Here is a 137,435-nt window from a genome sequence, read left to right as displayed (position 1 = left end):
CTTAGTTATCATGGAAACAGGGTACAAGCACTGAACATTTAGGGAAGGGCCCCATGCTATGCAAGTAGCTGCAGCTCCAGGGTCTTCAATGAGGGCACTTGGGATCCAGCAGTTGCCCTGCTTTGATTACCCTCTTAATTATTTTAATTATTAATAATTGCACTCTTCCCCGATAGGTGTAGAAATAGCAAGGCAGGTGCAAAAAGGAAGAAGATGCTCATCGACATGCTGCCATTGTCCATCCTTCCAGCCATTGGTCCCCTGCCACCTGAAGTTGAATTTTTTGTCAGGCACGTGGTATTTCCAGCCCTACTTTGTTGACTCAAGCAAAGCTACTATGGAAGTCAGTACAATCCCGAACTCTGTATTTTTAATTATACCAAAGCCATTTAATTATACCATAGCCAATATGCACAGGCAAACTTTAACTCTGATTTAAAATAGAGAAAAAAAGGGGGGTTTAAAATACATGAGTGCTTTTGAAAGTACAAGATTTGAGGCTTCTATGTTGTGTGTTTGCAATGTAAGTGGTAATCTGTTCCTCTATGGGCTATAAAGCAGCTTTTAAGTTGGAGGGAATTGAATACTGCATGTATTTGTTGTTTCTGCAGATGAAACGAGATGCACAGTTGCAGCAATGAGTAGTATAGCCTATTAAGATGTAGATGCTTAAAAAATTAGCAGAAGGTTTTCGGCTGTCAGGAGAGTTTCTGGAGGGATTTTGAGGACAGCCAGGGGCCATCTGGTTTTAAGAAGGAATTTAATCAATTTAGGAATGGGATTATGTGATATATTTTCTTGCAGGTGCTGGGTCATGGTGGCCTCAGACTTGTTTTGAGTTTCTCCTTGCTCCTGCAAGCTTTGTGTTGCACTGAAGATGGCTTCTGCTTTATTTTCTTTTTAAGTAAATGTGTTTAATAGGCAAGAGGGAAAATATATCTGGGGACGTGCTGTCATGGGTGAGGCACTGCTGCCAGATTCCCCCTGCCCAGGGGAGCTGCATGAGGATATAAGGCAGGACCTAGTCCCACTTATCCAAGCCTTTGTCTCATGTGTTTAGTGCATTGCTTTGCCAAGAGATACTTGTTTGGGGTTACTCAGCATCACCACTGGTTTGTAGGGATGTGCCAAAACCCACAGTGAGGACAGGGGGATGGTTCAGTGCAGGTGAGGAGAGCTGGTTTTAAATAAGCAGGGGGTGTTTCTAATGCTGCAAGACCTCCTTTAGCAACAGCAAGTTAAAATTAGACCTTTAAGAGAAATTGAGAAAAGTAATTAAATTAAAATTTGGTGGGGAGGTGGCTCCAGGGTCTCTCGTCCCTGACACATGTGAGCCCAACATGGTGGGCCCACACATGGGCAACCAAAAGCCAAATTCTTACTCAGTCCAGTGTATTTGGGTTGTTTTTAGGGTTTTTTTTCCATCCTTCCTTAGTTGGAGATGCATTTATTGCTCCAAGTTGATGTTTTCCAAATGGAAAGGGTTGGGAAGGGGATCTTGGAAATGCCCCAGTGTAGTCCCTGGTCATGCTTGTGTCTACCTTCAGGTCTGCTCTTTGGTGGCCATGCCTGAAAAAAACACAAAGTAGCTTCATAAAGACAACAGCTCAGCAGGAGCCAACCAACCCTCAGCCTCCTTTGTCTCTACCAAGAAAGTCTTGAATTTAATTAGGATAAGGGTAACAAAAGAGGCGGGGTGGGGGTGGGGGTTGGGGGGGGAACAGGATCTGGCCCTTGCTTGCTGGCTGTTGGAGCATGGACCTGCCTGGAGCATCCCTCGGGGTGCCCCAATGTGCAACTTGACTTTGTGCGTTATGAGTCATTAGAGGGGAAAGAAGAGGGAGGGGAATGGATAATTAGAAGGAAAAAGCTGCTCTGGTCATCTAAGAAGTGTTTGTGAATTTGTTAAAAAGAAAAACCCAAAGCTGGCTGTGCTGGCAGATGCGGACTCCAGATTTGTGCAGTGGCTGAGCTTGCAGGGTGTTTGCTCAAGGAGAGGGTGGAGGGAGGGTGGTATCCATCTCCTAGGTCTTATCCAGCACTGTCAATGTCTCATGTGAGCACATAGCCCCAAAACTTTGCACACAACCACACTGAACCCCAAAGGTCACTAAGGGAGTGTCAGCTTAGTCCTGCTTGTGATTCCCATGGGATGGATTTGCTGAGCCTGGTGCTGCTCATCCATGATCCTGAGCGCACCTCATTGCAGAACATACTCATATCCCCAGAGGGTTATAAATCTATATAAATTTTCTACAAAATTCTATAATTTAATATATAATTTTATATACATTTCTAATCCAGGAGGGCTATAAATAAGTATTTATACCACAGGAGGGCTGAGACATGGGATGTTGTTGCCCCCTTTAACCCTCTGCACCTCCCTGCTCCGAGCAGGGCCACATCCAAGTACCCGTCCTGCTGGGCACATAGTGAGACCACTCCAACACCTGCAATGCCTTTGAAGACATGTAGGTGATGGGGCTACATATAGACAGAGGTGGGGTTGGGGACATTTTTGTGGAGCTGTCCTGTTGGAAGATGAAGTCCCGTCAATACTAAAACACTTCCAAAAATCAGATTTTTTTTTTTCCATTTTTCCAAATTTTCCATGACCTTTCATTTTCTTGTGGAAGAGAACCAGGGAAACAACAGCCCCCATGTGTGCATGCCTATAGGCACCTCATATAGGGATGTATGCATGGCTGGGGTCAAAATGAGCTCAAGCAAACCAATATATTGCTCTTGCATAGCCATCTGCAGCCCAGGACTTCCTCTTTTTAATCTGCATGGATAAAGGATGCAGCTGTGGTTGTATCCGCACAGATAATTCCCATGGGCAGGTAGGGTGGCAGGACCAATGGAAATATGGGACCAGGGAGCATTCGGCATCATTCCAAGTGCAGCGACATCAAACCAATGTTTGCAAATTGCTGACAAACTCAGCTTTGTCTGCAGCGGATTGGCATTACTTGCAGCCCTTGATCTCTATCGCCGCCAACAGAAGCTCTTAAAAAATGTATGTCACCCTTCAAATGATGTGAAGAGTGTTATTACCCTGCCTGATGCTCAAAGCCGCTGGCATTAGATATGGAAATGCAGCTGACTGAGGGGTGTTGGAGTTGTGGGTTTCTGCGTTGCTCCAGGAGTCACTGATGGTGTCTGATGTATCCCAGGAATTTGTCCCAGAGCATCCCAGGACCTCGGAAAAGGGCTTGGGCACAAGGAGGAGTGGGCTGGAAGTGGGCGTTCTTCCGCAAGTGGTTGTGGGCAGCCCCTGGGAGCTCCAGGCTGGCTCTTCCCAAGGATGGGTTGAGCATGGAGGGTGGCTTGACACCCTGGTGCCATCTCCACCACTTGTTATGTTTGGAGAGGAAAGCCCTCCCCAGCTGATGCTCTTTGTAGGCTCTTCCGAGGGAATGGTGCTGGATTAACCTGTTAGGAGCTTGGTTGCATGTCCGTCATGGTCAGAGCTAGTGATGGAGGACTCCAGTGTCAGGAGGGGTTTGCCTTGCAACGGGACTAGAGCGTCCTTCAGAAAACATGTTTTGGATATAAATTTGATGCTGGGCTGGGGGAGCTGTGTGTTTGGTGGTGGCAGTATGGAGATCCTCCCTGCAGAGGTTTGGCTCAGTGGGTCTCTCAATATTGCTCTGTCAACACATGATGAAGTCAAAGAGGCCATTGGTTTGGGCAAAGGAGATGCTGACCTTCCTGTCCTTGCAGGATCAGGCCTGATGGAGCAGTGTTGCGTGAGCCCCAGGCATCTGAAGCTGGGAGCAATAACCCCATGAAATGCTGCAGCACCAACACCATGAAAATGCAGGTGCATCTGCTGAAGTCCCACTCCAGATAATTTTTGACTCCAGCATAGTTGGACAAAGAAGTGGTTGTGTCCTGCCACCCTTTGGAAGGAAAGAAAACACAAACCCCTCATTTCTTTGAAGCTGTGTTGGGAACATAATGTACAGATGCAGGGGGTGATTTGGTCTCACCCAGTCCTGAGCATCGCACAGTAGCTGTCAAGATTCATCAAAACTCAGCAACTATAGCATTCTCCCACAGCATCCCACAGCATTCTTCTGGAGCAAGTGGGTGCTCATGGTTTGGACGGGCATACTCTTCACTCGGTAAAAACCTGGCTGGATGGCTGGGTGCAAAGAGTTGTGGTGAATGGAGTTAAATCCAGTTGGCGGCCAGTCACAAGTGGTGTTCCCTAGGGCTCAGTTTTGGGGCCAGTTCTGTTTAATATCTTTATCAATGATCTGGAGGAGGGGATTGAGTGCACCCTCATTAAGTTGGCAGATGACACCAAGTTGGGTGGGAGTGTTGATCTGCTTGAGGATAGAAAGGCTCTACAGAGGGATCTGGACAGGCTGGAATCACCGGCCGAGGCCAATTGTATGAAGTTAACAAGGCCAAGTGCCAGGTCCTGCACTTCAGTTATAACAACCCCATGCAATCCTTGGCGTGCTTGGGGGAAGAGTGGCTGGAAGGTTGCCTGGCGGAAAAAGACCTGGGGGTGTTGGTCGACAGCTGGCTGAATATGAGCCTGCAGTGTGCCCAGGTAGGCAAGAAGACCAACAACATCCTGTTTTGTATCAGAAATGGCGTGGCCAGCAGGAGCAGGGAAGTGATGGTCCCCCTGTACTCGGCACTGGTGAGGCTGCACCTCGAATACTGTGTTCAGTTTTGGGCCCCCTCAGTACAAGAACAACACTGAGGTCCTGGAGCATGTCCAAAGAAAGGCAACAAAGCTGGTGAAGGGTCTAGACCACAGCTCTTATGAGGAGCGGCTGAGGGAAATGGGGTGGTTTAGCCTGGAGAAGAGGAGGCTGAGGGGAGACCTTATTGCTCTCTACAACTGCCTGAAAGGAGGTTGCAGTGAGGTGGGTGTCAGTCTCTTTTCCCAAGTAACAAGCAATAGGACAAGAGGAAATGGCCTCAATTTGCATCAGGGGAGGTTTAGATTGGATATTAGGAAAATTTTTTTCACAGAAAGTGTGGTCAAGCACTCAACAAGCTGCCCAGAGAGGTGCTGGAGTCACCATCCCTGGAGGTATTTAAAAGATGTGTAGATGTGGCACTTAGGGATATGGTTTAGTGGTGGACTTGGTAGTGTCAGGTTAATGGTTGGACTTAATCTTAAAGGTCTTTTCCAACCTAAATGATTCTATGTAAAAGCTGGGGATTTCCATAAAACTTATTCATTTATGCAGATTCCCCTGGCAGCCTTCTTTTTCCACTCTGGGTTTTGGCACGTTCTGTGGCAAGATTTCGTACTCATTAGGAGGAAGGCCTGGCTGACACTTGCACACATGCAAATCTCCAGGATGCCCAGGTCTCTGGGGCTGCTCTGAAAAATATTTCATGCAAAATAGCAAATCTGCTGGAAAGATGCTCAGGTAGCTCTTCTCTCCTGGATGGCTGGGGCAATGTGCAGTTGCCTATTTTTGGCCAGACCCTGGGGGAAGATGCTGAGTGCCCTTCCCCTTTGGTGGGCACACCTAGGCGCCTCTCAGATGTTTCTGCTGGGTAGATGGAAGTTGGGCACCAAAGACCACCCTGGACATCTCCATGAGCTCTTGAGGGGTGCAGGAAGTTATTTTGCACTTGGGATGGTGTGGTGGAATCACAGCCTGGCTGCTCTACCCTTGCAACAGTGACAGCCACCATGCCAGCCCCAGGGTCTGCAGGGACAAGCTTATGGCTTTGGGGGTCCTAGATGCAATGCCAGCAGGGCAAGCCAGGAATGCTTTGGGGGTGCATCGTCTCATGTACACTGTGGTCTGGTGATGCTCTGTGGGAGGAAATTAATGGAGATCACCATCTGCAAGAAGTGCAGATGACTGTGCGGGTGTTGGTAGCTCTGGCTTGCCAGGAGTAAACCTGCCCTGGAGGGATGCCTGGTGCATCCACCTCCCCCTACATCTCCCTTGTATGCCCCTGCCCAAGGTATCGCCTCTCCTTGGGGACATCCCAGCATCCCCCCACCATGGCTCGCATACACACCATCATGGGCCGTGACTCACACATGCAGCTGCACCCACCACACAACCCTCTTCCCTCCCACGTCCCAGCACCTAAATATACCTCCAACTCTGCACTGACACCCCATCCTGTGCTCCCGAAACCCCATGCCTGCTCTCTCTCCACCTCCTGTGCTGATGCCCCCGCTCCCCGTCTCTCCCGTAGAGAGGGGTCCCATGGGGATGCTGGGGACAGCCCACACCTGCCCGCGATGCTCCAACGCATTTCTCCCCTGCCGCCTGCCTCCACCAGTGTCCTACCGTTCATATTAATGCACCACTCAAAATACAAGCTGTGATGGAGAAGATATATTTAGACTAAATCCCTTGCAGGTGATTTTGCGGGGGGAAGCAGGGTTTAATTTTTCACTGTGATGGTTTAGCCCTGGGATCTCTTTCAGAAGTTGTGCTCCCATCCCAGCAGCACCAGCAAAGCCCCCAAGGTAGCGAGTGCTTTCAGGGACCCCCCGCCACGAAACCTCACATCACATGTGCAGATCAGAAACTCTGCAGTACGCATCTGAACCCTCCCCAGACTGTCTATCCATCGCTCCTGACAGATTTTGTTGCAGGATATCTCTCAATAACTCTTTCTTTGCAGACCCCTTGATCTCGGTGATGTCCCATGACAGTGAGTTCCCTGGGCTGTTTGTGCCCTGTGCGAAGCAGCCTGTGCTCACTTTCTTTCCCTGAAGGCTTGTGTTAGGAAAAAAGGGATTTTTTTTTTCCCCTCAAGATACTGTGCATGCTGCAACCCGCTAGCAAATACAACATGACTTGAGGTGGTTTTGCTTGAGCTGATCCCAAAAGATGTGTACTTGTATGCTGCGAACCCGACTTGTGGAAAGGTGATGGCTCCCACCGGGCGCATGATCCCCAACCACCAATAGAGTTTCTCTCTATTCATCCATCTCTTCTTGGGTTTTATATCTCTCCATCTGTTTAAGCAAGAAGGTGTTTTCTCCTTTGTGGATGTATAATGTTGCCTCTTAGACACACATTGAGCAGGTCTGCGATGCAACTACAGCATTTCCTCACTCTCCCCATCATCCAGAGCTCTGCCAGGCTGGGAGGGGAAGCTAGGCTGGGTCCAACCCTGTACTCAGCAAGCCTTTACCCCCAGCTTCATGCAGGATTGAGCCACAACTTGAGTAGTTTCTGGGTCTCCAGTGAGACTTCCACTCCTGGTAAGCACAGAAATGGTGCCATCAAAGGTTGAAGGCATCTCACAGGTCTGCTGAGCCTCATCTCTTCTTCCTGGGAGCTGTGAACATGATGGACAGAAAAATAGGGTAAATCATGCCAGCAAACAGGATTTTCATTTTCATGTATAGTTTTCACGTTTTACAAAGAAATTACCCTCCTTTTTTTCTTTTTCCTGTGGCCTAGAAATAAAGCAGCAGTAGATGGGAAGCCCACCATCCATGGCGTTATGGGTGTTCAGTATAGATGATGCTGTGTAGGTACATGTGCATGCAGTTCCTCACCCAAGACAAATGGAGAGGATGGAGAGACCCCTTTCTCTGCACACCCTAGAGCACCAGCACCTCTCTTTGCAGGGGTGCGTACCAGGGGTGAAGCAGCAGCATTTGCCTGTGTTTTTGGGGGGCTTTGGAGTTACAGTCATGCTCTGAGCTCCCTATGGCTCAGGAGTGAATGCTGCCTTGGCAGTGTCACTGGAACACAGGTGAGGAAGTTTTTTATCATTTCTCTCGCCCACCTGTGAAAGGAGGTGAGTTTTATGGTTGCAAACCAAAGATTGAAATGGGACATCAGGATTTATTTGGGAAATAAAGTGCTTTCTATACATGAATTTTTTTTTCCCTTTCCCTTCCTACAGTCTATTTATCCAATCCATTTATATCTATTCATCTATCTGTCTCCTGTTTATCTGGAATATCTTTCACTGTAAGTCTATGCTTGTTCCTTTCTGCATTATCTCCCTTGCCCTTACATATCACCATCAAAATCTCTCCCTCTCTCTCCATCTTCTTTGGATAAATTTTGGCTTTTGGACTGTTTCTCTTTCTCTCTCTACCTGTTGTATGCTGCAACTTTTCCTAACCATGATCACCATTCCTCTTGAACAGAATATTTTAAGAAAAACCCGTCATTAGCAAGGGATTTGATCAATTATGTATGTTATGCATTTGGGGATGTGATGTGGAGCTGGGGCACAACCCTGTGATGGTTGGCAATGGAGGAACATTGGTGACAAGGAGGTGTGTGAAGCCCTGGGGAGATGTCACCAGGTCTTCATGGTCTTGGGGAAGGAATAAACCCTTCTCTCCAAGCTCTCGCTGAGGTTGCAAACATCAAGTTGGGTTGCTTTCAAGCCATGCCCCTCCTCTACCTCTTGCTCCTGCCAGCGTGACTCAGAGCCATCTCAGCATTCCTGGCAGGTACCGCTTTCCACCAGCTCTCAGCAGCACCAACCAGGTCAAATGCTTGTTTATAAATGAGCAGCTCAGTGCTGTTTGTACATTACCAAGTTGCAGGGATTGGCAGTTAAATAATTTTTTCACACTACATCCCATGGTGCCCTTGATTAATTTTGTTCTCAGTGTATCTCAATTTTGTCTCCACAATCTTGCTGATGTTTAACCTTCCAGCATGGTCAGGCTGGAGCAGGACGTTGTCTCCTCTGCTAGTGCAGAGTACTGCAGTGCTGCTTCAGTGCTGCTTCCTCCTGGGGAGTGTGAATCAACCCATTCCAAGCCCCAGATGCTTTCTTTGGACACAGACAGTCAATGCCCTTTCCACCTTTGCAGGTGACACTGCTTAAACACAGCTCTCCAAGAAGCCTGCTTTGCTCCTCATGCCAGAGAGAGAGAGTTCGAGTGACCCCAGCAAGAGGCACATCTCCAAAAGTCACAGGTATTGTCAAGAGGCACTAATATGTTTACTTTAATACACTAATGTCTAGTTTTTGTATTAAATTAGTAACAAGTAGCCATCAAGAAAAGAAGACACCCCTTTCTCCTGTAATAATTTCAGTGATAGAGTGTCTCTTGGGTATGTTGCTGACAATGTGCCAGTCATGTGGAAGATGGCTGGCACTGATGGCAATTATTTGAGTCTTTTGGGAGACAGAAAAACAAAAAAAGGGCTTCCTTCCCCTTCACTTGATCAGTGTGAGGTGAGTGCAGATTAACCCCCCAGGAGGTACCTTGGTGTTCTCATGATATGGATGCTCTCACACATGTTGCACTGGGACGGTAAAGGAGCTTGATTTCAAGGGGGACAGGCTCTGAGGGGTGTTTGTGTCTGGAAATGTCCCCTTCCTCCTGTATTTTCACAGTCTTGGTGTTTTTTTCTGAAATCCCCAGTTGCCTGAATCATGCTACTGCCTGAGAGAGAAGCTCAGCGTTTCCTACAGGCAACCAGATACATCCCTAGTTTACATACATGACCCTGACATTGTCAGGCTTGAGGAGAGAGATGTTGAGCTGTTTCTGGAGAGGAAAACTCAGCTGTGTAATTACATGCATTACAGATGCTGCTGCCTCTAAATCCCCAGGCAGGGCAGGACACCACATGCTGCCTGCTGTCCTGATCTCTATGGCTGCCCCTTCCTACTGCTTTCCACCTGAGTCCACCTTCTCCAGTAGGACCATCCATCTTCTTGGCCTGCCCCATCTCTCCCCATGCACACCCTCATCTCCTGTGTTGCTGTCTCCATCTCCTTTCTCAAGGGCAGATACCTCCTGCCTTGTTCCCATCATGTCTTGCTGTGGGGTCTTCATCTTGCACTGTTGCTCCCTCCATGGTCCCAGGCAACTCTTCCCTAATACATCCCTTGTGCCTTCAGCAATCCTCCCCTTTTTTTTAACAGTTGTCTCCTCCCCATTTCATGGCCAGGTGCAGAAGGAGCTTGGCTGGACCTTGCTTGCTGGAAGTCCTCCCCAAAAGTGGCCACCAGCCATGGAAAGCCACACATGGATTTTTGAACACTTTGGTCAAATCCTTCAGGAAGCATATTGGGCATGCATATCCCTTTCTTCTTAGCAAGAGCTGTCTCTTCCTCATGGCCATTGCTTCCATTGCAGAGCTCCTGTGGGACATCTCTCAGGGAAACAAGGTAAACTCACTGAGATTATTTCCCAAATTAAGTTATTAGCATGAATTCCTCATCAAAAAACAATAACTAGGGATTTATCCTCTTTTTTTGTTTTGATGGAAGTCGGGATGCGTAAGAGAGCCAGTAACACATATCCACTAGATAACTAGGTTGAAAGAAAACCACCCCTCTGAAGACAATGAGATGATAAAAGAGATCAAGGTCCCTGGGAAAACATAATCCTTCCCTTTTTTCCATTACTTCTCAGGTTATTTCACTTTGCTATTAAGAAATTTGATTTGATGATGAGCAGGAGAGGAAGCTTTCAGACTCGGGAAAAAAAAAATTGGGTTGTGTGAGGACAATCTATTAAAGATTCAGTGATTGTAGAAACCCCAAAGGTAGAGAGTCCCCTGTGAATTAACATGGGACCTGGGCTTTTTGGTGGAATGAGGCCGATTAAACCCTTCTTCTGCCTCTGGAGATGTCCTGCAGCCACCCTCAATAACAGCAGATAAAAATAGTCTGTACCCAAGTGCCTGTCCACCCAAACCTGCCTTTGTCTCTTTGACCATGTCCACCGGGTGAGGTCTCAAGGGGAACCTGGATGTCTGTGTGAGTTCAGGTCTTTTAGGGGTTGGGGGGGGGGGGGGTGGGGTGGGTGGAGGGGAGGCAGGAAGAGTAATCATGTCTTTCAAAGAGTTGGTTGGAAGGAAAAGGAGGGTGTCCTCATGATCTAGACTACAGCCTGGGAGGAGCTGGCCAAGCTGGTTGCTCCTGCTATGTGCAAGGGTGTTCCCACAGCTTTGCTTGCAGCAAGAGGGGACCCTCACAGGAGGACATGTCCCCTCATGGCATGTCCTTCCACAGGAGCTTCCCCCCCACCGTACAGCTCCTCCCTGCAAGGCTCTTTGCTTGTGCATGGGACAGTTGTTTGCAGGATGAAGGCTCCTCTCAATCTCATGGAGATCCTCCCCGCATGGGACCTCTGCTTGGAGGTCCTCGGGGTGCAGGAGCCCCTTCACAGCTGATGGATCCCATGGTCTGACACCCACAGCCAGATGTCACCTCCTCTCCAAGAAAGCAGTGAGACCTCCTGGCCAGCCCCATGCAGTTGCAGATCCAACCCCTCTCTGGAGTGAGCACACGTACCCCAGACTCAGGGAGTTTCTTGGATGACCACAAGAAGTCTTTCATTGCTTCAACGGTTAGAAGAACTTCACTGATGTCCATCAGAAAAGTCTGGACAGTTTTTGTCCAAAGTTCTGCATCTGGAAGCAAATGAGAAAGCCTGGCCACCTCAAGCACTAAAAAATGCCTCTCAAACCCTGGGAAGGTACCAAAATGGATTGGATGCCTTGTAGTCATCTACCTATTTTTACAAATTTTTTTGTACATTTTCTAAATGCTAATTGTTTGGTTTCCAGGTGACAAATGAAGGTTTGGGCTCATGGGATTGCAGTATCTAGATCTGGAGGCACCAAGGATGGGGTAAAGATCTCATGAGAGGCACACTAATAGGATCCAGCTCCCCTGGGAGCAGGTGGAAGGAGGGAAGAACCTGACAGTGGTGTGGTCCACCTACCTCCCTACCACCAGTGATGAAGGGAAACTGAGGGGGTGGCTGGATATCAGAGCAGGACCTGGACTGCTGCCTCCGAATGGACAAGGCAAAACAGCACATCCTTCACCTGCCTTGTTCCTTGCAACATAGGCTGGGGCACCATGGGTGCTCAATTCTCCAACTGTACTGAAGAAATTAAAACATGTCTTGTCTGCCTTGCCATCGGAATGCTCTTAAGCTTAACAGAGAGATGAGCTGTCTCTGTGTCCCTTGGAAAGCCATGCTGAGGTGATGTGGCCCCCATCCCACTGCCACCTTAAAGCTGGTCTGGGATGAGCCTTGTCACCACTGATGCTTGGGGTCTGCCACACCCGTGGATATGCAAGGAGGAAGGAAAGGCAGCCCCATGACACACGATGGTGAGCAGGAAGCTCCCGTGGTGTGGGCGCTTCCCTGGGGACCACTGCAGGATCGCTGCCCTCGAGCGCAAGAATTGCTCCAGCATTTTCTCGCCCCGCTGCTCAAATCGGCCTTTCATTACCCCCAAAGGAAGGAATCGGCTACATGCCATGGCTGTGCTTCAGCTGTAATGAAGCTGCACAGCTGGACCCAGACCTGATATTGGGCTGCATCCTGGCTGTAATCCAGTGTGGGTAATTACGCTGCAGAGCAATGTCTCCCCGGTCCTTCCCTGGAGTTTCAATCAGCAATGTTATTTCTTGCTTCCCCTCCTTGTCTGAGTGACTCAGGGAGGGGGACAAGACCAGATCTCCACCATGGTACCTATGTGGTTTAGAAATCAGATTTTTCCACTTGCCATGGGAGGTTTTCCTTCTTTTTCCAGCCCAGGCACCTCTTCTAGGAGGAGGCATGGTGGTCAGGGTGGCACCGGCTGGCTCGGGGAGGAAGGCTGCAAATTCACATCAAGGAATTTGGCTCAGATTTTTAGCATGAATTATTAATTTGAAGACAGCCTTTCTCAGAGAAGTGCTCTGCCTAATTCTGGAGCACCCGCTGCAGAACAGATTTATTGCAGCCAGCAGGAGCTTTTATTTATATTGTCACCTTCACCCCCCAAAATTAATTTGCATGTGCCCATGGGGGGGGGGTGTCATTTCACCCCTCACTCAAAGTCATGTGCAGTGGTGAGTCTCGGAGGACCAGCTCCTTGCTCTGCTGCTCCTGGAGTTGATTTGGACATTGGGACTTGTCTCCTGGCATGGTGGTCTTCCCCCTCCCTTTGCTTTCTCCTCCATCTGGAGACTTGCTCCTAGGCTGTTCCCTTCCAGGGATTTTGATGGGTGGAAACCTCACACATGAGTTTGATGCAATGGGAGGTGTTTCAAGACTGCTTTCATCTCTAGTTGTATCAATAATTAATATGCTGATCCATAGCAGTATTATAAACAGGGCAAATACTTTTTTTCCTCCCCTTTTTTCCTTCTTTTTTTGGTAAGCAGAAAATAAGAACCAGCAGCTGTTAGTGTCACTGCTCAGTGGGGACTTCTCAATCTTCCTGTGGGGCTCGTACCCTCCTCCCTGCTGAGATGCCCTCTTCATCCCTCTGGTTGTGTGGGTTGGAGATGGCTGTGCCTGTCTCCAGCCCTGGGTCCTTAGGTAGGTGACATGGCTCGGTGGCTCCATGGAGGGTGAATGGTTCCTGGCAATTTTAAAGTTTAGAGTTTTTAAAGCTTTTCTTTTAATGGGAAACTCACATCTCCCACGTACAATGGCATGGAGTCCTTCCAAAACGGCTGAGAGCCCTCCAGTGATATTCAGCTCATTCATATTTTGGAGGCTGCTAGAAGGCCACTCTATGGGGACATCAGCATGGGCAGGGGTTTCACTGCAAGTTGTTTCCCCGGCTTCTTGCCACTGACCATTTTCATTTCTTACTCAACCTTTAATATTAATTCCTCTAAGACACATATTTGGATTTAGAAATCACATCACAGCTCAATGTATCCATCAGGGTTGAAGAGATCTCTGAAAGAGAGGCTGAAGCATCCTTGGCAGAGACTTTCCAGCATCTGAATCTCCAAACCCTACTTGGGCAGCAAATGAAGGGCACCTTTCCAGAAGCCTTCAGTGCCCCACTTACCGACTGCTGGCTTAAAGCATCTTGGCCTTGGTGTCAAAATAGTTTTAAAGGTCGTTTCATCAGCCAGCTGGTGTTTATTCTGGAGAACACTATGGCTAACATGATTCACCTAAGGCAAATTATACCTGTGGCATTTGAACTTCTTAAATATGCAGATAGGACTTTCTTCCTCTTGCTTGTCTGCAAAAGTCACCTCTGCCTTTCATGATGTTCCTTGAGGTTCCACAGTCCAAATTAAAATATCATCTGCTATAACTTCAGCACCTCCTAATCCCTCAAATATCTGCTAAATTACTCTTTGAAATACCTTGGGAGCAGAACTAATTCCAAATAGCATTAGCTTAAATTCACAATGTCCAACTGGTGTATTAAAAATCACTAGCTTTGAGCCCCATTCATCTAATTTTACTGGCTTTAATAGATGTCCTGCCATCATGCTGAGAATATTTCTGCTTCTGAGAACACTGCTAACTTTTCATTAAGGGTTTCCAGTCGATGATGTCTCCATTTGAAAGGCTTTATTTAAACCATATAAATCAATCCGCATCTATGATTTATTTGGCTTTTTGATTCCTACCCTTTTCAGTTAATACACTAGGTTTAACCTAGTCTGTTGGTTGATACAGTCTAGAGGGATGAAAGACAATGGTAGGACAAGTTGTTCAGTCCTGACATAGAAGGTAATGCCAGGATGAGCTGGGGAACCAAGCTTATTCTGATCCCACCAGTTTTGGGTAGTTTCATCTCTTGTCAGCTTTCTCCAATGTGGTAGGATGTGTCTCCCTCATGCCGCCAGGAAAAGATTTAGTTTCTCTGCAAGCTGATTAATAGCCCCATTGATGCTGGAATGCACCTTTTGTCAACTATTTCATCTCCTCTGCCAGAAACCTGCACCTACAAGAAGGGCACTCTGGTTGGAAAGCCATGGGCTACTCATGCCAGGGCTGTTTGGGATGCTCTCCTCCTTGGGCTGCACCTGCACCCATTATCTCCCTGACAGCAGAAGCAGGAGAGTAGCTTTGTCAGACTGTGGACCAGTGTTTATTCATTGTTTCCATCTGATCTGGATGCAAAAAGGACCACAAACACACAGGTGAAGGTTCCTGGTGGATGAGCTCCAGGACATGAAAGCAGTTTGAGAAGCAATCAGTTGTCTTCAGCTCAAACTTCCCCTGAGGAGCACCTTGCTCCATATTTCCTTCTGGGTTTGGGACACCCAAGTTTGTCTCTTTATTGAGTCCTCTCTGCAAGGTGGATCTGAACTGGTTCTTCTGTGATGTGGTAGGAAGGGCCCTAGTGAGACCTTCTGCTTCATCTCCAGCTTCAGCACATCTTCTTGGGGTGGGCATGCAGTGACATACCTGCTTGATATTGGGGCTTGCCCAGACCTTGGGGAATGGGACATGGTCTCCTTGCAGAAATGAGTGGAGGCTGAAGCTTGGACACACATGATCCTATGACAAATCATAAAGGATCCATCATTTATGCATATCAGACAGCGATTCTTCTTCTCCAAGCATTAGCTAGGCACACATCCAGCACGTTGGAGCTGAAATGAGTTAAGAGGCAGGGAAAAAGCTCAAAAAAAAAGAGAAAAATTGGAGAAAAATTAAAGAAAAGTCCTTGAGGGTTGCTAACCTGGTGCCTCTGGAAGCTGAGCCAAGCTGCCATCCGCGTGCAGCTCTCTTCCAGCTATGTGGGCGAGGGAGAGAGCAAGAGGAGCTGGAAGTACAGAGGCTGCCAGACGAGGAAACAAGCTGCAGGGGAAGGGAACCAGAGGGAGACGCTCTCAGATCATGAGCACCTTTGAAGCGTGCAAAGGAGAGGAAATTGCTCCTCACTCCCCTTGGGATAGCACGCTGGCATGCCGTGACTTTTAAATTGGATTTTAGCAAGATGGAGGTGAGGGAGGGAAGTGGGAGGAGGGAGGGAGGCTGTCATGTCTCCTGCCATGAAAGAGGGATCTCAAATTCTCCAGCATATATTTGCTTTTCCTTTGAAAGTCACCCCTGGGAGTTGGTCTGATGGAAGATGAAGATCTCCTGCTGGGAGACGGTTTGCTGCCCATTTGTGCAGGAATTGCCTCGGCAGTGCCAGTGCCGTGGGCTTGGGGCATCCATCCTGCTGCACACCAGCCAATGTGTCCCCTGGCTGGGACATCAGCTCAGCCCCAGCCCAGCTGGGGCTCCTGGACAGGAGCGGGATGCTGGAGCACAGGATGGGTCTACAAGGTGTCCTCTCCCAAGGGCCATGCTTGGCTGATAGAGCCAAGGAGCAGAGGAGAAGTTTGGTGGCTGAGGGGCAGGAGACTCAGCTCCAGCTGCTGCTGATGGTGTCGGTGGGTGCTAGGGATGGAGCAAGAGGTTGATGCCACCTGCACCAGGTGGTGCTGAGCTGGCTGTGAGGTGATACCCGATGCCCTTGGGGAGCCACCATGCCACCATGGGGACCAGGGGATCAACCCAGGCAGATGTACCCCAACCCTTCCCTCTGCTCCTGGACAGGAGCGGGATGCTGGAGCACAGGATGGGTCTACAAGGTGTCCTCTCCCAAGGGCCATGCTTGGCTGATAGAGCCAAGGAGCAGAGGAGAAGTTTGGTGGCTGAGGGGCAGGAGACTCAGCTCCAGCTGGGTGGTGACGTCTTGCTGCATTGCCACTGCTGCTGATGGTGTCAGTGGGTGCTAGGGATGGAGCAAGAGGTTGATGCCACCTGCACCAGGTGGTGCTGAGCTGGCTGTGAGGTGATACCCGATGCCCTTGGGGAGCCACCATGCCACCATGGGGACCAGGGGATCAACCCAGGCAGATGTACCCCAACCCTTCCCTCTGCCTGGGCATCGACAGGAGACTAGTAGCTCTGGCTTGACCATTTGCATAGCATTTTTGCAGCCCTCCAGGACATTTAGTTTTGAAGAGTATGATGCCTCGAAGCATTGGGAAGCATTTGGGCATCACTCAGGCTCTGGATGATGGTTTCTTCTCTGATGGGGTGCAGCAGGAGGCTGGGCTGGACAGACAGTGGGGACAGGAGAGGCGATTCTCTCCCACCTTGGCTCTTGTTGCTGTGATTGTTTGCAGGGACCATGCACCAGGTGATGCTTCCTCCGTGTTTCCAAACTGGTACAATTGCACTGGGCATCTTGATTTTTCTCTTGTTCCTCCAGCACATCCTCTACTGCTAGAGGACCCCAATGCCCTTGGGGCTGTCTGTGCCAGCCTGGGCTGGCCCTGCAGGGCTCTGCTCCCCTCCAAGGACACCCTGTGTGCATCAATTTCCCTGTGCAAAATTAGGCAGGATATTCACTGGATTGGATTTCAAGGAACAAATCCCCTCCCATCCTTTGGGTAGGACTCTGGTACTGAGGCCAGCTCATTTCCAGGCTGGCTTCCAGCAGAGAAGGTTTGGAGGCCACATGGCAGCTGCTCAGATGATGGGGCTGGAGCTGCCAGCAATTTTCTGTTGTGAACAAAATGATCTTTAATAAATGCATCAGGGATTTCTCACTCTTGCCCTCTCCCCATTCTCTCTTGCCCTTGGAATTTGGACAAATTGTGGCATGCTCAAGCAGTGGGAACCACTTGGTGGGTGGAGGAGCATCACCAGCTGGGGGTCATCTTGGTGATCTGGTGCCATGTCTCCGCTGGCCAGATGCATTTGGATGGATGTATTTATTTTCTCTCTGTTTGCCCCTGGGGAAGGCTTCCCACTGCCACAATGGACCTGATGAGGCTGGGAAGAAAGACAGATGGACAGAAAGGGAGCCATGGGCATAGGCACAGCACAGCCTGTGGTCTCCTCTGGCCATGTTTGCTCCTGGAAAATTGGTCATCTCTTCTCAAAAATCCCCTTTTCCTCCCTGTTTCTGGAAGGGCTCTTGGGATATCAATTCCCCCTCTGGCTTGTATTTCTCCAGTGCTGTGAAGCCCAGTGTGCCTGGACTGGCTGAGGAGCCCTGGAGCTGGGATGGTGGCCCTGGGATGAGCCAATGAATCCCCTGTCTGTGCCAGGGATGTGCCAGGCTGGCTGTGCCAGCACTCCCTGCAGGAAACAAAATAATGCCCAACCCTCTGGGAGATTCAAGGAATCTCCCAAAGGGGAACTCTGCAATGTCACTACTGCAGTTTTCTTGCAGAACATGCAGTTTTATTGAACTGGAGAAATTCCTAGAAGCGTATTAATACCAACCAAAAAAAAAAAACAAAACCCAACCCAAAACAAAACCATTATGGCAAAAGTGTTGTAATGGATCTTTTCAATCTCATTTCATTTTGATAGTCAAAATGTTTAATTGAGATGGTATCACTTTAATTTCATATGGACTTTTCTATTGTCTCACTTATGTATAGGCTTCATATTAGATGTTGCATTACACTGTCCAAACATTATCTGAGTGGAATGCTGTTACTTACTGAAATGAAATTCCCTTTTGGAATTTCCTATGGGACATAAAATTCCTTCCAGTGGTGCTAAACCAAGAGATGTGCTTGATTTTGGGATATGGTACCACTCTTCCAGAGATTTTTTTTGGTGACAGTAACAAGACGTTCACTCTGAACCCTACAGAAGGCAATTTAGCTTTGAGCATAACCTTCCTATCTCTGAGTCTGTTTTGTCACCCGGGGTGCCTCCCAGCACCAAAGAAGCAATTGGTTCAAGCTGAGCTTAATTACTTTAATAAAGTAGATAATAAGGGGTGGAAAGAAGGAGGTGCTTAGGTAGCAAGGGTTGATGTTAGTACAGGAGGTGAGGATGTGTTTACTCCTTGTGGTAGCAGGTTGCTGGGAGCTTTCTTGGCCAATGGAGGCTTCACCATGAGTTGCTGCTTTGTCCTGGGAAGATGCTGTGAGTTACCTCTGAATAATCCCCTGGGGATGGAGCTGCTCCACCTCCCTGGCTTACCTTGTGCCTCTGATGTCCCTGTGGGACATACTGAGTAGAGAAATCTTCCCTGTCCTCTGTAGCTGGTGGCCTGGAGGATGTTATTTGTGCTCCTTTGATGCTATTTGTCCCTGCCATGTCCTCTTTGTGTTGCTATTTCACCTTTCCTGCTCTCCTTTCCTGTCCCAGCCCAAGAGACACTGGTTCAACTCTGTGGCCAGGGAAGCAGCAGTGTAGGCAGGAGTGGGAACAGGGCTGCAAATCCCCAGCTTTGGGCAATTCCCTGGGCAGAGGTATAGGCAACTGCTGGTGGCAAGAGCTGCCCCCGCCCCTGCCTGACCGCTCAGGGCATTGCTGCAGCTCCCTGAGCCCTTCCTCTCTAGGGGGGGCACCCGCCCTCTGTATTTGCAGGGTGATTGCTTTTAAAGTCTTATATTCAAGCACTGAATAAGTTGATTCCTCTTCTTCTGGGGATTATTTATAGTCCCCAGCCCCAAAATGGGAGCTCCCCTTGGCAAGCAGGTCCCTAGTGAGACCCTCTCTGCACTGTATGTGGCACCATCCATTCCCAGCCAGCCTTTGGCAAGACTCAGCTTTTTTTTTTTTTTATCTCTCTGCAGAGCCACGGGATGGAAAACACCCTATGAAGGAAGCAAACAGCCCATGCTCCTCCATTGTGGGTTGGGGTCTGCTGCTCTGGTCCTCACCGGGGGTTTTGGGGGTCCTGGGGTACCCTCATGCCTTGTTGGTGGCTGCATCCCTGGGTGGATACACCCAGGAGCAGAGAGGTTCATGCTCATCAAAGACCATTATTTTGGTATTTAATTTTCTAAAAAAAGGAAAAAAGCTTCCCCCCCCCCCCCCGAACACTTTGAAAGGAAACATCAGCTTCTTGCAGGAAACCCATTCTGGCACCCAAAAAATTCACAGAATTTGGAAGAACTGGAAGAAGTTTGATCTCTGGATTGTCAGAAACAATGGGGGGGTGGGGGGGGATTGGTCCAAGCAAAAAGCAGTTTATCTCCCTACATCACCACCCTGATTTGCATCCATGGCTGAGAGCAAATCTTTCCTATAAAAAAATGCTACTTATTTTTTTCCAAACATGCACACAAGGCAGTTTTTAGCCCAATATTAATTGGGCTTGGGATGCTGCAGAGGAGAAATTGTCCATTTAAGTGGACTGAAGACAGGTAGATTGGCTTTTAAGGCTGCAGGAAAATGAGTCCAGCTCCTCCCTTGGTCTCCCAAAGGCCATTTTTTATTAGAGCAGCTGATGGGAGAAGGGGGTGGGGGGGGGGGGGGGGGGGAGGAAAGACTAGAGACAAGAACAGGTCAGCAAGAAGGGAAAGGAAGATTTGATGTGCAGCAAAGAGACCAGATTGCCTGCCTGGAGGTTGGATTGTGTTGTGGTTTTTTTCCCCTTTCCCTATCAAGGGTGCAAGATAAACAGAGACAGAAGGCTGGAAAGTGTCCCAGAAAGGTCTCTGCAGAAGCAGGCCAAACGTATTCAATGTGGATAAACAGCAGGTGAAGAATTGCACCAAAATTTTGAGTCAAAATGAAACTCTTTAAAGCTGCTGCAGATGAATCAGGTACGTGATGTCCACCCTAACTGCCCCCAGCCTGCCTGCGGCAACTGGAGGCCTCCAGGAGATCCTCTGAGCATGGGTTGGTCCCCATTCCTCCTCCAAATGTTCCCTCTGGGTTGCTGGGCTGGCAGGTTTTCTCCATCAGCAAGCAAGGATGCTTGTTTGATGTTCACAAGGATCTTCTGTTTTAAGGGCGTCATCTTAAGAGGGCATCCCATGACCGTATCCATCTGACTGCAAGATGCTGAAACCTCCCCTGGTTTTACTGCTGGTGCCATCAGCATGTCCATGTCCTGCCTGTTTTCTGCTTCAGGAGGGATTTCTGTGGAGCACAATGCTGTGGTCATCCTGGTGTGGTGTCACCAGGGGATGGAGCAGGTGTGCTGGCGTGGAAGGAGAAGAACCACGAGTGAGCTGGTACCCACCACCCCACCAGTCGGTCAGCCCCAGGACTTTGTTGTAATGCTTCAGTATATAATCATAGCTATGGATTTATTACATGGATGCCATAGTGGGCTATCAGCAGCTTGAGACTGGCAGTTAATGCTTGCTTGGTGGCTCAGCTGGGTCAGGAGGAGCAGTGGAGGTGCCACTTTCTGACCATAGCAAATACTCGAGTGTACAGGAGTATCTCCTCATGGATTCCAGTTTGGCCAAGATCTGGGTTCTGCAATGATGCTGTGTGGAGGTGGAGGTGCCAGTACCTGCCATAGAGTTTGGGGGTCACCTGTGCAGTGATGGGGCGAGCATCCTTCTGGGTGGTGGGACCTGGAGATCAGGCTGTTCCAGGGCTGGAGGCACCTTGCTTGCCATAAAGCCACCATTGCATCTGGAAACTCATTTTGCTGGATGGTTTGGCTGGGTTTTGCTTGGAGCCACTCATTTGGGAAATGTTTTTTCCTGGAGTGGAGAAAGAAATCCCAAACAAAGCTTTTAAACTAAAATGGAGTAAAAGGGAGGGACAGTACCGGTGGTGGGGGAGTGTGCAGGTGGACCTGAGCAGGTTGAAGGTCTGCATCCAGGGTGTGTTCCCCCTTGGGCACCATCCTGTACATCACAGGCTATCTGTCATGGAGCAGGACACCCATGGGTGCTGGAGACAGGAGACCCCCACCTTGTGAAGGGCTTAAATGACCTTGGTTCTTATGTATGAGGGGTTGCACAGCAGCCATGCCCAAGGCTCCCTGCATTGATGGGGTGCAGAGCAGGGAGGACAGCCAGAAAACACGGCTTTTGGGGTTATTTTTTAATGTGGGTGACTTGATCACACTGCTGGTTGATCTAAGCCTCCAGAAAATGTATCTGCTCGTCACATGTGGCTTTACTCCACAGAAGAGAAAGCCCAAATCTGCTGCTGTGGGTGAAATGGGGAATTTGGGACAGCTTCTGCAGAACACAAGGGGTGGGGGAGGAAAAAAGTACAGGATCTTAATTTGAACCATTCTGGAGATTTTTTTTTCCTTGATGTGTTTTGTATTATTGAAGTGGTTAGTTTACTAAGAAGTTTATTTTTAATTATTCCCATGAGATCCTTTTGAGAAAATGTCACTAAAAGCTAAATATATACACAATTTTTAGATATTTATAAAAGATAACTAAAATATGTATGTTTTTATATATAAAAATAAAACTTGTGTATTTTTTTATATATATGCCCATACTGGTTACCTTTCTAATAGCCCCAGTGGTGCCCCCTTTATCCCTGGCAGTCTTGCAGGGCTGGTGGAAGGGAGATCTCCTAGCACAGAAAGTCATCCTGAAAAGACTAACCCCAAAACCCACCTTTTTCTTAGGATCTTATGTCTCATTATCCCATGCCCAGGTGCCCGTGCCTTTTTTGTCTTCCCTGCCTCGCCTACAGCAGGTCCTGATCCTTGGGACTGTGTGTTTGCTAAATCAGATCAGAACCCACCAGTGAGGAGGTGAAGGGTGGATGTGAAAATTTAATGGCTCTGTGTCTCTAAAGGCTGAAAATCAGGCTGCTCGGGGTGGCTGGGTTTTTTTATTTTATTTTCCCATCTTGCTTGCTGCTGATTTTAGAGTGTTAAATGTTTAAAGAGCTGATCCCCACACCAGGAGCTGTGGCAGGGACTCTTGATCTGATGCTTGGAGAGGATGGAGATCTAATACTTTTTTTTTTTTTTTTCATGTGGGGCTTGGCTATAAGGCAGGAGTCCATATATGCTCAGCTTGGCAATAAACCTTCCTTTCTTCTTCAGAATGAGAGAATAGCATTGGCCCAACAGTAAATAAAGGTTATAATACCCAATATAAACATTCATTGGTGTCCTACACCCACATGTCTTCATGTTGCCTGGTTACAAGTAGAAAAGGATAGTGGCTTATTTATCTAGGAAATATGTCCTGGGTATAACCTCATGTCTGAATTTAAACCAGTGCAATTCACTCTGAGCAAACAACAGGATAGGTGATCTCAGTGTGATTTGTCTCCTTGCCCCCTGTAATTTTCCAGCTCACCCCAAATAAATCTTATTTCCAATGACAGAAGCCTCCAAATGAGGAGTTTGTGCTCAGCTGACAAAGTTGGTGAATAACCTGCCAATGATTTAATTGTGGTGGGTGGCTATTTTTGAGCTTGTAAGCAAAGCTGAGGGCAGTTGTTCTTGTCTAGTCTCAGTCCTCGACTGCTTTTCTGGACCAGAGCATGTTCTCCCATCCCCGCTCCTGGGGGCTAAGCCAGATGGGCTGTCTTTCAGCGATGCTGCAAGGTGAGGCAATTAACTTGGAAGGCAGTCTGGATCTCTGACTCCCTTTTTCCACTCTCTCCTGCTGGTTTTTGATCTGTGCTTGCTATGTCTGACCCCATTTTGCATGTCTTCCTTTGGTCCTTCTGAAATCTGGCTCTCCTTCTCCAGGTCTGCTTGCCTCTTCAGGTTACCTCTAGGTGAGATCCAGCACTGGTCTCATCTCTCTGTAGTGACCTTATGGCTAGTGTGCCCAACAAAACATCCAACCTGTCCATAGAGCCTGAGTCAAAGAAAACCTTTCCTAATAGACGGGGAACTTTCCTCACAGTAAACACTGAACTGAGCTTATATATTTCCCACTGAAATCCAAGCCTGGGCTCCATAGAAGGTGTTGGTGTGCAGTGTTAAGTGATTCACAGTACCACATTTATGGTGGATCTATTCTTTGTGTCCCAAGGCATTTCCATGCAGGTGAGAACCTGTGAACCTTGAGGAGTTAACAACATTATTTTGCTTTTTACTGCATTGACATAAAGTGTCAACATTACCTTGACTTCTTTCAAGAAGCCAATTGGCAGGGTTGTTCATTAGGAAATGGCTCAATAAAAGTGCTTTTTTAAAAATTTATTGAACCTATAAAAGGAAGTAATGTCATGAACAAATGGAATGATACCAAAAATGACATCCTTTGTGTCCTCACAAAAACCCATGTGCTGCAAAGCAGTGTCTGTAAATCTTGGTGGGAATTCCCAGCAGCTGCTTAATTTGTCCACACCAGGTAATTGATATGTGAGGCTGTTACATTAGATGGATTTGTGGGTGTTTGGGGAATGCCTTTTTCTATTGCTGATGGCCTTTCCCACCAGACCGTGGGGGAAGAACGAGGTTTGGCGTTGCTGCCTATTTATGTAGCCTCTCTGTGGGCTTAGAAATGGGTTTAAGCAGCACCTTGGGCACTGTCTGCTTTCAGTAGAGCTTTTGCCTGCCTACAGAAGCAGCTCTCTTGCTGCCAGGAGAGGTGTGTGTCTTCATCCTCTGAGATGTACATGTTCAGGGCTGGCAGTGGTGCAAGACTGAATAAGGGTAAGAGCAGAAAATCCTGGTCCCTGCTGCCTCATCATTCCAAAGCATCTGCCAGCTGCCTGGATGAGGGCATGGGGGCATTTGGACCACCTTGGGGATGGTCATGGATAATGCAGAAACTCAGAACCTGCAGAAAGTGGGGGTGATGGATGTGTCAGGATGAAATTTTCTTGGTGACGTTGGTCTGCAGAGGTAGGTTGTGGTCAGGGACAGAGAGACCGGCAGCTCACTGCTGACCCTCTCCAACATGTGTTACTTTGCTTATCTCCATCGGTTTCAGCCATTTGGGCTTCGCAGGCTTTTCCCTCCCTCCTCCCAAGAAAGTCTTCTCATGCTTAATATCCCTTTTTTTAGTCTCTCATTTCAAGGCTTTTTTTGGTTTGTCCTCTTGTCAAATTAAACACAAACTGCATCGCCAGAGGTATTTATCAGAAGAACAGGGCTTTTCTTCCACATGGAAAACCCCAAGGTTGGAAATCTTAAGCCAGAAAAAGCACAAGCAATTACCTTGGATTGGCCACATTTGATATGTCATTGCCTGGCTGGAAACACTGCATTTATTTACATGTGCATTGGGAAGAGGAAAGAGTGATGCGCTTATTGTCAGTTCATCTTGGCTCCACTCCTCGCCTGGTTTGATGAGCTTTGTGGGCATTCGCTGATAAATCTTTGATTCCAAGGATCCAAGGTCATGCTCTGCTTCTCAGTGTGCTGAGAATAAAACATCACCCAGGGCACACATACGTGAACACAATCACTTACATTTCTTTGCTGATGTGGGTTGGGAAGGACAGTTTTATTGCATTTCTTTATTTTCCCAGCTTGAATGAAGCCAGTGTTGGCAATCACTTACATTTCTTAGCTGATACTGGTTGGGAAGGACACTTTTATTTCATTTATTTTCCCAGTTTGAATGAAGCCAGTGTTGAAAAGAGTGTTTTTTCCTGGGCAGCAAGTCCTTGGGAAAGGGTGGAGGGACCCTCTCTAGGTTTGTGGAGCTGCCAGAGTGAGGACTTTTCCTTGTGACTAGCTCAGCAGGAAGTCCTGAGAGGAAGCACAAGCCACGAGTTATTCTTCTTCCTGCCATGCAATGGCAGCAACATGCCCAGGCTTTCCACATGGGCCTTGATCTAAAGGGTGCAGGATGCCCTGCAACAGCCTCCTGAGGCAGGGGGGAGCATGGGGCTCTACCTGCCCCCAACCCTTTTTACCCCAACCCCTCTTTTTCCACCCAGAGCATCCATACGTGGCCCCCTCTGTCTTCTGGGATCTTTGCAGAGAGGGTTAAAATACTCCAAGTTGTCAGCATGCGTTGGAGATGTTTTCACCTTGCTCCATCTTAAACTTGCCTCCTCCTTTGATCCCCAGATGTGACTGCCATTCCCATGCCCACCTCATTGCAGTGGGAGCCGCTTTCCTTCCATGCAGGCTGAAGCACCATGGTCCATGCTGGAGACGCATGTCCTAAACGAGAGGCAGGCATCTCCTAGATGATGTTCCTTCTTGTCATTGCAAGTGGCAGGCTGTGCATTCAGCTTCCCCCTCTTGGTGAGGTGGACCTCCATGTGCTGCCTTGTCCATCTTTGCCAGATCCTTGGGCCTGCCTCCTCCTGCTGGTGGGAATAAGTGAGTTCCAACCACTGAAGCAGGGAGAGGATGGGATGAGGAGTGAGAAAGTGCTGTTTCGCCAAGCTGGGGAACATTAAATGATAATGGAGATATGTTTGTGTGGCGGCTGCATATGGGCTTGCTCCTTTCAGCAGTTTCCCATTAATAAGTCTTTGTGAATGTTCCGAGGCATATAAACTTTAAATAGATAGCTTGTCAGCTGGGAACTGAGCCTTTCATAGATCTCTTTGATGGAACAGTTTTTAAGAACAAAACTGGGGACAGGGAGGAAGAGTTTGCAGCCCTCCATCCATAAAAGATGAATGGGTTACTGGAATATGCTGTCAGAGAAGCTAAACAGCTATTTGGATGATGGTGGGTTTGCTACCCAAAGGGGCTCCTCCATCCCAACACCCTTTCCTGCCTTACAAAGTATCCCTGCCTTCAACTTCTTTTAAGCAAGATCTTAGCTGTGTCAAAGAACTCACCTCCTTATTTCTCTGCTCATTTCGGTGGGTCCAACTTTGACCCACTCAAGCAGGAGACAAGAGCTCCTTGGAAATCACTTAGAAATTCTTATTTATGTGTTTTTCCCTTAATATTTCAAGGTATCTGGGAACTAGAAGACAGGATAGCACAACAGCTGAGCTGAACTTGCCAGGCAGAATAGTCAAGAGTTGCCCAGTTATCGCAGACACTCAATTTTACAACATCAGGCTTTCAGATGATGGGTCTGAATGCTGACTGAAAGTAGTCTTGGGTGGATGTGAGTTGGTTAAAAGTGGAAATAGTAACATTTTCACTTTTAGAGGTTTCTGACAGATGTTGCATGGTGACTGCACCTTTCTCGTGTGTCTTGTGGCTCCTAGCTGCTGTGCCGAGAATCGAAGCTCCCTGTGTGACAATTTAGAGGGGTGTCAAGGGAGATCAGAGGGGTGGAACGGCCTGTGTATGAGGAAAGCTTAAATAACCTGCTCTCATCAGCATAGGGAAAGGATGATGGATGGGGTCGGTGACAGGTCTATAAAAACCTGAGTAGAGGGGAAGGGTGAGCAGGTAACGATTACTCTTCCTCACAAGATGAGAAGCAGAAGACATCAGATGAAAGGAGTTTTAAAACAAAGACAGGACTTGTTTGCACTACCCATCATTCAGCTCCTTTGCATTAGCACAGAGGTGCAGCATCCCATGCAGGACCTGGTGGTGATGGGTCCGACTGTTTTGAGATTGATTGGATCAATTCCCTCTCATCTTGAGCTGGAGTTTTAGAATTTCTCTCCATCTTTTTGAACAAACCACTGTGGGTTTTGGTCCCTATATCTACACTCAGTTTTTTGCTTATTTTCCAGGGGTGAGTGAAGTTTTTCATGGCATACGGCTCATGAAGGATTACCTCCTCATCTGGCTCCAGGCAGACCTTGCTCAGAGGGCTTGGAAAGGAGCTGAATTATGACTGCAGTACAGTGTTTCCCTCTGGGCAAAGGAACAGTTCAGAGAGGGAGGTTAGACTATGAAGGCATGTTGCAGGGAAGTAGAATTCATGTACCATGATGCTAAATGCCCATCTCCATGCCATGCCAGGAGTTGACATGAGTGTGGAGGTGAAGTCCATCCTGGGGGTTCCCCTGTATTGTGGAGGTGGTGTTTGGGGGTACTGGCTGCTCTCGGCTTGTGGCACCATCTGCCGTCCCACAGTCCTGTGCTAGGCAAGGCTTTCTCATTGCTTTCAGAGCCCTGGGGAATTGAGACGCATCCTTGTGCTAAATAGAAGATTCTACCTCAGCCTCCAACTGGGACCTCTGTAGCAAGTCCCCTCCCAGGAGTGTCATCACTGCTTGACCCCTACGAGTTCCCACCTCCCTGCCTCCACTTTAAAGAGCATTTTCTTTGTCTGTGTGAGACCAAATTAATTTCTGGACCTGACTTCCAGGGTAAGGACCTGTCGGGAAAAGGCTCTAGTTCACCTCTCCAGGTAGTCTTGAGATGCCCAGATGCACTACATGTTGGGGGATGTGTGGCAATCTCCAGAGCTTCTCCTTTCTATGTTAAATAAGTGGGAAAGAGCATTATTTTTTTTCATTAAAAGTTCATTTGGATGTGGTGAGGTTTCTAACAATGTAATTAGCTGAGTTCTCCTCCTCCATCAGCTCTCTCTAAAGCTTTTTGGGATCACTCTTTTCTCTCTTCTGCCTCATTTCACTCTTTCTTAGTCCTTTTGCAACTTTCTTAGGTTTCCCTGGACACCAAGTGGGGCAGATCCTTGCTAGTTGCAGAAAGAAGTGAAGACAAAGTAGTCAATACAGGAGATAAGATCTGGCCCAGTTACTCCTCAACAAGACAGCTCTAAAAGGGCATTTCTTTGTATCTAGACCTCTTTTCTTTCATGTGCTGCATCATCTAATGCCATTGCAGCTCTCCAAGTGCAAACCCTGCTCTCTGGGTGGTTTTCCTCTAGAAGCATCGGGCTAGTGGGGCAACTCTCCCGGTCCTAGATAGGAGAATGCAAGAGGGAGATGGGGATTGTGAGCAAACCTTCCCTTGAGTGTTACTTGCCTAAGCATCTCTCTCATGCCATCCTGGGTGTTAGCAGCTGTGTATCTCAGATGACCGGTGGTTTGTTTGCAATAACAAGGGCTGGCTGATTGATTTACAGTTGCCTGCAGCCAAACAGGCCAGGCTTTGCAGGCTCCTACCACTTACCTGGGCTCTGCACCAGGGCAGTGAGACAGATGCTTCCTTACTACATCTATCTGCCTTTTTGGCTGTTTTTATTTTCTTCTTTTTTTTTTCTTTTTTTTTTTTTCTTTTTTTTGCCCCCCTTACCCTAGTTCCTATTTGGTTTCTCCCTGTTTTTTCATTCAACCACCCCAGCCATCATCTGAATGTCTGACCCATCACTTCAGGTATGAGGCCAAGGCACAGACTTTATTTCCAGGAGCAGGCTCTCTGCATGGGGCAGCTCATGTTCAGCAGGCACTTGCAAAGTCCTTAGGGTGGTTTCCTCTCCTTCACAGTGTCCTTATAAGTCCTGCCTTAACTCCTAGCTTCCTCTTCAGCAGTCCTTTCCAGATCCCTGCCTTGGAAAATCCTTCTCTTGGAAAGCCCTTTCTCCTTATCCTTGGGTTCCCTGGGTTCCAGCAGCTTGGCAGTGGGATCCTGGCAAAGCTTTATTAGCTCTGCCCCATTACTAACATGGCTTCTTGCTTTCCAGGCAGGAGCTGGTTTGCATCCCACTGCCCTGGCCCCATGGTCAGTGCATTTCTGCAACCAAAAGGGCTGTGAGTGGGTGGGCAAAAGGAGAATTCGGGGTCTCAAACTCCTGTTGCAAACTTCTGCTGAGAAAAATGAGATGTGGCATCACTTCCTTTGATTCAAGGATGAGAAAAGGCTGATCTGCTCCTGCTTCCCAGCAGTTGGAGGACAGCAAGCAGCTCTGCTCATGCCCTGTTTTCCTTCCCTGTAAAATGCAGGGAAGAGGATGCCTGGCTGCTTGGAAATGCTCTGTAGCTGGCAGGTGAATCTTCCTGACACTTTGCTCTGCCAAATGATCAGCCACTGAGGAGTTAAAGTACTGTTTAAAAGAGTCCTCAATTAGACCCCTAGTGATGGGGCATGGCACCTCCAAGACCCTTTGTCAGGCTAATTTCCCCGCATGGGTTCATGTTCCCCTTACACCCCAAAGTTTGATTGTGTGCTGAGGGACCCTCACCCTGCCCCCCCAGCTCTGAAGTTACAATTGAGATTGATTAAGATTTATTCTTTTTAATTAAGATTGAGAGGCTGGAAGGAACCCCAGGGTGCAGCAGCCTCAGGAAGAAGGACAATTATGCAGCAATTACACAGTCTTGTAATCACATTATACATGGGATGTAGACTGAGATCTACCAAAGCCATTGTAAATGGGTCATCAGCAAACCCAAGAGATGCTAAATGACTTGGGCACCTTTAGCTCTTTGCTGAAGGGCTTGGACTCAGGTTGGAGAGGAGATGCTGGCTGAGAATGCCACGTGACCTCATATCTCAGTGAACTCCTGTCCCTGTGACCTCACATCATCCATCAGTGCATCTCTGCCCCACAGGCATGTGAACCCCTACCCTCTTTTCCTCTTTTGAGTGGGTGATGCAGTAGCATCACTGCAGAGCTGGGAGATGGAGAGTGTCTCTTCCCAAACCAACATCTCTCAGCTCAGACCCTCCTTCTCCCTGCTGGCACATGGGGCTCCCTGTGTCTGGGTAGCCTTCCTGGTCCCTGTCTTTTACTCCACTTGGAGATGAGTGAAAACTGGGCAAGCCTACGCTATACCACTTTATAACACTATCCCAGATGCTATTTCCAGCCCAGGGGATTTCCCTGGGAGATGAAATCCCAGTTGTATGTACACAGGGTGATTGAAACAAGCCATAAGGGTGTTTTGGAGACAGGATCTGAAAGATCAGGTGTCTCTGACTTGTGCCTTGATAAGCGCTGGGCAAGATGGCATCACTCAGGACCTTGGGCATGTTCCAGTTTAGGTCTCCTGGTTTGGGAATACACCTTGACCTGGCTAACCCAGAGCCAGCCTGGGTTTTCTGCACCATGTTACTCCAGTCCCGTAGCTCCAAGGTGGCAGAACTGCCGTGCAGGTGCCAGCGATGGGGATGTGGTCTGTTTGCTCCCAGGATGGCCAAACTTCTGTTGAAGCCTGCCCTTTTGTAAGAAGAGAGCAGAAGCACAAGAAGCACAAATTCATTCTTGTTTCCCTTTGGTTTGGTGCTGGGTTTAAAAAAAAGTGAATTTCCCCTCTCCCTCTCCCTTCAAAGAGCTGGGCAGCAGCATTGGTGGTGTTCCTGTGCCCAGCTGCCTGCGCAGCCTTTCCTCCAGGACCTGTCTTTGGACCACAGAAGTCATGTTACTCAGTGTTTCTTCTGCTGGATGCAGAAATTTCAGATTCTGATATCATTTCCTCTCCTGGTTTTCACCCCTTAATTCCTCCTTTCTGGTCATTTCTAATTAGCAATACCAACCCACACTGCACTTGCCTTTTATCCTCCACTAAAAGTGGGCTTGGACTGGAATTAAATGGAAAAATGTAGGCTCAGGGCTGTGTTTTCGCACTGAGCGAGTCGGGGTACAAGGTCAATAGGACCTGTGCTGGAGCCAAGCAGGTTGTTGATGGGGTTTATGAGCTGATGTGCTGATGATGGTGTTAACCCAGGGGAGCTTTTGCTACCCTTGCCTGGCTGGCCCCACTTTTCTCTTGCTTGTAGAGAGCCAAGAAGTTGCCCATCAACACGATGACAGGCTCACTGGTGGAGAGTGTGGCTCCGAGGGTCCCCAGCCTCACCAGAAGATCCACCTGGGTGGCATCTGAAGGGGAAACCACCCCCAGAAAGTTTTCTTTTTCCTCCCCATTTTTCTAGAAGGATAGATAAGTCCTTGAGGAACCAACATCCCTTTGCCTAGTGATGCTCTGCATTTATCCTCATCTGTTATTTCTTGCTTGCTAGTTTCTTTTTATTCTTTTCTCACAGTTTACAAATTCATCAGCTTTGCCCAGTGAGGAGGAATTGATAATTGATTCTTACAGTGAAACACCTTTTTTTTTTTTTTTTTTTTTTTATTCCCTCCTTTTTTTAAGCCTCTAAAACCAGCTTTTCATTCCCCCGAAAGCAGCCAGGAGAGCTCTGAGACAAACCCAGACACCTTGTCACGCTTGCAGAGATCTGCAAAAACAGTCTGCTTCCCCCTTGCTGGGCTGGTAGTGAGAAATTTTCCTGTCTGGACTTAAAGGCAGTGTCTGGAAAGCAGCTGGGGGGGTCAGGGCTGTCTTGCTCATGGCATGGAGGCTGGGGATGGTGCTTCTTGGTAGGGTGACTTCTTAGACCTTGTCCAGCTGGTGCATGGAGCTATAGCTCTGGCACACAGGGGATGGGGAGGTGGGGGAAAGGATGCTCCTGCCTCCTTGGAAATGGAGTTGTGTTGTTGGCCAAGAGGGGCCACAAAATGGGACTGATCTTGCAAAAGTGCAGAGCATCCCCCCTGTGCAAGGGGGTGCAGCGGCTGTCTGTGCCCCTGCAGCATCCTATGAGCCCCCTCCCTTCTCCTGACACTGGGGAGCCCCAGTGCATCTGGGAATGGGCAAATCTGGGCTGAAAACTCTTCTGCTGAGCTGTTTGGGTTTAAATGAACTTGTGAACTGGGGCTGCTTTAGCAGGAAACCTTGAAACTGCTTGTCCAAGTAGTCTGATTTAAGACATTACCACCTTCACAAGGGTCTGCTGGGCCACAAGAGCAGATGATGATGACCCCAAAGCCACTCCTGGGGACACAGATGGGGTGCCTGAGATGCCATGTCATCCCCAGGGCCTGGCATCCTCTGCACAGTCAGAGGCATGGAAATATCTTGTGGGGCTGTTCCTAAGTTGAGATGCTCATGGTCAACAGCACTTAGAGATACATCTGTCTGGCAGCCTGTACCCCATCCTGCATACCTTTCTGGGTCTGAAACAGGGAAAAAATCAAAAAGAAATCCCATTTTGGTCCAAACCCTGGGATAGTTTTTCAGCATGCCCCTCCTGGCAGGCAGAATTAGGTGGGGCTGTGTAAGATGTACAAGAAGATCCAGCTGTTGCTGGAGACACAGCACAGGGGTTTATCCTACATCTCCAGCTTCATCAGTAAGTGCTGATGGCAGCAGGGAAGGGAGTGTGGGGTCCCCAGCGGGGTTACAGTGATTTGAGTTTCAGTGTACAGCCATTTGCAGGATAACTAACCCTGTAGGTGTGCACAGAGCTAGCTGCAAGCCTGACCAGCTCCCTAATCTGGATGGCAACCAGTCCTTGCAGGAGGGATGGAGTCAACACAACCAAAGGTCATAGGAAGGTCCTGCAGCATCTTAAGCTACTTTTGAAATTGTGTGCTGGGATTGGGGAGAGAGGCTACAATGAAATCCTCCTTCCTCTCCATCAGCTGCAGAAGGACTGGGTCTATCAATGCTGGATTCTTACCCATTTGACATACCAGGATGGGTGCCTTTGCCCCACGGTGGTGGCAGGGTGAGGGATGGCAACCCACCAGCAACCCATGCTACTCCCTGGCTGACCCAGCCCCAGCACATGTCATTCTATTTCTGAACACCTTAAAATCCCCACAGCTGCTCTAGTTAATGGCATTTTTCTACGTCTTTTCTCACCATAAGCTGCAGCATTTGACTGCTAGATCTGGCACCTGCTACAGCATTGCCTGGAGCCTGCGGCTTTGCAGCAATGGGTCAAGTGACCCAGAGAGAGGGTATTATATATAGAAAGACAGGAGATAGAGATGTCATTAGAGAGAAGCTGGAAGCCATGAGAGAACCTCTGGGCCCATTTTTTTTGTGGATGAAAGGAGCTTACTTCAGTGAAGAGTGTTATTATATTCAGATTCCCATTTAGGCTTCTCCAAGTTGTACAACAAAAGGAATATTAAATGATCTTGCAAAATTTATGTTACAAATCAATGTAACCTGCATAAATCAACCCAGCCGAAGCAAGAAGGTAACATTCAGGTGTTTTTTTCAAGTGCCTTGCTGTGACCAAGTCACTACTTTAGAAAAGAAAGATGCTGCATCCAGCTGGAGAAGACCTTAGAAAAATGTCATGCCTTCAGCCAGGTACAACTCCTTGCTCCCTCTTTTTTTCCATGACTGGGTGAAGAAGAAATCACTCTCCAACTTCCTGCATGAAGTGAACTGCTTAGAGAGCTGGTGGGGGTTACACACTTTGCTCAGAGCTAAAACTTCTTGTAGATGTGGGCAAGTATGCAGGCAAAACTTGAGGCAGCAGGGATGGTGGGGCTCTTGGACCTGGAGGAAATCTGTGGTCAAAATCAGGGTAGGAGAGCTGTCTTGGAGCCCCCTTGAGTCTTCCAGGTAAGGAAATCAGCTTTGCCCTGTCTCAAGCTTGTTTTGCTCATGGTTTTTTTTTTCCCAAAGGCATTTATGCGTGCAGGATGTGATGGTGTGAAGCAGCCTGATATGAACACCCTGCTCCAAATGTCCAACATGAGTGGATGTCTCTCCCTCCCAGCTTGGACCTGCAGAGAATTTGCAGAGGTTTTGTGGCTATGGACAAGCTGGGCCATGGGATATTTCCCTCCCCTGGGTTCCTGCTTTCCATGTCCCCCAGGAGCACAGCTGTATGATGAACATAGGCACAGGGAAGATCATCATGCCTCAGATCTCGGTTACAGTTATGGATCCCACCTTTGCAAAACACCTGGGTGATCCCAAGACTCCTCAGCACCTCCACAGATCCAGCAGAAAACACCTCCACAGTTTCAGCAGCATCATTTAGAGAGGATGCCAGCAAAGGAGAGTAAATATTTGCACAGTGATTGGTGTCATCTAAAGCTGCTAAATATGCTGAGGACATTGACCAGGGCCACTGAGCAAGGGTTACATGTCTTGGCTCTCCTGAGATGGCTCCATGGTGAGACTCTGGAAGACCTTAGCCCTTTGCACTCGCTCTTCTGAGTTTATCTTTACTCTGTGTGTTGCATGAAGAAGGAGCTGAAGCTGCAGCCAGTGTGCTCTCCCAAGCTGTCCTTCCACAGGCCAGCCCTTCTCATGTTCTGCTGATGCTGCTTGGGTGGAAAATGTTCCCTCTCCTCCAGGTTTAACAGCCTGATTTTCTCTGGCTAGGTTGTCTTTTACCTCCCATCCCAATAGCTCGCAACTGCTCCTGTTTGCTCTTAAAATACAGCATTGTCTCTGCCCCGGGGTTTGCTTTTCTCATCTTGCAGAAGGAGAAGTCCTGCAGGTTATTCACTTGCTGACTGTCGTGGCTTAGCCCCACCCAGCAACTAAGCACCACGCACCCGCTCGCTCACTCCCCCTACCCCGATGGCATGGGGGAGAGAATTGGAGGAGTAAGAGTGAGAAACACTCCTGGGTTGAGATAAGAACAGTTTAATAATTGAAATAAAGTGAAATAGTAATGCTAATAGTAACAGTATAATAATGATAATAATAATAATGATATACAAAGCAAGTGATGCACAATGCAATTGCTCACCACCCGCCAACCGATACCCAGGCAGTTCCCGAGCAGCAGTCGCTGCTCCCTGGCCACCCCCCCCACCCAGTTTATATACTGAGCATGACGTCATGTGGTATGGAATAGCCCTTTGGTCAGTTTGGATCAACTATTCTGGCTGTGCCCCCTCCCAGTTTCTTGTGCGCCTGGCAGAGCATGGGAAGCTGAAAAAGTCCTTGACTAGCATAAGCAGTACTCAGCAACAACTAAAAACATCAGCGTGTTATCAACATTCTTCTCCTGCTAAATCCAAAACACAGCACTATGCCTGCTACTAGGAAGAAAATTAACTCTGTTCCATCCGAAACCAGGACACTGACCCCCTGCTCTTGCTTCTCCTTCCAGTGAGTGTTCAAGTCCTTTGATGATGTCTGGAGGCTGTGGGAGGTGAGTGTGTGTTAAGATCCCATGCTTGGTTGCTCCCACCTGTCCTGCATCTGCCCATGTACCCCGAACATCCTGCATCCGTCTGCCCATGCACCCTGAGCATCCTGCATCCAGCTGCCCAGGCACCCCAAGCATCCTGCATCCCTCCAGCCAGGCCCATCCATCTGCAACTCCTGGTCCATGGGAAGGAGAGAAGTCTCTTTCCTTGCAGCTCATCCCTCAGCCCTGCTCCCCGGTAGCTTTGGTTATCTCAATTAATATTTGCACAGACTCTTTCACCACACTCACCCATCTCAATGAAGCCAATGCGGCAAGCATTTGTTCTTATTATCCTCTGGCTGATGGGGGATCACCTCTTCAGAGGCATCCATGGCTCAGGACATCCCTGAACCATAAATTGCTTTTTTTGGAAAGAAAACATCAAAAACAAAATGTGAGGCCTGCAAAACTATCCATGTGCACGGGCTGTGTCTCTCCCTCCAACCGTTGCAGCCTGTCCCAGGTCTGTAAGACCCTCACCCAGGGGATGGATATGGGGTCTTCTGAGAAGGAACATCAAGGAATTTGGTTGCTGCTTTATTTATTATGTAGCTTGTCAGGGATTTTAACTCATTGTATTTGAGGGTCTGGTTATATGGGTTTGGAGATTTTGCCTGCAGGCTTCCCCTGATGTTAACTCCCTCCGTGCCCCTCTCCCATCTGCCCCCCCTGGTTTTCCTGATGGGGAAACCCTGCTGAAATTCCCAAGTGCTCGTGGCCTTGGTGGTGCAGGAGCAGGTCCTGCAGGACCACAGGAGCAGGAACAACATCCTGCTGGTGAGTGGCACGAGTGGGGAAAGGAAAAGAAAAGGAGGAAAAAAAGGGGAAAAAAGGAGAGGAAAAGGAAAAAAAAAGGAAAAAAGGAGGACAAAAGGGAAAAGCCCTCCTCCTTCACACTGCAAAGAGCCAGATGAGCTGATCTTCCCCAGCATTGGACAAATTCACAACAAAACAAACAAGCACAAGGAGGAAAATTGGTCCTGAAACAGAGCATGGTGATGTGCTGAACTGTGACTGCTGCTTCAGAGGGGGAGATGCTTGTCTTGGAGAGGAGCTCTGTGTGCTGCTCATGTCTCAACCCCTTGGCTTGTCCCCACCTGGGTACTCCATCTTATGTGATGCTGGGCAGCATGTCCCAGAGCCCTCCTGCTTTTTCTGTCTTCTTGTGGCCAGGCAGGTCATGCCAGCACCAAGGACATGGGGAACAGATAAATAGATCCCAAACTGCTAAGAATTATTACCCTTTTTCTACAGATGGGGAAACTGAGGCAAGCAGCCACCATGCACCTTGCTGTGGAGCAAAGAAGGGTTGGACTTTGTCATCTCCCCAGAAAAGCGAAAGCCAATGAAGGACCATAAATCTCCATGAGGGTTAAAGAAGGAGAAGCAAGAGGCTCCAGCTAGCATGAGGAATTCATTCATCCTCAGCCAGGCTGGCAGGTGGAGCAGAAAAGCTGCCGATATATTCAAGGTCCTAATAAGTTTGGGAGCGTCCAGTGTCTGGTCATATGGAGCTGCCACTGCCAAATGGCTTTTATCACTCCAGACACTTCTGCTGACATGGAGAGATTTGTTTTGCAAGGGATGTTCCCTGGGTAGGGATCAGGGGAAGGCTGAGCTAATGCTGCCTGACATACTTCATTTAGGAGATGAGACAAGGCAGGGAGGAGGAGAGGAAAGCTGGGAAAGCCTCTGGGGAGGAAAGCCCTCCTGTGCTGGGAAGGGCAGTGAGAGGGCATCGGGATGCTGGTGGTACCCAAAGCCCAGCATGCCGGTCCAGGGCTGACAGGGATGCTAAAAGTAGGGGTTCCCAGGCTCTGGCAAGGAAGAGCTGGCAGCGTTGAGGGTGTTTCATCATTATTTTGTTGGCCTGGGACATCTTAAAAGGCAGAGCATGGTGACAAAACATAGATGTCCCTCTCCATCTTCATGAGATATCAAAGCACGTTTATCCCTATATATTTTAAGCCAAACATTTCTCTCCAGCTGAAACAGGAGAGATTTGTAATGCTTCCTATTTAAGGTGGACAGGGCATTCGTTAGGGCAAAAATTGTCTTGCAGAGGGAACTCATTGCTTGCAGTGAGTGTGAGAGGAAATGGGGAAGGCTGAGCAATTCAGTCACATCAGTGCTGGCTTAGCTTGCAATGGCACTTCTGCAAAATGAGGGACAAAAGGCGATCCCTGCAAAAATTCAGAGCAAATCAACGTGTATTTATTTACTCAGTTCATTTCGCCCAGTAGCTAAAATCTGAGAAGAACTCAGACCTGTTTTCCTAAATATCATTGTGGAGGAGCAGGGCTGGCCATGCGTGCCTGAGCATCCACATCCCGCTCCCTGTCTCAGCTTGGGGGGTGGTTTGGGTACCTGGGAGCCCACGGGGTCCCTGTCCCCTTTTACCAGCTGATAACCTGGCAAAACCCCTTCTCCTTCACCAGCAGCCACGTTTTCAGTGGCAACAGCAGCCCCCGCAGCAGCAGAAAGGGGAGGATTAATCCCACTTCACTTGCTGTAAAGTACCCGGAGGTACCTGCGACATCCTCGTGATGATGCCATAGGCACCAGCTCCTGATTTATCCTGAACTGACTGAGGGATTGTTCCACAATGAATTTGTTAGGATTAATTACACCACGTCCCTGCTGAGACTTTTAACAAGATTATGCTTCCTGAGCCTCGCTGCTTCGTTTTCTCCTCCTCCTCTTTCCTTTCTGTTTCAGAGCATGTTGCATGCAGCAGGATTTGGTTTTTGGGGTGTGGTTTTTTTCCCCTGTGATGCTGGTGAGGAGGAATGAGCAGCAAGGTGGGCAGCAGCTCCATCATGGTGATGTCACCTCAAGCTGGGGGAACGAGTCCCTGGGGAATTGCCCTTTCCTGGGCAATGCTTCAGCTCCTGTACTGGTTGCTTTTCCACAGACAGTGCTGCCTCTGGTTTCAGCTGAAGGGTGAGAAGGTGGAACCCACTGGACCTGGTGGTGGGACCCAGTATGTGAACATGGAGTTGGTGTTTGGTGGCTCTATTTTTGCTGCAGAAGCAAATTCCCTCTGTGCTGGGCAGGAGGGGAGGATGCTGGTGGTCCTCTCTCATCTGATCCCTGAGATGGATTCTGATCCTCTCCTGGTGGCCCTGGCCCTGAGATGAGACTCTCCAGGATGGCACTGGGTTGTTTTGGGTTGTCCTTATGTCTGTGTTTGCTGTCCCATCCCACTGCAGCCTCCCAGCGTTGGCAGATGCAAGGGGAGATGTCGTCATGCCTGGAGAGGAGGCAGCAAATCCTGAGCTGGAGCTGGGGACTCCAGGGTGGGAGAGATCAAAAACATCTTAGCGACAGGTTTTTCTCCAGCCCTGAGAGGCATTTAATGTTCATGCGCTGCAAGTGATTGCATTCATGCAGTGACAGAGAAACAGCTGCCTTGATTTCCCTGGGGCTGCAGTGGCGAGGAGCCCAGGTGCCATGGGGGAGCCAAGGAGGGATGGAAGGGAAGGAGCGTGATGGCATGGATGGGATTTGTGGTTGGAGAAAGTCATGATAGTGCTTTCCTCCAGCATTAGAAGGGGCAGAGAGATTGCTCTGGGAAAGCCCCAAGATCCAGTGGGCTCTGCAGCATGGATAATGAGGTGCTGGCCACATTTTGGGGAGATTTGCCATCATTGAACACAGTTCAGCATCCAGACAAACACAGCACTCAAGCGGGAGCTCTCAGCTGGTAGAAGCATTATCCCAGGTCTGGGACACTCACGACCTGTCTCCTTGCCAGAAGTTTGCTGCTGAAACACAGGCTCCATGCCTGAAACTTCATTTTCTTGCTCTGGATTATATATTTTCCCCTATTGTACGAGTTATCTAGCTATCCCCACCCCCCCTCTGCAAAGCTTGCCTTGCTTAACCTGAATAAAGTGATTTCTGCATCTGCCTGGTCCATGATGAACCCACAGTGTCCTGGCTGCCTGCAGCATCCCACCTGGCAAACCCCAGCTTATCTTTCTGGCTGTTTCAAACCTCTTTCTGCTGGCCTCATTGGATGCTTCTGGGTATTTAGAAGAGTATAAATTGCTTTTATCAAAATGAAGCTGGCTTTGGGCTTGCAGCAGAAATTCCCTGACCTCCTAGGTTGGTTGTTTTTTTTTTAATCTGTAGGATTAACAAGGTTAGTCAATGAGTGTGAGCCAGTTTGGGGTTGAAGTTATTCTGGGCTGGGTTTAGATGCCATGACATGGGCGGACATGTGGCTTTGCGGGCATCAGGTGGCTTTTGCAGGATGCATGACAGCATATCGATAATCAGCCTTGTACTAGCTGGGAGGTAACCCTGCTAAAACATTTAAAGGGGATGAGCGTTTTGCTTGCAAAAGGCCTCTTGGTGGGGTGCCATGGTTTTTGTGGGGAGGGTGGCTTTCTCTGGGTCCCTCTGCTGCTCCCAGTGCAGGTAACAGGAGCCACAAATTCATGTCTCTCTGCACCTGAGACTTACCCTTCCCTGTGGTGACAAAACACCTCAGTCCAACAATTACTTGTGCTTGACCTCTGCATCTTCAGGGCTGTGTCAGATGCTGCTGGGGACCAGTTTGCACCAGTTTGCTCCACACTGCCCTTTGCAGAACAATGCATCTGCTTACAAGCCATCCCTCTCTTGCCATAGGACCTGGGGACAAGCCACCCCCCTGTAGACAGACACTGCAATGGGGTTAAACCATCCTTCCCAGCTCCTCATTATCCATTATTTTATTCCCCGCTCCTTAATGAGGGGCAGGGCTGTCATGGGGGGAGCTTGGGGGACATCAAATACAGGGGTTGGCTTGGTTCCTTCTTCCCAGGGGTGATACCATGTCTATGGTCAGGCTCAGCTCATCCCTGCACATGGAAGTGGGTCCCTGGGATGGGATGATGAGATGAGATGAGATGAGATGAGATGAGATGAGATGAGATGAGATGAGATGAGATGAGATGAGATGAGATGAGATGAGGGTGTTCAGCACCCAGAGAGGGGGTGTGGGCGAAGGGACAGTATGGATGCTCCATCCTTTTCCCTTTGGACCAATTCAAGGTGTCCACATGTCCCCTTTTCCTCCCCCTCTCTTTTCCACAGGGAGGGAAACTGAGGCACAGCCAGGGCAAGCACCCTCCAGCTTTCCAGTTCCTTCCTCCAAGACCAGCGAGGCCAACTGGAAAGACTGGGAGCTGCTGGGACTGTTTCAAAGGGGAACAGGGGGCATCTGGAAGAATTGGGCTTTACTTCTGCTCCCCAGGGATGAACAACTGCAGGAAAGGTCTCCTCCATGGGGCAAAGATGCAGCAGCTCCCAAGGGGTGTGGGGAGAAGGATTTGGGGTTGCTGGGGAAAAAAAAGTGGTTCCCCCACCCCCCTGAAAAAAACCAAAACTGTTGTGGTATGGGCTTTTTTTAGCTCCAGTTTCCCAATTTCTTCTCCACACACACACGGATCTGGAGCTGTCGCTTCCATTTCCTCGCCAGCAACAAAGCAAATAAGCAGATTTATATGAAATGTCCACCTCTTCCCAACCCAAAAGCCAATTTCTCTTTTTCTCCCCAGACAGGTCTTGTCACTTTTTCAATTGCTCCTAATGGAGATGTCCATCATGGAGTGCACCGGCGAGGACATTAACCCAGATATGATTCCAAGCAGGAAGGGATACATTAATGACCATTTAAACCTGTGTACATAGCTGGTCTGGCCGAAGATGATGGGCTGATTTCTCTTGCTTTCATGACAGGTGACTTTTTTTCCTTCTCTTTTAAACCCAGCCATTTGCAGGACTGAGGTTTTTGGGCTGCCCAGGCCAGATTCAACCTTGTTTTGGCAGGGGGAGACGATGAGCATCACAGTGAGATGCATCCAGTCCCATAGTGAGACCTCTCACCCATTCCTCCAGGAGATATTTCATCCTGCAGATCTTCTGCAGCAAATATTAAGGGGAGGAAAAAAAAAAAAAAAAAAAAAAAAAAGCAGTTCTTCCTAGCTGGGAATGGCAAAAAGGAGCTGGGTTTGGGGTTTTGCAAGTAGAACTGGGGCTAACCTACACTGAGCATCTCTCCAGCCTTGACCTAAGCAGAAAACCTTTTAAGAGTAAGTGCTGAGGTCCTAATGTTGCACTACATAGCATAAGGCAGAGTAATACTCAACCAATTACGCTAATGCTGCTTATTTGCTCTTGTTACAGAGAGTAATTGCTCACCCAGAAGCTATTAAATTAGATAAGAGTAGAACAAACAAAACTATTCATTTTATTCACTACATATTTATACACCTACCACTCCAGAGTGTAAGCAGCCACCACTCTCTGGGTGTTAGCTATTCCACTTGTGAGCCAGACAAAGACATTTGTCACAGCTGTGGGTGGTGTTTCTCCTTTTAAAGTGGTTGTAGGAAAGACAAGGGATGTGTTGGGGTTTATTTATCCTCCCTGCCATTGGCTCAGGTTCCTGCTGGTGGTTTTGGGGCTTCTCCCAGGCACGGGGGGAAACTGAGGCATGGTAGAATCACAGCCAAACCCCACTGTTGACTATGTCTGGTGAATTAAATAAGGGTTTTGGGGACCCCGTTGCAAGCCCATGTTGTCTTGGCAAGGTTTGGGGACAATTCTCTGCTGGTGGCAGCTGCCACTGCTGTCCCAGCCCACCTAGGAGACCCTGGGTAGCTGCAGGCAAGGGTTAAACCTGGGGCAAATATTAAACACCTGAGAGCAGCCAGAGGGAATAAAGGGTGAAGGGGAGGAGGAAGAAGAAGAGTGATGATGGTGATGATGACAATGACAATGACGAAGCTGGGATGAAGCTGTGGTGAAGCAGCTGCTCCAGCTCACAGTGAGCATCCTCCTCCTCAGGGTCCCAGGGGAGGGATCAGGCGCAGGGGGCTCAGTACCCTAATAAGGGTCTGCTTGTTAAACCAGCTCATTTAACCAGTGTTACTTCTGAGAAGGAGATGTTTGGGGTCTTCAAGCTGGTGACTTGCTTTTAAATGTCCTGCTGCACCCACAGAGGGGCTGGGGGTGCCCGGGGAGTGTCAGTGGGGGGGTCTGCACCCCCCGGGACCACAGCCAATATCACCATCCAGAGCAACACAGTGAAATTCAGCTGCTTTATTTAGGTTATAGACACAGCCTATAAATAACCCACTCCAGAGAAGTCTGCTGCAAACAACACACTTTAAAAAACATGTTATTATCCACTCTGCCTCCCTAATTAATTCTATCTCCTGCCATCCTTGAGCGAAGCCTGCAGGCATGTATGCTGGGTTGGGACACCCAGGGGGTGCTGGGACCCTTGTGTGTGTGGGAGGATGAGACTCCCCAGGGGATGCTGAGACCCCCAGCCGATGCTGCCGAGATGGGTGAGACAGTAGTGGGTGTTTTTTAGGCTGCCAAGGCTGCCATCTGCTGATGCCAGGACAGCCGAGCCACCTTGGGTCACCCCTTCTGGGCAAGGAAACCCTTGCTGCTTGCATTAAGATTTAATAAAAAAAGAAGAATTTTCCCATGGGAATGGTGGGCTTGAGTTATTTTAGGGTGTTATTTGGCTGTTGGGGGTAACGAGCAGAGCCAGGGAGGGCTGGCCTTCAGCCAGGCGCTGCTGGGGTTGTATAGTCCTTGGGTGCTGCCACGCTGGATGTGATTAATAATTACACTGCCTTGGAGGAGGGGAAGAGGGGAGAGTGGGAAATGTTTGGTTTTGCATTGTGGAAATCAACAGAGTGGTGTTGTGAAGGTAGAAAACCTCCCCTAGGGCTCTGCTGGCTGGTTGTAATTGGAGTGCTTTTCCTGCACAGCTGGGTGCAGGCAGCATCAACAGCTCATGGATGCATCAACATTTTTGCATCAACAGCTCATGGATGCTTCTGAGCCTCTGCCCACCTTGTGCAGAGCTGAATGAAGGTGTCCTCTGCCCCTAAATCCAGCCCTAGACTCAGACACCCAGCTGTGACCATGGGAGCATGGGAAGGCTGGAAGGGAAGGAGTCCAGAGCTGCTGAGTGTGATGACCCTGGTGATGTCCACCCCATCTTCCCTGTCTGGGGTAAGCGTTGTCTCCCAGCAAGGGCTGGCTTGCACTTACGGACCATGATGGTGGCCAGGCTCAGGAGATCAGAGGATGATGTCCTTTGGGAAGGCTTGTGAAAGCGAAAAGTTTCATGGACTTTACTCTCACCTTGAGGAACATGATGGATTTTCCCAGCTTAGCTAAGAGCCAGGTTGGGTTGCAAGCATTAAAGGAGTCCAAATGAGCTGGCAACCTGAGGCAGGAGTCTTGGGGAGATAAGGGAGGAAACATTCCTCATGCAGAACCACTGAGATTAGGGTGATGACAATTTTATTCAATTTACAAGAGCTAAGAAAAACCTCCGGTGAAACAAAGGCGCTCCTGCACGAGTGCCAGGAGCGGGCAGCCACACAGATTAAAGGGATGCATTTCCCGGTCACCTTTAATGTCCCCAGTGGCTGGTCCTACACTGAAGGCTAATATGAGCTACCAAGACAGGTCTCAGAAGCTGTATTTCTCCTCCGCTGGCTTTGGCTAAAACCCTGTCACTCTGGATGGGATGCTCAGCATGGGTTGGGTTGGGACCAGGAGCCAGGAATTTAGGTGAAGCCATGGGTCCTGCCAGCTTCATCTGCCTGTGGATGTCCCTGCAGGCTGGATGCTGAGGGACAGCATCTCCTGGGGACAGTGGGTTTCTCATCCTTTGGGAAAAGAACCCCCCTGGATTCGCGTCCCAAGCTGCGCTTGGCTATAAAAAAACCAGAGGTGACGTTATTGAAGAACTTTGCTGACATCTCTGATGAGGCCTGCACGCAAACAGGGATGCAAATCAGTAGTGAGATAATTATAAGCTCCATTAAGAACACGGGTGGAAAAGAAAATCACTTTTAATTGCTAAATGTGGTAGAGGAATGTCAGCATAAAAAGCAAGGAGCGCTGCAAGTGTTCAAAAATACCGGGAAGCCATAAAGCAAGTTAGGGGAGCATGTGTTTGGAGAAGGACCACCATATCTTGCAGACCCTTCCCAGCCATCCCTGGGTCAAGCGTGGGGTGGGGAAGGAGCTGGCTGAGCCAGGTGGTGGCAGGGCTGGGACGTCCCTGCTCCATCCCATAGGTTTCTCCATGTAATTTTTCTTGAATTTTGCATTATTTGTGGTGTTGCCCAGGTTGGGGAGAAAGGAGGAGAGGAGCCTCCTCACCCCAAGCTTGATTTTTAGTTTTATTATCCCAGATTATACTTTTTTCCCCCTTTTTCTTGCATTCCTGCCTCAAGAGTGGCTCTAGGAAGGAAAGAGCTTGCACAACCTTCGTTCGGCTTTGGATCCTTCCCACAGGATGCCATCACCAGACAAATACATGGATGAAAAAGACTTTTAGGGACAAGATGATCCAAAAAATCCCTCTGCCGCTAACTGCTGGAGGATATATAGCATCACTTCACGCTTTTCCTTCTCTTATACCCACCCTGGGAAACGAGGAATATAAAGCTTGGGGGGATTTTTGTGCAGCAGCAGGGTTTGGTAGGTTCAATAGCTGCAGCTGGGATGACAAATCCACCTTTCCCTGATTGGGAAATTACCCCACACTTAAAATCAAGAAGTGCATGGTTGAACAGGGAATTTTGAGGGCATCAATTGTAGCAGCTGACCTCTGTGGCTGTCAGCAGCTGGCAGAGAAGAAGTTAAGGGCTTGTTTACACCCAGCCAGTAAGTATTTCAATGGAGATGCAGAGATAAAAGTAATAAAGTGTCTTCCATTTAGGTTGGTGGATAAATGAAGTTTCAAACACATTCCACTGCTGAAAGTGCTTACCGGCTCCGGCTGGAGAGTTCAGATTGGTTACGTAGAGGAGGATGCTCACCAGGTTTCCTTGACTGCCAGCTCCCCTGTCTGCTGATGGATGCCAAAATGCCCGGTGGGATTTGCTCAGGTCCCAGTGCGAGTGTACCCTGTGCCAGCCAGGGGAAAGTCCCTCATGCCTCAGTTTCTTTTCCCAGCAGCCCAGGGCAGGAGGGAGGTAAATGCAGGGCCACCCACCCAGGCATAGGGGGTAAAGGGATGGAGCAGGAGACATCCTGGCTTCCCTGCAGCCCATCCTGAAGGACGCTGGGAACTGGCACACTCATAGCATGCAAGATGTCTCAGCTGCCTTCCCATACAGCTTTCCCAGTGATCAGAGGGACATGGAGAACAGTAATTTTGATTATTTCCTTTTAAACTTGATATGGTGGGAACTGGAGAAAAGAGGGGGATTTCTGCCATAAACGGTTAAAAATTGCTTGTGGGAAAAGTCTGCTGTTCCCCAAAACGACCTGTTTTGGGATGAGAAAGTGGAGATTCAAGTTCATTAAATTCCCCCTTTTCTCCTCCACGCTTTCCCTCACCTGGCTGTCTTGGAAAATCAAGTCAGTCCTGGAAAATCCATATTAAAAAGGAGGCAGGAAAATCCTGGGAATGAGCTTTTGGGTGAGCTTGACATGGATGGAGCCAGAGAAGCCTTCATGCTACCATGCCCCATGGTGACCACGTGTCCCTGCTAATTCAGCAAGGTGACACCCAATTACCCACAATACTGGTTATCCCAAATTGCCTAAAAATAATAATAATAGAAAACCAGTCTTTAGGTAATTACATTGCTAAGTAATTTAATCGTTTGGGAATGAAACAAAATCACTGTATTGGTAATTATTTCTGCAAAGGGAAAGCAGAATGGACAGGTTGAGGGGTTAACCAATTGAAATTTGGGGTTTGAGCCCAGCGGAGAGGAATGGAGGCACTGAAGCTGTGCTAGGGGCTTGCTGCAGGCCAGCACTACCTCAGTTTCCCCAGCACCATGGCTTCGCCTTGTCTTCTTTTGGGGAGCCACCCCGCAATGCCCCCAGCTCTGGTACTGGATACAGGCACCCACATCCACCCCCTTGGGATCCTTACAAAAAGAAGCAGGGAGAAAATGGTTCAGGGGGTCCAGCCCCTCTGCCCCCTTCTCCCACCCCACCGCGGGAAGGGATTTCTGTGGGGCTGGGGTGGGAGAAGCCACTGCATGGGTGGCTGTCCCCGCTGCTGTCACCCCAAGTGCGGTGACACTGCAAGCGTGGGCTGCTGGCACCATCTAGTGGGGGTGGGGACCCCCCAGTACAGCAGGACACGGCCCCTCGTGTCACATCTTGGTGGCCCAGGGTCCTGCTTTGGGACAGATGCCCTCTGGCTACCCCTTTCCTGTATCATCTCTGGGGATGCTGAACCCCCGTGGGGATGCGGGGTGTGACCCTGCATGTCCTTAACCATCCCTGTTAAGAGTTATGGGGACGGTAGCCTGTCCCCTCGGCCACCGTGTCCCGGTGGCATCTCATGGCCTGCGAGCGGGATGGGGTGGGAAGCCACATGGGAACCCCACCCTTGAACTAAAGCTATAGGGAGCCACCCCTGTCATCCCTCCATCCCCCTCCTGCCCCACACCAGGGTGGGGGGTAACCCTGTCCCTGCTGGGTGTCCCCCCCCTTACATCACGCCAAGTCCTATCCCCCCCCCCCCCCCCCCCCCCCCCAAAAAAAAATCCTGGCTGTTTGCAGGGCTGGGGTGATACAGAGAGGAATGACCCACGGCCAGTCCCCTGTGTGCCCTTCCCCACTCAGGACAGGCAGCTGTGGGGACTGTGGGGATGTGGGAGGAGGAGGTTAGGCCAGGCTTTCCTTCCTGGCCAGCGCTGCGCTGCCTATTACATCAACTCTGGTATTTCCAGTCCCTGCGGGGAGAAGGGAGGAGCACGGGCAGGAGCAGGGGGAGCAAGGAAAAGCAAAGAAATATTGGGGGATGCAGGGAACTGGGGGGGTCCCACGGGGGGGGGATTCAGGCCCTCCAGAAAGGCCCGGTGCTGGGATCCCCCGTGGTCAGGCTGGCCTTGGCCCCTGGCCTCATCCTGGCTCCATCCCCAGCTTCAGGGCTGGGAAAGCGGCAGGAGGGGGGGAAAAGGGGAAAAGGAAAAATCTACACGTGGAAAACACACCTCCCTACGGCCAGGACTTAAAGCAACAGAAAAGTGCCGAGCAGCACAAGGGCAGCTCCAGGGACAGGGGGGGTGGCAGCAGTTAGGGTGTCCGCTCCGGCTTTTGGGGGGCTGCCTCAGTTTCCCCAGGGTGGAAGGTGGAGGGTAGGATGCTGGGATGCTTTTTCCCAGCCCCAATTCTGCCCCAAAATATCCTCCTATGGATGCCAGGCTGGGGTCGTGAGACTGTAAAAAGGGGGAGGGGGGCTCAAGGGGTCCCTGGGGAAGACAAGGCGGCGAGGCCCCAGCACTCTGTTTGCACAGGCCCTTCATTCAGCGATGCGGAGGAGCGAGCCAGGGCAATGGCCCCGGTGTGGTGATGGATTTGGGGTTTGCACGGGCCGGATCCAGCTGGCAGCAAGGTTGGGGACCACCTGGATTGGCTCCTCAGGTCCCCCTTTTTGTTTAATATTTCCATCTCCGAGTTACCAGCTGGTGTCTGGTTTTATTCCTCCCCGGAGCTTGTTAAAAACATTTTGTTCAGGATCCATCCTTATTTGGGATACAGTATCGAGGGAAAAAACCCCAAATTGTCGCAAAGAGACAAATTCTGGGGGAAAGCAGCATTTTTTTTGGCACGGTTTCCCCTCTGAAACTTATTGAAAGCTTTTGGGAGGGAGTGAAGGTGCTTGTCCAGGCCCTCACCCTGGTATTGGGCCTCCACGTGGGACAGTCACTGGTGTGAATTTGGGTCCCTTTGGGGGAAAACGGGGTCCTTCTGAGCAGTGGTTGCCCCATCAGCGCTTTCCACAAGCCCGATCCCTATTTCGAGGCCATTGTGTAACACCAAAACCCACAGAATTCAACCCAAGTATTGAAGGCGTGCGTGGTGCCAGGCTTAAAAAAAAGTGTAAGAAGCCGAAATGTCAGGTTTTGATCCCGAGCGGATGCATCTTGCCTGGAGCCAGCACCCTGCAGCCCTTCCTCCCGGCTCCTGGAGGGCAGGATCCGTGCCGGAGGCGGTTCCTAGGACCCGGCGGCGCCGCTCCCCCCCTCCCGCCCCGCTTCCCTCGCCGCCGCCGCCGCCGCTGCCGCCGCCGCCGCCGCCGCCGGGGAGCGCGGCCGCTCCGCCCGCCCCGGGAGCCGCTCCGCCGGGGCTGGGCGGCGGGCGCTGGGGGAAGCCGCCGCGGGGCCGGGGGCCGGCGGCAGCCGCTGACGGGATGGCGCGGCGGGCAGCGTGGGGGCTGTGGGCAGCGCTGGGCTGCGGGCTCTGCCTGCTGGCGGGCGGGCAGGAGCAGGCGGGCGGCGGGCAGCCTTGGCGGCAGCTGATCCAGTGGGAGAACAACGGCCGCGTTTACAGCTTGCTTAATACCGGCGCCGAGTACGTACCGGCGGGGCAGGAGAGACCCGGAGGGAGCCGGTTGTTGTTGGCGGGAGCAACGACCGGAGGAACGGGCAGCGTCCGGCGGCAGGCACCGGCGATACCGCCGCGGCCGGGCTCCGAGACGGTGCGGGGGCAGACGCGGCACCCCTTCGGTTTCGGGCAGGTGCCCGAAAACTGGCGCGAGGGACCGGTGGGCGACAGCACCGCTTCGCAACGGGTACGGCCTGCCGGCCGCTTGCGCCAGCCTTCCTCCTCCTCCTCCTCCTCCTCCTCTTCTTCCTCCTCCTCCTCCTCATCATCATCCTTCGCCTATGCCTCCGTCGGGCAGCCGGCGTACCCCCAATTCCCCTTTGCCCCCCAGTATGAGCCCTATGAGGCACCCCGGGTGTACGATGAAGCGTACACCTATTACCGCAGCACCGGCACCGGTGGGGCGGCCGTGGCTTCAGCGGCGGCGGGCGCCAGCGTGGTGTACCCCTTCCAACCCCGGGCACGCTACGAGGACTACGGGGAGGAGCAGAGCCCCTATAGAGCCCAGGGTTACTACCCGGTGGCCGAACGCCCCTACGTGCCTGCCATCCCCCAACCAGTCGATGGGCTGGACCGACGGTACTCCCATAGCTTGTATCACGACGTGGGGGGCTCACCGGAGCAGGGCGGCCCGGACTCGTACGCCAACCAGCAACCCGCCAGCCACAGCATCGCATCGGCCGATAACCTGCAAGCTCCCACTGGGACTGGGTACGGGGGCCAGTACCCACCCTATGAGCCGCAGCCACCTTTTCGGGCACTTGAACCTTATGGGGTTCCTCGCCCCGAGTCCTACCTGCCTGCTAGGAGCCCCGAAATGCCGCAAGCCGTCCCTGATAGCCAAGCCCGGGTCAGCGTGGGCAGCGTCTACAGACCCAGCCACGGTGGACGGGGTGAGTCTGGGGGGGGCCCTGGGGCGGGTGGCAGCTCCCCAAGGTGGGATGGTGCCCTGGGTGCTTCATCGCCTGGGGAGAAGGCATCCCCGAGGACCGAGCCCTCTGCACCCATGTCTGGTGCCAGTCACTCTCCAAGGATGCTGCCCTGGTGCTATGGGGACAAATGTGGCTGAGGGGCTGGGGCTGTTGGAGACCCTACATGATTTGGGAATGATGTTTGAGGTGGTGAAAAATGGGGAGAAAAGGGAAGGGGTGCATAGGGGGAAGTCCCAGCAGGGTCTTGGTTTGGGATGCATCTGTGCCATGTCCCAGGTTATCCTGTGCTCATGGGCTGGGTCTGTGCTGCATCCCAGGTCATCCCATGCTTGTGGGGTGGGTCTGTGCTGTGGGATGGGGGGACACTGTGCTCAAGGGGCAGTTATGTGCCATGTCCCAGGCCATCCTGCCTGCGTGGGGTTACTGTGTGCCATGGGTCTGGGGTACGCTGTGCTTCTGGGGTAGAACACTGCCATGTCGCGGGTCATTCTGGCTGTGTGCCCTGTGCCGGGGCAGACTTGGTTCACAGGGTGGATCTGTGCTGCCTCACATGGGGCCGATCGCCCCCCTGTGATGGCCACATTGGGGCTGCAGCAGGGACACCATCATTTCACGTCCTACTGACCCCAATCCTGATGAAATCCTGTGGCTTTTGGCTGAGGCTTGCCAAGAGTGTTTTTGCTCCGTGGTGAAATTGGAAGCAAAGCTGGAGGGCGTAAGGAGCAGCAGCCTGGGGGATCTGTTCCCTGCCTGTCCCTTGGGAAACCCATCTCAGCTGGAGCCTCTGACCCATCTGACCCCATAACCCATCCAGCCCCATCCCTGGTTTCTGAGAAAATCCCATCCCAGAGGGTTCGTACTGGGGGGAAGTGCTCATCCCAGCCCTGCCCCATTGCGTGCGAGCGAGTAAACACAGTGCGAGCAGCCGGGCTGGGTCAGCCCAAGGTCCAGCCAGCCCTGACGAAGATGTGTGGGAAAGAGGTTGGGGACAGGATTTGTGTGGAGAGGATCTTCCTCTGGATCTAGATGAGGGATGGAGGGGCAAGGGATGCAGGGATGAGGAGGTAGTCCCGTGTCTCTGGGAAGGGACGCCTGGGGACAGCTCGCCCGCAGATGACCTGAGGCAATAGCAGAATGAGAAAATGCCTGCCCAGCTTATCTTCTCCCTGTTGGCAAAGGTGACCTTCAAGGATCCCTGGAAGCTGGGCCAGGAGGTGATGGTGCCATGGCTCTGCCAGGGGGATCGGGGTGCCCATGGGTGGTGCGTGGACAACCCTTGTTGGCCAACAAGCCCATCAGTGGGACACCCACCTCTTGGTGCAGGAGCCCCCAGCCTCCTTCTTCACATTTTTCCTTAATAAATATAAAGAAAGGAATAAAGATCATCTGACCAGCCCAGGGAGGCGGCTCTCTGGAGCCACCCCATTGCCTGACTTCTCCTCCGGGTCACCTACTGCTCTCTCCAGCCAACCTTTGTTTGGGGAAAGCTGTCACCTCCATGGGGGTCACCAGAAAAAAAAAAAAAAAAACCACCAAGCCTGTCGCCTGTGGGGCCACCCTTCAGGCAGGTTTCTTAATTGGTCAAAACACTTTATAAAGCTGAATTAGATGTTAAATATGCGCCTAAGCTCTTTAAGAGCCTCCTAATCGGCTCAGGAATGTGTAGCATTCCTGGCCCCTCATGGGGCACCTGGGGGGTTAATTAAGCAATTAGATCCCACCAGCTTTTATGAGGGGATTTAGAGGGGCTTGCATGAGCATCGTGGATCATCTGCCTCCCTCCATCCAAACCAGTCGGTGAAGTCACCTTAGAAGATGAAAGTTGAAATAGTTTCCAGCCCTAAATCTATAGGTGGCCAGTCTGTGGTGGAGATGGGAGAGAAGCACAGTATGTGGTTTGGTCAAGAGAAGGAGATAAAGGAGTAGACCAGGCTTTGGCAAGGAGATGGGGAGGAGACACCGAAAGTCTTTATGTCTCCTGTTCACGGCCACTGCAGAGGACCCAAGTGTCACCCAAGTCTTGCCCAGGGGCTGAATAATCTCATGCAAAAGGGTTCTTGGCATGGTGAAAGCCAAGCCCACGTGGCATCTAAGCCATGGGGGCACATAGCCCACCCCTGCTTGTGGGGTTCAGACAAGATGCCAGTTCCCACCAGGGTTCCCCACTCCCGACGGACCCCCAGGAGGCATCTCCAAGGGCTTCCTCACCCTGACCCCTAGCCAGACCCCTCCCCTCTGCTTTCCTCCATCTCCAGTGGGGTTTTTTGCCTTGCCTTCATGCGAATGGGTTGCCCGGGGTTGGTTTTTGAATGGGTATGGGTTTTGGAAATCCCATGGGGTGATGGCGATTTTGGTACCCACTAAACTTGAGTCATGGTGGCTGTGGTGACATCTGAGCATGCTGTTCACCCCTGGGTGGGGCAATTGGGCCAGGAGATGACAATCTTGCTGGGAAAGTCTCCCTTTTGTGGGCTTGGGGATGGGTTTGGGTTGGTTTTGTTGCTATCTCCAGGCATTTAACAACCAGCAGTGGATCCTGAGAAGATTCAGTGGGGCTGGGATGGGGGGATGAAGGTGTGCGTCAGAAGGTGCGGGAAGAGGGATGCTGCAGGGATGGGACAGAATGGGGGGATGAAGGGGTGCATCTTGGTCGCTTGGGGGTGTCCCCATGACCCCGTCCCCACTGCTCACAGCCAGCTTCCGTGGTCCCTGCATCTCCAGGGCTGGGACCCAGCACTGCTGGGCACAGGGAAGTGAAGCAGCCGCCCTTTCGGAAAACTGCTGGAGCTGGGATTTTTCTGCTAAGCCCGGCACACCTGCACAAACAGCGCAGCGGGGAGCAGGCTTGCCTTTTTTTATTATTTTAATTTTCACGGTGAGTTAGAAGGAAATCTTCTCTGGCAGCTCCCCGGGGCAGGCCAAGGGGTGGAGGAGGAAAAACAAACATTTTCTTGCTGTGGTTGTCCCTTCTTGGAGGCGATAGTGGGGGGCTGCCAGGCCCCCTGACTTGCAGGAGATGGAAAAGTGCTGGCTCAGCAAAAAGGATCAGGATTTTGCCAGCCCTGGGTGGGGCAGTTTGGTGCCCTGCTGTGATAAGGGGACATTTGGAGGGTGGTGAGGCTGGATCCTGCCATCCTATTAACCCCAGTGATGCCAGCACTTGTGGTTTGATCCTTCGCTGCCAGGCCTGAGCAGAAAATCAGGCGTGAGACCCTACAATAACAACGGGGCCATCCAGGGCAAGCTCCGTCATGGGGGGAAAATAAAACTCCCCGTTGGTACAGGAGTCGGGTTTCTCTCTTGAGCGTCCAAGAATTTATTATAAACAACAGCAGGGAGGAAAAGCTGTTTTATAAATGATGACAAATGTTCTTCTCACAAGCAGGATGGGGCCCAGGGGTCTTTCTCCATTGCTTTTTTTATTATTAATTTTTTTTTTGGGGGGGGGGGGAGTCTTTCCAAGCTCTCCTGATTTTCCCCCCTGGCGTGCACGGCCCCCCTGGGTATTACATCAGCAGTGATGACCAAGCAAGCAGGGCAGGAAACGAGCTCCAATGGAGTGACGTGATCCCTCGAGGGAAGGCAGGCCAAGAAACAAGAAGGCATTGTTCTTTTTGCCCACAGAAAAAAGGGAAAATAGGGATAAAAAAATAGGAGGGAAAAAAGGAAATGTGCTGGAAACTGTCTGGGTGCAGAGGGAGGAGCTGATGTGGCTGGAGCCCCCTCGTCCCTTGAAAGGGGATGGGGATGAGAATGAGGGATGGGGATGGGGATGAGGACAGGGATGAGGATGGGGATGGGGACAAGGACAGGGATGAGGATGGGGATGGGGATGCAGATGAGGATGGGGGTGCGGATGGGGATGAAGATGGGGATGGGGACAGGCTGGTTTGCTCACAGGAAGAGAAGATGCTAAGCAGAGGTTGATGCGGAGCAGACTTGGCTTTGCAGAGGGCTGTGAGAAGGGAAACTGAGGCAGGGAGCAGCTGGGGAGCATCCCCCCGCATCCTGGTCCTTCTTGAGGGGCAGATGTAAGGATGCTTTCCAGGTCAATGGTCCCGGAGGAGCCTTTGGGAAGGGGAGGTGTGAAAGGGCATTGCTGGGGGTGGGGAAGCTCCAGCTCCAGCTGGGCTCTGTAATGCTTTTGGAAAGCGAGGCAGCCCACGCCCATCCCTATGTGTCTGTCTGTCTGTCTGTCCGTCTGTCTGTCCACAGCTCACTTTGGCTTGGCCCCAAGTGCAGGGTGTCAGGAATTAAAGGAGAAGAAGGGTAACGGCATGGGGGCCTGGGGTTAGAAGAGCCCCCACTTTCAGCCCTGTTTTGGGGTGAAAAACAGGAAACTGGGCAGGAAAGAGGGACCTCCATTTTTTGGCAGTCATGTCACCCCCTGTCCCTGGCTGCTGCAGGAGTGGGAGCTGGGGGACTCAGGGGGACCCCAATAACCCCTCACAGGGTGGCCAGGCACAGCAACAGGCCAGGGCTGGGTGTAATCGCTTCCAGGAGGACTGGTTGAGCAATCCCACTGTAGGAAAATGGAGGACTGGGATTTGCCAGCAGGAGCCGGTGGGGGGGAAGGGGAGGGGAAGGGAGGGGAAGATTTTCCATCTGCAGTTTAAAATTAAAAAAATGTGGCGGTCACCAAAGCAAACGTTCCCCATGAGGTCAGGGCTGGCTGCTTCAAGGAGGGGACCACTGCATCCCCAAGCCTTGTCCCCAGACCCTGTCCCAAAGCCCTGTCCCAGTCCTCAGGACTGTCCCCATCCTCCTGGCAGGTCTCCCTGACTTGGTGCCGGACCCCAACTATGTGCAAGCGTCCACCTACGTGCAGCGAGCTCACCTGTACTCGCTGCGCTGCGCAGCTGAGGAGAAGTGCCTGGCCAGGTAGGAGCAGCCATGGGGTGTGGGCTGTGGGCTGCATCCTAGGGCGAGGGGGAGATGGGGAGTGGGCAGGTGGGGTGGTATAGTGGGGTGGGAATGGGAGATGTGCTGGTGGGGAGAGGAGGATGGAGGAGAGGGGAAGGAAAGGGGAAAGGGAGGAGGGATGGGGGAGGAGGAGAAGGGTGAAGGAGGATGGAGGAGAGAAGGAAAGAGGAAAGGGAAGAGGGATGAGGAAGGAGGAGAAGGATGGATGAGAAAAGGAAAGGGGAAGGGAAGGATAGGGAAGAGGGAAGGGGAAAGGGAAGGTGAAGGAGGAGAAGGATGAAGGAGAAGGATGAAGGAGAGGAGAAGAGAAGAAAAAGGGAAAGGAGAGGAAAGGTGAGAGGGAAGAAGAAAGGGGAAGGGAAGGGGAAGAAGGATGAAGGAGAGGAGGGGGAAGGAGAGGAGAAGGAAAAAGGGAAAGGGAAAGGAAGGTGTCTGGTGGGTGCTGCAGGGCAGGGGACCTTCCCTCCTCTCCTTCTTTTTTCATCATCTCCTTTTCCATGGAGGAAGCTCTCCCTGCAGAGGCACTCGCTGGGGATTTTCCTTCCCGGGGGTGCCAAGGCTGAGCCTGCGCTCTGCGCCTGGTGGAGCTCCTGTCCCCTGGGGCTGGGGCCAGGGCCGAGGGCAGGGGGGACATTGGCATTGATCTCCCCAATGTCTCCAGCACCGCCTACACTGCCGAAGCCACCGACTACGATGTGCGGGTGCTCCTGCGGTTTCCCCAGCGGGTGAAGAACCAGGGCACAGCCGATTTTCTGCCCAGCCGGCCCCGGCACACCTGGGAGTGGCACAGCTGCCACCAGTGAGTGTCCCCTCCTCCCCTCCATCAGCTCTCCCTTTCATTGCAGTTTTAAGGCTTTTTTGATGGCATTTCCCCCTTTTGGGGGCTTTGCTTTGAGACCTTTGGGGCGGGGGGTGTCACCTTGCTTCACCTCTTTGTCCCTGAAGCCACCAAGCTCCTGCAATTAATGTCCCCAAGGAGGGAGCTGGCAACCCTGACCCAGGGTTGATGGGGAGCCCCCAAAATCACATCTGAGGAGGGGATGGCACCATTTGGGGCGGTCACCCTGGCTCTGTCCCCCCACCCCGTCCCCAGGCACTACCACAGCATGGACGAGTTCAGCCACTACGACCTGCTGGATGCCACCACGGGGAGGAAGGTGGCCGAGGGGCACAAAGCCAGCTTCTGCCTGGAGGACACCACCTGCGATTTCGGCAACCTGAAGCGTTACGCCTGCACGGCCCACACCCAGGTGGCTTTAGGGGCGATGCTCAAAGGGCTCCTCAGGGTTCACCACCCTCCCCAGCACACCCTTGAACCCCCTTTTCTCCCTGCAGGGCTTGAGCCCCGGCTGCTATGACACCTACAACGCCGACATTGACTGCCAGTGGATCGATATAACGGATGTGCAGCCAGGGAATTACGTCTTAAAGGTGGCTGGGGTTGGTGGGGGAGATTTTTAGGGGTCAGCTTGGGATCTTCACAACCATCGGGTTTGGGACCACGCACCTTTTTCGGTGCCACCCCTTTAACACATGTTTCGGCACTGTTTGTCCCCCCTCTTACTAATTTTTGGAGATGTTTTTCCTTTCCCTTCCCCCATTTTTAGGTTCAAGTGAACCCCAAATACATCGTCCTGGAGTCGGACTTCACCAACAATGTGGTGAGGTGCAACATCCATTACACCGGGCGCTACGTCTCCACGACAAACTGCAAGATTTCCCAGTAAGGAGACGTCCATCTATCCTTCTCTGTCCTTCTCTTGGCAAAAAAAACAGAGACGGGGGTCGGACCCGAGCGGTTTAATTTCTTTTTTCCTCCCCTTCATCTGGGTTTTCTGTACTAGCATCCAAAAAAAAGCTGGATTTAGCCAGTGGTGGAGCTAGGGGTTGGTGTCTTGCTCCCTTTTGGGGTGTTTATATTGAATTTCCTTGTTATTCCAGGGAAGAATGAAGCTGAGTTTCAAAAGAACCACCTCCCCACCCCCACCTTTGAAATAATGGTTTTAAATGTCTTCCTATGCACACTCCCCACATCTTGGGAATTTTTTTTTGTCTTCTTTCAGATCTTGATGGGAGCAGGGCCAGAGGGACATCACCTGCCCCAGCCTCTTGTCCTCCTCTCAAGAAGGTGCCTGAGCTGACTCCTCTGTCCCACCGGAGACCCTGGAGCCCATCAGCAGCTCCTCGAGACCCCCCCTGCCCCCCAAAAAAACATTTCTTCACGTTAAAAGGAGGGGAAGCAAGAATGACTCTTTGAAATATTTTTTTTATACTTAACTTTTCCTTAACCTTTGGGGTTTTTTTCCATTTCCTAAGGGAAACCGACGCTAAGTTTTAGCTGGAATAAAGGCAGGGGCCCATAAATGCTGTATAAATGATGTAAATCGCATATTAGCAATAGAGAGCTCTGTAGTCTTTAACCCCTTTGGCATTTTTTGGGGGGCAGGGTCTCTGGTGATGTCGCCTCCCCGGGGGGGGAGAGGACAGCCTGAATTTGGAGGTGCTGCCCTGGCAGGGATGCTTGATCCCTCTTCTCAAGGTGGCTGTCATGCTGGGATGCTCCAGTTATTTTTGGGACCGAAGGTGCTGGAAATCCCATCACCTTAACAGGGGAGCTTGCTCCCTCTGTTTGGCTTTTAAACATGGGGAGGGAGCCCTTGAGATGACTGGAAGTCTTGGGTTTTTTTTATTTTTATTATTATTATTATTATTATTATTATTATTATTATTTTCACGAGCTTCAAAACCAGAAATCATTAAAACACGTTGCTTTTGAGGGTTCAGTGTTTAACTGAGGCGATGGTGCTACTGCGACGGGCATCGTGCCGCTGCGACGGGCCGCCAATGGGATGGGGATCTCTCCCGAGAGGTGACCTAAGGGAAAGCCGTGGCTTTTTCATGTTGTCCTTTAATCCCGGATGCTGGGGATCAAAGGGCACAACACACGGGGAGTGCGGGAAGGATAGACTCCCCAAGACATCCGAAGTGCTCCTGGCTGCCTGCCCTGGCTGGGGAAGGGGTGCGGGACACGGCCACCCTCTCGGTGACATCCTTTGTGCTTTGGGAGCCACAGCCCTGTCATCAACTCCTGCCCCTCCCCAACCCCGTCCCTCCCTTCTCCCGTCTCCCATTGCCAGCTCCGGTCCCCCACCGCTAGCCCCGCCCAGCTGGGCCGCTGCCCGCCCCTTTTCCCAGGCCCCGCCCCCGCCCTCCCGCGCTCTGCCTCCTGGCCCCGCCCCTCGCCCCGCCCCGCCCCGCCCCTCGCTCCGCCCCGCCCCTCTCCCGCCCATTAAGGCACCGCCCGCCCCCTCCCCGCCCTCGGGGCCGTTCCCGGCGCTGCCCCGGCTCCTCCCGGACTGGCGGCCCCGGCTCCGCCCCGCTCCGCTCCCGCCCCTCCCTGCCCCTGCCCCTTCCCCTTCCCGCGGTCGCCTGCGGGCCCGCCCGGTGCTGAGCTCCGCCCGCCCGCCCGCCCGGAGGAGCCGCCCCTCGCTGCGCCGGGCCCGGCCCGTCCCGTCCCGCCCCGCCGCCAGCCCGGGGAGCCCTCGGGGCCGCCGCCCCCAGCCCCCGTCCCCGCCCTCCCGCGGGGAGGCGGCCCGGGCCCTAGGGCGGGGAGGCCCGCGGAGCTGCGGGCCAGGCGCGGGTCTCCGGCACCAGCTCGGGCGAGCCGCTCCGCCGGGTGCCGGGGCTGCCCCGGGCGCTCGGCTCCGGGGGCCGGCAGCCCTGCCCCTGCCTCCCTCCCGGGCACGGAGCCGGGGCCCGCCGGCGCGGCGAGGAGCCGGGAGCGGCCGAGCCGAGCCGAGCCGAGCCGGGGGAGCCAGGCGGGGAGAGGCGCCCGGCGGGGCCGCACCCGCGGGCAGAGGCCGGGCTCCCCGCCCGCGGGAGGACGAGGCGAGCCTGGGCTCCTGCCCGGGACCGGCTCCTGGCTGGGGACGGCCCTGCCTGCCCCTGCCCGGCCCTGGGCCTCTGCCCGGCGGCGCTGGCCCTGCGGCCCAAGGACACCTCGCTACAGCCCCAGCTCACGCACGCTTCGCTGCAGCCCCCGCCTGTCCCAGCTCCGCTGATGGACGCTCCAGCTCGGCATCAGCTCCGGCCCCAGCCCCACGGCCGGTGGCTCAGCCCCAGCCCCAGGGGCTTTATTTCCCCTCCAGCGCTACAGCGTTTATTTCAGCTCCTGCTCCCGCCCCGGTATCTTTATTTTGGCTCCAGCTCTGCAGCGTTTCTTCTCCAGCCCCACGGTCGGTATTTCAGCTCCAGCCCCAGGGTTTTTCTTTCTGCTCCAGCCCTGCACCGTTTCAGCCCCTGCCCCGTGGTCTTTACTCCAGCCCCAGCTCCAGAGTCTATTGCAGCTCTCGCCCTACAGTCTTTATTTCAGCTTCAGCTCCGCCTCTCCCCGCTGCCTCGGGGTGAAAGCTGCTCCAAAGCCAATCCCGGCCGAGGCAGCGCCCGGCCCCGCCAATCCCGACCCGCCCGGCCTCGCCCCGCCCATCTCCGCCCGGCCCAATCCCGGCCCGCCCGGCCTCGCCCCGCCCATCTCCGCCCGGCCCAATCCCGGCCCGCCCAGCCTCGCCCCGCCCATCTCCGCCCGGCCCAATCCCGGCCCGCCCAGCCTCGCCCGGCCCAATCCCGACCCGCCCAGCCTCGCCCCGCCCATCTCCGCCCGGCCCAATCCCGGCCCGCTCGGCCTCGCCCCGCCCATCTCCGCCCGGCCCAATCCCGGCCCGCGCCTTCAACCTCAACACGTGAGACGGGCGGCAGGGGCGGGGGGGGCAGCGCTTTATTCGGTGCTCGCAGCCGGACGCGCCGATCGAGACAACACTGGGACAGCGACGCCAGCTCATACTGATATGACAGTGACTGATTTACGACTCGTCAACAGCCCCGGTGCTGCCGCGAGAACCAGGAGCAGCTTTCACCCCGAGGCAGCGGGGAGAGGCAGAGCTAGAGCTGAAGCTGAAATAAAGACTGTAGGGCAGGGGCTGGGGCCAAGACAAACACCGCAGAGCTGGAGCTGAAATAAAATGTGTAAGGGTGGAGCTAGACCTGAAATAACGACCATGGGGCTGGAGCTGAAATACAGATCGTAGGGCTGGAGGTGAAAGAAATACAGCAGGCAGGCGCTGGGCTTAAATACAGACCCTGGGGCTGGGCTGAAATGATGCAGGCCTGGAGCTGAAATAAATAATACAGGACTAGATCTGAAATACATAGTGTGGGGCTGGAGCTGAAACGATGCAGAGCTGTAGCTGGAATAAAGACTGTAGGACAAGAGCTGAAATAAAACCTGTAGTGCTGGGGCAGAAATACAGGCCATGCGGCTGGAGCTAAAGTGACTCAGAGCTGGAGCTGGAATAAAGATTGTAGGGCTGGGGCTAGAATAAAGGTTGTAGGGGTGGAGCTGGAGCTGAAATAAAATCTGTAGGGCTGTGGCTGGGCTGAAATACAGACCATAGGGCTGGAGCTGAAACACCAACTCTGGAGCCAGAGGCAAAATGATGCAGACCTGGAGGCAAAATACACAGTGTATGTATATACACAGCTACAGAGCTGAAATACAGCCTGTAGGGGTAGAGCTGAATGCAGAGCTGGAGCTCAAATACAGGATGGGGATGGGGCTTAAACGACACAGAGCTGGAGCTGAAATATCAGCTGTGGGTCTGGAGGGGAAATAAAGACCCTGGGGCAGAGGCTGGGGCTGAAATAAAGACCATAGGGCTGGCACTGAAATAAATAATCATAGAATCGTTTAGGCTGGAAAAGACTTTTAAGATCATTGCATCCAACTGTAAGCCTAACACTGCCAAGTCCACGGCTAAACCATGTCCCTAAGTGCCAGGTCTACATGTCTTTTAGACACCTCCAGGGATGGTGACTCCACCACATCCCTGGGCAGCCTGTTCCAATGCTTGACCACTCAAAAAGGTCAAAAGCACTGAAATATTTCAGTGAAGAAATGGCGCCTAATACCCCCTCTAAGCCTGCTCTGGTGCAACTTGAGGCTGTTTCCTCTTGGCCTATTGCTTGTTAATACCATGGGGCTGAAGCTCAACTAAATAATTTAGCGCTGGAGCCGAAACAAAGACCACAGGGCTAGAGCTGAAATAAAGACTGTAGGGCTGGAGCTGAAATGAACTCTGCAGGTCTGGGCTGGAACAAAGACCCTGGGGCTAGGCTGAAATACTGACCTGGCTGGAGCTGGAGATAAATACAGACAGCGTGGCTGGGGCTGAAACAGCGCAGCACTGGAGCTGAAATCATAGAATCATTTAGGTTGGAAAAGACCTTTAAGATCATCCAGTCCAAACATTGACCTAACATTACCAAGTCCACCACTAAACCAATTAAGGGTAGAGTCGTAATTTCATGTTTCCTGGCTTGGTGGCTGGATTATTTTTTAATGAAAGTAAAAACTAGGAATCACTAAGGTTGGAAAGGACCTCTAAGATCGTCAGTCCAACCGTCAACCCAACACCACCATGCCTACTAAACCATGTCCCAAAGTGCCACATCTACACGTTTTTTTGAACATCTCCAGGGATGGTGACTCCACCACCTACCTGGGCAGGATGTTCCAATGCTTGACCACTCTTTCTGTGAATAACTTTTTCCTAATATCCAATCTAAACCTCCCCTGATGCAAATTGAGGCCATTTCCTCTCGTCCTATCGCTTGTTACTTGGGAGAAGAGACCAACGCCCACCTCGCTACAACCTCCTTTCAGGTAGTTGTAGAGAGCGATAAGGTCTCCCCTCAGCCTCCTCTTCTCCAGGCTAAACAACCCCAGTTCCCTCAGCCACTCCTCATAAGGCCTGTGCTCCAGACCCTTTACCAGCTTCGTTGCCCTTCTCTGGACATGCTCCAGCACCTCAATGTCCTTCTTGTACTGGGGGGGCCCAAAACTGGACACAGTATTCCAGGTGCAGCCTCACCAGGGAGTCCAGGGGGATGACCACTTCCCTAAGTCCTGCTGGCCACACTATTCCTGATACAAGCCAGGATGCTGTTGGCCTTCTTGGCCACTTGGGCACACTGCTGGCTCATGTTCAGCCGGCTGTCGACCAACACCCCCAGGTCCTTTCCGCCAGGCAGCGGAATACCATCTGAGGCGCTGGAGCTGAAATAAAGACTGTAGTGCAAGAGCTGAAATAAAACTCTGGAGCTGGGGCTGAAATAAAGCCCCTGGGGCTGGGGCTGAGCCACCGGCCGTGGGGCTGGGGCCGGAGCTGATGCCGAGCTGGAGCGTCCATCAGCGGAGCTGGGACAGGCGGGGGCTGCAGCGAAGCGTGCGTGAGCTGGGGCTGTAGCGAGGTGTCCTTGGGCCGCAGGGCCAGCGCCGCCGGGCAGAGGCCCAGGGCCGGGCAGGGGCAGGCAGGGCCGTCCCCAGCCAGGAGCCGGTCCCGGGCAGGAGCCCAGGCTCGCCTCGTCCTCCCGCGGGCGGGGAGCCCGGCCTCTGCCCGCGGGTGCGGCCCCGCCGGGCGCCTCTCCCCGCCTGGCTCCCCCGGCTCGGCTCGGCTCGGCTCGGCCGCTCCCGGCTCCTCGCTGCGCTGCGCCGCGCCGCGCCGCGCCGGCGGGCCCCGGCTCCGTGCCCGGGAGGGAGGCAGGGGCAGGGCTGCCGGCCCCCGGAGCCGAGCGCCCGGGGCAGCCCCGGCACCCGGCGGAGCGGCTCGCCCGAGCTGGTGCCGGAGACCCGCGCCTGGCCCGCAGCTCCGCGGGCCCCCCCGCCCTAGGGCCCGGGCCGCCTCCCCGCGGGAGGGCGGGGACGGGGGCTGGGGGCGGCGGCCAGGTTTCCACTTTCCAACCTTAGTGATTCCTAGTTTTTACTTTCATTAAAAAATAATCCAGCCACCAAGCCAGGAAACATCCCTGGGCACGGTGAGGGGCGGGGCACCAGCAGCACCGGGCCGGGGGGGTGCCGGGGCTGTCGCTTGTCCCCTTCCAGGAGGGTCCCCCCAAACACGCACTGCCAAAGCAATTGGGGTCCTTCCCTGGCTGAGCCTGAGCCCTCGCACCCTGCTCTGCTCCCCCCAGGAGTGGTGGGTGGGGGGTGGGGGACACAGCTGGGATTCCTTTAGGGTGGGGGCACTGTCCCCAGTGTCACCCATGCAGACCCAGCAGTGCAACCCTGGAACTGAGTTCCAGGAGGACTGAAGCCCGGGCGGGGATGTAAAGGACCCCCCCGGGAGCTGGGGGGCTCCAGCACCCCAATGCCTACATGGCAGGGATGGATGCTCTCTCCCTGGCAGTGCGCCCAGCCCAGGCATGTCCCCAGGGTGCCATCGCAGAGCGAACAGCATGGACGCAGTTATTCCTTCACAGGCTTTATTCGGCTCTTGGCCCACGCTCACACCGAGGCACGGGTGCACCTCCTGCGCCCCACGCTGGCAGCCAGCACTGCCACTGCCAGCCCCATGCCGGCTGCCACACAGATCAGCCCTGTCCCCACTCCGGGCACTGCCATCACCCCACCTGCAAAAGCAAGGGGGGTCTGTTAGCGCTCGTCACCAGGGCTGTGCCACAGGGCCGCAGCTGGCGGGGACTCACCCTGACCTCCCTCCGTCCTCTCTCCCACAGTGCCCGGGTCCCTCGAGAGGAGCACGGGGCCGATGACCACGTCAGCTTCAGCCTCTTTCCCTGGGGAGGAAGGAGCAATAAGGTGGGCTCGCCCTGCAACCCCAGGGTGTCCCCTCCGTCCCTGCAGGGACCTTACCTTTGGCATCATGGCGGCGGAAGCGGCGGCCAGGCCATCGCTCCAGGGGGTTGAGCCTCCGGGATAGTGCAGGGGACTCGCAGTTACCTGTCTCGCAGCAGCTGCAGATGTCTCGGGTGCCTTCCACAGGTGCCCAGCTGCAGCAGGGTGGGAGCATCACCATCCGAGTCCCCCCCACCAGCACCCACAGAGCATTCATGCACCCCAAGTCTGGGCCTGTGACCCATCCCTGTGCCACACTGAGACTGTGAGATGCTGGTGGGGACCTGCCCAGATGTGCCCCATCCCAGTGCGGTGGCTACTTACGTGTTCCTGGCTTTGTTGAAGGAGCAAGCCTTGTTCAGGGGGTCTGGGGCTTGGTCTGCTGGGGTCACCTTCAGGTGGCAGGTGATGTAGATCTGTGGGGAGGGCAGGGGAGAGAGGTGGGGACACACCCATGGCGGACACCAGCTTGGTTTGGGGCTGGCAGGGGGGACATGCAGCCTTACCAGGTTCCTGGTGTCCCCCGCGAACCTGAACACATCAACCCTGAAGCGCAGGACGTCCTCCCGGGGCCGGGGAGTGATGAAAGCAGAGCTGGTGTCATCTGACCTCCCATCAACCAGGCACCTGGGGTGGGACGGGGGGAGGTCAGCATCCCGGCAGGTCTCCTCCCAGCACCGCTACCGGCGGGTTCCCATGGCTCACCCATTGAAGTCAATGATGGCATAGTGGGGTGAGGAGTCGGTGCCAGGGCTCAGAGCAGCCACGCAGCTGTCCACAAACAACCGCAGCGGCACGTGGCTCTCAGTGCCCACCTCCGCTTGGATGTTGAGGACATCGCCCAGTTGGAAACCAGTGAAGGGTCTCTCGGCACTCCAGTCCTCTGCAAGGCAGTGCCGGAGTGACAAAGTGGGAGTAGCTCCAGCTGTCCCCAAGCTCCCGTGGGACCAGAGCCAAGGGTCAGCCCAAAAGCAGGAGTGCTGGTGTTTGCCATGGGGTGGGTTGGCTTCCCCAATGGGGTGCTGTGTCCCCAAGCTTCCCTGCCCTGGGAAAAGGGTGGAAAATCCCCATCCACAGATTGGGATGTTTTCTCACCTACCATTCATGAGGCGCAGGGAGAACACCAGCCTCTCCTCTGCCGACAGCGTGGAGCTGAAGGGAGCCCAGGTGGGCCGGATGGCATTGCTGCTCACATTCTCCCTCCTGGGCAAGGACCACCACACATCATGACATGGCCCCATAATGATCCCCGGGGACTGGGGTGGGGGGTGCCAAGGATGGGGAGCCCTTACCTGGGGTAGTGGCACTCGATGGGGATGATGGCGGGGTTGCTGCGGATGATGACAGGGTTGCTGGCAGGGCTGGGGTCATAGTTGAGGAGTGTGCGGTAGATGAGGGAATCTGGCGTGATCTGGGCAGAAAAGCATTGAGCAGCCATTGAAGAGGCTACCCCACCTCCCACCACCACCAAGCCATATAGCCGTCCTCTCCCAACTAGGAAATGCTGGAGAAATTCAAAGAAAGGGGGAAAAAGCTAGGGAAAAGGGGATGGAGAAGGAGCCCCGCTCCATTCTCAGCAAGTTAAACTTCCTAATGGGCCAAAACATGAGCGAAATGGGTCTGACATGGGGGCTTTGCACCATCGGCATGTCTCCAGCCGAAAGGGCAAAGCATCTTTGGGGAAAAACACTCCGGTTTGGGGGGAATTACCTGCTTGTCCTTCCCCAAGGGTATTCCTCATTGGTACTCTGCATCTGGCACCCAGAGCTCCCCCGGCATCATGGGGGATGGCCAGTGCACGGTCCTGCAGCCTGAAGCTGCTCTGGGATGCCAGGTGGGATCCTGGAACTGGGGGAAGCACCAAGGGAGAGAAGGTCTTACCTGCACGATGCTGCCACACTCGTGGAGGCCAGCAGTGAAGGTGACAGTGTTGCGGGCAGGGTTCAGCGAGGAATGCTTGCATGCCGCTGGCCCTAGCGTCAGGTCAGCCGCATTGACCAAGCGGCCGGTGCCGAAGAGGTCCCTGTTCACCGTCACCACCAGCTGAGCCTCCTGGCACTGCACCATCACTGGCTGCTGGCTGGAGATGGCTCGAGATTGGGGGTCCTCCACCCAGGACCAGGCGTGGGGGTCTGCCCGTGCCCCACGGCTTGCCAGGTCACCCCAGGAGAAATCCCAGGGTGGGTAGGCAGCCACCTCTCCCGCCGTCCAGCAGAGAAGAGTGAGGATCAAGCCGCTTTTGGGTCCCATTCCTCCTTCTTCCAGCAAACCCTGGCACAGAGAGCTGGGGCTGCTGCTCCAGCCTTTATATATCCCTGTGAGCAGGAGCAATCCGCCCCTGGGCTCCTGTTTGGGGACCAATGGCACCCAAAGGCCAGCCCTCGTGGGTGCAGGGAAAGGGGAGGCACAACAAGTCATTTCCGGGGTGCCAGGACCCCCCGTTCCTGGGATGCCCGAGATGAGAGAAAACATCCTCGTCAGCCTCTTTGGGGAAGTTGTTTATAAAACTCAGCAGAAGCCGGAGACGGGGAGACTGGTACAAAGTGGCTTGTTTAGGTTATAAGGTGATAAGGGGCTTTTCAAGGCTGCTGGGGAGGTGACAGGAGCGGGGAGAGCAGGGTCCATGATCCCAATCCGGGTGCTTCCCGTCCCCTCCGCAGGGACCATTCCTGCCTGGCGCCATCAGCCCCCTGGGACTTTGGTTTTCCGCTTGGATGCTGATGTGCTGGGGGGGCTGGGAACCCATGAGCTCACAGCTCCAGCCCAAACAGGGACTTTAAGCATCCCCCTGCTCCTCAGCGGGGCCGGGACCAGGACCAGGATGTTCAGTCACCACTGACCCAGCAGCAGCTGATGGAGCGCCCTCACCACTGACACAAGCATGGCCATTCTCAGCCGGGGCCGAACAACCCCCATTTCGGCCTCGGCAGTGAGATCATTAGCTGCAGAGCCACAACCTTTCTTTTTTATCTCTTCTGCCCTTCCCCAGCTCTTTGGCTTGTGTTTGTATTGTTGCCTTCAAGGAAATGGGCTCCGGGTAGAAGCAGCCAGAGGCAAGGTGCTCTGCCCATCTCTCCCTTCCCCATGCCACAGCACACTGGTTTGTATCCCACCCCCTGCAAGCAGGGCTGGGCATTGCCCAGCTCCTCACAGCTGGTGAACAGAGAAAGCTGCTTAAAAATAAACCCTATATGTTTCCAAGCCTCATTATTGGAGTTTCTGTCCCTTCTTTTGAGCATCTTTAACTCTTTTTCCCTGCCAGGGCTCTGCAAGCATCCCGTTGGCTCCGTACAAGGGATGCTCAGTTTGATACTCCAAATCCCTCTCCATCTTTCAGGATGTCCCTGGCAAGCCTTAGGGACAGTAGAAAGCCTCTGATTTGGAAGTTTGAGCTGGAGCAGCTGAGCCATTTCTGGGAAAATGAAAAGAAACAGAAAGTTTCTGGAGCAGACATTGTCCAGCCCTCTCCTAGCAGAAATCCTAGAAAAAATTATGGACCAGAGTAAAACCTTCTGCCTTTCCCACTGGCTCCTTTCCTTGGGCAGCAGATGCCATGTCCCTGCTGCTGCCAGAGGGTCCAGGACTTTGCCTTCATGTTTAAAATACCTTGAAATTGGCACTTGCATAGAAATGCCAGGGATTCCTGCAGGCTGAGCCCTGTGCGTCAGGGAGATAACAGCAGCTGGCAATGCTGAATCAGTAAATAAGTGGCTGCCCCCCTCCCAGGGGAGCGCATTGCTGCTCACCCAGGTCCTTGGCTCCAAGGACCATGAGAGATGCCTGCTCTCACCCCATTGTATCCTGGAGAGCTGTAGCTCAGGGCCCAGCTGCAGCATTAGGTTGTGGGTCTCTGGGTACCAGGGCTTGATCCCAGCAGGAGAATAAATCCCCTTGATGGGTGGCCTTGTGTTTACACAGCTCAAATTATCAGAGGTGAATCCTGGGTGCAGAAACACACCCAAGTTCAGAGGAGAGGAAGGATTTCTCTATGAAAAAGGGGATTTCTGCTCCCAGGTTAGCCCTTGCCAGGACCAGCTGTCCCACCTTTATTCCAAGCACAACACAACATTGGCCATGGACCAGCACAGTTGGGAAAGAGCATGAGCTCATTTTTTTGGAGGAGACCAGAAAGTCCCAGGGCACTGGACAAGCACAAAACCCAGTGGTTTTCCCCCATTGCATAAAGGAGACTTTAAAGTACATCTCCTTTTTGCTTATAACATAAACTTTTAAGTCAAAAAACTTATGGCAAGGTCAGTGCTGTCATTGAGCCTCACCAGAGCCAGGGATGGTGCCTGGGAAGGGGCACGAGCTGCTGGAGGGCAATGGCTGCTTTGGCAAGCCAGAGAGCCTTTCCCCATCCCCAATTTCTTTGTAGACCAGATTTGGCTGAAATTTGTTTTCCTTCCTGGAGCCAGCTGAGGTATTTTGTTCAGGTGGCTGCAGGGCAATTATGCCAATTGGCATAGAGAAGGGTTTTCATTTAAAAGGCTCCTCTGTGTGTCTCGGCCAACCAGGGAGATAGTCCCTGCTCAGAGCACATGTGCCAAAGGATGGTCGGGGCACATCTACAGAAGATGCTGATCAAGAAGGAATCTGTTATGTGAAGATTTAACACCTGTCAGCAGCCACAACTCATGGTCTGGGAGGTCCAGGCTGGGTGAGGAAATATTTCTTCTCCAGGACAGTTGTGCAGCCCTGGGCTGGGCATGCAGAGGTGGGAGATCTCCATCCACAGACACTGCCAGCCTCAGCCAGGCCAGCACATGGCTGATACATCTGGTGTTGGACTGGAGGTCTTTTGAGATCCCTTCCACCCACATTTCCATGCAGTTCTCCTCTGCCCTCTGCCCCAAAAGCTGACAGCTTGCAGCAGTAAAGGGATAGTGAAGACTTCTCCCAGCTATTCCCCCTAAAAGCTCCTACCTTGCTGCAAGACAAGGACCAAGCCCCTCCAGCAAGGGTTAGATTATATGGATGAGTAAAGAAGCCATACTGACAACCCCAACCCAAAGTCAGTGCAACTCCTTGATCCAACCCAGAACTAATCTTTTAGTTTTGGGGGAGGACTAATTTGCTTTTAGAACTGTGAGCAGCCAAGCTGATAGCAAGGGAAGGGAGGGGACAGTGATTCAGGTGACCCAAAGTCTCAAGTCCAGCTTGGCACCTTGTACCAAATTGATACCAGTGCAAGGTGACATCTATCAAAGGACATCTGGCTGACAGTCTCCAGCATGCTGGATGACAGCTAAAGACATGCCATCTTGTGCAAGACACTACTTTCTTCTGTCCTCCATGACCAAGAGAGCTGCCCATACTCCCCCAGAGCAGGCTAAGAGAGTGCAGAAATCCTCCTGCCCCCTGCAAAACCAGCTCAAGAGGTGGCCATGCTGCAAGCAAGACCCAGCTCCTCACAGGTCTCAGTTTTCCCCAAATTCAGCATCCCAAGATGTTCAGTTCCCACCATTGCCTGAAGTGGGAACCTCTCCCAGCTAGCGGGGAGCAACAGGTCTTGGGTTTAGGGCAGGAACATCTTGCCATTACAGCTGCTCTGCTGAGCAGAAGAGCCCTACAGCAGTAGGAGGAAAAAGCAAGTATGACTCAGGCATGTCAGAAAGCTCCTTTCTGGAAGGGGGAAAAGTGGGGGCAGAAATTCCAGTCCCTGCCCCAAGGACTGTTTATACATTTCAGCCAAGGCTTGTTACATCTAACTATGTGTAAACAGTCCTTGGGGCAGGGACTGGAATTCCTGCCTCTGTCCCAGGAACAGCCCAGCCTACCGACCCTCAAGTTGCACTCCCTTCCTCATCTCACAAAGCTTTATTTCTCTCCCAGAAACAGCTTCAGGCAGGAGGATGGTGATCTAAGTTCTACTAAACCCTTAGCTGCCCTTGGCTTATTGATTAAGGAGTTACCAGTATGGAGCAGACCCACATAGCTCCACAGAAAGCTAAGATGTTTTGAGGCTAAACACAACTCCATGCTTCTAGAAACAGGATGACAATATCTGGATAGTGATTTTTTGCATCAGTTACCAGTTAGGTGCTCTGGGAGACATTCATGGGGGTGCAAGACTGTACAAAGCTCTGCTGAGGACAGGACTTCAGGATAGCAAGACCCAAATTGGGTACAAAGCAGCACAGTTACAGTTAACATGAAGATTTGGTTAGCTCAGTGTCTCCAAGAAGACTTCTCCACTCCCCCCACCAAGTGTCTCGCAGTCCTTCAATTTATTTTTTATTGAACAGACTGTAAAAGTTGAAACCAGTGACTTAAACAGGGATGCTGGGCTTTTGGCAGACACTCAGAGCTCCTAGAACAGCAAGTATCAGGATGACCACACCAGCAACTGCAGCCAGACCTAATACCATCCACAAGTGACCTGTATCTAGGAAGCAGAAGTAAGGAGGTGGTTACAGCCAGGGCCAGGACCTGCCACACAAGCCACCCCCCTTCCCTGGGTTTGCCCCTACCTTGTGAAGGCATCCTCCTAACTGGGTGATTCTGCCAGCCGTGTATGAAGAGAGGTCCAACCACAACATCTGCTTCTTTCACCAAGGGATCTGAAAGGGAGAACCTTTGAGCACTCGCAAGCTTGTTTGAAAATCTAGCTCTCCCAAGGCTTGGGTTAACACTGAGGAGCCAACAGGTAGCAAGGCAGCTCCAGCCACCCAGCTCAGAGCAAGCTGTCACAATAGTGACAAAGCCCAAGAGGCATACTGAGACCTACCAAGCTGGGAGGGCAGTTCTCTCTGGACACGGCCTCCTTGCCTTTGGGAGGGAGCATGGAGCCGCCTGGAGTGCCCAGCCAAACCACAGCTCCTCATCTCACAGCAAGAGCAGACATCCTGGGTGCCTTCCACAGGAGCCCAGCTAGAAGAGAGCCTGGTGAGTAGCCCACCCTATGGTAGGAATCCCTCACAAACCCCTCCTACCCAGATGGCCAACCCCACCTTCCTGGAAGGTGACACACCAGATGAGAAGCCCAAGCTCTTCACCTTTGGGCAAGCTGCCGTTCCAGCTACTCACAGGTTGCTGGCTTTGTTGAAGGAGCAAGCCTTGTTCAGAGGGTCAGGAGCTTGGTGAGCCAGGGAGACCTTCAGGTGGCAGGTGATGTAGATCTGGGGAGGCAAGGCAGAGCAGAGGGGTTAGGCTGTCATTTGCCTTTATGGCTTTCCCACACACCATGAAGCTGTTCTCCAATGGGACCACCAACTCTGCAGGGTAGCTCAAGCCCCTCTGCTTCCTTCAAGCCACTTAAGGGTTCAGCTATTCAAGCCCATCAGAAGGGCTTGTCTTGGCCAATATCAGAACTGGTCTCCAAGGAAGATCCTTGGCCCAGAGGGCCATGAAGCAGTAGTATAGGGTGACCTCATTCATACATTGCTATGAGGCAGTTGTCTTGGGAATGTAATTCTAGACAAAAACCACATTAACTTTCTTAATGGAGTGAGGCTATAGCCCTGTCTAGACAAGTCACTTCATTTGCTTTAGGAAGGATTTACCAGATTGCTGGAGTCTCCTGCAAACCTGAATGCATCTACTGCAAACTGAAGCACATCTTGCCTGGGTCTTGGGGATATAAAAGTTGAGGTGGCATCATCCAGTTGCCCATCCACCATGCACCTAGGCACAAAAGTGAGAGTCAGCAGGATCCCACAGTCAGAGACATCCATAACCCACAGAAAGGCATCTCTAAATAAGGGCACAACTAGCTCTTACCCACTGAAGTCAATGAAAGCATACTGGGGAGCAGAACTCCTGTCTGGGGTCAGGGTGGCCACACAGTTGTCCACAAAGAGCCTCAGAGGTGCGTGGTTCTCTGTGTTGACACCAGCTTGGAAGTGGAGGACCTCTCCCAGTTGAAATATGCTGGAGGCTTTCTCAGCACTCCAGTCATCTGGAAGGAGAGAGGTCACCAGGCACTCATGAATGGGAAACCAGCTTGTACTTCACTGCTTCCACCCAAGGAAACCCCAACCGGCACAAGGCCCTGGGCACTCACCAAAACTGTACCAAACCCCATCTGCTCCAGGAGCACTAGAACAATACCAACACCAGCTGTGCCATCTAGTGGAAGCATGGCCACCTCAGCCTGCCCTGCACCAGAGGAGACCCTCACCCAAAACCTACCATTCATGAGACGCAGGGAGAAGGGCAGCTTCTCCTCAGAGGACAGGGTGGAGTGAAAGGGCACCCACATAGGCTTGACAGCACTGCTGCTCACATTGTCCCTCCTGGGGAGGGATGCACATAATTAAATTCTGTGGCAGCAGAAGGGCTTGCTTGGTACTCATCTGCATTGGCTCACCTTGGGTAGTGGCACTCAATAGGAACTACAGCAGGGCCATTGCGGATGATGACAGAGTTGCCAGTAGGAACTGGGTTGTAATTTAAGCTCGTGCTGTAGACTAGAGCATTGGGGGTCACCTGGGGAAAGACAAGACACATTATCCAGCCATTAAGAGCCCTGTTCTTTTGGCCACACACAGAGCAGCACATTTAAGCCTGCAGACTCAGTGCTGAGATATTTCTTCTGGTCATCAGCCAGTAGCATTTGTGCTGAAGGCAGGTGAGTGGCACTGAACCTGCTGCAGGGATGCTCTGGGCTGGGAAGCTGCTCCACCCTGTCCCAGGACAGCCTCTGGCCAGCAGCAGAGCTGGATGCAGGGGTGCTCAAGCTGATTTTTTTTTCTTCTGGTTTCCATGCCCCAGAAGAACAGACAGGAAGGTCTGTCCCCCAGCGTATCAGAGGATGACTTCTGCTCAGGGGGATTTAATGAAGATATCTGCTGGCTTGAGTATGGAGAGGCACCCTCATGGCCCCAGGCCTCTCCCAGGGGAGAGAGACTGCTTCAAATTTAAGTTTTCTGTGAAGTAGTTTCATGCTATGCTCAAGCAGCAGTAAGCAGCACTCAGATACCTCCTGAGATAGGCATCCACTGCTGGGTTGCTGCAGTGGGTCCCAGCACCAGGTCATCTGGGCTCCACCCTGGAGGTGGCAGCAACAGCATAAATAGCCCTGGAAGATTAAGATACTTCTGTATTCATCAGGAAAAACCTAATTTCTCTACCTTTTGCATGCCCTTCCCTGTTTACACAACACCAGAGCTAGCCCCTGGACCGGACAGAACAGTTTCAGTTGCCCTCGAAAAGCAGACTGAGATGTTCATCCTCTAGGAAAGGCTTTGGAGCATTTTCCTGAGCCCACCTACACCACAACCCCCTGCCAGTCTCAGTATCCCAAGACACCAAGGTGCAAGCCAAGAGGCAGCTCCCCACAGCCTTACCCTGAGGGTGCTGCCACACTCATGCAGTCCAGCCATGAAGGTCACTATGGTCTCAGCAGTGCTCCAGACTACAGGCAGGCAGGCAGATGAGCCCAGGGTCAGCTCTGCAGCCTTGACCAGGCGTCCCATGCCAAAGAGGTCCCTGTGCACCGTGACCACCACCTGTGCCTCCTGGCACTGCACAGCCACAGGGTGCAGTGGGACAGCAGCCTGGAGCTGGGAGACATCCACCCATGCCCAGGGAGAGGGCTGGGAGAAGGCATAGGGCTGCCCTGAGGAAAAATCCCCTTCATGCTTCCATAGCTCTGCCTCCCCTCTAGGGAAGCCCCAGGGGTTGTAGGCAACTGCCTTCCCAAAAACACAACAGAAAACAGCCAACCCCATGCTGCTTCCAGGCCCCATCCTGCCTACCAGGGTCCAGCACATGGAGCAGCTGCTGCCCAAGGACCTTTTATAGCCCACACCTCCCACAGCTGCTCCCACCCCAGATGATGCTTGGCACACCTCCCGCAAGGGCAATTGGCAACAGCTGAGAACACCCAATTCCCCGGGGAACCCATTGTGGTAGGCTCTAATAAGCAAATGAGGTGCTGGATTGGGTCCCTTGCCCACAGGAGACATTGATTTTGCTATGCAGCCAACTGCAGGTTTTTTCCCCTGTTTTTTTGGTAATACCCAGCTCTGTAAGATCCACAGAGATGTGTCCCACCTTCAGACTGTATGTCCCACCTCCAGATCATGGGCCCTTTCTGCAGCGGAGTCGCTGGGGGATGGCATGTGAAGTGACACTTTCCTAAGGCAAACACACTCTTCAGGTGTCCAAACTTGTCCCTGTCCCCAGCTCCTGCAAGATGGTGATGATCCTCATGGAGCCGCTCATGTCAAGGGCAATTGGGGCTTTCCAGGATGCAAGAGACTTGTGGCTGACTTCTCTACTGAGCAAAAGTTGATTTTTTGGAGGAAGAAGAGGAAATTTAAACTTGAATTAGGTGGAAGAATAAAAGGAAAAAGGGGGATCGTGGAGGAGATCCCCATCGGTTGCCCTGAACAACGTCCCTGCTCCTGAAGGACCAGACTCCACACAGTGGCGACCGCACTGGTGCTGCCATCTGTATCTCCTTGTGTTTCCTTGTGTTTCCTGGGATTTTAGCAAAAAGGAGGAAAATGCTTGCACACACATGACCATTTAACTGTTTCCTGAACAGATTTGGCCCCTGGAGCCACCAGCTTCCTGGGCAGGACTGGTGTTGAAATGAGTCGTAGTAAAATAATGAATAGAATAATCTTTATCAGAAATAATATTAGAGCTATTAGGTATTAGAAATAATAATTATTTCTAATAATTATTAGAATTATTAGATCTGAGGCAAAATGGTCCCCACGGCATCTGGACAGTCCATCCCTTCCTGGGATGACTCAGCAGCAGGTTGTCCTCTCCGTGGTCCCCAGAGGGAGGGGACTGGGGCAGGTTTACCCAGCTGAATCACCCTGCAAGCTTGCTCATGCCTGGTAAGAGGCTATAAATCAGGAGGAAAAGCAGTTTGTGTATTGAAGTGACATCGGGGAGGAGCACGGCATTGGACGGGAGTCCCTGTATAGGGTTTTATGGACAGCACAAGGATGTTTGCTTTGCCCCTGCCTCTGGGTGAATGTTGGTGTGCTCATTGCTTTGCTCACACATGCAGGTGAGGGCCAGGTGAGATGTTCATGAGTTTCAGGTGATAGCCCTGGCTGAATCAGGTTGTTTTGTCATGATCCAAACTGGATAGCTGCCGGTGGGCAGGACAGCTATGCACCATCTGAAGGGAAATGACTTGGGTTGTTCCCATGGGGAGCAGGCTGACGGGCTTTCTTGGCACCTCCCTGAGCAAACAGGACCTCTTGATGCTCTCTTGCTTGTCTTCAAGCCAACGCCTATCTTGGGGATAGCTGCACATCTCACATACATGAGTCATCCCATGCTCTTTGTGCTCACCTCAGCTGTGTCATGGGCTCAAGGGGTTGTCATGCTGCAAAGCACCCATCACTGCAGCACCCACTACCATGCACATCTGCCTTTTTGAGTAGGTGGGTATTCTGGGAATGGGGAACAAAACAAAATCATTTGCAATGCATAACAAATTAGGAAAATGATTTATTTCTTCTGCATCGCTAGGCAGGCACAGAAGCCAAAGAGCAATGAGTTGCATCCCCTGATGAAGCAATCCCCTGGCTGTCTTTGAGCTTGGAAAGTAGTGGGAGAGGTAGGAAAAGCACACCCCTGTGTGCCCACTTAGCAGGTTCATATAGACTAGAGGGCTTGGATCCTGCTGACCGAAGGAGGATTTTCAGTTCTTCCCACAGTCATGTCCCACAGCCATGTCCCACAGCCATATCCCACACAGCAACTCACAGGAACAGAGCAGCTCTGCCCAACCTTCTTCCTAGCAATGGCCACCATCCTTGGTCCTTACAAACCAGTTTCCCCACCTGCTGTTTCTCCAGCTGGCTTCAGATCCCATTCACCCCCCCAAAAAAACCCAGACCAGAAATGATTCGCAAGATTTCTCCCAAGAGTTGGCTTGATCCATCCAGGGGGGAAACAAAAGCACAGCATGGCTGCAGGGTGTCGGATCAGAGCCAGGACATGTCCCAGCCAAGTTGGTGTCCTCCCCTCTTCACCTTACCACAAGTTCAGATGAGAGATTACCGCAGGAGACTGTCACACCACAAAGACCCAGACTCATCACCCCAGGCAAGAGCAGGCAGGAAATATTGAAAGCAAAACTACTGATGTGAGTGATGTGATTTGGCCCCAGGACTCATTCCCCGTGGGTGAGAGGGGAATGAGTCCTGGAGACGCACCAGCATCTTTCAACACTCTTCCTCACTCTTTATGGCTCTTGGAAAATTGCTGCCTGCCAGGGTCTTCTGGCTTTCAGCCAACTGCTCCTGGCGCTGGAAGTAGACCTTGACCTTGCTTAGGTTTCGGACTTTCTTTTCGGAGTTGTGCCGGTGAGCGTTGATGAGACGGCACACTTTCTGGAACCCATTCTCAGGGTTGTCCTGGTAGTAGGACCAGAGCTCAGAGAGGCCGATGTTGTGGGTAGCCAGTGTTTGGGCTGATGGCTTGGTGAGGAGCTTCTCAGCCAGCAAGGGCTGGAGGGAGATGAAGGACTCCAGGCTGGCTTGACTGAGGATCAGCCTGGGTTTCTTCACCAGGTCGACATCCAGGACCCCACACAGGTATTTCACGATGTTGGCATTCTCCATGGTGCTGCAGTCACTGAAGTGCTGCCGGAGATAAGTGCTGGCCAAGTTCTTCAGCTTGTAGTTATCCCTTTTGGGGATCTTCTCCTTAATCAAGGGCAAAAGGTCCAGGAAACCATACACAACAGAGTTGAACTCTTCTTTCTTGTTCATGACCGTCAATGCTTGCAAGAGGGTGGGAAAGGGGAGTGACCAGAGACCAAAGGCACCCAGGATGGGCTTGTGGACAGTCTTGAGGTAGCGCAGCAGGTTGTTCAGACCGATCTCATACACACTATTTTTGGCCATCAAGCTGGACAAATATTTCAGTGGCTGAATCAGGACTCGGAATACTTTCTCTCTATCTACCACTGTCATCTGAATGCTTTCATTTTCTAGAGAAGAGGAGAGGGAAGGGAAAGAGGATTGGAGAGGGAGGAAAGGCAGAATTAGTCTCTTCAGTAGGAAAATAAAATATTGATTGAGTTGCTCAGCCTCTAACAGCCTTCACCATTGATAGCAGCTGGGGGGCTGATCCATCATTTCACCTATCTCCACCATTCAGTCACACCCTCAGCTTCCAGCATCTCTAATGTCCTTCAGGAGTGTCTTGCCTATCAACACTAACACCTCCTGCAGTGGGATCATTCCCCCCACCAGGAACACAAGGGCTTTTACACCTCTTTGAGGGTGGACTAAGGAGAGGGGCTTGAAAAGTAAAATCAGCCTTACCCAAGAGAGACTGGCCCATGGGAAGGAGAAGCAGGGGAGCCCATGTTGACACAACAGTGCAAGGGCTGGTTAACTGGCTGAGCAAACTCAGAGAAATCTCCCCATGGCCCTACGGGCTCCACGTTCCTCCACGTGTCCTGAAACTCAAAGGCAAGGCCTCTTGGGAGCTCAGGATATTGTCTTCTCCCTTACACAGCCAAGGCCATGGTGGACATGCCTGAACTTTTCCCCCCAAAAAGAGAGACACTGACAGATGTGGGGATCTGAGCTGGCTGCCACATGGGACCTCCCCACTTAGGATCTTACTCAAAATAGTCACGTCAAAGAAGACCAGGGATCCTTGTCTCGTGTCCGATGTGTTCTGGCTGCTGATGGGAAGGCCCAGGTAGTCCTCGTTGGTGGTCTCATCAAGGATGTTGCCAGGATCATCTAGCAGACCAGAGTCCTGGAAGAGCACACAGTTTGCTTTTAATAAATGTCACAGGAAGAACTAGAGCAGCAGCTCTGGGCACTCGTGTGTCCTGGAAGTTACCAAAGCTCAGGGATCTACTCAAAGTGCCTGCTAGAGGGCTTAGGGTGTGACATGCATACTCCCTGCACGTCCACATGAGACAGCTTGCTTGGATCCTTTCCCAACTGGCTTTCTGCTCAAAAGTGACAGAAAACTTGGGACTACCCAACATCTCTCCTCTGGCTGTGAGCCAAGGGCCTAACCCAGCAAAGAGCAGGCAGGGAAGGGAAGCTGCCCATTTCTAAAACCTCTTCTGAAGAGCTGGTCACCAGCTTTTGGTCCCGCAGACTGTCATGGGAACTGCTCAGTGCTGCAAAGTAACAACAAAACCCCATCCATCCATAACATCAAAGAGGAGGTGAGGTCTTGGACTGCCTCTTCTTGCTGGCCTTCATTTTGGCTGCTCACCACCTTGGCATCACCAAGATGGTATCTACCAAGGTCTCCAAGCTGCTGGGCACCCTGTTCCCCCAGAAGCGGAGGAGAGCTGGAGGGGATTTATTTTGGCACTCAGGAAGGATTTCACAAGTTCCTTGCCAGGTTCTAAGGGGGATTATGGGATGGTCCTGAAGGTCTGGGAGCACAAAGCAGTCCAGTCTTCATGGCTTAAACACTGAGCAATGCAGGGCCAAGCACTTAAAGCCCTTAGCTGCACTCACCATTGACTCATCAGTGCTGTCGTCCTCAAAGCTGTCCAAGCAGAGAATATCACTATCTGCCAAGGTAGGAAAGATGTGTCACCTTTTGGATGTGGGGCTGTCCACCCCTACGGTGAGTGCCAGGGCTGATGGTTCCCTGATCAGCATCATCAATTGTGCCAAGGGGTGGCCCTGGACAGCCAGCAAGGTGGGCAGGGAGCAAGCAGGGAGCAACCCTGCCCTCAGGGTCCACCTGAAAAAGGACTGGTTCCCCCTCAAGCCACAGATACAGAGTACACACTGGGCAAGATCCTACAGGGGAGAGAAGACCAAAATGCAGCATCACATAGCCTAAGAGTATGCAAGCAGCTGAAGGAACAAAGTCTGGTTCTCCATCAATCTCCACCAAACGTCTTGTCTTTGAACAAGACAATGCATTGGGACATAACTATCCTCCTGGGATATCTATGGAGATGCTGCAAACTGCCCTGCCTCAATGCCTACACCCCATAAAGCCTACCCACGGCTCCACTGCTCTGGACACTGCTTACCTGAGTCCTGCAGCCCACCACTGCCATCTGGCATGTCTTTCAGCAGGCTTTCCTCCTTGACAAGAGCTGTGGGGAACATTGAACAGCTGGTCCCAGGCTGGTCCGAGCAGCTTGGCTGCTGCAGCACCATCTGGTTCCATCCATCGTCGTTGTCTTCAACCTTCATCACCTTCACTGGCGATGTCAGGACATTTGCATTTTGGACTTCCTTCCTCTTTGCAGGGGTGGAGGTGGGGACCTAAGTGTGCAAAGAGGACCCCAGTGAGAGCAGCCCTGAGTGGTCAGGGAAGGAGATGTCCTTTGCCACCAGAACATAGCCGAACAAGCCTGACCACATGCGTTTGTCCCTGCCCAAAGCAAGTGCTCTGCTTGCCCAGATGGTCTCTGCTGCTCTGGGGTCACCCAGCACCACATCCTCATTTCTGGCATGAAGCCCCTGGCTCTCCTGGGCTGTGGCCACTCCAGCTGCCTTGGTCAAGGTCCCCTCTCTGCCTGACAAGGGTCAGGAAAACTTTCTGCCTTGCTTAACAGCTGCAAAGGAGAAGATGGGAACCTCCCCTTCCTGAGCTGGGGGAATAAATTATCTTTATGTTCTTGCTTCAGCCCTGAAGCTCCCAGACTCTGCAGAGCTTGCAGGCAGGGCTAAGCCCTTCTGATCCCAGGCTGTGGTGGCTGGGGACGTGCTCTGCAGAATGGCTGCCTGGGGGTCCCCGGACCTGGTCCTGTGATGGCTGTTTTGTCCCAGGCAAAGGCAGACAGGTCCGATGCTAGACAAATCCTTCATGCACTATGGGACTGGAAACCAGAAGAGAGCTTGCCTTCAACATCATTGAAGGCCACATCTGCTTGAGTGGGGCTCTACCTTTCTTGTGGGAATGTGTTTGGGGGCCCCAAATCCATCACAACCAGTTGCAGCATCTCTCCCCCGCCAGCCCTGGATGTGGGCAGGGCAGGACAGGGTGCAGGCAGGATATGACTTGCAAGCAGGAAATTACCTCCAAGCCAATGTGTCTACGAAAGCTCTTTACAGTGCATGCAGCAGCATGTCCCACGCTGAGATGTTTGCACCTTAGCCAGAAAGGGACAAAATCTGCCCTGGCTCTGCAGCCCTATTCCCAGCTAGCCTGGCTGATCTCCTCTTTCAGAAGAGAACTTGGAAAGCAGTAACTAAATGCCAGAGCTCAAGTAACCTTGCAAGGGCTGGGGGTAGCCCCAGATTCCTGCCAGGTAACCTCATGAGGCAAAAATCCCAGAGCAACGCAAGCAAAACCAAGTCTCACCTGGTGGGAGTTTTCCGTGGATGGAGCTGGGGTGGCTTCTGAAACAAGAAAAACACAGGGAGCTGAGAGGAGGTCGAGCAACGCTGTGGATGTCTGAGAGCAGCAAGAAAAGACTCTGCAGAAGGTGCAGGTGGCTCTGGGGCCACCTCCTTGGAGGGTCACCTCTTGGAGATGCTACTGAGGCTGAAACCCGTCAGTGAGCTTGCAGGCTGGGCTGGAGAGGTGCCCATTCTGCCTGGCCACCCGCCAACTCATTCACCCATCCTTGCACTAAAGCCTTTTCTCCAGCTTTCCTATATGGGTTTGCTGCCCTCCCACCCATCCCAGACCCATAAGCCGGGAGGTCACACATGCTGGGAAGGAAAGAAAAAAAAAATAGTAGGATCATGCTGTTCCCAAGCAAGTTACTGCCATGCAGCAGCGTGGGCTCGTTCATGGGGGAGGTGCTGCCTTCCCAAACCTAGCAAAAGACCAATGCACCGTTCATCCCAGGAGGAATTTATTGGCACAGCAAGGTGAGATGGAGAGCCTGGTCTGCATAGGGACCTTTAAAGTGTTTTCCAAGCAGCCGCAGTCCATGGCAAATGTTCTGGTTTGCAGCCCCTCACTTCTTCCTCCGCTTCCGAAGTCTGGTGCTGGGCTTCGCACCATGCTTGCCCCTGGTGGTGTTCCTTGATTTGGGGCATTCCTCCTTGGAGGCTGGGCTGGGGGACTCCAAGCCCACTGGGATGGCAGAGGTGGTGGCAGGAGGGGGTCTGCTGGAAGAAGGGGCCATGGCAGCCACTGAGACCAGCAGTTCTTGCGTCTGCGGGGTGCTGGAAGAGAATAACTCCAGCAAGTTGGAAGGCAGCGATGTCCAGTCCATGTCTGCAGTGGGGGGGTTCTGTGGGCTGGCCACAGGCTGCAGCAAGGGTCCCACAGCAGAGGCGATGGTGGCCAGGGAGCAGGACATGGCCTGGATCTCATGGGTCACAGACGCCAGGTGCCTGTTTGCCCTGTGCTGAGCTTGCAGGAGGCGATCGCTGATCTTCAGGACCTTGTCCACCTGCTGCACGTTGGACCTGGCCCAGCCACTGAAATCTTCCTGCAGAGAGGCCAAAGAGTCCTGGATGCTCCTGGAAGGAGGCACAGTGTCCCCATGGGCTGACTCTGAGTCTTCCTCTGCTTCTTCATCCCTCTGCATCAGAAGGGCTGGAGGTGTGGGTTGGGTGGTGGACATAGCGCCTCCCTGGTCTGGACACACATGTCCTCTGCCGCTGGAGGGGTCTGACATAGGGGCACAGGGCTGGTGGTAGGCAGGCAGCCCTGCGGGGACACCTCCATGTGGTTGGCAATGCTCCCCGGGAGGCTCGAGGTCGAGGATCAGGGTGGTCTTGTCTTCAGACAGGGCGTCGTGCTGGGGAGTGGAGGTACCTGTCGTGGGGAGGAAGGCTGAAGGGAGCAGGAGGGGAGAATCAGGGCTGAAAGGGTCCTCCCAGCCTGCCTTGGTGGGGTGGAGAGGGGAGACGGAGGGATGATGCCTACCATGTGATGGAGACGCAAGGAGTTGGGTGGGAGGCAGCTTGTTCCCAGGAAACCCCAAGCTCCATCCAGGACATCACCCCTGGGCTCTTCTATGGATCATCCACAGCCCATAAGCTCACCCTGGGGAGCTCAGTGGTGGATGCCCACAGAGGGACAAGGAGGACACTGGTTATAAACCCAGGTCTGAAGACAGCAGCAGGGGGATGGAGCAGAAGACCCCGCAGTCTTCCTCCCATTGCTTCCCCCCGCCCCCTTTTCTGGAAGGATGCTACCACCTTCTGACCAAATCTGGATTCCCCAGTACACCACCCTTGCACACACCACAGATGCCAAGGCCGTCACCATTTCCAAACCAGCAGCATCTCTGCCACAGCACTGCTGCTGAAGAGATGGGGGAAGACCTGGGAAAACCCAGCAGCGGTTGTGGACCTCTTGCCATCCCTGTCAGGCAGTGCTCCCGGGGAACATTTTGCCTTTCTTGTTGGATACACCATCCCAAGGCAGTAATCAACAACCCAAAAAGGGAATTGCCTCAGATGGTTGTGGATGAAGGTTGAGCAAAGGCAAACTGGCTGGAGATCTGAGGAGCACAAGTGGTCAGTGGGCAGCAGGACACTAAGGCCCAGAGGATGGTTATGACCCCTGAGGGACCTGTGCATGTCATCAGCACAAACATTTCTCAGAGAGGATGCAGAGTTGATCCAACGCTTCTACCTGCTTCCTCCTTGCCAACACCAGCTTCTGCAAGCTCCTGCTCCATGCATCCCATCTCCAGGTGCCACTCACCTCCCTATCCTTCAGCCCATGGCATGGCTCCATCCCAAGCGATTTGCCATGTTCCCTCAGTTCTAACTGCGTTTGGGGGACCACTGTACTCCGCAAGGGCAAGAGACAAGCATTGCTTTGGAAGTGATGGATGCAACAACTGCATCCCATCCCATCCTTGGCAGAGGTTGGAGTGTGCCCACCATGTGGAAGGAGATTTGAAACCCATGGATAATATGGTCTAACCAGGGATTATAACCCTCAACTCTGCTTCGGTCCCGCCCTCCCCAGCCCGCCTGGCCAAGTCCTCACCTGGGTGCCCCATGACACGCTCCACCAGTGTCTGCAGCCTGGCTCTGCACTCAGCCAAGTCCCCAGGCTGTGCTCGGTCCCCAGCTGCTGGCAGCTTCAGCCGCTTCAGTTCCTTCAGAGAGTCCTTGATGAAGGGCTGCATATCCATCACCTCCTGGTCCGTGGCGTAGAGGCTCATCTTCTCCACCAGCCGCTCGCCCGCCTCCATCCGCCGCAGCACCCTCTCCACGCGCCGCAGCTCTCTCGCCAGCTCCTGCCGGCCCTGCTCCTGCCGCACCTCCACCAGTCCCAGCAGCTCCTCTTCCTCCTGCCGGATCAGCCGCACCAGCTGCTCCACGCGCTGCTGGATCTGCTCCCGCATCTCCTGCTGTGCCTGCTCCAGCTGAGCGGCCTCATCCTGCAGTGCCATGTAGGTGGCCTCGAAGCCACTTCTCTTCTGCTTCAGCTCCTGGCTCAATGTGCCCAGCTCCTCCTGCCTGCGCTGGGTCTCGCTGCGGATGTCGCAGAAGGGGGCATGCTGGCTGTCCAGCAGCGCACAGATGCAGCACACAGGCTTCTCGCACTTCTTGCAGTAGATGCTGTGAGGCCAAGCACAAGCAGAGCAGCAATTTAGACCATGCACTCTGCAATTCATTCATTTATCAAATTGCAAACTCATTCATTCATTGAATTTAAGTTACCACCAAGTTTGGGCCAGGCACTGGTTTTATACTCTCCCAACTGCAAAAAAAAAAATGTTGGTTCACTATCTGCTGGGCTGGCTAAAGTCACTGTGGTGACTGTGCAAGCGTTACAGTAAACGTTCATCCACGCACTGCAAGGGCAATGAAGAAATGAACTCTCTACCCTTCCATGAGTATTTACTGGGGTTATGTATAAGAATGTAATACCAAAGAATATCTTATCTCCGTAAGATGCCTAAGGCAAGAATATAAGAAGTGGGGAGTGGAGATCATCATTAATCCCTCATATAAGTCCTGGTAGCCTTGGCAAGTGGTGGGCTAGGGACATACTGAGACATCTGGGCCACTGTGGCTAGCATCAGTGCTGGCCTCCATGGATGCTCCAGCCCCTTCCCCTCTCGCTTGGACTTTCCCTTGGGGGCACTTAAACCTTGTCCTGCATTGCACCCATGCTATTCCCCAAATCCTCTCCAAGCTGGTCTATCACCATCAGCAAAACACACCCTTCTCTGCTGTCCATCACGGCAGCTGAAGCAACCGGCCTTCATCTTGCTGAGCTCCATCAACCTCACCCTCTTTACTCTAGCAAGGAGCACCCCACACACTCTCCTCCCTCAGTCTACCCTGTCCACACTCTCCCATCGTCAGCTCGAACCTGGCTTCATCCAAACCCTCCCTCCATGCCCTAGAGTCCACCGGTCACTACTTCCCACCCATCTTCTCCATCACAGGGTGGCAATCAGGGCAGCAGAGAGACAGGGACACCCTGCTTAGTCCCATCATGGACTATCCCAAAGAGATTTGTGACAAGAAACCAGCCAGATGGGGGCAGACCTTCTTAGACCTACCTTACAGCCTGGCTCTTGTGGTTCGGGTTGGAGCAGAACAAGTTACCAGTCCTCCTGGTGCCCTCGAGGAAGTCCTTAGCAGACCCTGCCCTGATGTCCATCACCTTCTTGGCTTCATGGCTCTCCCTCTTCAGGTAGCGCTGGTGGGCCTCGAAGCAGCTGGTGCAGAGGAACTCCTTGCATTCAGAGCACCAGAAGTCGCCGGCTTTCTTGCAGTTGTCACAGAACAAGTCACCTCCATCAACAATCTTCTTGTAGATGCTGAGCCTGGCCTGCAGGTTGGCGAAGAGCAGGTTGTCTGTGTCAGGGATGATGTTGGAGTGTGGGATGGCCGTCCAGCACAAGGGGCACTGCCCAATGGCCTTGTTTTTGTTCAGGCAACTGAGGCACAAGGTGTGGAGGCAGGTGAGGAGCTTGAGGTTGGGCGATTCCTGCTGGCAGCCCTCGCAAAGGACGAACTGGAAGTCATCTTCTAGGAGCTTGAGGAGGGAAGGAGAGAGGAAGAGGCATGAGCACCGGTGTGTGTTTTTCAGAGCTGCTGAAACTACATCTTGGGCGGGGCAGGATGACCTGCAAACCCTACTTGGAGTAACCAGTGAGCAACCACTTGCCGCCAGCAGTGCCCAGGCCCTGTAAGCAGGCCAGAGATCGCCTGTGCACCGTGGTAAGGTTGGATGGACAGGGCCCTGCAAAGAGGAAACAGGGCAGCCTCCCTTGGCTATTGGTCTGGGGAGGGCTGCAGAGGGGCAGCACAGAGGATGGGGCACGGAGGAAGCATCTAAAGACCCCGGCAGGGTAGGGTCCATCCTCCCAGCCATCCCCCCACCCACCTCCCTCGCTCAGCCCATCCCTCTGGCCTCCTGCCTCCCTCCCTCCCTCCTGCATCTGTGCTTTCGCAGGGCTGGAGGCGGGGCGGGGGGGGGGGGGGGGGGGCCTGCATTGGCGACCAGTCCCCCCTCCCTGCCACCCACCAAACCAGAGAGCGGGGGTACCACCCTAAAATTCTTATCCCCACCGCCCTCCCCAGGCCACGCCCTGGGGCTGGGGACTCCGTGGTGGCCTGGACCGTTCCCCCCCCCGCCCCGAGGCCCCCGCACCGCCGGAGCCCCCCGCCCGCATCCCCCCGGCATCCACCCCTGGACCAGCCGGCGCTCACCCGGGTGCCGGAGCCGGGGACGGAGCTGGCCATGGCGGGGCGGGCAGGTCCGGGAGTCTTCTGCCTGCCTGCGCTGCCTGCACTTTCGATTTCTTCTGCGCTGCAAATAACTCCTCCTTCGCGTCGGGGGATGGGGAGCTGCGCAGAGCGCGCTCCCCGCCCCGGCACCCCCCCGAAAAGCGCTTCCCAGCCGAGGGGACCCTAAGAGCCCCCCGCCCCGCAAAAGGCGTTTCCCCAAGGAGCAGCAGCCTCCCCCCGCGGTGAGGGGACTCAGGGACTGTCGTCGCCCCCCTCCCCCTCCTTGGAGAGCATTTCCACATCCCTGTTTTTCCTGGGGGACTGGCTGTGCCCTGGCTGTCCTTTGCCCCTTCCTGCAGGGCATCGGTATCCCCCAGCCGTGTGCACCATGGGGGCCACCATGAAAAGGGGACCACCACAAAAGGGGGACCACCACAAAAATAGGAACCACCGTGAACAGGGGACCACCAGGAGCACTTGGGGTTCACCCAGCCTGGCAGCCCCAAAAGGAGAGGGCATGGTGGGACACCATTGTCACTTCCCCTCCAGGCTTTTGATGCCTGTAGGATCTCCAAAGCTTGGCCCAGGCTCGTGCCACCCAGCCTGAGGCCTTGAAGAAGACATTTAGCAGGTCGTTTGGCCTGAATGCACCCATGAAACATTTAAATTAAAAACATTTCAATTCTGGACACATTCCAATTCTCCTTGCCCCTCCCTGGGAACCAGCCCCTTGCATGGACAGGACAGGCCAGCAAGACCAGTCAAGCTTGTCCCCACCGGTCCAGCAAAACATCCTGGGGGCTGGTAAAGCTGCATGGAGCTCCAAGACATTTTAACCCCTGGGGTGCTGGCTGCTGTAGGGGACCTGAGCATCCCCAGAGGCATCCTGACAACTCTTCCTCGCCGTGGCAGGACTTCATGTGTTCATCACAACCACATGGTGAGATGGAGTCACACCACACAGCCTTCTTGACTGGCAGCAGTACCCATGCCCTGGCTAGCATGTGGCCTCTTTATGTAGCACCCTGGGGTCCCTTGGGGAAACTGAGGCACCGAGGGGTGCAGCCCCGTCTGCCTGCAGAAGTCATCAGCCCATCACTGCCCAAGTGCAAGGCTGCAGACCAGGTTTATTGTCCATGGAGAGTTGATAGAAAGGAAGCTTACAAAATAAATAAATATCTATATATGCCTATATACAGTCCACACACCCCCACGGACAGACCTCACAGCATACATGCAAAAGCACTTTGAAGCACAAATTAGCACAATGACTTATTACATACAAACTGCTGTGTCGGGAAGGCTCAGGTACCTCCAGGAAGGTCATTCCCCAAATTGCCACCTCTGCTCCTTCTTCATAAATGCCAGCATCCCATCAGCAGTGCCACGCTGGACCTCAACCCCAGCCCGCTGGTAGCATCCCAGCCTGGCCCAGCCAGCCCTCGTGCCCCGCTTCAGCTGCCCACCCCACCGCATGACTACTGTCCTTGGCCATGGTGTCCCCAAGCTCTTCCCAGTCCAATCTGCTCAGCTCATGCCCCTTCCAGTCTGAGATGCCTGGCCATGCAGCCCATTGTGGGGGCAGCAGAACATCAGTCTGTGCCCTCATGGCATGTTGGCATATTGGCCAAGGGACCTGGAAGCAAACTGGCACATGCTAGGATGCCAGCTGGTTCCCATCCCATAACGTTATAGACAAAGGACGGGCAGGAGAGGTAAAGCCAAGGACAAGAACAGGCAATGGAGCTCAGCCTCAGTTTCCCTGCTCAGGTCTTCACCCAACTCCTGCAGCCCCCATGGGGAGGGCAGCAGGAGCTCCAGCAGGGCAAGGCCCCCACCGCACAGCACACCTATATGTCCCCTGCTTTTGCACACCTACAAAGACACATGCACACAAACACGCACCCACATGCATGCTCTATCTACGTTGCTTCATTGCCTTGACAACCTCTTCCAGCTTCAGGGCAAGGTGCAGGTCACCTTTCACCTGCAGCCTCCCACTCATGTAGGCACTCAAGGGGCGCAGGTCACCCAAGAAGAGGTCCTGCAGGTCTTTCTCTGCCACCTCCAGAATGACATCGGGGCTGCCTTCGGGCACACCGCGTCCAGCTCGCCCGCTGCCTGTAGGACATGAGGTGTAGGAGGGGGAGAAAGCAGGCTTCAGGATCCAGCCTTGCCTGCTGGTGTTTCCCCTACTGTTTCACATGTGTTGAGTTGGGCCAGATGACAGACAAGGGCCTGGCAGGGGTATTTTGGAGACAGGAGTCCTTATTCCTAATGGAGGTAAATTTCTCTTGTGTTGCTCCACCAGTGTCCTGTTACAGTGGTCCATTTCCAAGCCCTGTCCTACTTTTGCCATGCTGTGCTGGTTTTGGCTGGGATAGAGTTAATTTTCTTCACAGTAGAAGTATAGGGCCATCACTCCGAAGGTCCCTCCCTTCCTTCTCTGTCCCTCTCTTCCTCCCCCAGCTTTTTATTGCTGAGCATGATGTCATATGGTGTGGAACCTCCTACCACCAAGCTTGGTGGGGTTCGCAGCATGCAAAGGGGGCACAGGCACAAACCACCCTCCCACCTCTGACACAACAACCCCAAAGAGTAGTGACCTGAGGAGAGGTCTATGAAGTAGGTGCTCCAGGTACCGCTGGGAAGGGCGATGTTGACCTGGTAAGATGCTCCCACCTGACCGACCAGGGCCTCAGAGAGGACAGGCTCCACCGCCGAGAGCAGCTCATCCATGCTGGGTTTCCTCCAGGCACTGCCAGCAGCGGCAAGGAGGGGAGCGGTGGGAGGCTCCACCTCATTCACTGTCTCCATGCTGTCTCCTGGGGACAATGGGACAGAAGTAGGTTGAGGGGATACCTTTGGGTGATGAAGCTTTGCTGGTCTGCATGAACCCTCCAGAAAAGCTCTCCAGCACAAAGAAACCCACTTATCCAGCAAGTTTCCAGCTAAGCAAGAAGAGGGCAACATGGTTTTGCCAGTTCCTACTGCCTGCTCCTCTGCCTGCCATGGGTTACTCTTCCTCTGCTACCAGGGGGTGGAAAATCATCCCTGAAAGAAACAGCGAGGCACAAACTGGTGCAGGATTTCTGGAAAAAAATCCATGTTGCCCTCAGATGTGACTCTCTTGGCACGCTCAGGCTTGGGTTTGCCTGATGGAAATGTTGAGGTGTGAGTTGGTCTTGAGCCCAGGCTCCTGCCAGATCTGCTCCTGCCCTCCCCAGTCCCATCTCCAATGTCTTGTTAGAAAGGTTATGTTGTGCCACGTGCCGTATGGAGCTGTGCCCGAAGCAGTCCTCTCTCCTCCTCCCTACCAGCCTATTTGTTCTGTGCTTGTAGGAGAGTGATATCTCCCGGACTTTGACTCCTCTGTCAAACAGCCAACGGATACAAAGGTCATCGGGCAGGAGGGATACCCACCAGAAGAGAAGCGGTGGCCCTGGGTTGGTTACCTGCCTCTGGAGTGCCAGTCCCGCTGCCCGCCAGAGCTAGGGTGTTGCTGAAGAAATGGGCAGCCAGCTGCTGAACGGTGCCATCCAGCCCCTCCAGCCTGGGCACGGGTGGCGTGGTGGCCAGAGGGCCCACCAGGTTCTCCCGGGGTGGCTGCAGCACAGCCTCCATGCTCAGCTCCACCCGGTCCACCTCCAGGCCCCAGGACTTGGTCATGTCGTTAATCTCCAGCTGCAGAGCCCAGAAGAAAGGGAGAGGTGTTGGCAGCCCAGGCAGAGCTGGGTATGGCCTTGCAGACCACTCACCACAGCACCCCCAACCATGGGCATTCCCATAGCTTATACTTCTCTACCCACCAGCTTTAAATGCAGGGTGCTGAACCAGGCTCCATCTCCCCTAAGCTGTCCACTCTCATGTTCAACCCTGCTCACCCAGTTGCTCTCCCGGCTTGGAGGAGGTCAGGACAGGGAGGACAGCTCTGCCTTGTTCCCCTTTCTGTGGCTCCCTCCCAGGCTGGCCCCTTTCCTCACTCTCTCCTGGGCACTGTGGCCTGGCATGGTGCTCCACCAGGCAGCATCTCTGACCTCCAAACTACCCCAGACACCCAAAATACCCCAGACGCCACCAGATACCAGTATATCCCCCTAGCCTCCTTTTATATCCTTCTGTGTAGACATTCAACCCACAAGATCTTGGCCTGGCCCAGGTCAGCTGCAGGCACTAGTCATTGTCCCTCTGCCACCACCCTGTCCTACTTCTCTCCCAAAAGGCCTTTTCCAGTTTGCAGCCCCCTCCAGACATTTTCCTGGTGGATATATGGAGGTCAACTTTAAGCCTGCCGACAACACATGGGCTTTTCTGTGTGGCCAAAGCCCTTTGAGATAAGCCAAGAGAGCTCCAGAGACCCACAGGCTGAAGGTATCTGCTCCCCACTAATCACCACATCTTCCCAGCTCTCCTCCTTGGCCAGGTCCATGGCCAGGTGGCCTTCCACAGCTACAGCTTTCCCTTACTGTTACTTCCACACCAAGAGCCCAAGGGTTTGGGGGACCTGGGGGGCTCTGCACAGGGCTAGGGCAGTTCTCACCAGCAGCTGCTCCCCAATCCTCAGCTTCTCCACCTGGATCTCGCGGAGGCTCTTCCTCACCAAGGTCTTGGTCATGGCATTCTGTGCCGTCATCCGGGTGGCCGCGATGAGGTCCTTCACCATCATGATGGACAACACAGGATCCCACACCCGGAACTGGACATCGGCACCCATGGAGATGACCGCCCCATCCTTGGAGGTCAGCTGGGGAAGAGAAGAGTCAGGATCTCTCCCCCCTCTGCCCCACAGCCCAACCCTTGTGCATAGAGCCTGGAAGCAAAGGCATTCACTTCTTTCCCAGCTGGCAACGGGCTCTAGATCTCTTTATTAAGAGGGTTATTAGAAACAAAACCAACCCAAATGATGAAGTTTGGTCTAGTCTGAATGGTGAGGCCAGCTTCCAGCACAGGGCTGTTATTGAAAGACATCTGGAAAGGATAAGGACTGATGTTTTTGAGATGTCTCCAGCCAGGAACGTGCATTCAACAAGGTGTGCAAAGTCAAGAGGAGCTTTTCAACCACAGGCAGGTGAGGACTCTGGGTTCACAGCACCAGCTACAACCCCCCTCACCTTGCTGTGAGGATGGAGGAACTGAAAGCTGGGGCCATGCACAGCACCAAGGATCAGACCATGCCAAAATCCACCTGCTCTGGGTATTTTAGAGATGTCTCTCCATCCTGCCCTGAGGCCCAAGGCAGCTCACCTTGCAGGGGGGCACACTGAAGGCCCTCGTCCTCAAATCCACTCGCTGCCACTGATCAATGAAAGGCAGGAGCAGGACCACACCAGGTCCCTGTGGTGCCCGGATACGGCCCAGGCGGAAGATGATCATTCGCTCGTAGGTGGGCACGATCTGGAACAGGAAAATTCAGACCAGGGCAGAAGCAAAACCGCGGCTCCTGTGGTGCCGGAAGCAATGGGACCAGGGGCAGCCAGGAATGGTCCCCCCCATGGAGGATGGGTTGTCATCCCACTCCTTGCCTGCTTTCCTCCCTTACCTTCAAGGCAAACCATCCTGAGATGGGGAAGGTGACAACCATCAGCAAGAAGACCAAGAAGGTGATAATCCCATGGCAGATCCAGGACAGCCAGCCCTGGGAGGAATCTGCAGGGGGGTGAAAGGGGGATGTACCTGCTCCAAAACCCCCTTCCCTGCCCGTGAACCCCCACTGGAGCCTCTTCCCCCATGCACCCTGCAGCCCAGGGAAGCCAGCAGTGTGGGGGGCACCCAGCCAGTGTGACACCCTACAGCAAGCATGGCAATAGGGAGGAAGGCAGCAATTCTCCTCTAAGGTTGGGACTCACCTGTGGTATTCCCGGCTGGCCCCAGATGGTCTTGCTTGGATCCAAAGGAGAAGAAGCCTTTCTGGGCACCATAGAGCCCGATGCTGGACTGCTGGAAGCGGTCAAAGTCTCCCAAGGGAAGGGCCTGGTATCCTGACCGGCTGAACATGCTGCTGGTACCTTCCACAGGACCCTGCTCCCGGTGCTTGGAGTCCTCTAAGCCCAGCTCCCCGCTGCCATCACAGCCACCTCTGTAGCCAGCAGAGCTAGCCTGCCCCCAACTCAATCCAACGTCCCTGCTCGGCTGCCTGCAAACCTCCTCGCCCTGATGTGCAACCGGACAGACACCGGAGAAGAGCTGGCAAGCCCTGCTGTTATCACGGAGAATTCTTGCTACAAGAAATCAAATCTTTCAGGGGGTTTCCTTGCCAGGGTCTCACCCAGGCTGGGGGCTGGGAGCTTCACATCCTCCTGGTGACCCTCCGGGCAGGAGCCAAGCCAGGAGACAAAAGCCACAGCCCCACAGACGCCCTCTGCTTTGCACCCCCTTGGAGCTGGGAGATAACCCTGGGGTGTCCGCGGCCGCCAGCCCCTAGCTGTGGGGACCAGAAGCCGTGGTGAGGATGCTGCAGCGGGGAAGGAGGGAGCTGCTGGAGCTTCCTGATCCGCCTGTCATGTGGCTGCTGACGGCACAGGGACGAAACGGCTCATGGCTCACGGCTTGGTGAGTTTTTTCCGGAGAGGCCCTGCCCAGGAACTGCTCCACCGGCCGTGGGGAGGACAGGGTCCTCTATTGCACAGACACCTTGGGGGGCTCCAGAGGGTACCAACCCCAGCCCCATGCGGAACAGGGAATAGTATTTTTCCCAATGATCCCTGCTCTGGCGTGGCCTTCTCACCATGCCAAAGCCACCTCCCCCCGCCCCCCTTCCGCCATCTCACCCGCCTGCAAAGGGTAGTGGACACCAAAGAGCAGCCTGGAGCAGCGCTGCAGAGGACAAGGGGTGGCAATAGGGCAGGTTTAAAGCCCCCTCCGGATGAAGCGGGGGCCTGAGACGCTGCCCCAGACACAGCAGCGGTCCTTGCAGCCAAGCCGGCACCCAGACGTGCACCCCAGCACAGCCTGGGGGGGTCCTATCTAGCAGCTGAAGCAGAACTTTGCCATCCGACCTCCCGGATGCCTGCATCCGCCTCCGGCGCCAGCATCCCCACCCCGGTCCCAGCATCCCTCCGGTGCCTGCACCGCCCCCTCCCCGAAGTTTCCTCCGCCACCGGCAGCCCGGAGCAGAGGGAAGGCAGGAGCAGGCAGGGCGGAGGGCGCTGCCCGGGTGGGAGTGGGGAACCCCGGCTCCGGCTGGCCCCCTTCCCACCCACCAGCCCCCCGGCACCGCGCACCTCTCCCCCCGGGAAACCCCGCCGCCTTCCCCGCCTTCTTCCCGCCAGCTCCTCCTCCTCTTTCTGCCCCAGGCAGCCTGAGGAAACGAAAGTTCGCGGTGATCGCTGCTAGGCCCCGTCGCTCGCATGTCCGGCAGCCCCGCCGCCCCCCGGCCGCCCGGCCCCGGTCCCCCAGCAGGTAAGGGGGGGCTCCCCGCTTTTCTGGAGGGGGAGGCGGGACGGGGCGGGGGGCAAAGCCTGGCCCAGGGCCCACCCAAAGGGAGCCGCGGGGATTGCCCGCTTGGGTGGGGGGCGTTATTTTTTAGGGTGCAAAACCATTGTGGGGGGCGGGGGAGGTTGTAAGGGGTGGTCTCTGCTTTATTCGGGGGGCTCCTGCCTGCGCTGCCGGGCTGGGGAGGCCCGGGGGGGCGAGGGGTGGGGACGGGGACACCTTTGGGGACAGGGCTGGTGCCAGCATCCCAGTGCTGCCCGGGAGGTTTTGCAGGAGCCGGGGGGACCGTCGCCAGGGCCCCCCCTTCCCTCCCCTTCTCTGCCCGCTCGCAGGGCCGGAAGAGGCTCGCAGGGCGGGAAGAGGCGGTGGCAGCGAAACGAAAGAAAAGTGGGTTTGCAGACTTCGTCCCTGCCCTCCCCCCCGCAACTTTGAAATCCAAAATTCCCCGAAGGGAGTGAGGTTGGGGAGAGGGGAGGAGAACCTCCGAGGGTCCCACATAGGGGGCAGGAGGGAGCGCAACCCTTTGCAGCCACCCACTCGCCCTCAGCCGGAGGGATGGAGAGGAGCCGCTCACCTGCCGTGTGGCTCCCTTATCCCTTCCCTGCAGCAGGGTGGGTAAAGTGGGCTGCCCACAGGTGGCCCGCATGGCCCCCACGGGTGGGACTGAGCCTCTCGTGCCCCTCCATCTCACATGCTCCAATGGGGTCTTTCCCCCACATCCCACCTAGACGGAGACGGTGCTGCTGCCCCCATGGAGACAGGACCCCAGCCAGATACACCCCTGTGCTCTCCTCCATCCCAACCACCCGCAGTGAAGGATGACTTCCAGTTCATCCTCTGCGAGGGCTGCCAGCAGGAATCGCCCAACCTCAAGCTCCTCACCTGCCTCCACACCTTGTGTCTCAATTGCCTGAGCGAGAACAAGCCCGTCGGGCAGTGCCCCGTGTGCCGGACAGCCATCCCGCAGGCCAGCGGCATCCCTGACATGGACAACCTGCTCTTCACCAACCTGCAGACCAGGCTCAGCATCTACAAGAAGATCAGCAACAGCAGTGGCCTGAGCTGCAGCCGGTGCCAGGGGTCAGCGGCGGCAGTGTGGTGCTCCGAGTGCGAGGAGTTCCTCTGCACCAAGTGCTTTGAGGATCACCAGTGGTTCTTCAAGAAGAGGAGCCACGAGGCCAAGAGGGTGGAGGAGCTTCGTGCTGATTCAGCCCATCAGTTCCTGGAATACACCAGAAAGTCCTGCAACCTCTTTTGCTCCAGTCCTGGTCATGCTGACCAGGGCCACATCTCTAGGTGAGAGTGGTGCCTTGTTCCTAGGTCCCATCCTGCACCAAGGGCTTTGGGGCTACTGCTCCAGGACCAACTCTGCCAGGAGGGCAGAGCTAAGGGGGTTTCATCACCTGCCTTTGGAGAGGGACTGCTGCAACCCCAGCGAGACCCTGGGCAGGAGCAGCGTGTGATACGGGGCTGGCAGATCCCCGGGAGGAGGGAGGGGAGCAGAGGTGCATTGAACAACACCCAGCTTCATGCCCAGATCTGCAGCTGGTGATGTGAGGCAAAACCCTTTCCTGCCCTGTGCCTCAGTTTCCCCTCTTGTTAAACTCCTCAGCTGTCCCTTGGGGAGGGGAAATCATGCCCAGCACAGTGGAAATGCTTTTCTCCCTCCACTCACATACCAGCTTTGAAGGATGCTCCTGTTTTCTTCCAGCATCTACTGCAAGAAGTGCGAGAGACCACTGTGCTGCTCGTGTGCGCTGCTGGACAGCCAGCATGCCCCCTTCTGCGACATCCGCAGCGAGACCCAGCGCAGGCAGGAGGAGCTGGGCACATTGAGCCAGGAGCTGAAGCAGAAGAGAAGTGGCTTCGAGGCCACCTACATGGCACTGCAGGATGAGGCCGCTCAGCTGGAGCAGGCACAGCAGGAGATGCGGGAGCAGATCCAGCAGCGCGTGGAGCAGCTGGTGCGGCTGATCCGGCAGGAGGAAGAGGAGCTGCTGGGACTGGTGGAGGTGCGGCAGGAGCAGGGCCGGCAGGAGCTGGCGAGAGAGCTGCAGTGCATGGAGACAGCGCTGCGGCGGATGGAGGCGGGCGAGCGGCTGGTGGAGAAGATGAGCCTCTATGCCACGGAGCAGGAGGTGATGGATATGCAGCCCTTCATCAAAGACTCTCTGAAGGAACTGAAGCGGCTGCAGCTGCCAGCAGCTGGGGACCGAGCACAGCCCGGGGACTTGGCTGAGTGCAGAGCCAGGCTGCAGACACTGGTGGAGCGTGTCATGGGGCACCCAGGTGAGGACTTGCCACAGGGATGGATCCAGCCACCCCACAGGCAGCGGAGACTTGGGCCAGCTCAGAAAGCTGTCACCCAGTTCTGGGCCCTGCACGGTTCACCTCCCTGCAGCAAAACGAGCCCAAATTCACTCTTGTAGAGTGCTTATTTCCACTGGGTCCAAGATTTGCTCCTTTGCTTATATGGCCAGACCCCCTTTTTGGTCTCCCACCAATCTGACAGGCTCTGGTGATGCTGATTTCTGGGTCCCCAGAGGCTCCTAAATCCCTTGGGCCATCCCAAACCAAAGGGCTGGGAAATGGGAAGGAGACCAGAGCTGCCCCTTCCTTGCTGCAGTTGCTGGGCAGGTTTTTCCTGGCTCAGTTGTTGCTGGGGCCAGGTGGAAGCTCTGGAGGCTCTGAATTGGGATTGCAGCCCTGCTCTCTCCATTGCAGCTACCTATTCCCCAGCTGTCCCCATGGTTGAAGTGGCCCTGGAGAACGACTTGGTGAGATGTTCGTGTTTCATCCTGGTGTGCTGCCATGCGGGGAGGGCTCTTGCATCAGCTGACATGTGGATCCCCACTTCCTCTCACCTTTGCAAGCCTTTCCCAAGGGACTGCCTTCCCCTTCACAGACCATCGCTTCCATTCCATTTCTTTGTTAACAACAAACCCCCAGAGATGTTTCTGCCTGGGCAGAGAAGAACCTGCTTTGTAGTCCTTGTTTCCTGCTACCCAGGTGTGCTCCTACCCCATTCTGCTTCTCTGAGCCTGCTGCTTCATCCCTTATTTTCGGCAGGGAAAACTGTAGCCTCCCCTGGCTGTAGCACTGCCAAACACCCGCAGCTCAGGCGCAAGCCTTGAGCCAAGCCAGAGGGCCAGGCTGTGCCTCGGTTTCCCCCCCTGCTGAGGATGTTTCTGCCCCTCCTGGCTCTGCCCGCTGCTTGGGGACACCACAGCCCTGCAGAGGGGTCAGTGGTCTTGAGGTTCACCCTAACATTGCTCTGCATTCTGTCCGCAGCAAGAAGAGCCGGTCCAGCCTGAGAGCCAGAGCATCTTGCCCACCTTCACCATCAGCCTCCGGGAGATGCAGACGAGCCCGGTAAGAACTGCCCTGGCCAGGCAGGAGCCTTTGGCGACAGGAGATACCACCCCCGTGCCTTACATCCCCTGCACTCTCCTCTCTCCAGACTCCCCCCATCACCACATGGCCCAGGCGGAAGTTGCACTGTGTGGAAAGGGGCAGCCAGATCTCACCCAAGCTAGTGAAGCTGGAGTGTGACAACATGCTGGTCCCCAGCGATCCCAGTTCAGACCAGTGTGAAGGCAGAAAGGGGCCCAGCACCTCGATGCCGAGCCAGAACTGCAGCAACATCCCTGCCGCCAGCAGCCACTTTGTTGATGCAGGTGGGAACTGGGGATGCGGCCCTCCTTGTTACCCCATCTCTTTCGCCCCCTTATGGGGGTCCCCCATCTTTCCTAGCCTCTGTGCACCCCTGTGCACTCAGAGCCTTGGCCAAACTCCCCTGGGTCAGAGCTAAGCAGAGGGTGGGGGCTAGTTCCCAGGGGGTAAATATGAGAGCAATGCTCAGGGGTGGATGCAGATGCTCCATCCAGCTCCATGTCCTGCCTCCGAGGTAGCCAAAACCAAGCCTAGGGAAGAGGATAGCAGCAGGGCAGGTGTGCAGAGAGACTCCCTGGCCTCCTGTTCCAGGAGCTCTGGATTTTCCTGGGGCAAAAACGACTACAATTTTTAGCAAAACATTGTCTTTCCCGAGCTCACAGAGCCCCACTCCAGCCTGCTGCAGCATCCCACAGTGAGGGGTCTCAGGCTCAGCTCTGCAAACAGGAGGGAGGATGAAATGCATCTGCTGGAGAGGCTGGTACAGGGTTCATAGGAGTGAAGCAGCAGTGAAGAGGTTGCTCCGACTTGGGGTGAATCTGAGAGCACCCAAGGGCTGGGTGGTTCATAGTCCTGGTAGAAGCATTTGCCCTCTGCTGCAAAAATCGGGAGATAAGGTCAGTCCTCCCATGGGAAAACCGGTGTGATCCAAAATCACAGTCTTGAAGCTTCAGCACCCTCCTGTTCCTTCCGCAGAAGACACCAGCATCATCATCTGCAGCTCAGATGACAGCTCGGAAGGCACGGCGGTGAGTGTAATGGCAGACTTCCCTCCTTGCTGAGCCACGCCGCAGACAGAAGAGGGAGCTGCACCCCATCATCTCTGGGGTGCCTTTCCCTTTCCTCCAGTCATGCTCAGACCTGAGCCTTCTCTCTTCCTAGCATCAGCCAGAGACTTGCTTGCTGTCTTCCCCTTCGGTTACTCCCAAGTGGCAGGGATTCTGGGCCATCCCAAATCTAGTCCTCCTGGGCTAAGACATTTGCTGGTATTTCCTGGCATTCTGGAGCAGCCAGGGTCCTCTCTCTCAGGCAGCAAACCCCACCTTGGTTTGCTCTGAGGTGGAATCCCACATCAGCTGATCCCCCGAGATGACCCTTTCGAGTTGGTCCTTATGGTCTCTTCCTTTCCACCTTGCTGGGAAGGTTGTTCTCATCTTAAAAAAAATCAATTTTCATATAAAAATCAGGTTTGCAAGTCGAATGTAGCATCCGTGCTTGGGGATTTCATCAGTCCTGTGCCTACACAGGCTGAGAAGCTCCCAGGAGCCACCAGAGCTGGTAGGGACCATCTGAGCATCCCCAAAGTGACATTTCCGAGCTCCCTGCAGTGACATTTCACAGCACTGGTACTGCAGACTGGTGTGTTGCAACCAAATGGCCCTGGCCGAGGTGGTTAGATGAACCAAGGGCATGCGAACCCTGCTGAGATACCCTATCACCAGTGTGAGCAGGGGATCCCTTTGGAAATGGAGATGAGCGTGGCTGATTTGGGATCGGGGTGGGGGGGTTGGTTTTCCAGCACGAGCTTAATGAGGGGTTAACAGCCCCATATTTTTTGTATAAACTAATGCAGAAGCTCTTCTTACTCTTCAATAAAACTTTCCAGATTAAATCCCAGCCTGCTGCTGGCTTCCTTATTCATTTTTTCCTTTGCTGTTTTTCTTTGCTTTCCTGGTTCATCCCTAACAGAGGGGGAAAAAAGAGTTGTGGGGCTAAAACCCTGTCCCCACTCCCTGCCAGTGCCAAAAAATCCCAAGGCTGGGGCTTTTGGGGATGTTAGCAGCTTGCTGTGAGAAATCCCTGCATGAACCAGGTGTCCTTTGGTACGATGTGAATTTAAGGGTGTAGCAAACGTGCAGGCTGAAAAAAGATATGTCCCAGGGGTATAAACATCTCGCTGATGGTCTGATGCTGGGCACTAGAAAAGTGCAACCTTGAGAGCTGGGAAAAAATGGTTTAAAGCCTGGAAAAGGGAGAAAAATTAGCAGCTGAGTGAGAAAAAAGGCTGAGCAATGGGATGAGGCAGCAGGATGGAGCCCAGGGAAGCTGCAGCCTTCAGGGTGTGGAGGGCAAGGGCTGAGGACCTGCCTAGAGGCTCAGACATCTAAAGAGATATTTTGGGGCTGGGGAGGAGCCTTTGTGGGGTCACCTGGGGACTATCATGCTCTGCACCCCGAGCTGAAGCTGCAAGAGCATTGCCAGCACCTGGCTCTGCCAGGATCCATTGCCCACAGCCACCATGGTGCTACAAGCATGTGTGTCTCTGCATGGGTGATTTTCCTTCCCACAAGTCCCACACGTTTCCCTCTCTGCTTAACCCTCCAATAAAACCTTTTTGCATAGAAATTCAATTTGCTTCTTGCTGGTTTGGGTAACAAGAGCATCTGCGATCCCATTTTGTTGCTGAGTTTGGTTCATCTAACTCTCTTCAGGCCACCTGGGTCACTCTGGGCAGCCAGGCGAGGGGGACACAGGGCACTGCCACCACCATCATCCTTCTCCTGTCCTTTCCCAGACAGAGCAACCCCATATGCCCTTCAAACACCTAATTTTAACCTGGCATTTAAGCAATCCCGCATCCCCTGAGCTGGGGAACGCTTGGCTTTGCCCATGTGCACCACCCATGGTGGGTGGAAACCCATGTTTCCACCGCTCCTGGTCTGCAGGTGAAGGTGCAGGGAGCTGGTGCAGAGGGAGATGGATGCCCCATTGCTGCAGGGTGCCCAGGCCAGGGGTGCAGGATTGTCCCTGGGGGAAAGAGGGGGGATAACCAAGGTTGGAATTTCTTGAATGCATTGCTGTCCTACTCCTCCCATAGAGAGATATTCCCTGCGGATGTCCATCCCCACCAAGGCTGGGCAGGGGTGGCTGGGGTGGCTGCTTTTACTCACCCTTGGGAAGCACCACTGTAGGCACTGGATCTGCTGAGCCTGGAGCGGCACCAAACCTCCTCCTGGCCCAATTCAGTCCCCCTTTCCTCTAGACACCAACCAGACCTTTAAGTCTAGCGGTATCACACGTGGTGAGGTTGCTCAGCCATGTTTATGTCCCTGCATGAGCTGCATCCAGATGAGATGTGTAGAAAGGGACACCAAGTCCCCGGACCTGCATGTTGTATCCCTCTGGCCACTGCCTGGATCCCACCCCCTGCTTAGGACACGTTGCATTCAGGGCTCTGCTCTTGCTCACTTGGCCCAGACCCTGGTTTTGGGCTTTAAGTTGGGCTCTCCATGGCCAGCCCACTCCTGAGACACAACACACACTCAACCCATCCCTGGCAGTGCCAGGACATCAGACCCTGTGGGTCTCATGGCATTGCACACAACCAGGTCCTTGCCCATGGCCAATGATGCACCCAAGGGTGCTCCTCATGCCTTCCCAGCCAGGTCCAAACAGGCAGATAGGACTTGGCCCACTTCTCCAATCTCTTGCAGGCTTCCAGCAAGCCCAAGGACAGCAAGAAGCCCTCCAGCCCCACGTGGTCTGGGAGCAGCACCTCACCCCACCGCAACACTGGCCATACCAGCTCCTGGGACGATGGGTCGGAGCTGAGCAGCTTGGTGTTCCTCACCTTGAAGGTTGACCAGAAAAGTGAGCATTGCCTTTCCTGGGCACAGGGGGCTGGGTGGCAGAGAGGGGCACCCCCAAATACTTACTCCAGCCCCATCCTTTCCCCTCTGCAGCCCAGCGCATCATGGAGGTGGCGGCGGCCAATGGGGAGCACACCTTCAAGACACTGATTCAGACACCTGAGTCAGTGCTAGCACTGCTCTCCCAGGGCGTCCCCATGGAGGTGGGGATGCAGCACCTCCTCTGGTACCTCTCCCCACTCCGCAGGCCCATCCTCGTCATCTTTAACTTCTGGGCACCGGAGCTGCCCGCTCTCTTTAAAGCCCTGGATGCCACGGACAGAAAAGCGGACTTCTGCCATGTTGTGGGTGGTTACGTGGATATGTTGTCCTTGATCAAAGAAAAGCTGCCCAAGGCCCCTTCCTACAAGCTGAAGAGCCTGCTGAGAAGGCACCTGCAGCAGCAGCTCAATGAGGGCAGCACGCTGGCCACAGCCAAGGCCTTGCAGGAGCTTTGGGGAGCCCTGGAGCTCCGTGCCCATGCCAGTGCAAGGATGGTGCTCACCCACTGCAACCTGCAGAGCTACACCATGCTGCGGCCCCTGGTGCAGGAGAAGCTGCTCTCCAGGAGGGCGGCCAAGATCCTGGCCCAGCGCAATCTCATCCTCTGGGAGCTGGAAGAGTCATGAGCTGAGCTGGCTAGGTCTCAGGCTAACCGTGCCAGGGATGCAGGGATGCTTGCAGGGGCATCAAACAGGACACACAGACCCTCTCTGCTCCCAGCATGGGGCTTAAAAGGTTCAGGACCCTTGCTCAGCTCTAGGGGGAAGAAACCACCCGATCAAATTAGTGTCTTTATAAAATAAATTACACGGTGCAGCGTAATTTATTGGGGCATCTCCACCCCTCCTGTTCCCAGCCCGGGTGGGAGGGGGGATACTCGGAGCGCTGTTCACCCTGCCCGGGCAGCAGCAGGTACCCTGCCCGCCCCAAAACCCCGCAGCCTGGATGCGGCCCCCGGCGACAGGCAGAGGTCGGCAGCGCTGTCCCCAGCCGGGGCTGCGCGCGGCAGGGCAGTGCGGGGCGCGCGCCGGCAGGGGTCCCCTCCGCACAGCCGCACGCGGCCGGGCGTGCGCGGGCTGCCGGGGCCCTGCGCGTGCGCGCACGCTCGCGCAACCCGCACCCGTCTGACGCGCACGCGCGTCCCCGGAGCCCGCCGGTGGTTCCTCTCGTACCTGGGAGGCGCTGCGACCATCACCGGGGGGTCTGGTCTGCTGTATTGGGCACGGGGGGGTGGCGAACAGGTCCTCTGGGTGGCTCGAGGCGGGTGAGGACGGGCAGGAAAGGGATGTGGTGAAGGTCGGCTCTCCGAGAGGGTGCGGTGGGAGCTGCCAGGCTTGGAAAATTGGGGGGGGACCGGGAGGAAACGTGACCCCCATCTTCTGGGAGCCCCCCCCCGGGAGCAAGCAGTGGCCCAGACACAGCTGTGAACTATTGGAGCGGGGTCTCGGCCAGCGAGGCAGGGGCGGGCAAGGGGCTGCCTTCCCCCCTGCCTGTCCTGCCTGCTGCCTTCCCTGGGTCAGGGAAGAATCGGGACAGATCCAGCACCGTACAGCAGTTTATAGGGAGCAATCCCGAAGGAGCCCCCACGACTGCACGGTGGTGCGCAGGGCTCGCCACCAAATTCAGACGATGCCATCTCACCCTGGGAATTCTCTGGGGTCTGATACAGGGTTGTGCGCAGGGAGCAGCCTCTACAAGGCGCACAGCAGGAGGAGAGCAGACCCCATCTGTCTGCTGTCACCGGCCTCATCAAAGTCTTGTAAAACAATAGCGAAGTCAATGGGCTGCGGGAGCCAGATTAGCTGTTTCTTTGCCCTGAGCTGCCGTAAAGCTCATTCATCCGGCTGGAAAAGGGTTTGTCACTGTGGCGTGAGCAGAGCAGCACGCAACAAGCCCCAATGCTGGAGGAAAGGGCTGCAGCTGGGGTACCCCTGCGGGGTGAGAGTTCCCCAAAGGTTCCACCAGCTTTCACCTCCAACAGACAGCTTCTACACACTCGCAGGCTGGTACAGCCCCCCTTGGACCCCCTTCCACCCACAGCCACCCCATGAAAATCCTCCTCCAAGCCAGAGATATAAGGAAGAATCAGAGTCTCTCTGGGTTTTTTTAGAGCAATAAATAACTTTACTGAATTAAGCAAATCTCCTGAAATGATATATAATATGCTGCTTGCTTGATTGGCTGTTATTAATAATGCATTGTTCAATCTAAACCATTCATAAAATGACTCCCTGCTAGCCCCGAGCAAAGTGCTTTGGGACTCAGGAGGGGGAAAAAAAAAAAACCACCAAACCAAAAAGGAGCAGCATAAATCCTTTCTGTATATGTATATGAAAATGGATTTCTTCCCCCAACAAGCATACAAAACTAATTAGAGCCAAAGGGCCAGTTCATCTGCATTTGATTATGCCCTGCAAGATTGCTCAGGTTGGCTGGCCAGGGTGAGTGGAAGTCCAAGGCAGAGGAGGACTCACCTCAACAAGCCTGAGAAAAGTTACCTGGATTACATTTCCAATAAAAACATCAGCCTGCTAACATCCAAACAGGTTTGCATCCCAGGGACCATCAAGAGCAAGGACAGAGTGGTCAGGACTCTTAAATATTTGGAGAACTGGTGAGGCAAAGCTGAGGGAAGCCTTGTCTCAATGGAAGAAGACAACACATCGCCTCTGGCCAACCAGGTCTTGCAGCCAGAATGCTCCCAGGGTGGTAGCTTGATGCACTCACCTGAGGTTAGAGGAGCTGGCTTGGGGCTGGAAGCTAGAGAAGCCAGAGGAACCCAAACTGGGGGCTTGGCCTTCTCCTCCTTAAATAGGCAATGCCCCTGACCAGCATGGTGAGGAGGGCTCCTCCCTTAGACACCAGTTGGAGATTAATGGTGTAAATCAGCAAACCCTCATTGACTGCAGTAGTGATCCAGTGAATCCTCCAGCTGGGAGGCTGCCCTCATTTATACCAGTGGGAGACGTGTCCCCAGAGCTGTGATGGTCAATACCAGCTGTGAACCTGTCCTCCAGCCCAGCTTCTACTTGTCAAATGTTTAGAAGCATGCTGAAACTTAGGGTGCCTGGGGCTGAGGCAGATGAGCTGTGAAAAGGAGGTTGACAGCCCCAGACCCTGCTCTTCCATCCATCCACCAACCCATCCACCCACCCATCTACCCATCCATTCATCCATTCATCCACACCTCCATCCTCCACCGTCCTCTCTTGGAGGTCTCATCTGAGGGGACTGAAAAACCACCACAGAGCACTGTTGTTATTCCCTGCACTCAGCCCATGGGAAACTGAGGCACAAGCGGTGACACAAACCCCACATATCTGTCACACCTGTGAATGGGGAGGTGGATGGATGGTGTAACCCACACCATACAGCTTCATGCTACAATGACGTCCAGAGTGTGTAGGTTAGGGTCTGGCCCTCAGGAGCAGGAGGAGGGATGTGTTACCCAACCTGTCACATGTGCCTCATCCTCTGACCCATTTGTAGCACAACATGCTGCCTCCAATGCTCCTGAAATGCTGCCACTGTATCTAGGACACTTGGGTTTCTTCCTCTTGCATGATGAACAAAGACATCTTGGGAAGAGCTCAGCATAGTGCGGTGGATAGCAGCCAAGCCAGAAAGCAAGCATCTTCTCCATGTTGGCCACTTTCCTGTGGCATTTTAACCTACTTTCATGCTCCTTGAAGCAACTTTGCAGTCTTGCAGCCCTGTGTCTTCCACCTGAGCTCTGCAGCCCAAGTCCCAGCCATGGGTCAATACCATCAAGGGCTGACCCATGGTCCCACAGCCCCATGGTAGCATGGAGAGCTTGGGACATGCAATAACCTGACGTGCAGCAGCGAGGGGTAAGGAGCAGTGTGGGTACACATCTGGGCTGCTTGGAGATGCTGAGCCCCCAAATGCTGCCCTGCTGACCACGGGACTCCCTGCTGTGGGGCTTGGAAGAGGCTGACAGCCCGTGGGCATTCAGAGAGTGAGCAGAACAGTGAAAAAAAAATGCCTATAAACCACAACTCCAAATGTCTGATGCTGTGATTCCCTGAGCTGCAAATTACTAGTGCTTGGGAGAGTGTCATGGTAAGGGTGAGGGCATGCTTGGGCGACCAGCCAGCTGCAGGGATGGGAAGGGGGTGAGTCATGGCTCAGCCCTGAAGATGCTGAGAGCACCACAGCTGTTCAAACTCTGCTCCAGTGGGAAGGGATACATGGAAGCGCAGATGTCTGCACTGGATTTGAAGCGATGCCTCCCTCCTGCTTGACCCCTCTGCAGATCCCTGTTGCCCCTCAAAGCGAGGTGGCCTTGTCCATCTGCTTGGGACGGTCCCCTGGACCATGCCCAGGGCTTTTCTGGGGGATGTTAGTTGGGCTGGGCCAAAACTGTTCCAGGGAGCATGGTGACAGTCACAGTGTAGGTGGCCATGGTGCGACACTCAGTGTTGGTTCACTTGCATGGAAACAAAGTGGTTTTGGTGGCCACACATCACCCAAGCTCCTTGCCCACCCCGTGGGTGTCAGCCCCCTACCAGCCCTCAGACCGCAGGGCTGAAGGCAAACTGAGGCATGTCTGAGGCTGACCACTTTGGCCGATGTGGTCCCCGGGCACCAGGTGTCAGGCTGGGGGGCTTTGGACATGGCTCCTGGGAGAGTGGAGGTGCCTGGAGCTGGCATCGAGGATCAGACCTGGCATTTTGCTGTCAAGCAGCTTCCCCTCTCTGCCCCTCCAGCCATCACCCCCACTCCGCTCCCCTCCTCCCGCTCCTCGTCCTTGGGAGAATACACCCATCCCCGTGGCCTCGGGGAGGGGATGCGGAGCTGGGCTCCCCCCGAGGGAGAGGTGACCGGGCTTTTACTCTGCCTGCGAGCAAGCAGGGAGGTGGCGAGAGCCCCCCAAGACCCCCAGGGCTCCCCACCCCTGGAGCCCCCCGGGAAGTGCCCAGCCCCCCTAGGCGGGGCCGCTGGCTGCCGCGACAGAGCCGGGTCGGGGACACGGGGAGGACAGGGCTGACCCATCCGAGCCCGTGCTGAGCCCGCCCCGGCCCCCCCGGCAGAGCTCCCGGGCGCAGCCACCGGTGGGGCGGAGGCGGAGGGATGCGGGGGGAATGGTGGAAGGCAGGAATCGATCCCGCTCACAAAGTCAATGATTTCTCGGGTTTCTTATGGCGGGGGGAGAGGCGAGGGGCAGGGCCAGGGGTGTGGGGGGGAGAACAGACCCCCACGTCGAGGCGAAACTGCGGAGGGGAGAGGGGGCTCCCCGTTACCGCGCCTTTTCACGGGGTTGAAACCTTTAGGAGGAAGATGAGGGAGAGCGGCCCCGTCCCGGGAATCCGCGGCAGCCTCCCGTGCCTCCCCCCCCGCATCTCCTTCCCCCTCCGCTCAAACGCTTAAAAGGTCTTTGCATGCAGTTAGCGCCCTGCAGAAGGGAACTACCCGCGACGGGACGGGCTGGGGCGGCGGCACACGCCGCACACCGCCCCGCAGAAATACCGCATCGCCCGGGCAGGGGGGGCGGCAGCACCGGGGCGGGGGCGCGACAGGGAGTGCTGGGCTGGGTCCCGAGCCCCGGTTCCCCGTCCACAAGCGCTTCCCAAGGGCTGCGAGCCCGCGATGTCCTGGGAGGACGGGGCTAGCCGTGTCCCGCATCTGCCCCGACGGCATTCCGGTCCCTCCGGGGGGAGCCCGGCGAGAAAGCGGGGAGCAGGGGGGGCTGGATTATGGCTGCTGCCAAGTGCGTGTGAGTTGTACTCGTTGCTCTGCGTGGAGGGCGTTTATTATGGGTTCTGGTTTGGGTTTTTTTCTGGGGGGGAGCCGTGCCCACCCCGGGGAGCAGCCGGCTCCGTCCCCGGCGGAGGCTGGCGAGCGGCGGCGGTGGGTGGGTGGTGGGATGGGAAAGGGGTGGCGAGGAGGGAGGGGGCAGCCGTGCGGAGGGGGAGGCTGGCAGAAATGCTAATTCCTCCCTTCGCTCTCGCCTCAGCAGCCCAGTGCCCGTACGGCCCCGCTCCGCCTCGCAGCTCAGCCCGGAGAGGTGTGGGGGTACGGGTGGGGTCCCCCCCCTCCTCGCCGCGCCCGTCACCGTCGCGTCCGGGCTGGCGGAGGCTCCTCCGTGCCACAGGGACAGCGATCGGGAGGAGGATGCAGAGGACCGGTAACGGCGAGAAGGGCTGCGTGTTGCTTAACGCCACTTAGGAGCGGGTAAGGTGCGGGGTCAGCCCCGGTGCGGCGAGGCACGGGGGGGGGGGGGGGGGGGGGGGGGAGGGGGACACGACAGGGGCGAAGGGGGTGTCAGGGGAGAGAGGAAAATAGGGAAGGAGAGAACTAGGGACAGACGGAGAAGGGAGGGAGGAAAGTGGGGAGAGGAAGAGAGAAAAGGCTGGAAGAAGAAAAAGAAAAAAAGAAAAGCTAAAGAAATAATAGGAAAAGGAGAAATTAGAGAAGAAAGAAAACGAGATTTAATTTGGGGGGCGGGGGGAAGCGCAATCAAGACAAGAAAAAGAGTGAAAAAGGTGGGAAGAGCAGGAGGGGAAAGGAAGGAAAGCGGGGGAGAGGAGGAGAAGGGGGAAGAGGGGATGAGAAGGAGCGAGGGCCGAGGGGGCGGCTGCTGGGGGGAGCCGGACACAGACAATGGGGCGCGGCCCCGCCACCGCCTCTTGCCGGGCGGAGGCCGGGACCGGGAGCGGGGCGGGGAGAGGAGGCGGGAGCCCTGAGAGCCCCCTGTGTCCCTTGGCAGGGGGAGATGGCCCCGCTGCTGTCCCTGTGGCTGGTGGCCCTGCTCGGCTTGGCCCGGGCGTGCCCCGAGCCCTGCGCCTGCGTGGACAAGTACGCCCACCAGTTTGCCGACTGCGCCTACAAGGACCTTCAAGTGGTGCCTACAGGGTTGCCCTCCAATGTGACCACCCTCAGCCTCTCAGCCAACAAGATCACCTCGCTGCAAAGGCGTTCCTTTGTGGAGGTGACCCAGGTCACCTCTCTCTGGTTGGCACACAACGAGATCCGCTCCATCGAGCCCGGTACCTTCGCCATCCTAGTGCAGCTGAAAAACCTCGACATCAGCCACAACCAGATTGTGGACTTCCCCTGGCAGGACCTCTACAACCTCAGCGCTCTCCAGCTGCTCAAGATGAACAATAACCACATGGCTCTGGTGCCTCAGGGGGCTTTCCACACCCTGAAGGACCTCCGGTCCCTACGCATCAACAACAACAAGTTCACCACCCTTGCAGAAGGTATCTTCGACTCACTTAGTTCCCTCTCTCACCTGCAGATCTACAACAACCCCTTTGAGTGCTCCTGCAAGCTCCAGTGGTTGAAGAAATGGATGGACAGCACGCTCATCTCCATCCCTGAGAAGGACTCCATCACTTGTGCCCTCCCTGAGCAGCTCCGAGGAGTGCCAGTGGGGAAGATCCCAGATGTGCAGTGCACCTCGCCTACCATGCAGCTCACCTATTACCCCAACCTGGACACCACAGAGCTCTTTGATGGCTTCACCCTGACGCTGCACTGTACTGTGACGGGCACCCCGACACCCGAAGTGAGCTGGAAGATCCGCACCTCCAGCCAAACCCTGGAGCTCAATGGGAACCCAAAGGAGAGCGCTGGGAAAGACGTCCCTAAACAGGATCCCGAGCGCTTCTTGGTCTTCAAGAATGGCACGTTGGTGATTCCCCACCTGAGCAAGCGGGAAGAAGGCACATACACCTGCCTGGCCACCAACGAAATGGGGAGCAACCAGACCTCAGTCAACGTGGCTGTGGCAGGCACCCAGAAATACCCGCTGCAGCCTGGGAGGGACCCGCTGCTGGGTAAAGCACAGCCAGGTGACAAGAAGCCTGGGGCCAAGGGAGCAAAGAACAGTGTACTCATGCCAGATGAGAGGAGCAAACCCCTCGGTCCCACCCGTCAGAGCCAACCATCCCCAGTGGCTGGGACAGAGTCCACAGGAGACGGGCAAGTCCCCTTCCAGCTTCCATCCTTTGAGAAGAAGTGTGGCTCCACGCAAACCAGCAAGTACATTTCCAACCATGCCTTCAACCAGAGTGGCGACTTCAAGCAGCACACGTTTGACCTGGGGGTGATCGCCTTAGATGTGTCAGAGCGCGATGCCCGGGTGCAGCTCACGCCTACCTACATGCAGCCTGAGAAGGTCCACCTCAGGATGCTCTACCTGTGCCAGGAGAGCAGCCAGGGCCACGCCTTGGTCCAGTGGTCCAAGATCGAGGAAGGGGTGAACTCGTACTGGTTTCAGGGCTTGAACCCCGGCACCAACTACTCTGTGTGTCTCACCTACCTGGGGGAAGACTGCCAGGTCCAAGTGGTCTTCACCACCAAAAAAGAGATCCCCTCACTCATCATCATTGTGGTTGTGAGCATCTTCTTGCTGGTGCTGGCCACCTTACCCCTGATGGGGGCCACGTGGTGCCACCTCCTTTCCAAGTACCAAGGGAAGACCTACAAGCTCATCATGAAGGCCCAGAACCCGGATCAAATGGAAAAGCACATGGCCGCTGACTTTGACCCCCGCGCCTCCTACCTGGAGTCCGAGAAGAACTACAATCCCAGTGAGGTGGGGGAAGTGGACGTGGAGGAAGAAGATGATGAGGAGGAGGACGATGACGAAGGAGGCAGGAGGCGGAGGAGGACAGAAGCCGAAGGGGCTCCCGAGCTGGAGCGAGAGGAGAGCATGGCAGCCAGCTCCATGGCGGAGTCGCAATCCAAAGCCAATGGCGAGGAGTTCGAGGTCCACTCCGAGTACAGCGACAAGCTGCCGCTGGGTGCCGAGGCTGTCACCATCTCCCAGGAGATCAACGGCAACTACCGGCAGCGCCCCCGCTGAGCATCCCCGCACCCCCTCAGCCCTCTCCCCGTCCCCACCTTTCCCCAGCCACCCCCACCCCCGGGACACCACCGCTGCTTTTTCCTCTGAGGAAAGACTGAAGCATCCTCCGCGACGCCCGCCTGACCCTCCTCCTCCTCCTCTTCCTCCTCCCTCAGGCGGCAGGTCCCAGGGGAAGGTACTTCGCCCGGGGGATGCTCGATGCGGGTAGGACATTTCTCCCAAGATTTCGTTTCCGTTTTGGGTACTGGCGGTCCTTGCTCCCGGCTCGGCAGCAACACCGCAACGATTCCAGCTTCCCCATCCACCTCTGTCCTCTGCTCTCCCCGTGTTTTCTTTCCACTGAAAGGAAAAAAACGAAAAAAAGAGAAAAAATGGCTAAAAGAAAAAAGCCTGACATCCCAAACCCTTTTTTTCTGGAAACGATTCAGTCCCCGGTGGGTCCCTGCCGCTCCTCGGTCTGGTCCCGCCGCTCCCTCGGTCCCCGGTGAGTCCCCTCCGCTCCCCGGTCCGGTCCTGCCGCTCCCCGGTCCGGTCCTGCCGCTCCCCAGTCCGGCGCTGCCGAGCCCCGGGTGCGAACCGCGCCACAGCCCGGTGCAGTCCCCACAGTTCCTCGGCGTTATCCTCCCCGTTCCCCGCTCCGTGCCACTTCCTGGTGGGTCCCCGTCGCGCCTCGGTCCAGTCCCTGGTGGGTGCCCATCGCGCTCCGGTGCATCCCTGTTTTCCCCGATGGGTGGCCCATCGCGCTCCGGTGCATCCCTATTTTCGCCAGTGGGTGCCCATTGCGCTCCGGTGCATCCGTATTTTCCCCGGTGGGTGCCGGGACTCCCCGGTGCCTGCTGCTCCCGGCGGTGCTCTCCGTCCCCTGGTGGGTGCCAGGACTCCCCAGTGGGTGCCGGAGCTCGCCGGTGCGATCCCCTCCCCGCTGCCCGGTGGGTGCCGGGGCTCCCCGGTGTGCTCCCCGCCGCTCGCCGCGGCGCCGTTCGGCACCCGGAGGGGCTGGACAGCTCCGCGCCCCCCGCCCGCTCCCCGGTGTGGCGGGGGCGGCCCGACCCCCCTCTCCCCCCGGTCCCATCCTGACCCCCCGGCCCGGCGGGGCCCCTCGATGTGTTTTGGGTAGAGTAGCCTTGTAGCCAAGTGTCTGTGCCGTAGACGCGCCCGTGCTGCTGGCGGGCGGGCGGGCGGGCCGGCGAGGGGGGGCCCGGCCCCCGGAGGCGAGGGGTCGCCGCCGCCACCCCTCCGCACTCCGGTCCCCGGGAGCCCCGGGGCCGGCGAGAACCGCGGGCGCCTTTCTGCGAGCTTCTGTCTGTGAAAGAGTCAATAAAACGGATTGAAAGTGGAGCCGGGTCCGTGCTTGATGGGAGCGAGGGGAAGGTTGTGCCCCATGTCCCCCCCCACTTCTCTGCCCCCGGGCTCTGCCCGGTGCAGGCCGGTACAGCCCCCGGTACAGTCCGGCACGGCCGAGGGGAGCCCGAGGATGTGGGAGGCGGCACGGAGACACATCGCCTCAGCTACAGGCAAAGCACGCACACGCCACTATAAATATATATATACACACACACATCTATTTCTACCCATACACCATGCATGCACACAGTATATACGTTATATTTATGTATTTATGTATATGCATATTAAATACAATTCACACACATACTATATATAGATACACACACTATATATATAGACATCTATGCTATTTACACTCATTTTTTATATATATGTACACAGTATGTATATGCATAAATAATTGTATGCACACACTATGCACACACATTTTGTATGTACTCAGTCTATGCACACAATATAAATATACGTAAATACAGAATGTGTATGAAAATATAATGAACCAAATATATGCTCTGTAGACACACTCTCTATAAACTCGCTATATAGAAAAATACAAACAATATTTTCCCCCAGCACATACACGCACACTCTCTACACACGTACCAATACTCATACACTATATACATACCTATGGAGTAAGAATGCATACAATATATACATACAATTTATATAAGATCTGTGTATCTACGCACACGCAATATGCATGCTCAATATATGTACAAATATACGCTAAATACCCACACTACCCATGTGCACACATGCCCTTGCTCCGTGCACACATACATCCAACGCTTCTCTCCTACGCACACCCTGTATGTATGTACATACACGACTACACTGCCGGCGCCGTGCCGCCCCGCAGAGCCGCGCCGGGGGCAGGACGGGGCTGCCTGGGCAGGCGGTAGTGTCACCCCGGCCCCCAAGCGCTCCCAGCCCTAAGACCGGGGGTGCTAAGAAGGTGCCCGGTGGATTTACCCCAGCCCCCCGCCCCTGGCCCAGCCAGGAGCACTCCCCTCTCGTCCAGCTGATGATTTAAGCCCACGATTACACTGCGAAGATTTAAGGCTGCCTCCGATTGCTTTTCTTATCTGGAGCTACGAAGCCACATGCCCTCCTAGTGTTCCTGCTTGAGGGGCGGCGTCCCGCCGTCTTGTGGGGATGGTTCCCCACTCACCAGCGCCCAAGGGTGGCCCCTTGGCGGGGGGGGAGACTGATGCCTCTCGCTCTCCCCAAACGCAGCCTCCGCATCCCAGCAGATCCCTCCCCAAGCAAACACCCGTTTCTCCATCCTCCAGAGGACAGCTTTCTATTTTAAGACTGGGCTCTGCATCTTTCTCCTGCAGCAGGGAGCGTGGGGGAGACAGACAAAGCAGGTCGGCACGCAAAGAGGTGGCAGGCAGGGGGGGTGTCCACCTAAATCCCCCAAATCCTGGGAATTTGAGGCTCTGCCGCAGCAGCCCAGGTGTTTGCTCCAGCTTTTAAAACCCCGTGCCAAGCAGAGACTCCCTCTTGTAGGCAAATCCCCTTCTGCGGATACACTTATAATTGAGTTCCACGCTTAGAAACATATAAGGAATAGAAAAAGAACAATCATTTCTGCCTCCATTTAATTAGGGAGTAATAGATTTCCCTGCCTAACATATCTACAGGGAATCTCACTGTGATGAGCTACCTACCAATGCTGGATTACTCTGAGATTTGCTCCTTTTCAGGAGGGCACTAATTAGCACCCAGTGCCCAAAGGCACAAGAAGGGGGCAGGGATGGATCTTTGCATCCTCCCAGCCCCTCCATGTCCGGGGCAGCTGGAAAGGGTTTCTCCTGGAAGGGTTTAAAGCATCCCAGCAGGGTGGCTCAGCCCCTCCTAAGGCATTAACCCTTCTGCAGAGCCTGTCACCAGCCCAGGGGATTGAGTGGGATGTGCCCACGCCTGATGATGACAAACTCGCACCCACGCAGCCCGGGCTCTGTCACACACAGTGTCACCTAAACTGTGGGAAGGCGTCTGGCACCCTTTGCCCAGGCAGGACAGCCCCGGAATAAAGCAGCTTTTAGCCCTCCCATCCCCAAATTATCTCTTATCCCAGATCAAAAAAACAAGGGAAAAGAGCATCGCTGTGTCCCCCACATTACGGTCACTGGCAGCACTACAGCCCTCACCTGCTGAAGGGGTTGTGCCTCAGTGGGGTCACAGATGGAGTCTGGGGTCCCCATAGAAGTAATCAGAGCAGCATCTTTTATCTGCTCTGTGAGTGTGAGTGAGCAGAATTAGGCTTGGTCCTCTACAGTCACCCCTGCTCTGTGTCCTCCACTGGTTCAGAGCTCCTGAACCCTTCTGGATGGGCTCTGAAGCTGTTCAAGCTTCTCAGCACAGGGGGTGATGGACCATCCACCTCCAGCATGCCCTGCTCCAAGGTGATGGGCACCAGTGATATCAGCTCATGGGGGGGTCAGGAATCAACCCCCATGCTTGCCCTGCCAGCGAGAACCTCACACCCAAGAGGGGCAGTGACAGCCCCCACAAATGCCTTGTAAAGCAGGTCCTGGCCCCTTGGAGAAAATCCCTAGCTCACCAGGCATGCCTGCATGTCCTGCAGCAGCCACGCTGCAAGCCTGCCTGATAAAATGCTCCAGCTTTGAAATAATCCCCTTCTCCTTTGCACGGCACTATTTTTAATCCTAATCCTGTTCACAGCCTGGTCTCAGCAACAGCAGCGTCAGCCCAAGTGTGAAGATAGCAAGCTGTGGCTGGGATACATGGAGTTGAAACTCTCCTGGGGGGCTCCAGCTCATGCCTGCTCCACCTTCATGATGCTCAGGGTCTTTTCCAAAGAGGGTCTGGCTTGCTCCGGTGTGGAGATCCTCACACCTCTGCAGATGCCACAGTGCTTCCACACTCCGGGCAATTCACACCACATTGCTCCAGTGCCAGCCTTGCATAAGGTGGGTTTCCTACCAGACATGCCCCAGTTAGGCCAGTGGATGAGTATGCGAGGACAGGGAGCAAGGACCACTCAGCATCCCGGTCCTGGATGCCCACCTCTGGCCGCAACGGTCCTGCCACTCTGGAGGACAGTGGCTGCAGGATGAATGCCCAATGATCTACTTTTAAAAGCTTTTATCAGCAGTTTATTGCAGAGAAATGGTTCTGGGTGGCCTCCGTGTAGCTCGATGGCTTGTCCTCCTTCCTCTTGCCACCCTGATGCAGCCTCTGGGCACCCACCCACCCTCCTTCCCAGCCTGCCCTGGCCCCACACAGCCCTGCAGCAGGGGCATCCTGCCGCCCCCGAGACCCCGAAGCCTGTCAACCCCTCTCAGAGGCAACTCACCGGCCAGCAGCCTCCCCAGATCCTCCTGAAGCCGCTCAACCTCCGCCCTGTCCCCAGACGTCCCCTACAAGGTGGGGGACATGATAGCCCCCCAGATGCGGGGTTGGGGTCCCCCGGAGGGCAGAGGTTTGGATGTTCCCCCAGCTCCGGGCGCAGAGAGGGGGGCCGGGCGCGGCTGGGCTCCGGCAGCAGCTCCGGGGGGAGGCGGGCGGGCGGAGGAAGGGCCCCCGCAGCCGTTTTCCAACAGCGGGAGTGGGTCGGTGCCATGGAAAACAAAAGGGCCCCGGGGACGGGGAGGGGAGGAGAAGCCCGACTAGGGCCGAGGGAACCGGCGGTCCCCTTTTCCCCCACCTCCAGAGGAGCGAGGGCGACCGGGCTCCGTCCCCCTGAAGCTGCCGGTGAAGGGGCAGGAGGGGCCGGGGAGGGGAGCGGGGGGCCGGGGACCGGCCGGGAGCGCCGGGACCGGGGGGGAGCTGGCTGGCCGGGCTGGGGAGGGAGGCAGGGAGGGCTGGATGGTTATTCACGGCTCTGGTATGCGGCGTGCCGGCCCTGCTCACATCGCCCCCGGGCTGCCTCAGCCCGCCCCGGCCGCGGGGCAGCGAGCGCGGCGGCGGGGAGAGGTAACTGCGCCCCCGGAGGGGCACGCTGGCGGTGGAGGGGCGGTTTGGGATGGGAGGGAACGGAGGTGGAGGGGTGCTCCGGGAGCTCGAGCGGCTCGGCAACCCCCCGCCATCCCGGCGGGACCCGGCCCCCCCCTCCCCCCGTGCTGCCCTGGGGGCGCGCCCCCAGCCCAGCTCCCCGTGCATCCCGCAAGCACGTTCGGGGTGATGGGGATCTGCCTCTGCAAGCCGGGACCAACACCTTGCTGGGCAGGTTGGGCTGGGACAGATACGGGGCACCCCAACATCACACCAGCCAGGGGCTTTAAATGCATCAGCCAAGGGGAACCCCCCACCACTGCCGGGCTCTCACCCCTCTATCACTGGCAGAACCCTTGGGGCTCCTTCCCCATCCCTTGAACCCCAGCCCTGGGGTGGTCTATCCCTGCGGGACAGGACACTTTGTAACCCCTTTTGCCCCCCCCCCCCCCCCCCCTCCAGTTGTTGTGCAGGTCTTATTCAGCCTCTCCGTTGCCAATAAAATGTCTTCCCCCTCCTGCTCTAAATGACAGGGTTGGGGACTGGAAGGCCTACAAGGCAGAGACAAAGGGGTCTCAGTGCCAGCTCCTTACAGAGCCTCAGTTAACCTCTTCCCTGGTGGGACGCAGCTTCCAGATGCTGGGAACCAAGCGTGCACAGTCCCTTTTGCAAGGCAAGAAGAAGGGGAGTAAGGAGTTAGCTCAGAACTATTTTGCTCTAAAGAATTCCAGCAGCCAGGGACCCCACACTCTCTTGCTGAGTAAAAGCACTTGAGAAGTTGTTTTTTTCCATGACATGGAAAAATATGGAGATGGGGGGTTGGTTTGAGGTCTGAAAGCATGCTGACAATCCCAGCAACTTGATGATTTAGGGGAAGGCTTGTTGTGAAAGAGCTGTGGTTGCTCCGTTTCCCCTAATTCCAGCCTCAGCAGGGTGAACTCTGAACCCCCAGCTCCCACTTCTCATCCCAAAACCTGGGAAAACAGCATCCCAGCAGGGTGGTATTTCATCAATAATCAAAAAGAGGCATTTTCCAGTGGGGGAAGGAAAGGGTTTAGGGGGAAGTTCCCTGCTCACGTAGGTAGTTGAAGGCTCTGCTCTTGGCGAGAAAATGCCTTCTTCAGATTAAGGAATATTTCAAACAGCCTTTTCCAGCTGAAGTGCTAGGGGTAATCACATAGATGCTTTGCTCTTCTGCTGCTTCCTCTTAGTACATGGCAAGAAAAAACAGACCCCCATCTCAGCCAGACCCATCCCATTCATTACCCTCCGTCTCTGTTCCCAGGAGGAAGGATGAGGCCCCTGCTCTGCTGCTTGGGGCTGGCCGTGCTCCTGAGGCCCTGCCTGGCCTGTCCCAGTGCCTGCTCCTGCTCCACCAAGAAGAACGGGCGGCTGTTGGCTGAGTGTGCCTACAAGGATCTCCAGGAGGTACCGAAGGGGTTGTCCTCCAACGTGACCATCCTCACCTTGTCGGCCAACAGGATCGGCTGGTTGGGGCAGGGCTCCTTCACTGAGGTTCCTGAAGTGCAGTCACTGTGGCTGGGCTACAACCAGATTGGGGTGGTGGAACCGGGGGCTTTCGCCTTGTTGGTGCACCTGAAGAACCTGGACCTGAGCCACAACAAGATTGCGGATTTCCCCTGGCAGGACCTCCATAACCTCAGCAGTCTGCAGATCCTGAAGATGAACAACAACCGCCTGGCCGGGCTGCCCAGGGATGCTTTCTACTCCTTGAAGGACCTGCGCTCCCTCTGGCTTAATGACAATGAGTTGACCACCCTGGCTGAGGGCACCTTTGACAACCTGCCCTCGCTGTCCCAGCTGCAGATCTTCAACAACCCCTTCAACTGCTCCTGCAAGGTCTTCTGGCTGAAGAAGTGGACTGAGAACACCTCCGTCTCCATCACCAAGGGGGGGTCTATCCTGTGTGTGGCTCCTAGCAGGCTGAAGGGCAGGGCAGTGACAGACATCCCCAACCACCACTGTGTTGCTCCCTCCGTGCAGCTCACCTACCTCTCCAACCTGGACAACACTGTCATGTATGATGGCCTCACCCTGACCCTGCACTGCAGTGTGGCGGGCAGCCCCCCACCAGAGATCAGGTGGAAGATCCAGACCTCCAGCCGCCATGTCGAGATCAACGGGCCCAACGTGGCACGGGATGGAAATGTCAAGCAGAGCCAGGAGCGCTTCTTGGTCTTCAAGAATGGCACTATGGCCATCCCCAACTTCAGCAAGGAGGATGAAGGCATCTACACCTGCCTTGCTGTCAATGATGTGGGCAAGCGGGATGTCTCAGTCAACGTGGCCTTGGCTGGGTCAGAGAATCCAGCTGAAGACTTGCTCCGAGATGACCCCCAAGCCAGCCACCTTGGTGGTCAGAGCTGCTACAAGGGGGATGAAATGGATCCCTCTGGTGCTGGAGAAAAGTTGGTGATCGTTTACCACATGCCGAGGGAGTCGAAGAACAGGGCTGGAGGAGTGCTGCCCCAGGTTCACCTGGGGACCCTCCTACTGGCTTTGGGCATCATGCTCTGCTGTTAAAGGGGGAAGAAGGAAACGGTGCCTTGGGGGTTCCCCCTCTTTCTGTAGCATTTATCTTCACGTAGTGCCATGCCTTTGCTGAGCTTCTGGGAACTGTGGGTGGTCAGGAGTCAAAGGGACTGAGACTCAGGCCCAGGGCTGGTAGTTCAACCCTCCCTAGATGGGGGTCAGGGCTGGGCTCCATTAGTTGAGAGCTTTAAACAAGCTCAGGTGATGTAGAGCAGATCCACACTGTGTTGCCACTTCCCAGGCATCCAAATCTGCCACCTCCTGATTTATCTCCCTCCTGAGACCAAGGCGCGCCTGCAGGATTAAAGTCCACCCTCAACAGGGCAACCATCACCCATCCCCAGAGCCCACCACGAGCCCTCTACCACCCGCAGCAGCCAGCCATGACCAGGGAGGGGATCTCGTGCTAAGAGAATCCTATCAGTCCAGCGACACCAAAGATGACACCCCTGCCATGACCAGTGTTCAGGCCCTTGGCTGGCCAGGTGCATCCTTCCTACCACCAACCTCACATGAAGCACCAGGAGCAGAAGGACCAGTCTGAGAATGGATGAATAGCCTGGGCACAGGGTACTGGGGTCCCAGGACATGTGGCTCTGGGGAACAGAGATATGATGGTGCTTTGTAAGCAGGATGGGTACAGTAGGACAGATTGGATGGGGCCATGGGCTTGGATCAGGCCATTTTGTGGAGCAGGAGAAGCTTTCCCACAGGCTTCATCCCTGTAGGAGTACAAAGGACTCCCGCTGGCTGGGTGCTGGGGGCATCCAGGGTGTCTGCACCCTCCCTGCATGTCACAGGATCCGGCCCTACCACCCTTAGTACCTCTCCCAGATGTGATGCAGCTAATTTTCTGCCCCCCCTTCCATTTCACCACTGAAGCCTGCAGTCCAAAATGCTCGGCTAGGCTGGACCCACCGAGCTGCACTGCTCTGGCTCTGACCCTGGCAGGGAGGGATTGAGCCTAAAGAGACCAAAATAATTTCCCAGCGCTCCTCTCTGACGGGAAACCAAGTGGGGGCTGTATGATGGAGCATGAGGAAGAAAGATTGGGAAAGTCCAGACGAGAGAGAAAGAGGCTGAGCTGACCTATAAGCCATAAACACAATTTTCTTTAAATGCTTTAGCATTCCTACGCGGGACATATATACAATACCTGGCTGCCCCAGGGTGTTGGGGACCCCTTGTCTTATGGTGGGGGGGCTGAGCATCTTCATCTCCCCCACCTTGAGGCACAAGCAGTCCAGCTCTCCTGCCTTCTGCCAGCGCTCGTCTGCAGGAGCTGGACGGACCTCTGCAGCCACCCTTGCCTTATAACCAAAGCTGTATGGACAAAGTCCCAAGCGCAATAAATACCTTTTTTTTTTTTTTTTTTTTAAAAACAAGCTGGTGCGTGCTGCCTCTGTGCACCCCCAAATCTCCCAGACCCAGCATCATCTGGGGTACCACAAACCAACCCCCTTTCCCCCCAGCTCCCCCAGAGCCCTCCCCATGCTGTAGCATCCCCCCATGATGACCCTGGAGTAAGGATGCATTTATAGGATACCGAAAACCCCCCATTGCTGCCTGCAGCAGGCAGGGGAAGGCAGTAATATCAAAACCAGCTGAAAAGCAGCTGTCCTGGAGCCTCAAGCCTCCACACAAGCTCTCCAGCCCCACAACTCGGTGTCCAGCCAGCTCGTAGGTTAAGGAAAGGGGCAGCCGAGGAGCTGCCACATGCCAAACACCGTCTGAGTATGGCACCAAGGTCTCCACAGGGATCGTGAGGTCGAAACAGCCCAGAAACAGCCAGCAGCTCCTCACACGAATGGCCTTTGATGCTAACAAGCAGGAGCATATTTTTTCCATTACAGGCAGAAAGGATAAAAAACGTTGCAGCCCCAAAGAGAGTTTCGGTTTCATTTCGTAGGATACAACTTTTAACATCAATTTTATCCCAGCCAGGGTCCTCCCCTCACTGCCTGCCTGGGAATAGGGGGGTACAGGAGCTTGTTCCTGCAACCTCATCTGGGAACAGGATTTGGAGCCTGGGATAAGGATAAAAAATAAGATTTAGGCTCCCAGCAGCCCTAAGCCATGCCTGAAAGTCTCTGCTTGCCTTGCAGAGCTGCTGCTCCCCCCAGCTTTGCTGGTGCGTGGCTGTTTTATTGCCAGAAAGGTGAATTCCTCCACATTTGCCAAGTTTACTCATAGCTTTTATGGCAAGTTATTAGTGATATTAAGCATCTCTCATTCATAACAAACAGGGCACCCTGCCACGCAGCTCCTGGGTTGGATGCTGCAGGTGATACCACACTTGGTGTCACCATCCTGACCCACCACAACCACCAGCTGGTGCAAGTCTGGGATGCCACAACCTGCCATCAGGTCCTCTCTGTCTCTCAAGTTTGCAAAGCCACAGCATGGCCCAGACCTGAATTTCCATTCCTCACATGGTCATTTTTTTAAGGGCCATTTTCAGCCAGATCAGCTCACTGAACTTCATCCCCATGAGTTCAAGGTTGGGTGGAGAGGACTGTGGATGCGCAGGAGCAGAGCTATCCCATGGCTGTACTAATGTTGGGGGTTTAGAGAGGAGGTGGGAAGCCACCATCACAAAGAGGAGCTCAGTTCACCCCCAGGGCACCCTGCTTATGTCAAAGAAGGGAAAAAACCCAAGCAAACCAATGAAGCCACCTCCCATCTTCCTCCCAAGGCTGTCATCTCTCACCTCGGCCCCAACCCGCCGCCTGCCAAGACATCTCCAGGAAGCCTCAGGCAGGGCTGTGTAAACAGATGCCGAAATCCAGCTCCACCCATGGCCCAGAGCTGCAAAAGATTTCAGGGATTACCAAGGCTGCCTTCAGAGCCCCAGCGCCTGGGAGGCTGGAGATGCATTGGGATGGGCTGCAAGGGAAAGGCACAGCCCTTGCCTTAGGGCATCCCTTCACCCAATACACGCAGGACACCCAGCACCTACCAGCACCACATCTCTCCTGTGCTCAGACATGCAAACCCAAGAATGCAAAGCCCAGAGCTGGGAAAGCAGTGGGAATTGCACCTTGGACTCCTGCTGTATTGAAAATGACCCAGATCTGCCTCCAGTGCCACTGCTGTCACCCAAGTTTGGTGACATTGTACTATGTGCCAGACAGTAATCAAATATGATTAAAACAGTGTTGGTCAGGGCAGCAGATACAACAGGGCTTTGAGCATCCAAGTGCACTGGGTGGGTGTTTGGGCAGTGCCTGCAGGCAGCAGATGAAGGCAGGGACCTCCGTCTCTTTGCTAGGATGGAAAGGGAACAGGTTGGGCTCCTGGGGAGGGGGCTGGCTCTCACCCAGGGAACTTCAATGTTGTGGGGAGACATCAGGACACTCCAGGCAAATCCCAAAGAACAGGGGTTAGCCTTGCTCACCCCCAAACCACATCGATGGTGCTGCAAGCACCCCAATAAGAGGGCATGGGGTCCTTGAAAGCCTGCGAAGAGCAGCTCTGTTCACCTCCAAGGAGGTCCGTGGGGCAAGAGGCTCAAACTGCATCGACCCCATCGAGCAGAGGGGGTGGGCACAGCAGCCCTGCTCTGTGCAGGGTGGGCTGCAAAGTCTCAAAGGCATCTGCTTTAGCAAGGCTGAGGTGTTTGAGATGGTGTTGAGATGGAAGAGGAAAGAGCCACCAGCACAACTTTCCAAGAGCCCTGCAATGGCAAGCTGATGCTGGGCATCCTTCCAGTCACCAAAGGCAGGATTTTCAAGAGGGACACATTGTGCGAAGAGGTGATGCAGCAACACCTTGGACACCTACCTTTGGTGCTTTAGCTACAAAATGTCCTGATTTAGTTCCCATCCTTCATGGGAGCTGTGGTTTAGGGGCCAAACGTTTTGATGGGAAAGCAAACTGATCAGCTTTGCATTAAAATTTCCCTAAGGTGGGGAGGAGGATCAAAGATCTGGTCCCATCACCCCCAGGTCAAGCAGATCTACCACAAAACCTCTGCTGAGCAAGGTCAGTCCCAGCCATCACCCGGAGACACAGCTACAACAGTCCTCAAGTCCCTTTTGCCAGGTCTGGCTTATTTGGGAACAGCCAAGAGACCAAGCATACCCTGAGCATAGGAATGAGGTATGTGATTTATTAACCTTCCCTGACTCGGCACATCCAAGCGAGGTGTAAAACTGCTTTCTATGGATTCAAGCTCAGCTCACTCAGAAGGTCTCTGGCCCTGGGAAACTGCTGGCTTTAAACGAAACAGCATGGCAGCAAGAGGCACCAAAGGGACAAGGGTTACGGGGAGCAGAAAAAAAAAGGCTCTGTAATCTCATGATCCAGAGCAGAGCAGATGGGGATTTCAGCCTTCACAATACTGGGGGGGGGGGGAAAGAAAAAGAGTCCCAGGGTTAGGTACAGTGCCTGAGGACAGCCAGGATCAGACCTGAAAGGGAGAAGCTGGGGATGAGGTTGGCTGCAGGGACCTTCTCTACAGGGAGACCATGCCGAGATGCAGGTAGCTCCTCGTTCTCAGTCTGGCTGAGGATCCCTCCACACACATAAACACACACTTTCTCCCTCTTTCCTTACTGCCTTGGTGCTGGGGACTTGTGCCTGCCTTGCCACATGTTGGGAAGTGGTGGGCTCATTGCATGAGTGACTCTTAAGAAGATGTTTCTGAGATGCCTGAAGAGTTTAGCTTGGCTCATCAACCCCTCTCCATCTAGGTCAGGCTTGGAGATGACCCATTTGCCTTGACTGTGTCTTCACCTCTGGACCTTGGTAGTGGCTCAGCATGGACCTAGAACTAAAAACCGGCCCCCATCACCTCCAGCACCCATCACCAGCATGGAGAGGGACCGGAGGCTGGAGAGGGGCAAGAGGTGCCCAAAACTCCTGCCAGCACAGGAGAGTCAATGGGAGACAGGGATAGGACAGGAGCGTGCGTGGGAGGCAGAGAGAGGTGGGGGACTACTTTGGAGGTCAGGGCTTGTGGGGGCTGAGCTGGGTGCCATTGGCTGTGGGGTCAGAGAGGGCAGTTTTCCGGCAAGCTGTCAGCGAGGGGTTGTTGAGGAGCGTGTAGGCCAGCCACCACCGGGCTCGGCTCTGCTTGAATCTGGCTCTGCTTGGTGGTGCCTTCTTGGGCTGCATCAGCTGGATGCCTGAAATGAGACGGGAGGGGGGAAATGATTTCAGCCCCAGCTCCCCCTCACTGGGGATGCCCAGATGTCGTCTACACCCTGGAGTGAAAGCAGACAAGCCCCATCCTGCCCTTGCACAGGCAGAGGAATGGGGGCAGCTCCTGGGATGGAGATGATCACACACCAAACAGAGGAGGTGACGTAAAAACAGAGGGAGCAGCAGAACCACAACCCTCAATGGTCCCTTTACTGCAAGGCACCAACAGCATCTCTAGAGGAGCAGCAAACCCGCAGAGGAGACCTCAATGCCACCCCATGGTGATGGCCATGCATCCCCCCACTTGGTGGTAGGAAGGTCTCACCTTCTTCCACGTTGCTGGCCCGGAGCCCCAGCGGCCCCTCTGGCCTGGCTAGCTGGAGTAGCAGCAAGCAAAAGGCTTTCATCACTGGGTGAGACTGGCTGACCTCGATTTTCAGATAGTGGCAGTAAGTGTGGTAGCCTAGGGGAACACAGCCCACAGTAAACACCTGTGGTGCAGCCAGACTTCATGGTTCCCCCCTCCCCCATGCCCTGGAGCAAAGAGGAGGGTTGTTTGCCAGGCTCCATCTCTGCCCTGCCAGAGCTGCTCTGACTTCAGCACTGGGGATGAACTCCACTCCCAAAATCCCAGCAGGAAAAGCAGAGGAAGGCCTGAGGTCCCCTCCCTGCTGCTTTTAGCGCAGGAGACATGAGGGTCCACAGCCCGTGGGAACAGGGTCTTGCCACTGGTGAAGCCCAGAGTTCCCCAGCAGGGACCTGCATCACCTGCCCTTGGGGATGGATGGAAAAGCGGGAGGACTAAGTGGGCATCAGGAGGAGCCACTTGCTCCCATTGTCCCACCTGCCCATTTCTGAACACAGAGCATGAGGACCTGAAGCCACCTTCAGTCCCAGCAGCTCCAGGTGATGCAGAAGCCCCTGGCCATGTCCCTGCAGCACTTGATGGTGGGAGAAAGGCCCCCATGCTCACAGAGGTGCTGCAGAGGGACTCCCCCAGTGCCCTACCAGGGTCGAAGGTCTCCACACCGCGGTTCAGCAGGCTGATGTCCAGTTGGCAGAAGTGGATGGCATTATAAAGGCCAGAAATTACCATCCTCCACACCCCAGCCAGGACACCCACCAGGACATTGATGGGGAAGAGCAGGTAGGTGACTATGTAGAGAGCTCGCCTGCGGGTGGAGAAGGAGGTGTAAGAAACACAAACACCACAGGATGGAAGCACAGCCCTTCCCTGCCAGAGAAACCTCCTGCCAAAATAAGCCTCCCACCCTGCTCTCCCTCCCCAGTAGACATGGTCCCTGTTTGAGGTGTCTCCATCCCATGGAAAGAAGCAAACACCCTTCAGGGCTCTTGGAGAGGAGGCAGCCTGTTGCACTGTCAGGAGTTCAAAACTTGGCCTCCAGCATGCATAGGGTCTCCATTTCTCCTTGAAGACTTAGAAACCAGACAAATTATGAGTATGGTCATTTGGGATGGAGGACACCAGCTTCTGTGGAGGCTAGAAGAGCCTATAGCAGCCTCCCCGCAATGCTGGGCAAGTGACGGAGGTGATGGAAGTGCCTTGGCTGGACAGAGCAGGACACCCAGATTCACCTGTCACCCTGCTCTTCAGCATAAGGAGACAGCTTAGACTGTGACACCATGTGTGAGTGGGGGACCACATCTGCTGGCAACATCTGAACCAGTCCAGCTGATCCTGAGGGATCTGGACTTCCTCTGAGGCTTGCAAATGGGGGTGATGGAGCAGGGCACGGACCTCACCAGCTTCACCCCACAGAAATCAAGGCTGTAAATGGACCATGGCCCTCTAAAGCATCTAAAGAAACCTCTCTGGGAGCTGTTTAAACCCCTTGAACCCACAGGCTTTCCCCCTTGAGCTTGCAGCACAGAGGATGCCAGTCGCAGGGTCCTGGACCTCAGGAGGGACAGCTCTGCCCCAAAGGTCCCCCATGTTCCCATACTTGTTGGTGAGCTCCTTCCGGAGGGCATGCTGCTCCAGGAACTGGTACTGAGCTGCCAAATTTTGCACGATGATAGCAACAACCAGGGTCAGCCAGAAGGGCCTGGGTGGGAGGGAAGAGGCAGGTTGGACACCAGGAAGGTCCCAAGCATGAGACACCACCCCAGGCAGCAGAAACCTCCAGCAAAATTGAAAGAGCCCAAGATAGAGCCTCCCCTTGACAGAGTACCCCAAAACACACCATGGCCATTGACATGGCACCCACTAGGGTCTTCCATCCCTCCCTGAGGGCTACGAGTGCTCACCACATGTTCTGAATGATTTTGAAGAGGGGCGTGTTTGTGCCAGACTGGAGTGGGATGACAAAGAGGAAGGTAAACCCCACTGAGCAGATGAAGAAAATCACTTGCTGGATGAGGAGACCTGGGAGGGAGACATGGGGAGAGAAATCATGGTAGGGGAGGATGGAGAAGCGGCTCTTGTTCTTGCTCTCATTCCCCAAACCCATGCTAATGGCTGAGCATGTCTTTCATTTTAATCCCATAAAAAGCCTGCAAGATTCTTACCTGCCTCCCCCGCTCTGAACACAATGCTCTGCGCGGGATTTAATTACAACTTCAGCCTTTCTTATCGTTCCCCACATTATCCCCGCCGAGAAGAGCCATCACTCGGGGCTGCAACTATGATGCCTCATCATAAAAATCAGCCCGAGCTCTGATTTCTAATCATAAATCACACTAAGATCAGCAGCAGCTGTGGTTCCTTTTGCTTGAGCTTGTGCTTCACCTCTACGGCTTTGAATTAATGACTTGAAAACCAAGATTTTTAAGCAGGAGGTAGATTTATGGCAGCATGGCAAGATGCAGCTGTCTTTGCCAGGGATGCACTGAGCACTAGGTGGCCAAAGGAAAGTTGCTCCTTGCTGGCAAAGGGGTGCAAGAACTGGTGCTCCCCGGTTTCTACCTCTACACTGATCTCTGCAATCTGCCTGCAAAATAGATCCCCCTTCCCGAGGGGTGGTTACCAACAGACCTGATGGTACCCCTGTCTTTCACTCCCCTGGACTCTCAGCTTGACTCTCCTGCATAGCCTGGGGTGCTGATATGGATGGGTGTTGCACATGCATCACTGCAGACGCTGCCCAGCGTCACCTCCCATGGGGCAGAAAGGTCTTAAAATGTCTCCAAACCATGGTGGGGTGAGGACTTCTACCCTCTTTGACATCCTCCACCCATCCATGGGATGGCCAGTCGTCCCAGCCAGGGACACCCAGGCCATGCTGGGGAAGATGTGCAGTGAGGGTCACCCAGGATGTGAAGACCAGGACCGGAGGAGACAGACAGTCCTTTGCACGAGATGCTGTGACAGTTTCTCAAATCAAAATATTTGGGCTTGAGCCAAAATAAGTCATAATTTCCCACCTCACCCCACCCCTCCCCCTTATTTTCTTCCCTACTGTTTAGTGTTCAGCGTGGTCCTCCCCGTGGGACAGGCTGTGTTTGGGGAAAGAGGAACAAAAGCCTCACAGATGTTCCTTTGCAAAATGGGGCAAGAAAGGGGGAAGACATGCTTAAATCTGGGGTGGGCTGTGCAAGGTGGGAGTCCACCACCCCTCCACCCACTCCTGCCCCCCAGCCCCCTTTACCCAGGCAGGCAAAAGCCGTCTGGAAACTGGCAAAACTCATCCAGCAGACAATGGCTTGTCGGGATGGGCGGAGGATATGAGCCTTGTAGAAAACATCCAGCACGGCCCCTTGGTACAGTGCCTTCAGGTTGTTCCTGGGGAGAGACAGCAGCTGCATCCCAGCTCAGTGACAAGGTCAAGGCCACAGGAGCAAGGACACCATACCTGTGCATCACCAGCGTCCTCAGGAGCATGGCGCAAGTCAGCAGGCAACACAACACCAGCGAGCAGATGTAGCAGACTGCAGAGGAGCAGGGGGAGATGGCCAGGTCAGGGCTGTGGGCCAGTCCCAGCAACAGGATTTTATTGTAAAATGTATCTCAGGAGCATTGCAGGGGGCTGAGTTATGGGGCTGCATGGATGTACCTCCAGCGGGGCACCATGCCTCAATTTCCCTCCCTACCCCCTTTGTGATACAGGGAGACCCTTCTCCATCTCCCCGGTGGGCATGAGCTGGTGAGACAGTGAAAGGGAAGGGGAAAACCAAGCAGCCAGAGGAAATACAAGCAGTTAGGCTAGCTCAGTGCTGGAAAAATCATTGAGCAAGCGTAATAACCAGGCATTACGATGGAGAGAGCCTAGGAAGATGCTGTCAGAAAAAGGGATGCTGGGGAGGAAAGCAAGAGGGTGGAAGGATGGATGGAGATGTCAGGAGAACAAAGAGGATGAGAGGGGCTTGGTGACTCTGGAAAAGCCTTAAAAAGGGCACCCCAAGGTAATGCTGTAGAGGGAGGGGGGCGCCCCTGCCTTCCCTGCGCTCCCCCATCCAGGGCTTTCAATTATCTGGGGGGCTGGGGGCCATCTGCTCGATTCCAGCACATATCAAAGACCTCAGCCAAAGGGCAGCATCTGCAGCGTGGCACTGCCGGCTCTCCCTGCCTCGCCATCTTGGCATGCAGCAGCCACACGGAGATGCCTGGCACAGCACCAGGCTCACGCAGCCGCCTTTCATGTCTGCATGGCTGTGGCTTCGGCAGCTGTTTTTTAAGTCCCCCTGGAAGCTGCCCCATCACCAACCCATTTCCTGGACCATCCTCTGGGTTAGAAATCTCTCTGATAAGTTCTGAAATCCTCCAGAAATCACCTATGGATGCAGGACCTGGCTGGGAACCCACCTTCCAGTGACCACAGATAGTACTTGACGGTGTTGAGCTCCTTCTCCATGTCACCCGGGACAGCCGGGCTCTCCGAGGGCACCAAGCCAAACTGGACCAACAACACCACAATGTCCTTTGTCATCCCCGCCCGCACAATCTGGATGGTGGGGACGACGGCTACCAGGAGCAGCAGGGCGACCTGTGAGGGAGTGGTGCCACGTGAGCCCCAGATCACGGCATCCCACTGCTGAGCCATCGCCTTACTTAAAGACTTAAGGCTGTCTGAGCCCTGGAAGCACATGGCCAGTTGCTGCAGCTCAGCTGAAGGATGGTAGGTAATACCTTGAGGCACGCTAATACCATCCCTGTAGCCAAAATTGTGGCGTGGCAATGAACTCTGGGCTCCTCTGTCTTGAGAGGATGCAGCCAAGAAGGCAGGAAGGGGGCTTTTCTTGGCATTTAACCATCAGCATCACCTGGTAGACAGCGATCACAGCCATGGTTATGGACAGGACGAGCTTCAGCGGGATCCGGAAACCTATAAGGCAGAATCGGAGGGGTATATCAGAAAGGAGCTGGGATGGAGGATCATGGGGGAAGACTGGAGCAGGCTGCAGGTCCACCAAACCCATCAGTCAAAGCAAATGCCTGGGAGAGACCACTGGAACACAGTGGTCAAACATTAACTGGGATTTCCCCAGGGAAACCCTGCAAGGATGTATAGCAGGGAGCAGTTTCCCCGTACTTCATCTGGATGGATTTCCTTCCTGTTGATCCTCCTTGCCTGCCAAGCCCATGAAACCTCATGTACCCACAGCACCAAGTCCCAGCAGCCGGGTGCCTGCTGTATGGGGAGCCACATCCCTTGGGGTGCCACCTCCCAGGACAGCCCCTGCTTCTTGCATGGGCAGAGGGGGCAAGGAGTAGTTCCTCATTGCTGGGCTGTTAGGGATTTTATGCACTGATCATAGATGTTGTTCCCTTATCATAGCCTTAGCAAGCAGAGGGGGCAATGAGTAGTTCCCCATTGCTGAGCTGTTAGGGATTTTATGCACTGATCATAGATTTTGTTCCCTTATCATAGCCTTAACAAGCATCAGGCTGCAATATTAACACAATCCATGCCTGAACCTCACTGCCTCAGCCCACCCATGTCCCCATGGCGAGGGGGTCCAGCTCCCCATTCCAAACCGCAACAGTTTGTGTGAAGCCGAGGTGTCGCACGTGCAGTGGGCAGCAGCTGCCACCACACAGATGCTTTAGGGAAGGAGCCAAGAAAGGCATTTGCTCTCTCCGGGGGAGGGGAGGGGGGAGGCAGCCTGTTTGCTGAGCTGCTGCTGCAGCCAAGAGTGCAGCCCATGCCTGTCCGCAGCCTACCTTCCTCAGGAGCGTAGATGTAGGAGCGTAAATATGTCTCGACCCTTGATAAGAGGCTCTCTTCTATCTTTGTGGAGCTGGAGGAAGAAGGAGAGGGTGAAAGGCATGTCCCTTGGGAGCAGGGACCCTCTCTGCCGCGTTGCAGGCAGCAGGCAGCCAGGCAGGGCTGGCACAGGCACTCATTGATCAGGCAGAGCTATGGGAAGGTGTTATCCTTACCTCCCCTTCCGAGGGCGTTTGGACAGGACAGCCTTTAGGTACTTCTTGTAATAACCTCTCCCTGTAACCTTAAGGAAAGAAGCAATAAGTTGCCTGATCTGAGCACAGGGACATGCCCAGGCATTCAGGGCAGGAAAAGGTGACTGCCTTTTGGGAGGCCAGAGCATCTGCATCCCACCTGGCAGCCATCTCCTTGCTCTGCTACCCCTGTCCACCCACCCGTCGCTAACACGATGCCCTGCAGCATCCTCTGTATGGGGTGCAGGTGACAGGCTCCCAGCCCTTGTTTGGGTAACAAATGTGCTGGAGCGATGCTGGCAGCAAATCTTCTGGCACCACAAAGGTGGAAATAAATCTACCTTGTTCCCATCAACAAAGCAGCCCAAAACCAGGTGCACCAGTAGGACAGACGGAAACCATCATCCCCACCAGCCAGCTCCCAGCAAGCACCTGGGGGTCACTTCAGTCCACACTTGGATTGACAGCTTTTTTTGGAAGTAGGTTTTTCCTCCTCTCTTCCCAACAAAGCCTGGCATTTCCCAAAGGGCCAGGGATTATCCAGCCTGCCAGGAAAACAAGGCGACCCCAGTCCCAGCCTGAATGGAACGTATTGATGCCTTAAGCCTCTTGTACTAAGGAGTTTACTCCAAAGATGGATTTTTCACTCCCTCTTCAAATCCAGTGAGATGAACAGAGCTGCAACCGGTGCCGTCAGAGGGATGGAAGGGAGGCAGCTCCTGGTGCCAGAACAAAGTGGGGAACACGTGCCCTGGGACCACCCCAGTTTCCTGGTCCCTCAGGCAGACAGATGGGCTGCAGGGCAGGAGAGCTCCCAAAAAACATGCAGGTCCATCAAGGGGTTCTCCCATGCTACCACCCCCCAAGTCACCCCATGGATATTCATTACCTCCTTATCCAAGGTCTCCTCCTGCCCGGTGAAGCTCCTGATGAGCAGGGCTGGATACCAAAGGCTTAAGAGCACAAGGCAGAGGATGATGGGGACATAAGAGAGCATGGAGTAGTACCTGTATATCTGGAGGGAAGCAGAGCTGTCACTTGAGACCACCCCAGCCTGGGGGTCTAGTCGCAGGCAGGTGACACCTTAATGTCACTTCAAGGATGTGGTGAGAAAGCCACCTCCAGACCTGGGCCACACCAGCCTCCTTGCTCCTTCTGCAAGCAGTGGGACACGTACCTTCGGTGATTGAGGACAATCCACCTTCTGCCAGATGTGGACCATGCAGTGGCACCAGGAAAGCAGGCAGCCCATGAGGTAGCTGACCCTGTGCCGGACAGTGGCACAGGCAATCAGGGGGTAGTAGAAGGCAGGGTAGTAAAGCAAAGCCAGGATCTTCCAGTATTCTGGATGGGATGGTGGGAAGAGAGGAGGGAGAGCAAAACAGGGAAGAGAAGGCAGCACTCTCAGTATGGACCAGGGTGAACAGGCTGCTCCGGGGATGCTACCCAAAGCTTCACGCCTCCTGGGTGGGGAGGAGCGTGGTGCCCATGGGCTGGGAGGGTGCTCGCCTTACCCTGGGAGGGTGCTCGCCTTACCCCGGGTGCTCTGGGAGGAGTGGGCGATGAGCGGCAGAGGGTCCCTGTCCAAGACCAGCACGCACAGGGAGGAGAACAGGATGCCAAACACTGCAGCCACCAGCCCTTGGTTGCCTTCCTCCTCCAGAAAGTTGGCTGGGCTGCAAGTCAACAAAGGGATGAGCCTGACACCAGATCATGGGCACCCTGTCCCTACCATCCTCTGCCCCAGAGCTGGTTTATCCCATGCTGCATCTCAGCATCCCTTCATCTGCTTCACTGCAGGGTGACGGGGACCCTGGGGACTGGGGCACAGGGCCAGGGTACCTGAGCAATCCTGGGACGCCTTTCCAGCAGCTCTGGTGGAGATGCCTGCGTTTCACCAGCAAGGACAAGCCCACAAGCACAGCCAACTGCCAGAAAGCAAATTGAGAGAGCAATAAATACATGGGGTGGGGTGGGGAGTACTGGCGGGGAGCTCAGACATGCTGCTATGTGATGGGGCCTCCATGGAGACACCGTTTCCATCCAACACCCTAAATGCAGCCATGGCTGAAGCAGGGACAGGCACTTCTCAACCGGCTCTGATGAGTTATAGGCTCTAAATGCCTCAGAGGGACCATGCTGAGAAAAAATAAATCAAAGCCTTCCATTGACTACAGGCATGAAACAACGTCTGGAGATGTGTGAGTCCCTTGTTAGAGCACCCCAGCTCAAACCTTGCTCCAGCTCAAGCTGAAGAGCCCAGACCTGCTGTTTGGGAGATGGGCATGATTCGAGCTGGGGGACAGAAAATACGACGTCGAGGCAGATAACCCACCCCGTGAGACTTGGCAGGTACTTACGGAGATGGGTGCCATGCAGATGTGATACAGTCTGGGAGAAATGGTGGGGTCACAGTCTGGGATTACGGTGGGAAACATGCTAGAAAGAGGGGGAGGGGAAAAAAAAAATCATGCATGGTTGTATTTAGTCCCAAAAGGGCAAAGCAAAGATGCTGGGGTAAAGCCCATGTACATGGCGGCAGCGGAGATTTCAGTCCAATGCTGAGAAGGGGCAAACCTCCAAAGAGATGGGTTACACAACCATCAATCAGGGATGAAGTCACCCTCACGAGATGACTTTATAATCAAGTGAGAGAGATAACACCCGGGAGCGGCCCTGAGCTGTTCCCCACCAGGGGCTGGGTGACCTCCCTGCACATATAGGGATGCCAAGGCTGAACGATGATCAGCGAGGAAGGATGAAGCCCCCCTTTATACCCCTATCTGTTCTGTCACTGTCTTTTCAAGGGATGCAGCCTGCAAAGCAGCAGTTCTCCTTGCTGCCTAAGGCACTGCACTTATTAAATGCCAGCTGGGAGGCTGAAGTCCCCTTGCTGGGTGTTTCAACACCTTTCCCATGGGAGAGGGACCAGCCCCATAGCTTGGGGAATGGCAGAAGTGATGGTTGCCCAGGGTAGGTGCATGTGGGATGGGGTCCCAGAGCTGCATCCCGCAGCCAGCCAAGGCTGGCCAAGCAGGCATGCCAGGCTTTGCTTTATTTATTCACTCCCTGTCCTCCATTACATCCCTTAATCTCTGCTTTGCCGCAGACCTCCTCCTCTCTCCAAGGCCAGGCGCGATCATGCCCAGCCGCCTTCACTCAACACTGGGTAGCAAATCCCTGTGCTGGAGAGATGAACCCCCTGAGTCCCCTAACTTGCAGGGGGGAATCCCCTGAGCCCCATAACTCACAGGGGAGAACCCCACACAAGCCCTTGTGCCTTCCCAAACCCTGCAGCACTGGTGGGGTGGGCAGAGACGGGAGACCAGCTGCAGAGCTCCTATGAGCAAGGCTGCAGGGAAGGATCCAATAGTGAAATTAGGATTTCTTGGGCATTGTATGTTCAAGGCTGTCACCAACCTGCCAGAAAAGGCTTTATGCAGCTGCCATTAGCAAAGCTCTTATTTCTGCCTTTTTTCTCTGCAACGGCTGGGCTTGGATAGACCAGAAAATTCTTGCTGTCCAAAACCACCCAGGCTCTGGAAATCCAGGGCACGGGCCCACAAGATTGAGAGCACAGGGATATCAAAACCCTTTTTGGTATCACCAGGGTTTCAGCATCTAAATCCAGAGCATCCAGGAGCCATCAGATGGGCAAATGCCCCAGTGCTGCCTCCATCCCTTCACTGACCATGGCTTGCTGCAAAGGAGGACACCCAGAAAATACCCCAAAGGTTTCTAGCAGAGGCGTGGGTCATGCAGGTGGGGCTTCGCCTGAAGAAACTGGGGCTGGGCAAGGAGATTTCAAAGGCTGTTTTGCAATACAGAAGATTAAGGACGAGGAGAAACCCTTTGGGCTGGTCACCACTGGGATTTCCTCCTACTTGCCCTCAGGATTAGGTATCACTCAACTGAGCAGTGTAAAACCCACCTGCAGAGGACTAAGTCAACAGAGGGACAATAGATGCTGATAGGTGGGCCTTGGGATGATTAGCTTTGAGCCTTGAGGGACACCTTGGATAAATTGCCTCTCTGCTCCATGCCTCAGTTTCCCCTCCCTATAGCACTTCTCTTGTCCTTGGGAAGGGCACTCAGCTAGGAGGGCATGAAGTGCTGGGTCCTTGCTGTGAGGTTAGGCCCTGAGGTCCAGTCTCCAGGGCAAACACAGCACTAGTCTTGGGAGTACACTCAGTTAAAGATTGTCATGGATGGAGAGGGAGTAGGCTTTACACGACCCACTGGTACACCACTCTCTGGAAGGAGGGAAGACATCCATGCAAGCACAGGGATGTTCATCCCTAATTTGTAGGTAGGAAACCTGTTCAGGGTTGCCGTGCCATGCAAGGACCCAGCTGAGCATCCCAGCCCTGCCTCCCTGCCAGTAGATTGGTGTGTGCTTCCGACTCTCTTCACCCCTAGCCAAAATCTGCACAGCTGCCTGCGGAGAGCTGGGGTGAGATGAAGGCACAGGAATGATTTGCAAGGTTGTGTCATGAGGATGTCTTCAAACCCAGAGCATGGAGCCAGAGCAGCCCTCTCTAGGCCAGCAAAGGCTCTGTGGGCCTTTGAGGGGTCAGGGTAACAGGTTAACACCATGCACTTGACTTTGCATTTTGGGGAAGGCTAACCAAAAGGGAGCATAACTAGCAGAGATGCCTGCTGCAGGATTTACCCCAGCTCTTGCCAGAAGCACCCAAAAGAAATGAAGCATTTTTAGGGGGCCAAAACCAGCCTTTTTAATCTCTTCCCGCTCACCCAGGAATAAATCCTGGCTCTGCTGCTCAGGGGACATTGCTCTACAGAAAGGGGATAGAGCAGCTGGGGAGGAGGCTGGCAGCTGCCCAGTGTGACCTCAGCAGGGACAGGGGGACATGTGGCACCCGCCAGCAGGGCTGGACACTTACTCATCCTGTGGCACAGCCGGCTCCATGGTTTCATAGATGTACCAGTCAGAAACAAGGTCGTCAGCACCAGCAAATCCATTGTCCGGCAGAGCATCATGCATTCCACTGGAGCCATTGGCTTCCATGGCTGTCTCCTTCCTCCCTCCGCAGGCTGGAGAGAGATGGTGAGAGGCAGCCAGATGCAGAAAGCAACCAGGCTTTCCCAAGGGCGGTCCTCCTGGGCTCTTGGAAATGCAGAGATGGAGACACTGAGCCAAGAGGCTTTATCTTCTTGGGTCACTCCCACAGCCAGGGGGGACCGGGAGCTTTCAAAATCCAGCTGTGCCTCCAAGGATCCAGCTTTTATCTGGACTTGGAGGGAGGGAGAAGGGATGACCCTGGCCCTGCTGCACAACTCGAGCACTCAGGGCACACCTAATCATCCCCCGTCCACTCCCTGCCCGCCGCGGGATGCTGATAGACTTGGAGCCTTTGTTTGGGTTGTTTAACAGCTTTTACGCCAATGACTCGAAAACCGGCACAAGGGTCAAGTTTTGGGCTCGGTGGAACGGGCTGGCTGGAAAAGCGGGGATGAGATCAGTGTCCCTCAGTGCCACCAGATGCCCCACACAGCATCCAGCCTCCCCCAGCCCTGGAAGGAAACCTCAGCCCCTCTCCCTTTGTAGCAATAAAAAGGAAGAAGGATTTGTCATGGTGCCAGACCCAACAAGCTCTTGTTTCTCTTTCTCCCCATTACCTTTTGATGACTTTGGCCCAGAGAGCCCCACACCCTCTGCTGCTGTCCCAGAGCTACATCACACAAGCTGCAACATGCCTCATCTACCATTGCTATTGGAAAGGCAGTGCCCAAAGCGTCCCCAAATGCCAGGCAGCGATGCTCAGTGCAGCCTCCAAGCCCCAGGAACCAGCCCAGGACCTGCGAACACCTCATCCCACAGCTTGGGGACATCACTAAACCCCCCAGGGCTGCTCGGTGGCTCTGAGGGGATGAGTAGCAGACAGATGACCGAGCCGGCAGCTTTGCTCCAGGCTGCTGCTTGTACAGCTGGTGTTCACCAGGGACCATGATGGATATAAGACACCAGCTTCAAAGAGATTCCCCAAATCTCTTGGCCCTGAAGGCAGCCCCATCTCTGGACAGACAAGTGGCACTTGCCACCATGGTCACACTGCCCCATGGCCTGATGCTTCACTGGATATCAAGCCCACAGCCAGGTTTTGGGTCCCCTCCAGGGATTCCATCTACATGAGGACATGAGACCTTGGGACCTTCACCTCCCTTCCCAGAGGACCAAAACTCAGCTAGCAGATCCCCCCACTCCAGCATTTGGCCCATATCAGGGTGCCAACACCATCCCACTCGCCACCAACACAGGCTCCAGCAGAGGAAGGATGGACCCCACCAGCCCCAGGTGAGTATCCAACTCAGACAGACTCCAGACCCCATCCTCAGCCCACCCAGCATATGACCCAGCCTCAAAGGCATCGACTCTCCAGCCATCCCTTGGTTTTGCCTGTGCGGGGAAGCAGCTCTGACCTCACCTCCCAGGAATGTAGCACTCTGTAAAAAGGTAGAAAAAGCCTGTAAAGTTCATGGCAGTGCACACACACATCTGCAAGCTTCTTTCCCCTCCTGTGGGGTCACCGAAGGCTGCCAGGACTTGGAAGTTTGGGCTGGGGTTTAGGCAGATAAAGCGAGCCATACCAGCCCTAGCATGGGGCAGCATCCCTCTGGGGATGCTGTTTCCCCTGCCAATCAGCATTTGGATGAAGGACCAGCTCCAAAAGCCACCGTGGGATTGCCTGTGCCCCTCTCACCTCCCCATGGGGTCACCCGAAGAAGGGCAACCAGCAGAAAGCAAGATTTACCTACCCACAAGGTCAGCAGCATTGCCCCATATGACCCACCGCCAAACAAGCCAGCAGACACTACCTTGCCAATGCCCTGACTTTCAGCTGCCCGGGGACATAGCGGTCGCAGAAAAGCAGGAAGGAAAGGAGAGAAATGCCCAGTGAGAGGCACGTACAGCCATCAGGGTGCCCTGCCAGGCAAGCCGCAGCCTGAATCCACACCAGGCAACAACATCACGAGACCAAGCTGACAAGCTCCCTGGGTGGTGTGTCAGCTCCCCTTCCAGCACATCCTTGCTCGGAGTATCGTGCATACCCAGACCCCAGGACTTTGCTGCCCATCTCTAGTTGGGTATGGGACCAAGGTGGATCAACACTGTCCCAGCACCAGGTGATCTTCAAATCTTCCAGCCCACTCATCTTCATGAGATGTATGCTGTCCTGCTCCAGGGCAAGGTTCCCTTCTTATGGTCTACCAAGCATAGTGGCAACATCTTGGTCGCCATCCATGAATGATCTGGAAAATTAGGAGGTGCTTCAGAGCCTCCAACCCATCTGCTGGACACCACCAGGCAAGCCATGGCAGCACAAGGCCAGATGAGTGATGGTGTGACATGGGGATGTTCAAGGCTAGACCCCAATGGGTCTCTTATTGCCCTGGCCAACAGGGCTGATGCTGTGCTGGAGGAGAGACTTCACTGTGGATAGGCATTTCAGCTGGCGAGAAGCATGCGATGAGGGTCTTCAGCCTCACTGTGGCATGGGGAAGAGTTAACCCCCCATTCCTGCCCAGGCTGCAAATCCCGGTGTCCCGGAAGAAGAGAGACAGGTATGCCAGAACTTCAGCGGGATCAGCATCCCCAGCCAGGGCAAGGCTACCACTCTCCACCCTGCTCAGCGGGTGCTGGCTCCTCTGTCCGAGGCTGAGCCAGGAGCTTGCTGGCTTTGCAGCCCCTCCGTGCCCTGCGTTTCCCAGAAACCTGATCTCTTTGCTCCTCTGCATAACCTCTGCCGAAACAGGCTGGGCCTTTGATCGCAGCAGCCTCGCCCAAGATTGATGGGTTCAATAAAGCTCCTTCATATTCTTCATTTCCCACTATCCATCACTCTCTAGGGAGCTTTTGCATCCCACCACTACGAATTAAACTGGGGGGGAAGAGAAGATGGGAGCCATGAGGGAATTACCCCCCCTTCCCTCCTCCCATCCAGCCTAATGGTGATGCCTTGTGTACAGCTTTTAATAAAAATGATAAAGATCTCATTTCACAATTGTTCAGGGAGCCCTTGGGCCGAGGGGGGTGGGGGGGAGGGAGGAGGAGAAGAGTTGTTTAAGCAAGATCTTCTCTAATTCAATTGCCATTCAAAGCCACTCTGGTGGCTGCTGGGCTGGTCCCTGCGAAGCCAGGTAACATGGAGATGGCTTCAGAGGACATCAGCAAAGAGAAGAGCTGGTGACCCAGCTCATGAGACACTCATTCTCAAAGGTGGATTTAGCAGCTTCAGCCAATGCTTGGAGAGGCAAAGCCTAGTCTTACGTCAGCACAAGCTGAGCCAGCTGACTTCAGTCCCTAAAGTCCACCAAACTCAGTGTCCCAGCTCCAAAATGAGATGCAAAAGGTTGGTTTGCAGACACTTGTGCTCAGCTGGGAAGGGCAAGGGGACAGTCAGTCTCATCCCTTCCCTCCACGGGTGACTTTGGAGCCCTCCAAGCACCAAAGATGCCCTGGCCAGCCCTTTCCCAGAGCTTTTTGAAGACTTTGATCAACTTTCTGGAAAAGCAGAGCTTTTTTCAGTGTGAAGATCTCATGTGGTCTCCAAGGTCCCCAAACACAAGTGCTTAGGAGCCCACACACACCCCAGACCATCCAGCTGGAGGCTGGGAGTGCTGGGAAGTCACTGCCCACTCTTCCCCCGGGGACAGGCTCAGCCCCAGGGGACTGAGGATGCTGAACTCATTGCACTGGTGAGCTGAAGCGGGAAGCCCAGCGGCTGGTGAACTTGCTGTACCCCAGCCCACAGCTCTCCCCATCCCCTTGGGGAAGCCCCGACCTGGGGCAGGGAAAGGTCCAGAGGAAGTTTTTCATCCCCTCCAGCCATCCCGCTCCGACAGTGTTTTCCTCCCTCCTCCCAGCTCAGACATAGTGAGGCCAGTTCTCATCTGAATCAACCCACTTCTCTCCCAAATCCCTCCAACACCCTGACCTCCACCACCCTGGTGAGAGCCCGGGAGCCTCACCAGCTCTTCACAAATCTTTTCCTCTGCAAAGCTGGAGCCTGCAGGTAATAAATCAACCGCAGAGATCATAAACACATCAGCAAGCCAAAGGAAAAGCCCCTTTTGGATTTTAAAAGCAAAGGCAGCTTAAACATTTAAGCCAAGGAGGCTGTTTAAGGTTCTTTTGAGGTTCCTGACCCCCCTCCTTTGTTACAAAGCAAAAGCAGCAGCACCTGCTGCACACAAAGTACACCACCCCCCCCCACCCACCCCACCCACCCCCCCAGGCCCCGCAAGCCAGAGAAGGCAGAAAGTCAGGAATTTGCAGAATTGCACCGAAACCTGCTGACTAAGTCATACATCAGCACGGAAAGCAGTGCTGGGGGTGTTCAGGGCAGAGCACCCCATAATCTCTGCTCCTCTGATGTTGGGGGGGAGCAAGTATCTTCCAGGAAAAGCTCTCCCTGGGATTGCTTCCCAAGAAGGAGGTGAAATCCCTCCTTAAGTGCAGAGTTTGGATTTTTTGGGGCTTCTGCACCCCCAGAGCAGGATTTGCCCCACCATAAGCAAACAGGTTGCAGACTGAAGATCACAATTGCAAGCTGGAGCAATCAGCTCTGCAGGTTCATTAAGTTGGCTTCCCCTGTGACGCCAAGTTTGCAAGAAGTGACAGCAAAAAGAGGGGGAAAAAGAGGAAAGCAAACAAAAAAAGTTACCTTCTTCCAACCAGCGACCTCCTTGCAAGGCACCCAGAGGCTTGGCTTGATGGGTGTCTTGGGAGAAGCGTGGCCTTGCTAAGCAGGGTCTAAAGCATCCACTTGCAGGAGCCCGGCACAGATGCAGCCATGCAAGCTTAAAGACAAAGTTCAGAGCACCGGCAAGCAAGCAGAGGCTCGCGGTGGCTCAGGGAACTTTATCCCCTCCATCGCCAGGAGGCCTTGGCTGGGGGCC

At 54.2% G+C, this 137,435-nt stretch overlaps 9 protein-coding genes across 10 annotated transcripts; 4 read left to right on the top strand and 5 right to left on the bottom strand.

Moving 5' to 3' along the window:
• The first annotated feature begins 48,300 nt into the window (after positions 1-48,300).
• On the top strand, positions 48,301-56,076 carry LOXL1 (lysyl oxidase like 1). The gene is made up of 6 exons (XM_009487761.2): positions 48,301-49,387; positions 54,199-54,307; positions 55,011-55,148; positions 55,443-55,599; positions 55,685-55,780; positions 55,957-56,076. Exons 1-6 carry the CDS (start codon positions 48,301-48,303, stop codon positions 56,074-56,076), a joined length of 1,707 nt encoding a protein of 568 aa, XP_009486036.2.
• Positions 56,077-62,687: 6,611 nt separating this feature from the next.
• Positions 62,688-65,285, bottom strand: LOC104032947 (zona pellucida sperm-binding protein 3-like). The gene is made up of 9 exons (XM_075714210.1): positions 64,917-65,285; positions 64,328-64,446; positions 64,135-64,238; positions 63,741-63,918; positions 63,542-63,662; positions 63,360-63,451; positions 63,054-63,190; positions 62,888-62,977; positions 62,688-62,812 (listed from the first exon to the last, which is right to left on the bottom strand). The coding sequence occupies exons 1-9, from the start codon at positions 65,283-65,285 to the stop codon at positions 62,688-62,690; spliced, it is 1,335 nt and encodes a 444-aa protein (XP_075570325.1).
• A 4,022-nt stretch (positions 65,286-69,307) lies between these two features.
• LOC104032948 (zona pellucida sperm-binding protein 3) lies at positions 69,308-72,727 on the bottom strand. The gene is made up of 9 exons (XM_075714058.1): positions 72,326-72,727; positions 71,347-71,465; positions 71,169-71,272; positions 70,758-70,935; positions 70,541-70,661; positions 70,065-70,156; positions 69,766-69,908; positions 69,509-69,598; positions 69,308-69,423 (listed from the first exon to the last, which is right to left on the bottom strand). Exons 1-9 carry the CDS (start codon positions 72,725-72,727, stop codon positions 69,308-69,310), a joined length of 1,365 nt encoding a protein of 454 aa, XP_075570173.1.
• Positions 72,728-75,178: 2,451 nt separating this feature from the next.
• On the bottom strand, positions 75,179-84,586 carry LOC104032949 (protein PML-like). Its single transcript, XM_075714466.1, has 8 exons — positions 84,554-84,586; positions 83,398-83,876; positions 81,867-82,444; positions 79,266-79,303; positions 77,986-78,223; positions 77,456-77,511; positions 76,592-76,730; positions 75,179-75,948 (listed from the first exon to the last, which is right to left on the bottom strand). The coding sequence occupies exons 1-8, from the start codon at positions 84,584-84,586 to the stop codon at positions 75,179-75,181; spliced, it is 2,331 nt and encodes a 776-aa protein (XP_075570581.1).
• A 1,903-nt stretch (positions 84,587-86,489) lies between these two features.
• Positions 86,490-90,565, bottom strand: STOML1 (stomatin like 1). Of its 2 annotated transcripts, none has more exons than XM_075714342.1 (7): positions 90,418-90,565; positions 90,111-90,217; positions 89,816-89,965; positions 89,112-89,315; positions 88,027-88,255; positions 87,178-87,396; positions 86,490-86,692 (listed from the first exon to the last, which is right to left on the bottom strand). In XM_075714342.1, the coding sequence occupies exons 1-7, from the start codon at positions 90,563-90,565 to the stop codon at positions 86,490-86,492; spliced, it is 1,260 nt and encodes a 419-aa protein (XP_075570457.1). The 2 variants fall into 2 exon arrangements, with proteins under 2 accessions (XP_075570457.1, XP_075570458.1); XM_075714343.1 differs by having other exon boundaries at positions 87,178-87,393.
• Positions 90,566-91,917: 1,352 nt separating this feature from the next.
• Positions 91,918-99,932, top strand: LOC104032971 (protein PML). The gene is made up of 9 exons (XM_075714209.1): positions 91,918-91,969; positions 92,731-93,298; positions 93,714-94,291; positions 94,727-94,779; positions 95,294-95,374; positions 95,463-95,679; positions 96,371-96,423; positions 99,109-99,265; positions 99,358-99,932. The coding sequence occupies exons 1-9, from the start codon at positions 91,918-91,920 to the stop codon at positions 99,930-99,932; spliced, it is 2,334 nt and encodes a 777-aa protein (XP_075570324.1).
• Positions 99,933-106,042: 6,110 nt separating this feature from the next.
• LOC104032666 (immunoglobulin superfamily containing leucine-rich repeat protein 2) lies at positions 106,043-108,142 on the top strand. Its single transcript, XM_009485076.2, has one exon. The coding sequence runs from the start codon at positions 106,043-106,045 to the stop codon at positions 108,140-108,142; it is 2,100 nt and encodes a 699-aa protein (XP_009483351.2).
• A 4,894-nt stretch (positions 108,143-113,036) lies between these two features.
• ISLR (immunoglobulin superfamily containing leucine rich repeat) lies at positions 113,037-116,002 on the top strand. Its single transcript, XM_075714525.1, has 2 exons — positions 113,037-113,076; positions 114,744-116,002. Exon 2 carries the CDS (start codon positions 114,752-114,754, stop codon positions 116,000-116,002), a length of 1,251 nt encoding a protein of 416 aa, XP_075570640.1. The 5' UTR covers positions 113,037-113,076; positions 114,744-114,751.
• Positions 116,003-120,961: 4,959 nt separating this feature from the next.
• STRA6 (signaling receptor and transporter of retinol STRA6) lies at positions 120,962-132,543 on the bottom strand. Its single transcript, XM_009480436.2, has 17 exons — positions 132,419-132,543; positions 129,875-129,953; positions 129,357-129,442; positions 129,051-129,190; positions 128,692-128,858; positions 128,404-128,529; positions 127,497-127,564; positions 127,278-127,354; positions 126,377-126,438; positions 125,919-126,099; positions 124,969-125,044; positions 124,765-124,898; positions 123,425-123,542; positions 123,121-123,222; positions 122,165-122,328; positions 121,482-121,619; positions 120,962-121,140 (listed from the first exon to the last, which is right to left on the bottom strand). The coding sequence occupies exons 1-17, from the start codon at positions 132,541-132,543 to the stop codon at positions 120,962-120,964; spliced, it is 2,022 nt and encodes a 673-aa protein (XP_009478711.2).
• Between the last annotated feature and the right edge of the window lie 4,892 nt (positions 132,544-137,435).

Source organism: Pelecanus crispus, chromosome 7 (assembly GCF_030463565.1).
Source record: "Pelecanus crispus isolate bPelCri1 chromosome 7, bPelCri1.pri, whole genome shotgun sequence".
Classification (NCBI taxonomy): Eukaryota; Metazoa; Chordata; class Aves; order Pelecaniformes; family Pelecanidae; genus Pelecanus; species Pelecanus crispus.
Note: the sequence above shows the minus strand (reverse complement) of the source record. Positions and strands in the feature narration are given on the sequence as shown.

Coding starts and splice junctions, on each gene's coding strand:
- LOC104032666 (XM_009485076.2), top strand. CDS start 106,043: ATGGCCCCGCTGCTGTCCCTGTGGCTGGTGGCCCTGCTCGGCTTGGCC.
- STRA6 (XM_009480436.2), bottom strand. CDS start 132,543: ATGGAAGCCAATGGCTCCAGTGGAATGCATGATGCTCTGCCGGACAAT. Junction 129,191..129,356: donor GGCGTCCCAGGATTGCTCAG/GTACCCTGGCCC, acceptor GTTGACTTGCAG/CCCAGCCAACTTTCTGGAGG. Junction 121,141..121,481: donor GGCCAGCAACGTGGAAGAAG/GTGAGACCTTCC, acceptor GTCTCATTTCAG/GCATCCAGCTGATGCAGCCC.
- LOC104032947 (XM_075714210.1), bottom strand. CDS start 65,285: ATGGGACCCAAAAGCGGCTTGATCCTCACTCTTCTCTGCTGGACGGCG. Junction 63,919..64,134: donor CTCCCTGCGCCTCATGAATG/GTAGGTGAGAAA, acceptor ACTGCCTTGCAG/AGGACTGGAGTGCCGAGAGA. Junction 63,191..63,359: donor TTCAACAAAGCCAGGAACAC/GTAAGTAGCCAC, acceptor ACCCTGCTGCAG/CTGGGCACCTGTGGAAGGCA.
- LOXL1 (XM_009487761.2), top strand. CDS start 48,301: ATGGCGCGGCGGGCAGCGTGGGGGCTGTGGGCAGCGCTGGGCTGCGGG. Junction 49,388..54,198: donor ACCCAGCCACGGTGGACGGG/GTGAGTCTGGGG, acceptor TCCTCCTGGCAG/GTCTCCCTGACTTGGTGCCG. Junction 55,600..55,684: donor CCTGCACGGCCCACACCCAG/GTGGCTTTAGGG, acceptor TTCTCCCTGCAG/GGCTTGAGCCCCGGCTGCTA.
- LOC104032949 (XM_075714466.1), bottom strand. CDS start 84,586: ATGGCCAGCTCCGTCCCCGGCTCCGGCACCCGG. Junction 82,445..83,397: donor CACAAGAGCCAGGCTGTAAG/GTAGGTCTAAGA, acceptor TTGGCCTCACAG/CATCTACTGCAAGAAGTGCG. Junction 77,512..77,985: donor TGGTGGGCTGCAGGACTCAG/GTAAGCAGTGTC, acceptor CTACCTTGGCAG/ATAGTGATATTCTCTGCTTG.
- LOC104032971 (XM_075714209.1), top strand. CDS start 91,918: ATGTCCGGCAGCCCCGCCGCCCCCCGGCCGCCCGGCCCCGGTCCCCCA. Junction 95,375..95,462: donor GGGAGATGCAGACGAGCCCG/GTAAGAACTGCC, acceptor TCCTCTCTCCAG/ACTCCCCCCATCACCACATG. Junction 95,680..96,370: donor CAGCCACTTTGTTGATGCAG/GTGGGAACTGGG, acceptor TTCCTTCCGCAG/AAGACACCAGCATCATCATC.
- LOC104032948 (XM_075714058.1), bottom strand. CDS start 72,727: ATGGGGCCTGGAAGCAGCATGGGGTTGGCTGTTTTCTGTTGTGTTTTT. Junction 70,157..70,540: donor CAGGAGACTCCAGCAATCTG/GTAAATCCTTCC, acceptor TTGCCTCCCCAG/ATCTACATCACCTGCCACCT. Junction 69,424..69,508: donor TAGGAGGATGCCTTCACAAG/GTAGGGGCAAAC, acceptor TCTGCTTCCTAG/ATACAGGTCACTTGTGGATG.
- STOML1 (XM_075714342.1), bottom strand. CDS start 90,565: ATGTTCAGCCGGTCAGGATACCAGGCCCTTCCCTTGGGAGACTTTGAC. Junction 88,256..89,111: donor GGATTGGGGAGCAGCTGCTG/GTGAGAACTGCC, acceptor TGGGCTCTGCAG/CTGGAGATTAACGACATGAC. Junction 86,693..87,177: donor CTTCATAGACCTCTCCTCAG/GTCACTACTCTT, acceptor CATGTCCTACAG/GCAGCGGGCGAGCTGGACGC.
- ISLR (XM_075714525.1), top strand. CDS start 114,752: ATGAGGCCCCTGCTCTGCTGCTTGGGGCTGGCCGTGCTCCTGAGGCCC.